Source organism: Eurosta solidaginis, chromosome 5 (genome assembly GCF_040869045.1).
Source record: "Eurosta solidaginis isolate ZX-2024a chromosome 5, ASM4086904v1, whole genome shotgun sequence".
Taxonomy (NCBI): domain Eukaryota; kingdom Metazoa; phylum Arthropoda; class Insecta; order Diptera; family Tephritidae; genus Eurosta; species Eurosta solidaginis.
Genome location: NC_090323.1, coordinates 273,549,793 through 273,693,971, shown reverse-complemented (window position 1 = coordinate 273,693,971; position 144,179 = coordinate 273,549,793). Strand labels below are relative to the sequence as shown.

The 144,179-nt window shown below is 37.2% G+C and overlaps 3 protein-coding genes across 10 annotated transcripts; 2 read left to right on the top strand and 1 right to left on the bottom strand.

The window, feature by feature from the left end:
- Nucleotides 1-11,360: 11,360 nt before the first annotated feature.
- LOC137253597 (unc-112-related protein-like) lies at nt 11,361-15,510 on the bottom strand. The gene is made up of 3 exons (XM_067790844.1): nt 15,385-15,510; nt 14,784-15,260; nt 11,361-14,698 (listed from the first exon to the last, which is right to left on the bottom strand). Exon 3 carries the CDS (start codon nt 14,602-14,604, stop codon nt 12,466-12,468), a length of 2,139 nt encoding a protein of 712 aa, XP_067646945.1. The 5' UTR covers nt 14,605-14,698; nt 14,784-15,260; nt 15,385-15,510; the 3' UTR covers nt 11,361-12,465.
- Nucleotides 15,511-18,125: 2,615 nt separating this feature from the next.
- Nucleotides 18,126-24,961, top strand: LOC137253596 (LITAF domain-containing protein). Of its 5 annotated transcripts, none has more exons than XM_067790840.1 (3): nt 18,126-18,309; nt 20,133-20,436; nt 20,500-24,961. In XM_067790840.1, the coding sequence occupies exons 2-3, from the start codon at nt 20,147-20,149 to the stop codon at nt 20,603-20,605; spliced, it is 396 nt and encodes a 131-aa protein (XP_067646941.1). In that variant the 5' UTR covers nt 18,126-18,309; nt 20,133-20,146; the 3' UTR covers nt 20,606-24,961. The 5 variants fall into 5 exon arrangements, with proteins under 5 accessions (XP_067646941.1, XP_067646943.1, XP_067646940.1 ...); XM_067790842.1 differs by lacking the exon at nt 18,126-18,309 and adding an exon at nt 18,330-18,447; XM_067790839.1 differs by lacking the exon at nt 18,126-18,309 and adding an exon at nt 18,503-18,643.
- A 12,108-nt stretch (nt 24,962-37,069) lies between these two features.
- Nucleotides 37,070-138,108, top strand: Sms (spermine synthase). 4 transcript variants are annotated; one of them, XM_067790836.1, is made up of 4 exons: nt 37,070-37,489; nt 88,619-88,727; nt 97,048-97,170; nt 136,519-138,108. In XM_067790836.1, the coding sequence occupies exons 1-4, from the start codon at nt 37,208-37,210 to the stop codon at nt 137,100-137,102; spliced, it is 1,098 nt and encodes a 365-aa protein (XP_067646937.1). In that variant the 5' UTR covers nt 37,070-37,207; the 3' UTR covers nt 137,103-138,108. The 4 variants fall into 4 exon arrangements, with proteins under 4 accessions (XP_067646937.1, XP_067646935.1, XP_067646938.1 ...); XM_067790834.1 differs by lacking the exon at nt 88,619-88,727 and adding an exon at nt 65,493-65,604; XM_067790838.1 differs by lacking the exon at nt 37,070-37,489 and adding an exon at nt 77,244-77,615.
- Nucleotides 138,109-144,179: the final 6,071 nt, after the last annotated feature.

The window sequence follows — 144,179 nt, the reverse complement described above, 5'->3', positions numbered from 1 at the left end:
CCAGATCCAACCTAAAGCCGAAATTGCTACAAAAGCCTCCTGGCTAGAGCCAGAAGGAAAACCCGGAACCGTAATCGAAGTCAGTACTCGGTTCCGAACAAGCCGCCAAAAGAAAAATTGGATCAAAACAACCATGCAATGGCGCTGAACCCGAAAGTTCGGTGGCATAGCGACTCATTGAAATTTTCAACACACCCGTGCTTTTTTTAATTAAAAAAGATTACATCTATAGACATGGAGTACATATCCTTCAAAGAAATCTGCCCCTCAAATACCGACACGACGAGTTTCCAACGTTAAACGTTATTATGTATATATGTATCTTCGATATTTATTAGGTTACTAAATTACTTAATTTTTACTTTACAAACTACTTTACATACTATTAACTCAGCATTTTATATACAATCTCATCACAGATTTTCAACATCTCTTAGAGACAGTAACGTTAGTATTCATACATACATGTATTGAAAATAAGGTCCACTACAAAATACATTTAGCAATATCATTTCTCAATATAATTTTAATACTACAAAATAACGACCTTAGGCAGATAAAGTAGGAACAATATAATTCCTAAAAAGTTGTATATCATTTTACATTAAACTGCTTTGGAATATAAATACATACACTAAAAGATGCATACAATACAAAACGGTCCCTTATTTATATATCATAAACAAAATTGATGTTGCGACCATTGGATATTTTTCAAATCAATTGGTTCTAGAACCATCTCCCATAATGGAGACATTTCACGTAAACGTTCGACATGTTTGATGCAGGTATCGGTAATATAATCAACCTCTTCAATGGTGGTAAAACAAACAATACCAAATCTATAAAAATTTAACAATAAATTACTTTCAAATTAACTTAACAATTCAGTACGGTAAACTCATATACCTTATTGAACTATGTGCCAAATCCTCATCAGTTCCAATCGCACGTAGGTTCCAGTGATGCAGAAGTACATGCTGAGGCACTAGACAACGCCACATCTTTTAAGGCGGCCCTCTGCCGCGCTTATAAAAAATTAATCTGGGTGGGTCCAACACCGATTTGGAGACCAAAACTATATCTGCGCAAAACACTTATGTCCACAATTTTTTTTGTGGGTACCAAATATCATCAACATTACAACGCGCCCATGAAAATTTTCAATTAAAAATTTTCAACTTCTTTTGCAAATATCTCTTGTCCAACACAAAATAATTTACCTCCGCCTTCTGATTATTGTTGTCGAGGTCAATGCGCGTCTTTTAACACCTCTCTCGATATTTATGGACGCATATTATCAGTGTCATGCTGTCGTATAGAATTACCAAGAGTTGATGCGCTGGAAACGTTGAAGAAGTGATTCAGCTGCTATATGTAAATAAATAATAACAATAAATTAAATATATATCATTTAAAAATCAGCTAATTACCTTTATTTTCCATTAAAAATGCCTTTTTCCTCCAGCTTCATCAGCAAACCAACTTTTGGTAGTAGTGCAGTTTACGGTACCCACCCTAAAGTTGGGCCAAGATTTTCGAGTGACGTATCAAGAAAAATTGTATCTCTGTCCGGAGATATTTGCAGTTGAAGTTGGCGATTTTAATGTGGTTGTTGTTGTGTTTATACCCACAAAAAAATTGTTCATCACCGTGGCGGTAGCCGCGGTTATACCACACACCCGGACTTGGCATGGCGTAGCCCAGGGTTATTTTTTATAAGCGCGGCTGAAGGCCGCCAACGCAGAAAGGTGTTCTGCGCAAAAATACTATGGATCCCACCCCCGGTTTCGGAGGGTCTTTTTTCGGTTTTTCGTTAATATCTTTTGAACGGGTAAAAAAAGTTAACTTCCGATTCTGATTCTTGATCTAGACGTGAATACGCGTCTTTTGATACCTCACTCGAAAATTTTGGCCCAAATTTCGGTGGGTACCGTAAACTGCACTATTACCCAACTTTTTTCTTTTTTGACGAAAATTACATTTCATTTTTCTTCTTCCATCACTTTTGACAGACGAAACTGAAACAACGATTGACAGTTTATGTACAATCGGCAACAACAAAATACACGGGAGGGTTGCATTTTCGCTAATGCTTCTACCTGGTAATTGTACCATGGTTATGACTATGGCGTTAGGGATAAGGAAGTTTAATTGGCCCTTTATTCCCCGTTTTCCTTACTTCGTAAAAGCAACCCGGCCAGATCAGTCCAGATTTTTCAATTTGGGAGTGTCAAGCTCTGTCCGATTAAACAGCTGATCGAGGCGGTTTAATATTTAGAACGTTTTTTTTTTTTCAAACATTCGCCACTTGTATGAATTCACAAGGTTTTTATCATGATACAAAAACATAGTGAACAAGTGTGTTGACTTATCTGTCAAGCATTCTGACAGGCACTCGCTGGATTCGGAATGACAGCGAATTCAAAATGGATACCATTACCGAATGCGATGAATGATTGAAAAATTGAAAAAGTCGAGACGATTGGTAGACAAAAATGTTGTCGTTGAGACCAAAAATGCGACTCTAGACCTGAGATTTCCATCAGGTGAGCGAGGCTGTTTGTAGTTTTGACGTTTATCGCTTAGTGCATTGTACAGGTCTACAAGTAGGATATGTAGCAGCACGCACATACACAGCCACGCTCACCTGATAAAATGCTTGTTCTTGTTCGTTTTTTTTGTGGATGCTATTTGGCACTGTTGTACTTCTTAGGACCAAAAAAAGTTGAGTAGCTGCTATCGAAAACTGCTTAAAATTGTTTTTTCTTATATTACAAAGATATATACTTATTTACTTTCAAACGAGCACTTAATTACATCTCTCTTTAATAACCATATATTTTGGACAATTTTAATTAACAAATTGTGATACTTTATTACCGGGGACGATTGCTAAAACACGACCAAAACCGTCGGGGGAGATATTAATAGACGCGTTTTTGCCTCGCTTCCAATAATTCGAATACTTTTTCTCTTCGGACTATTGACAACAGGACAAAACGCGTCTATTAATTTTTCTTTCCGCTTTTTTGGACGGGTTATTGCAGTCGACCTCGGTTTCAAACTGTTTTTCGCGGAGAACTTTTGAACGGGTAGAAAAACTTAGCACCCGTGTTTGTATTCTAAATACTGGAATAACTATGCGTCCTCAGATATTTCAATTTAAGACTTTTGTATAATTTTCTGTAGGACCCATATGGGTGCACTTAAAATTTCCTACTAAATTCGTTCAAAAAATTTACCATCACAGCAACCCATATCTGATATTCCGATCCCTTTTTTGCTTCCCTGTGTCGCTTTCGACGAAGCAACCCCGGTAATTTTGACACTTCGTTCAGTGTCAAAACTCATGTTCCACGCAGGTTCCACTGGGTTCCACGCTAGTTTGACACTGACCGAAGTGTCAAACTGCCGTGTGTTAGAAAGGGAAAGAATTTGTTTCCCTCTCATACATATCATACTTGTAAACCTGTACAATGCACACTTGTATAGGTACACTAAGGCTTACTGAACACACTTGTATAGGTACACTATGTACAAAAAAGAAGGTAGTTCCACTCAACATTTTTTTACGTATTTGAGAATTTTTGAAGTTTCATAATGTTTCTTTTGCTAGAAGCCGAAATTGTGGTTTTGCGGAATGGAAAATTCCTTTGGGATGAAAACGCAATTGAAACCTAATAGCCGCGACCGTTCACAAATTGTCATCAATATCCTCTAACGGGAGTCCAAGGAAACTTGCTGTTTCAACAGGGTGGACCATAATGAAAGGGGTGTTAGAGGCGTTGGTTCCACATTACAATTAAAGAGATGGTTGGTGTCATGTGGAGACACATTGCAAGCGGGGCATACATTTTGTATGTCGGGGTTGATTCTGGATATGTAAGAGTTTAACCTGTTACAGTATCCAGAACGAAGTTGAGCAAGAGTGAAACGCGTTTCCCTGGGGAGTATGCGTTCCTCTTCCACAAGTTTTGGGTACTTTTCTTTGAGTACTGGATTCACCGGGCAATTCCTGTTTGTGGAGTTCACCAAGGACCTGCTTGTGTTTTTTTGCTTCATACGGCTGGGTTATCAGGTGCCGTATTTCCTCAAAATGCTTACGGAGATAACCCCTTAAGCCCCTAGGCGGTGTTGGCTCATCAATCAGATGTCTGTTTGAATGCCCAGGTTTCTGGGTATTCAACAGAAACTGTTTGGTTAGCATCTCATTTCTCTCCCTGATGGGGAGTATTCTCGCCTCATTATGTAGATGGTGTTCTGGGTACATAAGAAGGCAGCCCGTGGCGATTCTGAGAGCAGTATTTTGGCAGGCCTGTAGCCTCTTCCAGTGGGTAATTTTTAGGCTTGGCGACCATATGGGTGACGCGTACCACGTAAACGGCTGGCCAATTGCTTTGTATGTAGTAATGAGCGTTTCTTTATCTTTTCCCCAGGTACTGCCAGCAAGGTATTTGAGGATTTTATTACGGCTCTGGATTTTCGGAATAATTGCGGCTGCGTGCTCACCAAAAAGATTTTGGGGTGTAGGACAGTCGGTAGCGTAGTGCCATCCACGTGGATGTTGAAAATGGTCGACATTTGGGACGTCCATGTTGTAAATAAGGTCGCGGAAGATTTAGTCGGTGATAATGCCAGGTTTCGCGAGGCGAAAAAACTGGAGAGATCAGGGAGGTAGCCGTTTATTCTGTTGCAGAGCTCATCGATCTGTGGGCCTGGGCCTGAGGCCATTATTGTGCAGTCATCGGCGTATGAAACGATAGTGACTCCTTCTGGTGGTGAAGGTAGCTTAGATATGTAGAAATTAAACAAAAGTGGGGATAGGACACCACCCTGTGGCACACCTTGTTTAATTCTTCTTGGTTTTGATGTTTCGCTTCTAAATTGCACCGATGCCTGCCGACCACCCAGATAATTTGCGGTCCACCTTTTAAGACATGGGGGAAGGGTAAACCCTTCCAGGTCTTGCAGTAACGTGCCATGGTTGACCGTATCAAAAGCTTTTGATAGGTCTAGTGCTACGAGTACTGTTCTATGGTGGGGTTTTGATTTAAACCGCAATTTATCTGGTTGCTGATGGCGTTTAGCGCGGTGGTGGTGCTATGGAGTTTTCTGAAGCCATGCTGATGAGAGGCTAGCTGCAAATTTGCTTGGAAGTAGGCGAGCAAAGTGGCTTCAAGCGTCTTTGCTACTGGCGATAGGAGAGATATCGGACGATACGACTCTCTTATGTTAGCTGGTTTCCCAGGCTTTAGTAGCGGGACCACCTTGGTCATTTTCCATTTTTCGGGTATGACAAAGGTGGAGACAGGTTGAAGACATATGCTAAGTATTTGAAACCCTCTTTCCCTAGGCTTTTAAGCATCGGCATGGCTATGCCGTCTGGGCCCACTGCTTTGGATGGTTTAGCGTGACCAATGGCATCTTCAACCTCTCTGGCGGTGATGGTAATTGGTGATGCGCTGAATTTATGTTTATGTGCGTGTCTGTTGGCCCTTCGTCTATCTTTGTCGACCATAGAATGCATTACATATTGACGGCAGAAAGCGCTCGCGCATTTTTTCGAATCCGACAGCACTTTATGGCCGAAAGCGATGGAAACTTTGTCATTGAGCTTAGACGGATTCGATAGGGACTTTACGGTATACCAAAGGTTACCCACACCGGCAGAGAGGTTACAACCTCTTTGGTGCTCCTCCCATTTCGCCCGCTTGTGTTCATCCACAAGCAATCTGATGCGTTGGTTTAGGTACCTTTTTTGGGGGTCGCCTGGGTCGAGCTGTCTTATAAGGTCACGTTCTCTCGCTAAATTTGCGGCCTCCGCCGGAAAGTGGGGCCGAATTTCGGGAATTATCCCGGCGGGAATGAAACGTGCCGGGGCGGATTCAATGACCTTGCGGAAAGCACGCTCGCCTTGGCGGGCATCAGTCGGGATAGGGAGGGCAGCAAAGAGGTTGTCTGTAAAAGATTTGTATTCCTCCCACTTTCCTTTTTTAAAGTTTAGGAAAGTGCGTTTTTCTGTAACGATAAAGTCGGTGGTACGCTCGAACGAACTAAGTATAGGCAGGTGGTCGGATGCCAATGTTACCATCGGCTGCCAGTTGACGCAGTTTACGAGTTCTGCGCTCACGATTGAGATATCTGGCGAACTGTGACAGCGTCCTACCATACGTGTGGGGCGTTTCCGTTTATTGTGCAGAACGTCGTTTCTTCTATTTGATCCGCCAACTTCTCACCCCTAGTGTCCGCCCTCAAGTTTGAATGCCATAGATCGTGATGGGCATTAAAGTCGCCTAAGATAATGCGATTGTTGCCAGTGAGTAAGGCGCTAATATTAGGGCGGTATCCATTGGGGCAACGGGTGGCAGAAGGGATGTATATGTTTATGATTTCTAGGTTTGCATTGCCTGACCGGACAGATAAGCAGTGACGTTCTAGGACATGGTCCCTGCAGCCGATGTCGGAATCAAATATATGGTATTGCACTGAGAGGTGTATGATAAACGCGAGGCCGCCTCTATTTCCGCTCATGCGATCTTTTCTGTGGACGTTATACCCAGAACAGGTTTGCAGTGCAGATCTTGTTGTGAGTTTAGTCTCTTGAATCCCAGCAATGCGGATGTTGTGCCGCTTCATGAAATCGACTATCTCCGTGATCTTCCCATTTAATCCATTACAGTTTAACTGCAGAATTCTGAAGTGCACAGGGGGAGACGTCGCCACTCTGGGAGTAAGTGACGGGTGACTACGCCTGGTTGAGGAAGGCCAGGAAGCAACTGCTGTTGTGGCCCTGGGACTGGGCGTCCTTGGGCAAGCATTGGGGTACCCGGTAGATTGGGGTTTGCAACCTGGCAACATGGCGCAATGAAACCCGTAGGGGGTTGCCGTCGCGGAGACCAGAACATCTAGGAAAGTGGCACCGCCCAAGGCAGGAGCTGCATTGGGCGGATGTCGCAAACATATACATTCTGTGCTGGCAAACGGGGTTAGGGACTAAGAGTCTATTTCCCTGGCCTACACGATTGCTGCCGGAAAAGAGGGGGGAGAAGATAGCACCCAGATAAATTGCGGTTTGAATCAATACCCCCACCATAGAACAGTACTCGTAGCGCTAGACCTATCAAAAGCCTTTAATACGGTCAACCATGGCTCATTACTGCAAGACCTGGAAGGGTCTACCCTTCCCCCATGTCTTAAAAGGTGGACCGCAAATTATCTGGGTGGTCGGCAGGCATCGGTGCAATTCAGAAACGAAACATCAAAACCAAGGAGAATTAAACAAGGGGTGCCACAGGGTGGTGTCCTATCCCCACTTTTGTTTAATTTCTAATATCTAAGCTACCTTCACCACCGGAAGGAGTCACAATCGTTTCCTACGCCGATGACTGCACAATAATGGCCACAGGCCCAGGCCCAGAGATCGATGAGCTATGCAATAAAATAAACGGCTATCTCCCTGATCTCTCCAGTTTTTTCGCCTCGCGAAACCTGGCATTGTCACCGACTAAATCTTCCGCGACCTTATTTACAACATGGACGCCCCAAATGTCGACCATATTGAACATCCACGTCGATGGCACTACGCTACCGACTGTCCTACACCCCAAAATCTTGGGTGTGACGTTTGATCAGGATCTACATTTTGGTGCGCACGCAACCGCAATTGTTCCGAGAATTCAGAGCCGTAATAAAATCCTCAAATCCCTTGCTGGCAGTACCTGGGGAAAAGATAAAGAAACGCTCATGACCACATACAAAGCAATTAGCCAGCCGATTATGTGCTACGCGTCACCCATATGGTCGCCAAGCCTAAAAACTACCCACTGGAAGAAACTACAGGCCTGCCAAAATACTGCTCTCAGAATCGCCACGGGCTGTCTTCTTATGTCCCCAGAACACCATCTGCATAATGAGGCGAGAATACTCCCCATCAGGGAGAGAAATGAGATGCTGACCAAACAGTTTCTGTTGAATACCCAGAAACCTGGGCATCCCAACAGACATCTGATTGACGAACCAGCACCGCCTAGGGGCCTAAGGAGACATCTCCGTAAGCATTTTGAGGAAATACGGCACCTGAGAACGCAGCCGTATGAAGCGAAAAAACACAAGCAGGTCCTTGGTGAACTCCATAGACAGGCGTCGGACCTTTATGTCGGGAATTGCCCGGTGAATCCAGTACTTGAAGAAAAATATCCAGAACTCGCGGAAGAGGAACGCATACTCCCCAGGGAAACGCGTGTCACTCTTGCTCAACTTCGTTCTGGATACTGTAACAGGTTAAACTCTTACCTATCCAGAATCAACCCCGACATACAAAATGTATGCCCCGCTTGCAATGTGTCCCCACATGACACCAACCATCTCTTTAATTGTAATGTGGAACCAACGCCTCTAACACCCCTCTCCTTATGGTCCACCCCTGTTGAAACGGCAAGTTTCCTTGGACTCCCGTTAGAGGATATTGATGACAATTTGTGATCGGTCGCGGCTATTAGGTGGGGCGAGCATTGCTACAACAACAACAACAACAACAGGGGGGAGAAGACGGGGGCAGGGGCTGATGCTCAGCATTGCTACCGACTCTACTACGAAGGTAGTAGTTATGAGTGGTAGCAGCTGTTTGAGTTGTTGGCGCCGCGGGGCGCGAGCAGCAGCGGGTACTAGTTGTCGCTTGCTGAGCAGCTGGGCTGCTGGAAGGTAGTGGGGACGCTAAGGCGTAGACTACGGGACGCCCTTGGACGTGAACAGCAAGGAGCCACAAAAGATTTATAAAAGTTACGTGGACGTCGGGTTTTGGGATCAAGCCCAGAACAACCTGTCCGATGCAACCATCCCTTACACGAGACACACTGAACAGAGTATGACCGTCCTAAAAAGATTCTTTTCCGGCAGATGCAGTAAACCATTTCTCAGGGCCGGGGTCTTGAGGCGGACTCGGATTGGATTCGATACCTTCCCGGAGCAAGAGAATATGGCGCAGTCTCGCTGCAAGGAGCTGCTGGGAGGATGACAATTTGTGGGAGGGACGCAACAAATTAAATGGGGTTACACTGAAATGACAGTCCTTGGTCGGGAAAAATCCCGAGTCGCTCCGGTACATAGAACCCACTGCCTTGGGAAGCGAAAAATTGTTCTAATGAAATATAAAGTGTGGCTCAAAAACGCAATGGTCATCTGAGACAATAATATGCTTTAGCACGATTTATGTGCATACATATCGATTGAGAATACAGTAATACATGCAATTTTATTGAAAATGACTCATATCTTTATGACAGCTTGACCCCTAGACAGAAAAAAAATAAAATATACGAAAAATCCTGTTGTTCTAGCATGGCCCTATTATCATACCCCTACAGTGAACATTTCTCAAGGCATGTTTAGAAAAAGTGGACCTTCAAAGTGTACACATTTATGTCAATGCTAAAAGGGCACAGAATGTGCATAGGCGTGGTTGCCACAAGGTGACCTCTGGTAAAACGGGCAAAACACTCTATAACCTGCAGAGCACAGCGTAATGTTCTCCCTAAAAAATGGTTTAACGATTCCCTCCTAAAGCGCAACGCTTGAATTATACAATAAATAAAAAAATAAAAAATGTGGACCTCTAGCCAATTTATCAAGAAATTGCGGTGTCGGTTTATAAGGACCTTTGAGCAAGCAATTAACAAACGTGTATGTTTTGTCAAAATGTTCTGAGCAAACGTGCGGGCTATATTACGAGTTCGAAAAACTTATTAAAAACCTTCTTTTCTAGGCTGATATTTCGTATTAAAATATTTCCAAGGCATGGGACTCATGTTTTTCAACGGGGTTTTTTCTATTTTTATTTAAAATAACTATGAAAGTAATTTAGTCTATGAAATCCATCAAATTCGTAACATTCTTCAATCTGGTAGCTTGTTTTTGGTGAAATTGTCATTTTCCCCGCAAAAGTTAAGTGGCTAACGTCACACTAAATGGAACTACCCATGATTGAATCACAAGAGGTTTGCTCGACAGACAAATTTTTTGACAATTGCAGCCATTTTGCTCCCAAATCGAATTGACATCCGTTAACTGTGTTGTTTCTTTGCGATTTTTCGAAAAATATTAGTAGTAGAAATAGGAAGCAATCAGTTTTCAAATACCCGATAAGTACTGAACTGCATAATTCCTTAGAACGTTTATTTTAATTTTATGAAGAATTTCTTAACTATGCCATGATCTATTAGTGTAGCTGAACATAGGTTTTATGAAAAGTACGGACACCAAGGAATCGTGTACTTTCGTAAACCTATGAACATACGAAACCTAAACCACTTCAAAATTCATCGTTCAACGTCAAAAACTCGACTAGTAAATCGATTCACGTAAAAATGACATTAGTAAATAATGAAGATGCCATAACGAAATGTACTCATTGAGCATGTTAACTTATTCATTCCGTATGTTCGGAACATTCGTCTCCATTTAAGAATATGGGAAATCGGTTTATATTTTGAATATTATGTATATTCGGACCTCGTGAGGTAGTATCAAACGGTCGTGTTCCGAACATTCTAAATTAACGGTTTATCCGGAACACTTCCATGGATACTTAACGTAAAGGAGCTTTCCGAAATTTCAGAATAAAAAGGTGAATACTCCCTGTGTAGCAGGACCTCATAAAAGCTGAACTCTTCTGTCAAAGTCAAGACCGGAATATAAAGTTCTAAGACAATAAGCCATTTTCTCTTATTTTTTTTTTTTGTCAGACCATGTCGGCTGCCTTTTCAATATCGTCCTATCTCAAAATATTTTTCAAAAACTTCACATTTCATGATTTGTCACAAAAACGCCCTATATTAGAATTATATTGAAGAACGCCTCATAATGTTTTTCATTAACTCCCTCTTATGTCAAAATGCATTGAACTTATGCTCATATAGGGAGTTTTTGAAACAAATTTTGATATAGTGTATTTTTAAATAAAATTCTAAACCAACATAGCTCTTTATTAAGTCTTAAAATATTTAGTAGAAAATTAATTATTTCCTCCAAAACCTGTTGGCATTTATAAATTTATTATCACTACTAATATACTACTAAAGGTATTTTTCTAATACAATTTTCGCTAAAGGGGATTGAATTATTACCCGTTTTTCTTACTTCGTAAAAGCAATCCGTCCAGATTTTTCAATTTGGGAGTGTCAAAGCTCTGCCGTCATTGAAGAACAAAACTCTAGTAATTGAATCATGGGAACTACCTCCATTTTTGTATCATGGTTTTTATAATGAGAAAGCGTTTCATACCGATTTTTAAAATTCCGTAGGGCCATTCAAGGATTCACTTCTTCTGTAAACTTTAGATTAATTAAAAAAAAAAAAAACAATTTTATAATTTCGATTTCAACAATTTTTATACGTTAATTTTAAAAGATTTGCAGAGAAAAAATTGATTAAAAAAAAAACAAATTAATGCCAATAACTTAAGTCCTAACTCGACTTAAGTTGTTCCTTTCCTTTTTCACAGATAAGTCCGTGATTTTTCACCTCATTTTTAAAAACTTACTGCAAGTTAGATATTAAAAAATATGTATACATACATACAAAGATATAATATAAGATTATGGGCGTTTTACATTTTGTCGAAAGATATAACTTGTTTGACCTGGTACAATGGTAATATGTGCATATATTTGTAAGGGGCACATTGTCTCATATTCATAAAAACAGCAAAAGCTTTTTTTATTAACAACCACTTTAAGTTAACTAAAATTATAGAAGTTAACCTGTGAACAGTGTCCACTAGTTTTATGCACACAGGCTAGTGCCTTTAAAAGTTTTAAAACTTCATTAAAGGCACCTCTAAACAATATCTTGATATTCGACTAATTTAGTTTGGCTTTCTATCTTATATTTGTAAAAATACACGTGTATATACTTACATTTTAATATACATAGTACATGTATGTATGGCGTTGATTCGTTGATACATACATATGTATATACACATATGCAAAGTGCATCTTATAAACAGAACAGATTAGTTCAATTGACGGCAGGCTTTGTTTGCTTTACATATGCCATCAAACCGACATTGTAACTATCTCTCTCCCTTAGAGACAACCTCACAGACATAAGGCTTACTTATCAGATATTAAATTTATGCAATATTCTTACTCCAAACTGGCTAAGTGGCAAACTGGCCTACCGTCTTAATAATCATACATACATATACACCATTTTTTGGATGATATTTGAATATGCATACTATAAATATAGATATATATATTTATATGTGAATACATTGTGCTGCAACATTAAATGTTTTTAGTAAATGACATTTGGGAGGAATCGTAAAATGTAATACATTTTTTTATCTTACAATCATATATAGTTAGTATAGCCAGTTTACAGGCACTATTGGACTTAAAAAGTGTTACATACTCCAATAAAAGTCAATCGTATTACTGGACGACGACAATACATTTTGCCTTATGCCCATCCACCGGTTAGTTTGTGGAACAGTTCCTCGTTTAATGTTTGGTTATTTTCCTTAGATCGCATTGACATAAATATATACCCACCAATGAATTCGTGCACGACCTTGCAATCGGCCGATTGACATGAGAATACAACGGTTTCATCATGAAATTGAATCATCATACATTTTATGCCCCAATTAACATTCCAGGCTTTCATTGTGTTATAACGCCAAGTTTTTATATGATCTCCAGTACTTAAATCCATACGCATAATCCGGTTATGAGCAACTCCAAGAAGTTCTTCTTTTTTATGTCCATCAAATTTTATAACAAATAATGTAACACCAAAATCAGGCAAAGATTGCCAAGCTTCAATATATTTAAGTTTTGCTTCTATCAATGCCAATTTGCGTACATTTGCATGTGCTTCCAATATTCGTTGGGATGCCTTTCCAGATATTTTACGCAACATTTTCGATGATAAATAATCGTTGGCATCAATACTACGGGGATCAATATTAACAGCAATTCCTTGTACTGGTTTTTGCATACTAAGAAACGATCGAATACTGGCCACCTCACTTTCGTATGAACTATCAGCGAGAGAACGACCTTTTGAAGCTAAACGACATGCTGCCATCCATCTAGCATATTGCTCCTCTGTATCGCAACGTATCCAAACTTCGCTATTCGGTCCGCTTTGTCCTTCTGGTGATACTTCCAAACGTATAGCAAATTTTCCTTGTGCTAAATTAACATCAGGTGTCACTTCGCAACCTCGTAAGTTTATTGTAATATCTGGTGCACCTCGGCGAGAATCATCAGCAGTTTTATATAGATGAAGATGTAAATCGCGATATGTGAAAAAGTATCTTTTATAACCTCTTAAAGTAAATTTTCTGGGCTTCAGGAATTTCAAGTAGTCAGATAACTCAGGTATTTTTGTAATATTATTGACTTCTGTAGTAGCATTTGGTCCTTCCAATGTAATCTGTAATTCATTTAGTGCTGTGTCTATGTCATCGTAAGTTCCGTTCTCGCCATTTCCGGAGTCTATTACATCATGACTAGACGTATGTGTATCGACTTGATAATTTATTTGAAATTGTAGCGCAGCAAACATAAGTGACTCCTCTTCTGTACATTCAATCTCTTCATTTAGTATAGCCCATTTCCCTTGTTCATATAACTGATTTATACGAACTTGATCATATTTTGGATTTATATCAAAAAATGTATAATATTTGAAACGCAAACATAAAGTGTCATATTCACGGATGCCCTGCTCCATAATAGAAAGTGACGAGTCTAACCAACCTACATTCATACGTGCTTTTTCTAGTAAAGAGCGAGGACGTAAAAGACGTGCACGTATATCTGGACTTGGCGATCTCGGTGAACAAGCCAAATTTTCTTGAAAATCTCCAAGACTGGAAGATGAATCGATTGTTGTGTATCCATTATTACTTTGTTTCCATGTACCAGTTGGTGAGCTAATTGGCGTAGTGGGAGCGGTTCCACTAGTTCGCCTACGTGGTGTTGAAGCATATGGAGATGCAGGAGCGCATAAAAAATTATCATTTTGATGTTTATCAAGACTACCGTTGCTACCATTGAATGCTGAATTAATCGGAATAAAGGAATTCGTATCTGGAGCAGGTTGTATATACGTAGTTCCATCAAGGTCTGCTACTGGTATAGCTTTTTGGGGTAATTTGGAAAAATTCTTTTTTAAATGCTCCGGTTCAATTGGTTTACAAAATGATAGTTCTTCGGGATACCGTATATCAAGGGTTTTACACAAATTTACAACTGAAGCGAACGTTTTTGTAGAAAAATCTACTCTACAATCTAAATATCGCAGATCAGGTAATTGTACTCGTAGTATTTTATGCATTGGAGTAAAATGAAGAATGCAATCGGCATGCACACCCACCTGATCTAAAGTGGACCGAGTTCGTGTTAGCCACACATTTTTTGCAGGCCACCAAAGGGCATGATCTGACCAATCTTTTGGGTTTTCCGGTTCAACGAGTTGTAGCATAATACCACCAATATGCTGATCCCCACGAACACGTAAAGTTTTTTCGGTCCGCAGATCTGTGATGAATATCCGGAGATTCCATGAATTTTCGCCGACGTGAATCATAGCCACCAAAGTCTTCTACAGCAAAGGCGTTGATGAAGATAAATAAACCTGTGGTGAAAACCAGCAAGATGTTCTTCCTTTTTTAAAACAGAATCTAGAAAAAAAAAAGATTCATATAACAGATGTTTTTAATAACGCGCTCAAGGCAAAAATGAGTAGCGATGACGTAAGTTTCTTACTTAAAATTTGTGCTAATACATGTGCATATTTCGTCTCCGTATCGAAATATACTTAAATATATTGGACACGCTCGAAAGTCTTATTTTCCCAATAAGGCGACAGATGTTTATTCAGCGTTGAATGTTGTTTGTTTTGATAATAAAATTTGAATTTTTGCCAGATGTACTAAACAGAGAAATTATTCACTGTAAATTATGTTTAATTCCAAGTTTTTGTAATTCTTGGCGAAAGTTGATCTTCGATGGTAAAGTATTTTCACATATATATATTTATCTTTTTTTTATACATTTTAACCACCATAATTTGCCATATACGTATAAGTATGTATTTAGATCGGGACTCAGATTAATCCAGCATGTAAAGTATTCATTAACAACGTACAATTTTTGTTTAACGACTTTAACAATTCTGACGTGACGAAGTATTTAACAAAACGAAACACTGAATGAATAATACTTCGGTGATTGATGCACAAGCTAATAAAGAGATTCCAAAAAAAAAAAAAACAGAGTATGGAGACGAATGGAAAATTTAAAATATTATATTCGACAAAAACTAATTACACGATTTTATATTTAAAACGAATTGAAATTTAAATGCCTTTAACTATTGAATAAAATCTTCAAAATTTCACTTAAATTTTGCTGAGTTCAATTTCTATTTTTAGAATAGAGCCTTAAGAAGTAAACGACGGTGATAAAGATATCAACAAAGCAACAACAAAACAGAGATGCAAAAACCACATCGAACAAACTATCGTTAAAAGAGCTCAAAAACTGTCGCATTAAAGTGCTAATTAAACTTAACCCTAACGCCATAGTCGTAACCACACCCATATCCATAACTATCTCAATTGTGATCGATTAATGGTGCCTTAAACTAAAAATCGTGAAAATTTCATAAAAATGAAGAAAACGGAAAAAATTAAAAACATATTCCACACAAAATAAGTCTCTTAGTAATAACGTATCCAAAGCAATAAATAAAATATACAAAAAGTTATTAAATTCACTCTGGTTATGGTTTTAAGGTTATAAGTCACCATTAATTGGCCCTTAAAAGCCCGGATATATCGTGTTGAAATCCATATGTATTGTGGATAAGTGACTTCTCTCTGACAGGCACTCGCATCGGTTAGCATAACGGGAAAATCTGGGTTGCCATTCTTGTTTCTGTTGAAAACGGTCAATTCGGGTTCTGTGCAGGGACGTAAAAGGATTAAAACAGGGTTTGTGTAGTCACGAGTGTTTTTCCTGTTACACAAAATTTTTATTTTATATCATGGGGAAAATTGTTCAGTTCAGAGTTATTGGTTTTCATTAATAATTTAATTTATTACGTGAGGTTACTCCTCTAAGTGTAAAAAGAAGTAGAAAACGTAGACTTTTTCAATTTATTGTGAAAAACTTTTTAAACACAACAAGGTATATTGGTAAAATATTTTCTAGGATTTCTGAATTTCTGTACCCAAGTTCACATGATTTGTCTAATACAATACTGTTTTATTTTTGCTTGGATTTCAAGCTAAAAAAACTAACGAAACTTTATCGGAACTTCAAAACACAAAAACAATTTCTATCATGAAAAAGCGAGACTATTCCCCCAAAATTAGTGAGTTTGACATGTTTTTGTTTTACATTGGGAGTGCGACAAAAAATTGAAGATAAAATACCCGAAAATAAAGTAGTGTCATATAGGTATAATGAACAAGCTTTTGGTATGCAGATTTTTTCCCATAGAAAAAGTTCCACCTCTAGAGTTTAAGGGCCAATTAATGGTGACATAACCATATCACCATAACCAGATAAAACAGTTGATCGAACCTACCTTATGGAAATCAAAGTAATCGATTAATGGTTCCATACCATAACGCCTTAAACATACCATAGCCAACCAATTGGTATTTGGTTTCTCGCCATATCCATAACCTAAACATTTTTGAGTTGGTGAATTTAATAACTTTTTGTAGATTTTATTCATTGTTTTGGATACGTTATGACTAAGAGATTTATTTTTTGTGGAATATGTTTGTAATTTTTTGCGTTTTCATTTTTATGAAGTTATGAAGCTAAATTTGATGCATTTACTTAAACCTAACTTAAAGTGATGTGAAACTTTTTTTTAATAAAAAATTTACCACCATGGCAATAAATAATCGTCAATGGGTTGGTTACATCTCCTTTTGACAATCCCTATGCCAGTGAAATCAAGAAAATTAAATCAGCTGATCAGATTAGTCAACCATATAATTGAACCACGAATTGGAAGCACAAAATAAAAGAGAAACGTAAAAAATTGACAGAAAGTAGTTCCCAGAGATGGCACATATGTAAACGCGTATATTATCTATTGATGAATTGTTGTAGATTAAGGCATTTGTAAACGGGATCTAATATTTAAATTCATTTATTTTAGGAAATTCAGGGGGTCAATTACCTAACTGTAAAAAACTGAAAAATGTACACTTATTGAAAATTCATTTGTACAAAAAAATGTTACACTTTATTATCATGCGGTTCTGGGGCCCTATTCGCTAACTGTGAGTTTTAAAGTGTACACAAGAAATTGTGTAAACTTTGAAATTCTGATTCTGTAAAGAAAAGCTGTGAACAAAAAAACTCACTGATTAAAACTTCGTGAGTTTTCTTGACAGTCAGTGTACACTATTTTGATATTCAAAACTCATACGGACTGTTGCAGAATGACTTTTTTGTTTCCATGGTGTTTGATGAATATTTTCTCACTGACATAAGACTTTTACATTCAGCGCTCATTCAGCAAAACAATGTGCACAATAATTTACAGAATCGTATGAAAATTTAAAGTGTAAATTGTGTGCGCAAATTAGTTTTCAATGAGTGTACATTTTTCAGTTTTTCACAGTTAGGGAATTGACCTCCTGTAAAGTATTGTACACATTGTTTTGCTGAATAAGCGCTGAATGTAGAAGTCATATGTCAGTGAGAAAATGTTTATCAAACGCCATTTAAACTCCTTGCGTTATACTTGCTTTGATGAGAACAAAACGTTTATATACATTTGCCATTATGCATATATGTCACCATTATGAATGATGACTAAGTGTGATCTCTTCTGCATAAACGTCAAAATTCCAAAGTGATTGGATCACCTGATTTGTATTTGACTATCGCTGTCTCATTCTGTCTCTCTTTCTATCACCCGCTGAAGATAGGCGCCGCCATATTGAACAGCCTGTCAATACGCTGAAAAGTAGCCATATTGAACAGCCTGTCAGGCATTTGACAGATAAGATAACACACTTAGTCATCATTCACAATGTAAGTCACAGTCATTGAAGTGAAATTTTTCTCAGTGTCAAACGGTCGTTCCACCACGATCCACACTATTTTGACATTTCGCAAGTTCCACAAAAGTAGAAAAACTTTCAATTTGACTTTCTTTATACAATTTTGGTGACTACTTAGTAATTACAATTACTGTTTGCGCTAATTTAACTGTTCACGCTGCTAAAAATTAACAAAAACACACATCGTTTTTTAAAAGGTTTGTCCAATTTCGTGCATTTTCTTCAGCTGACATTCTCCCCAATTGCGTGGTCTATTGGTGCTGAAAATGACGTCACTTCTCGGAATGGTGTATTTATAACCCAATCTTGATTTTTGCTTGAGTAAATAATACGAAGTAAAACATTGATAAATCGTTCCTAAACTAAAAAAAAATATATATATATATATATATACGTACGTGTATATAATGCAATAAATATCATTGAATATTTCTTCATATAACAATTTCTATAAATATGTTCAAGTGTATATGTGTATGATGGCCAGTGGTCGTTTAAGCGGTAGATTTATTTATTGGCATTCATATTCGAGTGTGTATTTAATCGCAAATGTGTAGATTTTCTCATTGTTTGGTTGTATAGGGGTTTCTGTGAGCACAAATATATAGATTTTAGCCTGCGGATCCCTTTAGTTTCCAAGTAAAGTGTTATTTTTGCATTATTTTCTCGTGGTAATTGAAATAAACCGATTTTTTCTGCACACTGGGGATTCGTTTAGGTCCTCCCCCCAGGCGAACGCCCCGAACACTCCTTACATTCAATTTAACACCAAACCATAGACAAAGGCGAGCTGAGCCAGTTCTAGGAAAAGTTTTCGGGACTTCCGAGTGAAATGTGGTGTAAACTGGTTTCATCTGCAGAGTGGGGCTCCGCCGGACCGGGGCAATGCACCCCTTGCAGTTAATCCCCAAGGTGGACTTTATCCCTTACCAAAATTGGCAACATAAGGAACGACTCAACATTTATAAAGTTCCACAGTTTAGGAAGGAGGTATTTGTGATCAGGAGAACTCCCTCTATCGTTGTCTACTCTAATGCAATCGTGCTAGTGGGTACTAAAACGCCCATAAATGTTTACAAAAAAAGAGATATTTAAGATGGAGTAACTCACTCCTTATCGGGTTAGGGTTCTTAGAATACACCTGCGGCAGGAGTGCCTGTCGTAAGAGGCGACTAGAACTGATTCAAGGGGTTTCAAGTGGTTTCCAGTGCAATTTTTGGCTTCTGAAAACCAATTGGCAACCTTACCTACCCGCGGCCAATACTGTTTCTCCAACAGCCGAGGCTGTGGCGACCCCAAGTTCCTCATGGATCTAGGAGTGGGAGGGCGGTATGGCCTCGAAGGTTTTATCTGGTGATACGAAATCGTTCCCGAGATGAGCGGGCTACTACTTTAAAGGTGATTGTTGCCGGAATGTAGCGGACCTGCATCCGGCAAAGGAACATCAACATCGATAACACTCCCCAAAATCTTCGGTGAGTTGTCTTATCCCTACAATAATAACCCAGAGGTATTGATATTTTGGCTCTTTGTCCGAGGACTCCAGCTAGATCCTCTCTGGCTTCTTCGAGCTATCTGTGTACCATACGATCTGGTGTGGGCATTGGATGCTCTTTAGTTTTCTTTCATTCCATGTAGTCTTGTGTCCAAATCCTACTTTGTAACGTTTCCTAAATACTACCTGACTGAGTATATTATTTCACGGGTGTTGACAGATCCCTTCTCTGAGTTCCTCCAAGGTCCGCGATGAGATAACTTTACCTTTGCCTGAGCCCTCCTTTGCGATTTTCATGGTATACATCCATCTCTGGACATGTTGGCTGCAGCACCATGATTTGCCTGCTAGGCGTTTGCATACCATGATGGACTTCGTGGTCCTAGTTGTCATGGAGTCGAAGTATGAGAGTTATCGCTTAGGCGGCTAAGCGCCATTTAATGAAAATGAGGTGAAATAAAAAATAAAAATAATTTTCCAATTTTTTTATCAGTAGTTGATAAAATAATTATTTGTATTTTTTAGAAAAAATTGCGAAAATGAGTAAAAGCAATGAATCTACACCGCCGCAATATACATACGTTCCACCACCATCTGCGCCACCTTCTTATCAGGAGGCTGTAGGCGGCGTAAAGCCAGTGGGGCCGTTTACCCCGATTTCCGCACCCACAGCACCAACTAACAATGCAATTGTTACTACAGTTGTACCAATTGGCCGAACAGCAACGCACATGATATGTCCTTCTTGTCATGTGGAAATCGAAACCACAACTCGTACAGAACCTGGTATGATTGCATATCTGTCGGGTTTTATAATAGCTTTACTGGGGTAAGTATTTCATTGGAACACAAATTTTTTAACAAATTAAATTGCATTATTTTTCTTGTTTAGTTGTTGGCTGGGCTGTTGTCTAATACCATGTTGCATTGATGATTGCATGGATGTACATCACACTTGTCCAAACTGTAAAGCATATCTTGGACGCTATCGGCGATAGAATTTATGAATTTAAAATACAAATGCATCTATACGGAAACTCACTGCATGATAAAAGATGAAGTCCTAACAAAATAATACATGTATTGGCAGCTAAATAGTGATGAAATGCTTTATTACGAATTCATAACCGAAAAGTGCATCCAAGACCTAAAAAAAATAGAACAATAATAACTATATTCACACATGAAAAAATAAGGGATTTTGAAATAAATTGAGAGCCAGTTTTCGGGTATACATATTTTCAAACCAAGTATGGTTAAACTTAATTTCACACTACTGTTTGAGCCGATATATGGCTTGAATTTCAATAATGGCAGGGTTACATTGCGTTTATGGTTAAGTAAATTAAATATATTTTCAAAGCTGAAACTTCAGTTAAAGTTCTGACAAAACAGCTGAGTTCAAACAACGTCGAGCTTTCCTTTTCATCAAGAATATATCTAAATCTCAATGTAATTATATGTATCTGGAAGACATTTTCAAACTGGCGAGTTAAATTACTTTACAGAGACATTTAACAAAGTTGATGATTCTAACTACAGTTAAATTCACCAATATTAAGCGGTTAAACTTTAGTTAATATGAAATTTAAAAATCAATAGCTAAATGTGTTAGAATGTAAGTTTATTTGCCACTGCCCAAATGGCCAAAAGATGTAACTACTATGCAAATTGAAAGGCAGCTCAATGTCTGTGAGATAAAGTACAAATTAACTTGCTCCCGCACAAAATTGTATTAAATTGTATACACCATTTTACAACAATAAGAAGTTGTCAAACGAATTATTTCTGTTTAAGTTATCAGTATATTTCGAGTTGCAAGAATTTTGAACCAGTCTATTACTATTGGTCATTGTGAATTCATACAAATAGCGAATGTTTAAAAAAAAAAAACAACACGTTCACAATAGTGAACAGTCTTGATCACCTCTTGCATAGTGTACAAGCAAAGAGGATAAATATAATAAGCAAAGAGGATAAATATTAGTGTTGGGAACTATCGAATGAATTCAACTATCGATAGTTAGTTACTGAATGACTTTAACTATCATTCGTTCATTCATTCATTTAATTTGTTCTTTAGCTTGCCAGAAGCCAAAAGAACAATTTCTGGATTGTTTTAGTTACCCCTCGGGGTAGCTAAAGAACAAACCTATATAAGATAAAAAACGTCGTGTTCCAATGAAACGAGATCCAGATTCGTCTAGAGATTTAACATGCAAATGCGACAACAATGTGAACCATATGGATTAATTTGTTGTTGCATTTGTATGTTAAATTTCTATCCGTATCTGGATCACGCTACATTGGAACGTAACAAAAACGTTAAATATGACTAAAATGGTGTAAATTGTGCTTCAAGTAAATAATGAAAATATTCAATTTAAATGCCTTTGTTACATGTTATGCAAAGCGCATGAATGATATGCAAATGACCTTGGTTCGCAACCCACAGAGTTTTTTGGTCTCCCCAAACCTGTGGGGAGATTTTATGCCTCTACAACAACAACAACAACAACAGGAAATAAGGTTACTTAAAATGGATTTTTATCTGTATTATTCAAATCTGTTTCAGAGGCATTATTGATTGCCTTAACTTATACATAAGCTACTGTTTTTTTTTTTTTCAAAATTCAGGTCACGTTTAATTAATATAAAAATTGCACATTAAATTTCACTTATAAAAGAAACATAAAACAAATATTTCAAACACTTAAATACTAAAAGTCGCTATGGTTGTTCTAGCCAAAATCGGATAGTGCATGAGGGTCTATATTAAATTTTCGCCGCAGAGATGGCAACTGATTGTGTTATTAAACCCCTAAAAAAATTTATTGTAAAGTAAATAATACAAGTATGTAAATTGAGTTGACATGAAAAATACCTTCAATGTTTAAATTGCTGTTCAAAAATATTATCATATCTAGTTTATCTCCTTTAAGTCGGTTTCTCCTGTCGTTAATTATTTGCCCTGCTTTCGAGAAAACTCGTTCTGACGGAACCGATGTTGCGGGTATACATAAATATTTTTTCGAAAGCATATATAGTTCCGGAAATGTTGGCTGGCTACGATTCCAATAGTCTAGGGGATTATTTGAGCGGTCAACAAAATTTTGCCTTAGATATTGCTCCAACTGAATATTTGCATTGACATTGGGCGCGTTTTGACAAATTGTTTTTGCTTCAGCAACTTTTTCATCGAGAAGGTCCCAGAGAGATACTTCGCTTTTATCGACCGATATTTCTCTTGGGGTGTTGGTAGAAACACTTGTGTTTTGTTGCCGTATTAGGGAAGTTACTGCTTCCACTAGCCATTTTGTTGTATTATTTGCATTAATTTCGTTACCGAACGCAATTTTTTTAAACCAAGGATCTAGGAATGTTGATTTAGCGAACATTTTGTCAGACTCCAACTGCCCTAATCGTCTCCAAACTACCTCTAACAATCTGCTCCTCAAACTTTCTTCCTCTACAGTTTTCATTTTGCGATTTCGTACTGCGTATTAAAAACCTCTGATTAGGGGCACTACCAGTGACATCGTGGGATAATTTTCTCCTGACAATTCGGTTGTCATGGCCTCTACGGGCTTGAAAAGAATAGTGTAGTCCAACAATGTTTCCCATTCTGATGAATTGAGGAAATCAGGAGCATTTGGTAAAGAAGTTATTATGGCAGAGAGTGGTTCTTTTACCAAGCATATGCGCTCCATCATTATAAGGGTGGAATTCCACCGGGTAGGGACATCTTGTTTTAACCTCAGTTCAGTAACGCCCATTTGCTTTTGCATATTTTTTAATTTTTCCGTCGCTTGAGAACTATGGTTAAAGTAAGTGACTATGGCACGACACTTGTTTATGAGCACAGTAACTTGTGGAACAGCTTTGATGGCATCAATTACACATAAATTTAATGTATGCGCTACACATGGGTGGTGGTGCTTCTGTAGCATTTCAATTATATCCTTTTTAATATTAGCCCCGTTATCACATACTACAGTAACTATTTTGTCAAAAACGGACCACTCATCAAATATTAACTTCAATTCTGTAGCTATATTTTGGGAGGTATGATTTCCTAAGATTTCCTTTGTTGATAAAACTGCAGAAATCATTTTGTTATCCCGAACGAAATGACTAGTAACTGACAAAAAAGATTTTTGACTATCAGAAGTCCACATATCAGTTGTAACTGAAATATGTGTTACAATGATGAGCAAGTCATGCAGTTTCTTTCTTACTTCATTGTATTTAAAAGGTAGCATTGTATTTGATAAAACTTTTCTGTTTGGCAAGGAATATAATGGCTGAAGCTTTTTTGTATATTCTACAAATCCTACATTGTCAACGATGGAAAGCGGCTGCAAGTCTTTTGTAATCATCTTTAAAAGAGATTCATCAATATTATTTTTTTCTTGCTCTGAGAGCTCAGAACGTGTGCTGGTAACAAATAATTTTGTTTGAACAGTCCTTCTCAAACATCCACTATTGGAAATGTCTTCGGTAGGTACTGTTAACGAACTGCGCGCTGCACTCCCTGCAGTAGTTGACGAAAGAGAAGTGGAACTACGTTCCTCTTCTGAAATTACTGGCGCTATTTCTCCTGAAGTTAGATTCCTATGTTCTGAGGAAGACGGATGCTTACGGCGTAGATGGTCATTTAAATTTGATGTGTTGCCAGAAAATTTAAAATTTTTTTTGCATATATGGCATTTAACTTCATTGCCATTTTTGGTAAAAAACTCCCAAACAGAAGATCTCTTCAATCCAGGCCGCATTATAAATATCTACATAAATTAAATCGTTAAAATCACTTCCTCAGTTAAAAATATTTAACAATTACGACGCTTAAAACGTTTGTCGATTAGGTTGACGTATGCTAAATTTATTTTAATATCTTTTTAACACTGATATATATATGCACAGCAAAAATTTAAATAGAACGAATGATTCGAAGAAATAGTAATGAGCGAATCATTCATACCAAAAACTAGTAGTTCGATAAAATAGTAATGAACGAATCATTCATACATAAAACTAGTAACTCGAAAAAATAGTAGTGAACGAATCATTCATGCCTAAAACTAGTAATTCGAAAAAATAGTAATGAACGAATCATTCATACCTAAAACTAGTAACTCGAAAAAATAGTAATGAACGAATTTCAAATGACTATCGAATGAATGAAAATTATTGAACTATCGAATAACTCGATAGTTTTCATTCGATAGTTCCCAACACTAATAAATATAATAAGAGCCGTCACTCGTTATTTTTTAGGCATTTACTCGGTGTAAACTATGAGGTAGTCGCTATTTTTTTTTTGGGCGAGATGTTTATAAATGTCTTCTATAAATTTTCATGGGGTATTTGTGTTTATTTTTCCGACTGTATTTAATTAATTTTTTAATTCTCTTTCCTCTTTGTAATAAGAGCCGTCACCTTATTTTTTAGGCATTTACTGGATGTAAACTGTGAGGTAGTCGCTACTTTTGTTTTATGAGGGACATTTTTGAATTGCCTTCCATTTATCCATGCGGTGTTGTCACTTTATGCAAACATGTTTTTTGGAAAGAGAATTAATTAATTAAATACAGTCGTACAAGTGTGTTTACTTCTTTCTGACAGGCACTCGCTTAAGGGACAATAACGGGAAAATCAGGGTTGCCATTGTTGTTTCGGTTGAAAACGGTCAATTAGGGTTCTGTACAGAGACGTAAAAGATTTACACAGGGTTTATGTAGCCTCAAAAGTGTTGCTCCTGTTCCACAGCATTTTAATTTTATATCATGGCGAAAAGTGTTCGGTTCAGAGTTATTGATTTTCATTAAAAGTTTAATTTATTACGGAGGGTTACTCCTTTAAGTATAAAAAGCAGAGAAAACGTAGAGTTTTCCAAATTATTATGAAAAACTTTTTAATTTGAATTTTTGTACCCAAGTTCACTATATTTGTGTAACACAAGAATCTGGAGGTCAATTCCTTAACTATGAAAAACTGAAAAATGTACATTTATTGAAAACTCATTTGCACACACATTTTACACTTTGAATTTAGTGGTGTTTTTATGCACAAAATTTTGAAACTTAAAACAAAATTTTCATTTGTTAGAAAAAATAAAGAAAAAGCGGCCTAATGTCAAAAAACCCTATCGAAATACAAACTGGCTTGTTTGTTTTTATTGCGTTAGTTTTTTTTAAATATAGTTCACACACTTACACCAGTACTGAAACCTTATTGGCTCCCTCGACAAAAAATATAAGAGAAAATACAAGAAAAATACATAGAAAATAAAGTAGTGTCATATAGGAGTTTGATTTGTTTGCACTTGCAGCACCATTTTATTTGTAGGGGACTTTCACAGCTACAAAAATTAAGGCGGATTTACGCAGACGCTTTGGTTGTGTTGCATTCATTATTTCATATGTCGGGCGAAGTATCGAAAAATTTACATAAATGCTTTGGTTGCGTGCCTACGCTTTGACAACGCCATACGAAAAACAATGAAACGCCGTACGTTATTTTTGCTTTGAAGCGACCAAAGCGTTTATATAATTTTGCCCTTATGCATTTGTGTAAACAGCCTTAGAAGTGAAATTTTTCCATGTTACACATGTGGCGTTTTATATTTTGACTCTAATTTAAATAAATTTTGCTTTCCGTATGTTTCCGCATTGTTGCATGCTACAAATCATCTTGTATTCTTATTTCCGCGGAAATATATGCAACTATTGCATCTGTAAATACTACAAAGTTTTATTAAACTATCAAATGCAACTCAGCTTGAAGTACTCTTTCGGACCAAAAATGCAACTCTAGACTTGAGATTTGCATCAGTACAGGTCTACAAGTAGGATATGTAGCAGAACGCACATACACAGCCACGCTCATCTGATAAAATGCTTATTCTCGTTCGTTTTTTTTGTGGAAGCTATTTGGCACTGTTGTACTTCTTAGGTCGAAGGAATGTGTAGTAGCAGCTAACAACAACTGCGTAAAGTTTTTATTGTAAAATTACAAAGAAATATCCTTATTTACTTTCAAACGAGCACTTAATTACATCTCTCTTTAAAATCCATATGTTTTGGACAATTTTAATTAACAAATTGTGATAGTTTATTACCGGGGACGATTACTAAAACATGACAAAAACCGTTGGGGGAAGTATTAATAGACGCGTTTTTGCCTCGCTTCCAAAAATTCGAATACTGTTTCGCCTTTTGACTATTGATAACAGGACAAAACGCGTCTTTTCATTTCTCTTTCTACATTTTTGGACGGGTTATTGCAGTCGACCTCGGTTTCAAACTGTTTTTCGCGGAGAACTTTTGAACGGGCAGAAAAACTTAGCATCTGTGTTTGTATTCTTAATACTGGTATACTGCTCACGCCCAAGGGCGTCCCGTAGTCTACGCCTAAGCCCCCCCCCCCCCCCCCCCCCCCCCCCACTACCATCCAGCAGCCTCGCTGCTCAACAAGCTACACCAAGTACCCGCTGCTGCTCGCGCCCCACGGCGCCAACAACTCAAACAGCTGATACCGCTCATAACTACTACCTTCGTAGTAGAGCTGGTAGCAATGCTGAGCATCAGCCCCTGCCCCCGTCTTCTTCTGCCCCCCTATTTTCTGGCAGCAATCGTGCAGGTCAGGGAAACAGACTCTTAGTCCCTACCTCCGTTTGCACCGTCTGCCAGCACAGAATATATAGGTTTGCGACAACCGCTCAATGCAGCTCCTGCCTTGGGTGGTGCCACTTTCCTAGATGTTCTGGTCTCCGCGACGGCAACCCCTCGACGGGTTTCATCGCGCCATGTTGCCAGGTCGCAAACCCAAATCATCCGGATACCCCAATGCTTGCCCAAGGGCGCCCAGTCCCAAGGCCACAACAGCAATTGCGTCCTGGCCTTCCACAACCTAGGCGTAGTCACCCGTCACTTACCCCTAGAGTGGCGGCGTCACGCCTCATGCACTTCAGAATTCTGCAGTTAAACTGTAATGGACTAACTGGGAAGATTACGGAGATAGTCGATTTCATGAAGCGGCACAACATCCGCATTGCTGCGATTCAAGAGACTAAACTCACAGCAAGATCTGCATTGCAGACCTGCTCTGGGTATAATGTCCACAGGAAAGACCGCGAGAGCGGAAATGGAGGCGGCCTCGCGTTTATTATACACCACTCTGTGCAATATTATATATTTAATCCTGGCATCGACCGCAGGGACAATGTCTTAGAAGGTCAAGGCCTATCTGTTCGATCAGGCGATGCAAATCTAGAAATCATCAACATCTACATCCCTCCTGTCACCTGTTGCCCCAGTGGATACCGCCCTAATATCGAGGCCTTACTCACTAGCAACAATCGCATTATCTTAGGCGATTTCAATGCCCATTACGACCTATGGCATTCAAACTTGCGGGCGGACAGTAGGGGTGAGATGTTGGCGGATCAAATAGAAGAAACGACGTTCTGCACAATAAACGGAGACGCCCCCACACGTATGGTAGGAAGCTGTCATAGCTCGCCAGATATCTCAATCGTGAGCGCAGAACTCGTAAACTGCGTCAACTGGCAGCCGATGGTAACATTGGCATCCGACCACCTGCCCATACTTATTTCGTTCGAGCGTACCGCCGACTTCATCGTCACCGAAAAACGCACTTTCATAAACTTCAAAAAAGGAAAGTGGGAAGAATATAAATCTGCAACAGACAGCAGCTTTGGTGCCCTCCCTATCCCGACTGATGCCCGCCAAGGGGAGCGTGCCTTCCGTAAGGTCATTGAATCCGCCTCGGCACATTTAATTCCCGCCGGGAGAATTCCCGAAATCCGGCCCCACTTCCCGGCGGAGGCCGCGAGCTTAGCGAGGGAACGCGACCTTATAAGACAGCTTGATCCAGGCGACCCCCAAATAAGGGATATAAACCAACGCATCAGATTGCTTGTGGACGAACACAAGCGGGCGAAATGGGAAGAGCACCTAAGAGGTTGTAACCTCTCTACCGGTGTAGGTAAACTTTGGTCCAGCGCAAAGTCCCTATCGAATCCGACTAAGCACAAAGACAAAGTTTCCATCGCCTTTGGCGATAAGGTGCTGTCGGATGCGAAAAAATGCGCGAGCGCTTTCTGCCGACAATATATAATGCATCCTACGGTTGACAAAGATAGACGGAGAGCCAATAGACACGCACATAAACACAAATATTTAGCGCATGTCTTCAACCTGTCTCTTTCCACCTTTGTCATAGCCGAGAAATGGAAAATGGCCAAGGTGGTCCCGCTACTAAAGCCTGGGAAACCAGCTAACATAGGTGAGTCATATCGTCCGATATCTCTCCTATCGCCAGTGGCAAAGACGCTTGAAGCCATTTTGCTCCCTTATTTCCAAGCACATTTGCAGCTAGCCCATCATCAGCATGGCTTCAGAAAACTCCATAGCACTACCTCCGCGCTAAATGTCATTGGCACCCAGATAAATTGCGTTTTGAATCAATACCTCCACCATAGAACAGTACTCGTAGGGCTAGACCTATCAAAAGCCTTTGATACGGTCAACCATGGCTCGTTACTGCAAGACCTGGAAGGGTCTACCCTTCCCCCATGCCTTAAAAGGTGGACCGCAAATTATCTGGGTGGTCGGCAGGCATCGGTGCAATTCAGAAACGAAACATCAAAACCAAGGAGAATTAAACAAGGGGTGCCACAGGGTGGTGTCCTATCCCCACTTTTGTTTAATTTCTACATATCCAAGCTACCTTCACCACCGGAAGGAGTCACAATCGTTTCCTACGCCGATGACTGCACAATAATGGCCACAGGCCCAGGCCCAGAGATCGATGAGCTATGCAATAAAATAAACGGCTATCCCCCTGATCTCTCCAGTTTTTTCGCCTCGCGAAACCTGGCATTGTCACCGACTAAATCTTCCGCGACCTTATTTACAACATGGACGCCCCAAATGTCGACCATATTGAACATCCACGTCGATGGCACTACGCTACCGACTGTCCTACACCCCAAAATCTTGGGTGTGACGTTTGATCAGGATCTACATTTTGGTGCGCACGCAACCGCAATTGTTCCGAGAATTCAGAGCCGTAACAAAATCCTCAAATCCTTTGCTGGCAGTACCTGGGGAAAAGATAAAGAAACGCTTATGACTACATACAAAGCAATTAGCCAGCCGATTACGTGCTACGCGTCGCCCATATGGTCGCCAAGCCTAAAAACTACCCACTGGAAGAAACTACAGGCCTGCCAAAATACTGTTCTCAGAATCGCCACGGGCTGTCTTCTTATGTCCCCAGAACACCATCTGCATAATGAGGCGAGAATACTCCCCATCAGGGAGAGAAATGAGATGCTGACCAAACAGTTTCTGTTGAATACCCAGAAACCTGGGCATCCCAACAGCCATCTGATTGACGAACCAGCACCGCCTAGGGGCCTAAGGAGTCATCTCCGTAAGCATTTTGAGGAAATACGGCACCTGAGAACCCAGCCGTATGAGGCGAAAAAAACAGAAGCAGGTCCTTGGTGAACTCCATAGACAGGCGTCGGACCTTTATGTCGGGAATTGCCCGGTGAATCCAGTACTTGAAGAAAAATATCCAGAATTCGCGGAAGAGGAACGCATACTTCCCAGGGAAACGCGTGTCACTCTTGCTCAACTTCGTTCTGGATACTGTAACAGGTTAAACTCTTACCTATCCAGAATCAACCCCGACATACAAAATGTATGCCCGCTTGCAATGTGTCCCCACATGACACCAACCATCTCTTTAATTGTAATGTGGAACCAACGCCTCTAACACCCCTTTCCTTATGGTCCACCCCTGTTGAAACGGCAAGTTTCCTTGGACTCCCGTTAGAGGATATTGATGACAATTTGTGATCGGTCGCGGCTATTAGGTGGGGCGAGCATTGCTACAACAACAACAACAACTGGTATAACTACGCGTCCTCAGATTCCCCAATTCAAGACTTTTGTATAATTTTCTGTAGGACCCATATAGGCGCACTACATTTTCATACCAAATTTGTTCGTACTATGTTATTTAAATATGTGACGGTTTAGCTTTAAAATATTAACACTTTAATAACATGTTAAAGTACAGATTTGTTTTGTAACTACAAAAATAACAAATTTTGAAATATATGACTACAAGTATATTTTTAAACAAATTATCGATTGTCAACCAAGTGTCTGACGTAGGTCGCTCTAAGGAAATTTTGTGGTACCCCAATGGATAATACCCTTCAAAAAACGCGAGTACTCTATAAATAATGTAAGGAATACTCCTTTGGGAGTATAGGACTGCTCCAAATCTAATCTGTATTCATACAAAAAATGTGCTCCAATTAACATTGCGATGTCCTAGGGGAGGAGTAGGTGATCCCACTCTCGCTTTGTTTGTGAGTATTCCATAGAGTACATACGTGAGGTACTTTCCAAAGTACTGTCACTGTAGTACTCCATGGAGCACCCACAGAGGTTCATATGCCAAAGTACTAAAGAGGAATTGTGTCGGAAAGAATTATCGAAGTGAATTTAATTTAAAATGAAAGTAAATGAAGAGGGGCAATACAACTTTTACATTTTAAACTACGAATATTCTTATGTTATTTACATAGTGTACCTATACCAAGTGTGTTCACTAAGCGATAAACGTCAAAAATACAAACAGCCTCGCTCACCTGATGGAAATCTCAGGTCTAGAGTCGCATTTTTGGTCTCAACGACAACATTTTTGACTACCAATCGTATCGACTTTTTCAATTTTTCAATCATTCGGCGCACTCGGTAATGGTATCCATTTTGAATTCGCTGTCATTCCGAATCCAGCGAGTGCCTGTCAGAATGCTTGACAGATAAGTCAACACACTTGTACTTGTACACTATGGTTATTTAGCCATAGTGTACCTGTACAAGTGTGTTCACTAAGCGATAAACGTCAAAACTACAAACAGCCCGCTCACCTGATGCAAATCTCAGGTCTAGAGTTGCATTTTTGGTACGTAAGAGTACTTCAAGCTGAGTTGCATTTGATAGTATAATAAAGCTTTGTAGTATTTACAGATGAAATAGTTGCATATATTTGCGGAAATAAGAATACTAGAAGATTTGTTACTTGCAAAAATGTGGAAACATACGGAAAGCAAAATCTATTTAAATTAGAGTCAAAATATAAAGCGCCACACGTGTAACATGGAAAAATTTCACTTCTAAGGCTGTTTACACAAATGCATAAGGGCAAAATTATATAAACGCTTTGGTCGCTTCAAAGCAAAGGTAACGTACGGCGTTTCATTGTTTTTCGTATAGCGTTGTCAAAGCGTAGACACGCAACCAAAGCATTTATGTAAATTTTTCGATACTTCCCCCACAGATGAAAATATGAAAGCAACACAACCAAAGCGTCTGTGTAAATCCGCCTTAATTTTTGTAGCTGTGAAACTCTCCTGCAAATAAAATGATGCTGTAAGTGCAAACAAATCAAACTCCTATATTACACAACTTTATTTTCTATGTATTTTTCTTGTATTTTCTCTTATATTTTTTTGTCGGGGGAGCCAATGAGGTTTCAGTACTGATGTAAGTGTGTGAACTATATTTAAAAAAACTAACGAAATACAAGAAAAATACAACGTAGTTCATTAAAAACAAACAAGCCAGGTTGAATTTCGATAGGGTTTTTTGACATTAGGCCGTTTTCTTTATTTTATCTGACAAATGAAAATTTTCATTTTAATTTCAAAATTTTGTGCATAAAAACAAACTAAATTCAAAGTGTAAATTGCGCGTACAAATGAGTTTTCAATAAGTGTACATTTTTCAGTTTTTCATAGTTAAGGAATTGACCTCCAGATTCATGTGTTACACAAATATAGTGAACTTGTGTATAGAAATTCAAATTAAAAAGTATTTCACAATAATTTTAAAAACCCTACGTTTTCTCTGCTTTTAACACTTAAAGGAGTAACCCTCCGTAATAAATTAAACTTTTAATGAAATCAATAATTCTGAACTGAACACTTTTCGCCATGATATAAAATTAAAATGCTGTGGAACAGGAGCAACACTTTTGTGACTACATAAACCCTGTTTCAAGCTTTTACGTCTCTGCACAGAACCCTAATTGACCGTTTTCAACCGAAACAACAATGACAACCCAGATTTTCCCGTTATGCTCACTTAAGCGAGTGCCTGTCAGAAAGAAGTCAACACACTTGTACTTGTACACTATGTATTTAGCATTTGCGTGAATAAAGAAACTAATATTTCTCTATACATACTATAGTATGTATACATAAAACCAGTGCGCTGTTGCATTTTAACAGAGTTGCCAAAGTAAAATTTTATTATTAGTTATTTACATGCAATATTAGCCGTGTTTTTTAACACGCGTATATCCGTTTACGCTTAAACTTTATATGGACTGCTAAGCGACAAACTTTAAATACACCTCTGAAATTGCTGCGCATAAATTTTGTCCTACTAAATTTCAATACGCATTATACTCAGATGTAACTGAACTTTGTTTCACCCTCTACACTAATTCTATGTATTCTATGTTTGTCTACAATTCATTGCACCTAATTCAGCTATATGTTATACCCTATGGCCATCAGAGCGTTATGTCTCCGCTTTTCGGTACAACCTGTAGCTTTGGCTAGTTGTTTAACCACAGCCGCTAGATGGGGCTCCTAAGCATTATCCCAGCGAGGATAGGCGTTTTTTTTTTCACGCGCAAACGAAACGTATACGCGTGTAAAAAAAAACACGGCTATTTTACTTTTGGCAACTCTGTTCGATCGTCATCGTGTCGTGATCACTGACGTTAAAAAACGAGCAATGATCGGCTGATGGTGGTCCGCAAACGCATTGCAAAGGAGTATTGTTAGAGTCATTGTTTACTATATAGTTTGGCAGCTTAAGTAGAGGTTATGTTGCGAATAGAGTGGAAGGCAGTGGACTAGGCAGCCGAATGTCATATAATGAAGGAATGGTGCTCGGAGTTTTTTCAAAGTTAAAAAAAAAATGATAAAAGCTTTAATAAAAATAAAACTATTGTTTTAATAACAACAAAGACGCCTTATATATTCTATGTACATAAATTGGTATGGATTATCTCACTTTAAAATTTGAGTTAAATAATCTAAAGTTTTTGTTTGAAACTGAGTCGAGAACTGTGCGTGTGAATGTGCGAATTTTCACCGATCAGCTGTTAGTTGCGCTACTTGGTAAAATTTACAATGGTTAGAGTACTCCAACATAAGGAAAATGGAACACGTAATCCAACAATTTTTGCAGGGTAACTTGCCGTTTGATGGATGATCTACGGATATGAAGATGGCTATGTTAACTCAAAACATTTTGTGGAGAAAATATGAGCAAGGTGAATCGATCACAAAGTTCGACGTTGTAGAAACGATAAAGACACTCCGTGTAGGTTTTGGGGAGTGTTATCGATATTGATGGTCCTTTGCCGGATATATGTAGATTACAGGCACCATTATGGTACAAGCCCGACCATCTTGGGAACGATTTAATATGACCACATTGAACATTGTTGCGAGCCGGCCGGATGGGGGCAGCCTGGCTAGGAAAAGCGACAGGAGTCCGGGCAAAAGGGCTGGAGTCCGGGCAAAGGGGGGCACACATCCACCCAAGGAACGGAAAAAAGCGTAGCCAGCCACAGCCCTTGCGAAAACCGGCATAAGAGACCCCGACACTGCTACAACAACAACAACTCCGAGGGGATATGGAAGAGCGGCGGGAGAGTCACAAACGCTCACCCTCAAGAGAGAGGCATCGACACAGCAGCAGGGAATCAGCGGCCAAAAGACATCTGGGTGAAGAATATGACCGCAAGTTCCTAGGTGAGGAGATTTGTTAAAAGGATTGAACTATTTGCGAGTAATGCATGTGCTTTACAACAACAAATTTACAAGTCTATATCATATTTGCCAAAAGTCTTGTATAATACAATTTACCGATAATACATAACGCCACCGAGGATTAACGGAACAAAAAACGGGACTGTAATTGCCCTTCTACATAAATGGTCATGTACATATAACACCTAATACGACAAAGTTTTCTTGAATGAAACAACCAAAAATTTTAACAATACAGCCCAATTCTAAACGAAAATTCCGTGCGAGTTTTCCCTTCTCCCATTCCTCGTATTCTAAATAAAAATTCCTTGTGAGTTTTTTCACTTCTCCCTTTCCTCCTATTCTGAACAATGTTCGAAAAAGCGGAAACCGGTTATGGGAGAAAAGTAGGTATTCAGCCAGATTCTAAACAAAAATTCCGTGCGAGTTTTTTCCCTTCTCCCATTCCTCGTATTCTAGCAGACCAATTCTAAATATTCTCGCGGAATTTTGTTCTCGCGGATTTTTTTATTCCCGCGGAAAAATTCCTCCAATTCTGTTCTCCTAGGGAGAACAATAATTGGGGAATAGGAATTTTCGAAGTCAGCTGTTTTGCAAATTGAAATTTCGTTGCACATTTCTTTATTTGTTTAAAAAATTGAAAAGTTTAATTATTGCTGCAAATTTGTTGGAAATTAAGAAATAAAATATAAACAATGCACAATATTTAAGCATTTCATGTGGTATTCACTGAAATGAGTAATGAATTGGTGCCACAGCAACATCAACAGCGGAACATAAGAAGAAGACGGCCGCATAACACAAATCTGCCGGAGTTGCCTGCTTCCATTCAGCAAAGCAATTTTCTGGCGGCCAAGTTGCGTTGAATGCGTCCTTCGTCATATGCCAAAATCTATTTAAGCCTTATTAAAAAATCAAATATGTATACCAAGAGCTCTACCGTTGCTTATGATATACTTTTCGACTTAAAATAAAGAATATTGTGGTTGTAGTTGTTGTTGTATTAACAGTGAGAATATTGTGGTAAAATGTAAATACATATTTTAGCACAAATTTGTACAAATAAGTGTTCTTTCTTAAAATAACCAATTTCCCTCCCTCTCCCTCACATTCATAATACCAACTTTTCTCCCATAACCGGTTTCCGCTTTTTCGAACATTGTTCAGAATATGAGGAAAGAAAGAAGTGAAAAAACTCACAAGGAATTTTTATTTATAGCCCAATTCTAAACGGAAATTCCGTGCGAGTTTTTTCTCTTCTCCCATTCCTCGTATCCTAAATAAAAATTCCTTGTGAGTTTTTTCACTTCTCCCTTTCCTCCTATTCTGAACAATGTTCGAAAAAGCGGAAACCGGTTATGGGAGAAAACTCGACTTGGCCGCCAGAAAATTGCTTTGCTGAATGAAAGCAGGCAACTCCAGCGGATTTGTGTTATCCCGCCGTCTTCTTCTTATTATCCTCCTCTGTTGATGTTGCTGTGGCACAAATTCATTACTCATTTCAGTGAATAACACATGAAATGCAATACTGTGCATTGTTTATATTTTATTTCTTAATTTCAAACAAATTTGCAACAATAATTAAACTTTTTAATTTTTTAAACGAAATAAGAAATGCGCAACGAAATTTCAATTCACAAAACAGCTGAGTTCGAAAATTCGAAATTCCTATTCCCCAATTATTCTTCTCACTAAGAGAAAAGAATTGGAGGAAATTTTCCGCGGGAATAAAAAAATCCGCGCGGATATTTAGAATTGGTCTGATATGATTTTGAGGATTGGAAAAAATATCAACAAATTAAATTGGACAAAAAATACAAACTTAAATGGAAAATTAACAACTCAACTTAAGTCAATCTGGAAATAACCTGGCGTGGTTCCATATAAATACCTATTTTAATTGAAAATACTATCGGACTAAAACACCAACAATTTTTTAAAGAAAATCAGAACAATTACAAAAATTAATACCAAATCGCCCAAAGCTGGAACCATTGTGAATGATGACAAAGTGTGTTATCTTATCTGTCAACTGCCTGACAGGCTGTTCAATATGGCTACTTTTCAGCGTTTTTACAGGCTGTTCAATATGGCGGCGCCTATCTTCAGCGGGTGATAGAAAGAGATACAGAATGAGAGAGCGATAGTCTAATGCGAATCAGGTGATCCAATCACTTTGGAATATTAACGTTTATGCAGAAGATATCACACTTAGTCATCATTCACAATGCCTGGAACTACGACTTTAAACGATACGAAGGTCCTCCTCCACGCAATCAAATCTCGAAAAAAAATAAAATAAAGCTGGACAATGTTTAGCAAAATTTGATATTCTAAGCAATGAAATAATCTAAAATTGTATATTTTACAACTAATACGACACTCTAGTTAATTGCCGAATTGTTTGTATACCAATAAAGTAAAACAAATATTTGGTAATTTTTTTTTATTTTTGGTCCTTTTTTTCGATGAGTTTCGGTTCAAAATGAAAACATAGTATGGCAGCCCTGATGGCAATGCTCCATATGACATTCTGCTGATTTACGCAAGATGTCGCCAGAAAGTGAAAGTGAAAACAAAATCAATAGTTTTTGAGAAAGGGCGTGCGTTAATTTTGCCACCAAATTTCAGGGGTCTAATTATAGAAAATCAAATTTTTATAAAAAAAATAAATCGCAAAGAGCAAGACAAAACAAGTAAAATGACGGCTCAAACCATACTCTTCGATTTTACGGTGGACGCAGAAAAGATATCGGATTGCAAGCAACGTCAAGAAATAGCAAAAGTTGTACGGGGTGAAGTGGAAAATATTTTTCCACAAGTCGAGCTCGTATACCAAATGACCATGGAAGATGGATATTTTTGTGTTTTGACTGAAAATAAGGAGACTATCATTACATTACGCATTTTTCGGCAAGGACTTGTTACCATGAACATTGAATATTATCTGGAAGAAGGAAAACAACCGCTTATGTCGTTCGATGTAAATATATACAAATACTTTGAGAAACATGTGAAAATCATAAACCAGTGCCTTGAATTTTTATATACATACATATGTTCGTCCATCATTAATATCAACATGACAATTTTATAAAGGTCTGGCAAAGTTGATATAGTCAACCATATTTTTATTTATCCATATCAATTGGCATCGGTTACGGCTGCGGCCATTGGTGCGTTATCGGTAACCGTATCTGTAACCTTATAACAGCTGATTCGACCAACGTTATGGAAGTAAATGTAATCGATTATTGGTGCCGTATCGTAACGCTAAGGTAACCGTATCGTAGCCAACCAATTGGTTTTTCGCCGTATCCATAACCTAAAAATATTTGAGTTGGTGAATTTAATAACTTTCTGTAGATTTTATTCATTGTTTTGTTTACGTTTTGGACTAGGAGATTTACTTTTTGTGGAATATGTTTGTAATTTTTTACGTTTTCATTTTTATGAAATTTACACGATCTTTAGTTTAAGGCACCATTAATTGATAACAATGTATCGTATAGGGTTACGTTAGGGATACGACTACAGCGATACGAGAAAAGGCACCGACTGCTTTAATGGTGCTTTATTCTTAACCAGATAAAACAGTTGACGAGCCAACCTAAAGCACCAAATACACGACACGAACATTTCCGCGAACATTCCCGTTATGTCATGTTTCTGCGACCTTTTCTGTCGTGTATGGTGGTGTTTGCCAGTTCGCGCAAATGTTCGCCAAAAATCAAAATATTTTAATTTTTGGCGAACATTTGCGCGAACTGTTCGTGCGTGTATGGCGAAATAGCTCATAATCGTAGTAATTTCTGAACGGAACAGACGTGCGCGGAAAAGTAAAATGGACAATAACAAACTTCTGAGTGAATTTATTGAAATGTATAAATCTTTGCCATCATTGTGGCAAGTAAAAAGCAAAGATTATTGTAATAGAATTAAAAAGAATAATGATTATGCGACTTTAATCGAAAAATTAAAAGAAGTAGATCCTGATGCCACAAAGGATACAGTTATAAAAAAAATAAGTAGTTTGCGGGCGCAATACCACTAGCCACAATACCATTGCCACTAACTAGAAAGCGCAAAGTTAAAGCAAGGCGGCGATGAGGGGGAATCGCTTCTCTTATTATTGTATCCCGTTTCGTTATGAGTGGCAAAATTTTTTGTAAAAGTTGGTCAAATACTGCCTTGCTCATACGGACGTACTTTTAAAAATCATTTTGTGACGTGAATTCCAGTTCTTTAATAAGCTCACTTTGTCCAAGAACTGCTCGTTTTTTAAAAAATTCTTTGCACCAAATTCTTTTTTTTGCGATCTTCTCTCTTTTTTTACGCTTAATTGCCACAGCGAGCAATATTGCCATTGTAAACTTTACCAAGTAGCGCAACTAACAGCTGATCGCACAAAATTTGCACACACACACAAACATCACTAATGGCCATATTGCGGAAATCTTAGGGAAATTGAAGTTAAATTTTTAAACAGACATAAAATGTTATAATTTTGGAATATATAGCATCTAGGACACCTTAATTGCAGTAATTGAAAGAAAATGTTTGCTTATACTCAAGTATTTAATTATTTTTTCTAAATTTATCTTTAATATTGATACAATGATTGATCCAATGCAACTCTGGTCTTCCTGCTGTTCTTCATTCCACTCCATTCGAGTGCCTATTTTCACGGCCTGCGAGTGCCTTCCACTCTATTCGCAACATAACCTCGAATTAAGCTGCCAAACTATATAGTAAACAATGAATATTGCTGCAGCACAATTGTTGTCCGTATTCATCGCAGTCTGAAAGAGAACTAATGTTCGGCCAAAAGTTCGTATGGTGTATGGCCAAAGCTGCGAACAAGATTGCGGAATGTTCGCGCAAATGTTCGTGTCGTGTATTTGGCGCTTTATGGAAATCAATGCAATCGATTAATGGTGCCATACCATAACGCTAACGCCATAACCATATAGCCAACCAATTGATTTTTGGTTTTTGCCATATCCATGACCTAAAAAATTGTGAATTGGACAGTTTATTAACTTTTTGTCAATTTTATTTTTATTTTCCATACGTTTTGACTAAGAGACCTATTTTTTTTTTGGTATGTTTGAAGTTTTCTGCGTTTTCATTTTTATAAAATTTTCACGATTTTTAGGTTAACGCACCAATAACTGATGCCAATTTGATATGGATAAGTAAAAATATGGTTACGTCTATGGCGTTAGGGTTAAGGAAGTTTAACTGGCCCTTTAACCGTAACGCCATATCATGATGGAATAAGAGAAGGTGGCGCATTCCGTCTCCTTTCATTCGCTGAAGCAGTCAAATGTAACGTAGATGCGCAGAACGAAGCAATTTTGAACTCGGAATGCACAATCTTCTGGTGTGATTTGTGTCGCCATAGTCATAACCATATTTTTACTTATCCATATCAAATTGGCATCAGTTATTGGTGCCTTAACCTAAAAATCGTGAAAATTTCATAAAAATGAAGAAAACGCAAAAAATTATAAACATATACCACAAAAAATAAGTCTCTTAGTGGCAACGTATCCAAAACAATTAAAATTACAAAAAGCTAATAAATTCTCCAACTCAAATATTTTTACGTTATGGATATGGCGAAAAACCAAAAACCAATTGGTTGGCTTTGATATGGATATGGCTTTAAGGGCTCCGGTGATTAACACCGAGATTGAATTTTGTGTGTGTTAGTGCAGTCGGGTGGCTTCGTGACACACGTATTTGTTGTCGGCTACACGTTGTTGAAAATCAAAAATTTTTGTTTTTTTTTTCATTTGACTCTAGCTTATTTGATCGTCGCGGGGGTGTGATTAACAAAACAGCAGTGTTGTATTTAGTTTGTGTTGACATTCAAAATGAAGAAGTGCGCGGAAGAACAGCAATTCATTTTCAGCAATTAATTTATTGAAAATTATCAATGTTACCAGCATTATGGAATGTAAAGTTCTTATTATTATTTAATAAAATTGTTATTAATTTTTTTTTTTATTATTTAATAAAACTGCTGTAGTCGTAAGCAAAACAAATCATCATCCGATAACGGCATATTCACGTCCACACGCTACGGTTTCTCAATGCAAATGTTGATTGATGGCTTTTTATTTGATAGTCGCGGGGCAAGCGTCAAATATCCGACACGCCCTTATACAAAAATTCACTCAATCTCGTTGTTAATCGCCGGAGCCTTTTAGCGTTATGGTATGGCACCATTAAGGGCCCATTAAACTTCCTTAACCCTAACATCGTAGTCGTAACCATACCCATATCCAAAAACATCTCCATTGTGATCGATTAATGGTGCCATAACCTCAAACAGCTGACATTTTCCTAAAAATGATGAAAACGCAAAAAATTACATATTCCACAAAAAATTAGTCTCTTAGTCAAAACGTATCCAAAACAATAAATAAAATATGCAACATGTTAATAAATTCACCAACTCAAATATTTTTAGGTTATGGATATGGCGAAAAACCAAAAACCAGTTGGTTGGCTATGATATGGGTATGGCTTTACCATTATGGTATGGCACCATTAATCCATTACATTGATTTCCATAAGGTTGATTCGATCAGCTGTTTGCCAATTGGATTTCAAGTTATCTTGAAAATAGGACACGAGTTTTCTTCAAAAACAATCTTTCAAGGTCGATTGATGTAACCTCTGGCGTGCTCCAGGGTAGCCATTTGGATCCATTACTTTTTACCCTGTTCATCAATGACTTACCACAGGTTATCTTGCATTCTAGAGTTTTTATGTACGCAGATGATGTAAAACTTTGTTACACATATCTGCCTCCAAACTTGTCCTGTTTTAATCAGCTTCAGGCTGATCACGACTCTTCAAAGCTGGTGTACTGCAAATTTACTTTTTTTGAATTGCTCTAAATGCAAGCAAATAACATTTCACCGGGTAAGGCCGGTCCTGACATCTTATATACTTAACGGCAACCCTTTGGAGCGGATATCTGTTGTAACTGATCTAGGTGTTATTTTTGATCCGAAATTAAGTTTTAACATACATATCTCTTCCACTATAAACAAAGAAACTGGTGTACTAGGTTTTATCAAACGTTGTGCTAAAGAGTTCGATGACCCTTATTTGACCAAGGTCTTTTATATCTCGCTGGTACGTCCCATTCTCGAGTATTGTTCATGTGTTTGGTCTCCAACCTATCAAGGCCATATAAATCGGGTTGAGTCGGTCCAGAGACAGTTTTTAATTTTTGCATTACAAGGTCTCAACTGGGAATCAAGTACGCGTCTTCCACCATACAGAAATAGGCTTCTTTTAATTAATTTGCCATCTCTAGAAAATCGTATAGCTTTACTCGGGGTTATGTTCATTCATAAGCGCATCATCAGCGTGATTGACTCCCCTGACCTAGTCAGTCAACTAAATTTTGCTGTTCCTGCTAGGCCTCCAGACATTTTGTGCCTTTTCATTTACCTCTATGCCGGCAAAATTTTGCTAGAAAAAGTCCCCTGCGTCGTTGGTGCTCACGCTACAATGATTTGTACAACTGCATTAGCCTTGAATGTTCGTTTGCCGCTTTACATACTGCCATACTTTTAGATTTAGCCTTATATTTTAATTTTATTTTTCATTCGCGTGTACCCCCTACTGGGCATTCAGCTCCTTTATGAGCACGTCGCGTCAGTCCCTTTATGGGCACCGATCTCTTCTGAGCACCTCACGTAAACTCCCTTCTGAGCTCCTCACGATGGCCCCCCACTGGGCACACTTAAATTAAAAAAATATGCAATGCGTTCTCAAAATTTTATAACATACTAATTTTCTATGTACCTCTTTTAACCTTTTTAATTTTAAGGATGGCTCTGTATTTACAATATATCTGTTTTATTACAATAATTAGTCGACCGCTTTGTGTTTGCGTCGACTTTAAATAAATAAATAAATAAAATAAATAAATAATAGGGTGCCTCTTATTTCACATTTTTCCCGAATCGCTCCATGAAATTCTACTTAAAAAATTAAAACAGATTATCAAACTAATAATAACCAGTATTATTAGCAGTTAAACTCTTACCTATCCATAATCGACCCCGACACACAAAATGTATGTCCTGCTTGCAATGTGTCCCCACATGACACCTGTTAAAATCCTGAGGCTCGTTGATTTAAATTAATATCAAAACGTGTATTGGACCGGCCAGTTCAATCTAACCTAACCTAAAACGTGTATTTTGGTTTAATACGCGTATATTCACAAACTTTATCTTATTGTAATTCAGTACACTACTTCATTTAAATATAAAGTGTTAACAAATCGGAAAGTATGTATATTACTTGCGTATTGTAATAGGAGTGCATTCTCGCCGGGAGCTTAATTCGACTGACTGCATTTTTAACTGTCATTCCAATATGCAAGTTCACTTTGTATAGCATCTAATTGATTTCTGATTTCATTTTGAAATGATAATGCGTCTCTATATACTTAGACTTGTTCGTTAAATTTTCAAATTTACTTATACTAATGGCACCAGTATTATCCTCATAAATTCGAGTGGGATGTTTCATTTCAATTCCAAACTCTTTCAGTAATTCTTTAATTAATTTTAGCTTACTTACGCATACTGACAGAGCTACATACTCAGCTTCTGTTGTTTTTTCGATTTCCAAAATATAGTTTTACCATACATTCTTATAACATATCGTGTCGTGGATTTTCTGTCAGTAATATCTCCTGCTCAATCAGAGTCAACACAACAGTCTAATATATCAGAAACTACTCTTTTCTCAAACTTCAGTTTTAGCCGTTTGGTATAATACAAATATTTCAATATTCTTAATGCGTACTTATAATGACTATGATCATAACAACTTTGAAACCTGCTTAAATAATTTACACAGTAACAAATATCTGGCCTTGTACTTGAACCTACATAGAACAGTGCTCCAATTAAATTTCTATACTTGATATCATTAGAAGCTGATATTGCAGGCTCACATTTTAAATTTTGTTCCATTGGAGTCGTATACAATTTTGCGTTTTCACATTTTCTATTTCATTTCATTTCACATTTTTTTGCTAAGGATTCAATATATTTTTCCTGATCCAGAGTCATAATACATTTTCCGGTGTCATAGTTTATATTAATTCCTAAATACGTTTTTATCAGACCCATGTCTTTCATTCGAAATTTTGCAGATAACCCTTTTTAATAGCTTCTACTAACTTCCTGCTTTTGCCACAAATGAGCAAGTAATCTACGAAAATTATCAAATAAAATTTTTCATTGTTATTTTTTATAAAGTAAAAGCAATAATCGATTCCACTACGTTCGAATCCTAATCCTTTCAAGTACTCATCTAAGCATTCATATCATGCTCTTGGGCTTTCGCGTAATCCATACAAGGCTTTTTCGAGTTTACGAACTTTTCCAATATTATCGCTATAACCTTGTGGTTGTCTTACATATACTTCAGACTTAATTTTTCCGTTTAGGAACGCTGATTCGACGTCAATTTTATTTATCTCATACCCATTTTGTACGCAATAATTAAACAAGATTTTCAAAGTTAGTGTTCTGGCTACCGGCGAAATTATATCCTCTATAATTTCTATTTGCTGAAAACCCTTTACTACAATTCTTGCTTTGAATTTATATTCATCTTTTTTTGTGTAAACCCATTTTAAGTCCAGTATTTTCTTATCTTCCGTTTTTTTTAACTAATTTGCATGTATAATTTTTTTTCATTCTTCACTATCATTACATTCTATCGCTTCGTTATATGTTTCTGGGTTATCAACGTTTACAAAATTTATGTAAATACAATTTGTTATTGAACTTCCGTTTCTATTTACTGAACTAATCTTTCTCTCTGATCTTCTTGGTATCGTTAAATTTTCATCTCTACTCGTAGTTGGTGAACTATTCGTGCTCTCATTTTCTCCTAAATCGTTATTTTCATATTTTTCGTAGCCCCTCTTAAGTTCATTCTCATTATCACTTACGTTATTATCAATAATTTCTTCGGTTTGTTTAAATCCAACTAAGTTTACTTTCTCTTCAACAATATCTACATGAGTAGCAATCGTTATTTTGTTATTAATCAAAACTATATCCTACAGCTTCATATCCAACTAACACTCCTAGATCAGATTTTCTATCCCATTTACTTCTCTTAACCTCCGGAACTCTAACAAACACTTTACTTCCATACAATTTTAAATTACATTAAAACCGACATTTCATTATTATTTCATACGGAGTCTTTTCCTCAATTGTATTTGCTAACGTCCTATGTTCGCTTTCCAAATTTCTTGGCAAACCATCGAGTAAGCTTTTTTGACTCAAAATATTTAAATACTGAAATTCACATGTCCTAAAATTCTTTGATACCTTTCTTTCATGGTCATGGCAATATTCACATTTTCGGTTACATAATTCCGCTTTGTTTCTAAAACAGTTGTTATTTTACATATATAAGTTATTTTTCTTATTAGTAATAGCTATCAAGATATTTTCTCTGCTGTAAAGTTTTGCTGTATTGCCCATTGAAATGATTTTAACTTTACTCGCGATTTTACCAAAACTCAATAAATTTTTATCCATTTCAATAATATTTTTATTGGAGCTTTTCGGCCGGTGTTTTTTTCCTTCTTAATAAAACAACGTTTTATTTAAACATCCTACGCGTTTCCACGCAATTTTTGCGTCTTCATCAGGGATTTTTTTAATTATCTGTTTATTACAAAAACGAAAACAACTACATTAATACTTGCTATTTTGAACATTTTTTTAGAATTTGACTTACAATTTTTTGTACATTAACACTAATAATTTTTTTGTTAAATAACATTTAAAGTATAGAACATACACATCTATAACATCATTGACACACTGTACACCCTTTGCTTTCACCAGTCAAAAATCTACTGTGATAAATAATTATTTTATCTATTTCATTAACAAACAATACATCTTTTAACTCAATTTCAGTTTCGTAAAATTTTGTTACAAATTTAGTTTTTATATCCCTACACACGTAGCTTCCAATGTACGGTCATCTCCTACTTTTACCTTTATCGATTTTCTAACTTGTTCATCTTTACGAAATATTTATCATCATTAATAATGTGATGTAAGACCCATCCTATTTAATTCTCATACATATTTACCTCGACATTGTTGGCTACTTTATTTTCTACCTCGGTCATAAACGTCATAGTATTTTGGCTTACGCTTTGGCGATATTGACGCTGCTGATCGCCTCGTCCCCGTTGACCTCTACCTCGGCTTCTGTAAGTTCCCCTGTTTCTCCTTTGGCCGCTGCCTCCTTGTTGTTGGTAGTATCGTGCGTTTCCCGCTTGCTGTTGCCCCGCTGCTCTTGAGCCCCGCGAAGAGTTTCCAGTACTCATCTGGCTTGTGCAATCGTACTGAATATGCCCAGATTTCCCGCATCTGTAGCAAGTTTTGTCTTTCTTCCATTCGCTTTTAAAAACGTTACTATTTCCACGGTTTTTTGATTTTCTGGCAATACACCAATTAAGTCACCAATGTGGCTTAAACTACTCGAAAGCGTCCTCAACATATAGTTTTTCTGTTACTGCAGCACCCGCGTCTTTCAATTCAATGATTAATTTTTCAAAATCACTGTAGAATTCCCTTATATCCGTATAATCTTTCAGTTTAATTCTTTCCAATTTGTTCCTCACACAAATCTGTAACGCAGTTGATTCCCGCAAATACAGTTTGTCCAATTTCTTTATTATTCCATAACTCGTTGACTCTCCATCTACAAATTCCATTTGTCTATTTGACAGCGCACTGTATATGCAATTCATTGCTTTTAAATCCGCATCATTCCAGGTGGCTTCATTTTCCGTCGACTCCCTCTCTCGGTGATATTCGGGCCCCTATGACAGTAACAAGATAACAATTTTGTGTCTGCTCGACTTTTCCAAAGCGTTTGATTCTGTCAACCACACGTTGTTATGCATGAAGCTAAAGTCTTATTTCGGGTTTGGGGACTCTGCTTTAGGTCTCATGAGGAGTTACTTGGGTGGTAGAGCGCAACGAGTGAAGGTCTCTAGTCTTAAGATGTTATCTAATGGTGTCCCCAAGGATTCTATACTTGGACCGTTATGATTTAGCCTATTTATTAATGACATATTTACCACTTGTATGTATGCTCAAATGCATGCTTATGCAGATGATATACAACTTTATATGTCTGGAACATATGCGCAAGTTTCTGAACTTTGTGCCAAGTTTAATAGTGATTTGTCAGCTATTTCGTCTTGGGCGCAAAAAAATTGTCTTTCCCTTAATAGTGAAAAATCGTATGTGTTACCTATATCTAAAAGGCAAATTAACTCTTCAAATCTACCAGCTTTATACATCAATAATAAGTGCCTTAAGTACGTGTCTAAAGTAAAGAATCTGGGGGTTGTTATTAACTCGAGTCTCTCTTGTGATGATCATATTAACGCTGTTATCACTAAAGTTTACTACCACTCTACGTAATCTAGGACTGTCTGCCCCCTTCACCCCACTTGGAATAAGGAAGCGGATTGCTATACAACTAATACTACCAATTATCTGCTATTCGGAATGTATATACAGCACATTAGATTCAAAATCGGCACATAAGATTGATGTCGCCTTTAATCATGTCACGCGGTATGTCTTCGGGTTGGCTAAGTATGATCATATATCTGCGTGGCGAACGAGTCTCTTGGGTTGTGTATACTTTTGTGTCGTGTGATTGTTGATAAAATGCCAACTTATTTATATAACAAGCTAACATTCTCTAGATCTGCTCGTATAAATGATTTAATCGTGCCCAGCTACAATTATCTAAACTCTGCAAGACTTTTCTTTGTCAATGCTAACCGCATTTGGAACTTTATCCTCAACTCGGTTCGCAATAGCTTAAGTAGAAGCAACCTTAAGAATATTGTATTTTCTTTATTTGGTAAGGTATATACATATTAGAATCTGAGTTTAGCTACTTATAGCCTATTCAATCATTGTTGCTAAATGTCCTTGTCACAATTCTTGTTAAACTTATATATTACCACTTTTATTACTTTATTCTTACATGCTTACATGTTTTCTAAAATTGTATATGTAATAATATCTACATTTTTAAGTTTTAAGTTTTAAAAATTATACCCATTAATATGTGGTCTCTTTCGACCGTAAAATCGTGCCCATATAAAAAGAAATGAAATCTTTGGCAAGCAAAAACTATTGCAAGGAGCTCTTCTTCTATTTGTGCCCACCTCTGTTCACTCTTACTCAAGGTTCGTGACGCAAACGCTGTAGGCTGACCCTTTTGAAGAATGGCACAGCCTAGTCCATCTTTTGATGCATCCGTTTGAACAACAATTGGAAGGTTTGCATCGAAAATTCCTAACACTGGCTCAGATGTTACGATTCTAAGCAAGTTATTAAATTCTATCTCATGGTCTCTAGTCCAGCTGAATTCCACGTCATTTCGCGTCAAATTTCGTAATTGAGCGGTATTGCGCGACAAGTTTGGAATATATCTAGCCAGGTATTTGAGAAAACCTAAGAATCTGAACACATCTGATTTACTTGTTGGCTTTTTCATATTCAAGACCGCGTCTCGATGTTTCTTATCCGCTCTAATGCTCCCTGATGATAAAATATGGCCCATGAACTTTACTTCTCTCTGTAGATATTGCATTTTTTCAGGGTTGAATTTAATATTGTTGTTTTGAGCCCTATGAATAACTACACTCATTATGTTATCATGTTTCTGTTAACTTTCTGCGCAAATAACTATGCCGTCGAAGTAAGCGATGACACACGGTATATCTCCGAAAATCTCAACCATTTTCCTCTGAAACATTTCCGGAGTACAATTAAGACCAAATGGCACCTGGTTGAATTTATATCTACCAAACGGCGTCATAAACCTTGTAAGGACTGAGCTAGGTTTATCTAGCTCCATGTGCTAAAATCCACTGCTTAGATCGAGCATGGAAAAAATAGATTTCTAACCTAATCCCGCAGTTAAGTCATCGATTGTAGGTATTAAAAAATGTTCTCTTTTTATGCATTCATTAAGCGGCTTTGGATCTGCACATATTCTAAGTTTGCCATTAGGCTTTTCAATTATTTGCAGGTTATTTACCCAATCTGTTGGATAATTAACCGGCGATATAATTCCTTCCTGTGTTATCGTGTCTAATTCCGCTTTTATTCTGCCCGTTAAAGATTTCGGTATCCGTTTTCTATAATGCAACACTGGCTTTGAGTTTTCTTTTAATGTAATTGAAAACGTTCCGGGGAATTTACCAAGCCCGGAAAAATTTTCTTATGTTGTTCCATGAACAGTTCCTTTGAACTCGTGCACGAAACGCTTCCTATATCCAGGCGCTTAACTAACCCTAACTGTGTACATGCTTCCAACCCCAATATCGTCTCGCACTTATTCTCAACTACCACAAACTCAACATATTGTGCTGTCCCTGTATTCGAATCCGGTAGCTTTAATCGTATGATCCCAAAATGTTTAATTTTGTTATTATTATAACCGAATAAGCTAAGATCATTTCAGTGATAATTCAAATTTTTATTTAACTTTTTAATACACTTATGAGGTATGCAATTAATTTCAGCTCCCGTATCCAATATAAATTTGACATTGTTATGTCCTACCAAGTATTCTTTAGTGCACCGCGTTTGTTTACTCCCGATTGAATTTAATCTAAATGTTTTAGGTCCGTATGAGCTACTTATATTATAATTTTTAGAACAATTACCCAAACCTTGAATATCACTCCAATGAATATCCTGCACGCCCTTTCTTCCAGTCTTTCTCCGGCTTGTGCTCGACTTGTTTTTTGTTTTTCCTACACATGCGTCTAAAGTGACCCTTTTTTCCGCAATTATGGCACACAACCTCCTTTGCCTTACACTCTTCCACGTGGCTAACCTTCCATGGCCCACCACAGTTGAAGCAAAACCTGTTATTTGGCTGTATCTGCATCTGTGTTTGTTCAGTCTTGGGTTTAACCGCATTTACAGACGCTTGCTTGGGCGTTTCTGGAATATTTTTATTTGCGTTCGCTGCCTCAAAGGTTTTGCACATATCGATTACATTTCCGAGTTGATCGTCTCGACCGTCAAGCAACTTGAGTTGTAACTTTTTGTCGTACACCCCAACAATTATTTTGTCACGAAGCATTCGTTCCTCGTACGATTTTCCACATTCACACTGGAATTCGCACCGGCGTACTTGTGTTCGTAACTGTGTTTCAAACTCCGCGATTTATTGATGTTCTTTTTGCATTATACAGTTGAACTTGTACGTCTCCATTGGTATATTTTTTTGGGGTAGACAGTGTAGGTCAAATTTCTGCAACACTTCGTCGAGTGACCGTTGTATAACGGCATCCCCGCACTTGGTTGTGCCTAGCAAGGAGTCTTGCGTCCCGTTATTTGGAAAAAGTGCGTTATACATGTTGGCACTAGCCGTACCAATCAACCAAATAAAGCTAGCAATTTTCGTAGCTTCCGTTTTGAGGGATTTTCCGCTAGCGATCATGTATACCAGAAAGTTGCGCTTCCAGTCCTGCCAATCGTGAGCTAAGTTGGAACAATTCAATTCGGGTACCGCTCTTTCGGTCTTGGCTGCCATTTTAATTTTTTTTAACTTTTTTTGTTATGGATGTTATCAGCGATTTGTTTTTTTTAAGTTAAATATTATTTATCAGCGCTTCCACTCTGACACCATGTAATGAGTGATGGTACAATTAGTTATTTTCGTTGAATCTTTATTTTTAATTGTCTACAAAGTAGAAAACGTGTTACAATTTTTATTTACTGATATATAGTGATGATCTTATCTTAGGGGTGATCGATAACAAACTTGATCAACATCTTGGCTTATCACACTAAAGCGCCAAATTCACGACACGAACATTTCCGCGAACATTCCCGTTATGTCATGTTTCTGCGACCTTTTCTGTCGTGTATGGTGGTGTTTGCCAGTTCGCGCAAATGTTCGCCAAAAATCAAAATATTTTAATTTTTGGCGAACGTTTGCGCGAACTGTTCGACAGACATGCGCGGAAAAGTAAAATGGACAATAAAAAATTTCTTAGTGAATTTATTGAAATGTATAAATCTTTGCCATCATTGTGGCAAGTAAAAAGCAAAGATTATTGTATTTTTTTTACGCTTAATTGCCGCAGCGAGCAATATTGCTGCAGCACAATTGTTGTCCGTATTCATCGCTGTCTGAAAGAGAACTAATGTTCGGCCAAAAGTTCGTATGGTTTATGGCCAAAGCTGCGAACAAGATTGCGGAATGTTCGCGGAAATGTTCGTGTCGTGTATTTGGCGCTTAAGGGCCTCAACACAGTGCTACGACTACCTAAGGGGGTTAACATAGTATGTGCTTTCATTACAGTCAATAAATAAATGAAATGAAATGAAAATAACCTTTTCACACTTTTTCATTTTCAAGAAAACTGTAATCCTCTTCTTCCACGTACTGTATTCGTGACCATCAAAAATGGGCAATGTCATTTTAAAGTCATCCGCCATGTCTACTTTTTCAATTTCCCCAATATTCTCTTCCACTAATTTTTCTTCGGACCTCCTTTTAGTTTCTGTGATTGCGCTATTTGTTTGTTCAACTTCTCCAATATTTTCTTCCACTAATCTTTCTTCTTTTACTGCGCTATTTGTTTGTTCTTCTTTTATGTCCAATTTAAAATTTATTCCGCTGTCCCGTGTTTCTATAACCTTGCTCTGCTACCATGTTAAAATACTGGACTCGTTGATTTAAATGAATATCAAAGCGTGTATTTTGGTTTAATACGCGTATATTCACAAACTTTATCTTATTGTAATTCAGTACACTACATTTAAATATAAAGTGTTAACAAATCGGAAAGTATGTATGTATATTGCTTGCGTATTCTAATAGGAGTGCAGTCTCGCCGGGAGCTTAATTCGACTGATGCGGCAGTTACTCACGAACGTACGTACCAAAAACGTGTCAGCTGACACGACCTATCTTATGAGTGTGCAATGTAAACGAAAACTCACCGACGTGCAACGCCCGTACGTACGTAGCCCGGAACGTAGAAATCAAAACAATTTTGATTTTTTCCGTAAGAACGTGTCAGCTGATCGCTCCCTCACTAGACAGAGTTGCCTAGTAAACTCTTGTGCGCTAATTTTTGACCATTTACGATTTTATGCAGAAACGCCTAATTAAAGTTTGAAAAATTGTGGAAATAATTCGAAATAATTATGTAAAAGTGCTGATTATAAATATTTAATCTATTTATACTTATTTAATATGTATTCCGGCCTTTTACAATATCAAAAATTAAATTGGAAAAAGTTGATGTTTCCATAAGCATACATGCAAAATGGTCAATGGCAACAGTGCTTATCTGTAAACAATACACACACAAATATGTTATGTACATGTACACGGACGTACAAATTGATTCCTACGGGCTTGAGAGTTCGGTCAAACGTGCTTCGTACGACAAACGTCCTTACGTACGGCACACGTCGGTGGGTAACTGCCGCATGACTGCATTTTTAACTGTCATTCCAATCAGTGTTGCCAGGTTAGCCTTTTCGAGGTTAGATTTAGCCTTTTTTTTGCCTTTAGCCTCGAAATTTTGGGTTTAGCTTCGAGACTTTTTCTAGCCTTTTTTACTCCAAATGTATTTTTAATAATTTCTAAAATAAAATAATTTCAATAGTTCCTGTGAACACCTAATACCTAATAATATGAGTTCTCTACAAAAGATTAATTCTTTTTCTGCTGAAAATTCGTTGAAAGTTTCAAAGCCAGATGTATTTTCTTACTTTGAAAAAGAGAAGTGTAGTTATTCTTCAAGTCAAATAGCATTAATAGAGCTGCAGTGGCGAAAACTTATAACAATACAATGGAAAAAAGTACACTCCACCATGGAATTTTGGTCGGAGGTCCGAGAACATAAAAATGCATTAAACGAACCTCCTTTTTTAGAACTTGTCGAAATCATATTAAGTTTTTTAGTATTACCACTCAGTAACGCGGAGGTTGAAAGAATTTTTAGTGGCTTGAAAATTCTGAAAACTAAATTAAGGAACAAACTAAAAATTAAAATGCTTAATGCGCTGCTTAATATTAGATGCTCGTTAAAACGCTTATCTAAATGTTGTAAGGATTTTGAAATTACCGATGATCTCATATGGTAAATAGCCAAACTTTATACGCAGACTTAAGCTCTTCTGATTCTTCAGGCGGGGAATATTTTATATAAATAATTAGTTTGTAATATTTTTTTTTATGTATATACACTAGGGCGGGTCGATTTAAAAATCGCTCAGTGTTCTGTGAAAATCGTATTCTAGGGATCAAAATAAGAAACTTTGCCGAAGGAACCATACCTCTAAAACGAATTCTGATGTCCACCCCCCCTCCCCCCCCCCCCCCTTTGGAAAAAAAAAATTTTATGAATTAACCAAACAAATTTCTGGCCGTTTTTTAGCTTCTTTCTTTTTTTAAATTTAGCTTTTTCTAACCTTTTTTTTTGCCAATCTAGCTTCTTGTTTTTTCATCACCTGGCAACACTGATTCCAATATGCAAGTTCACTTTGTATAGTATCTAATTGATTTCTCTTATACATGCATACATTCATACATATGTATACATATATATATTTACTCTCATATGATAGCTGAATTTACTCATATTTTAACAACACCAACCATCTCTTCAATTGTAATGTGGAACCAACGCCTCTAACACCCCTCTCATTATGGTCCACCCCTGTTCAAACAACAAGCTTCCTTGGACTCTCGTTAGAGGACATTGATGACTATTTGTGATTGGTCGCACCTTTTGGATGGGGCGAAGCACTGCTACAACTACAACAACATTAGCTAATAACCATGATATATAGGATCTATATCCGACAAAGGCGGCAACCGTGGTGGTGTGATGGTAGCGTGCTCCGCCTATCACACCGTATGCCCTGGGTTCAACTCCCGGGCAAAGCAACAGCAAAATTTTAGAAATAAGGTTTTTCAATTAGAAGAAAATTTTTCTAAGCGGGGTCGCCCCTCGGCAGTGACTGGCAAGCGCTCCGAGTGTATTTCTGCCATGAAAAGCTCTCAGTGAAAACTCATCTGCCTTACAGATGCCGTTCGGAGTCGGCATAAAACATGTAGGTCCCGTCCGGCCAATTTGTAGGGAAAATCAAGAGGAGCACGACGCAAATTGGAAGAGAAGCTCGGCCTTAGATCTCTTCGGAGGTTATCGCGCCTTACATTTATTTTTTTTTATCCGACAAAGGACCATCAACATCGATAACACTGCCAAAGCCTTCGGGAGTGTCTTTATCGTTATCACAACAACATTACCTCTTTAAGCCATGTCACAAATCCGATATAATGTATGGAATTTTATTCATTATAAAAAAAATCCCATACATTATAATGTATAAAAACCCATACATTATATCGGATTTGTGGCAGGACATCCGACGTTTTTTAACTGCAGACCATTGTGTTAAGCATTAATACTTCAGCTTCTCTAAGGATTTTGCCCTTAAAAAAACTGAAGTATTAATGCTTCACACAATGGTCTGCAGTTAAAACACGTCGCAACAATGTCGGATGACGTACCAAAAGAAGCTCAATTATATGGTTGGCTCATCTCATCAGCTAATTACCTTTTTTTTTGGTTTCACTGCCATAGGGGTTATCAAAGGGAGATGGCAAACGCAAGATGTAACCAACACATTAACAATTATTTACTGCCGTGGTGATAAATTTTTTATTGAAAAATAGTTTCACATCACTTTAAGTTATTTTTTTAGTAAATGCATCAAATCTACGCGCATTATTTTCTCACATCACTCAAGAATTGCAAAATTTTATGTGTTCTCTCCGTTCCATTCGTCCAATACCTACACACAGATTTTGACAATCTGAGCAAAGGTATGTTGTTGCTGTAGAAATGAGCCAACCATGGTTTTGATTAAATGGCTTACTATTTGTAGAATTTGTTCGTAATTTTTTGCATTTTCTTCTTTTATATAAAATTGTCACATATTTTAGGTTAAGACACCAATAAACGATGCCAATTGATATGGATAAATAATAATATGGTTATGACCATGGTATAAATATTACAAGGTAAAACCGGTGAGAGCCGAAATGACGTTTAAAAAAATTTTAAAATTCTCACTGCTCTCAGATTTTTATTTTTTTATTTTGGAGTTGTTTTCATAACAAAAATATAACAAACTGTAATATATTTGGTAATTCTATACGACAGCGTGGCACTCTTAATACACGTCCAAAATTATCTAGAGGGGTATCAACAGATGTGTTTTGGATCCAGGATCGCGAATCCGAAAGATTTTGGGTCTGTCAAGAGATATTTACAAAAGAAATTTTGAAACTTTTCATGTGGTTGTTGTAATTTTGATGATTTTGTGGTACCCACAAAAAAAATTGTGAACATAGGTGTTTTCCGCGGATATAGTTTTGGTCTCCAGACCGGTGTTGGACCCACCCAAGGTAATTTTTTATAAGCGCGGCCATAGGCCGCCAATGCAGAAACGTGTTCTGCGCAAAAATACTATGGAACCCACCCTCGGATTCGGAGCACTCCGGGGTCATTTTTCGTTTTTTCATTAATATCTTTTGAACGATCTACAATTTTTATTTTCCGCCTTCGGATTATTGTTGTCGAGGTCAATGCGAGTCTTTTGATACCCCTCTTGGTATTTTTGGACACGTATTACCAGTGTCATGCTTTCGTATAGAATTACCATATATTTTTGCGTTCTAAACCCCGACTTACCGCGAAGGTACACGGAAGAGATACATATCTACTAATAATAACAATTTGGTGTGATATATATCTGAGGAGATTAAGGTCTAGCTTTCCATCTAAATCGAAGGCTACTTATCGTGTATCCGTTTTTCTACGAACTGGCTCACCTAAATACATGTTTTGTGCCGACCCAAAAATTTATCTGCTAATTCGGGCGAACTTTTGGTCCCAAGGTAATGCCGAGGGACAATCAATACCATTTATAAAAATTTTCTGAAAAATTTTTCATGGATAGGCCAACACACTAGCTCTACACCACGGCGGCAGAATTTGACCGTTCAGCCCGTCAATTCAGCCTCCACGAACAATCATACTCCAACTGGACGATGATGTTTAGCTAGGCTGCGAAGAGCTACAGCGTTTTTGCTGGCGTGGGTAAGTTATGGGAAGATCTCCACTGGGTTCGGAGAAGCAGGTGGGGGAAGACTTTGATCTCTCTTGGGGCCCCATGTTGGCGTCATTTATCGCGGAACAGGGTTAGGAGTGACTTGTCACCCAACGACGAGCATCTCCTAAATGGTTAAGCGGCAATTAAAAAATTTATCTTCCAACGGCGAGGTAAAGGACCAAAACAAAGTGAAGAATACCTCCAAGATTATTTTTTCCGCAGTAGCGAGAACACTTGAGACTGCTGATCTCTTATAAAGTGAAGTTTTAGCATATTTAAGGGTTAAAGACGTATCAACCAAGTAAAGAACGATGAATGAAAAATAAATAAGGGTGTTCTCCAACATTCGCTTCTTAATTAGACGAGGTTAAGAAGTAAGGCCCTTTCTTTTGTCCCTTTGCAAAAATAGGACGTGTTGAGGCATCCATTATATTGGTAACTCATTTTTTTGCCATATACATAAAAACCGATTTCAAAACTTTTCGAAATATTTTTTCACTTATTTCATAAGCATTTTATTTTTTTGGCATTAAATGAAGTGAAAAATGTCATACCAAAAATTTTATTTGTATTTTCTTTGGTTTGGCATTTCCACAAAGTTTAAGAGAGTGCTTTTAAATTTTTTTTTAAAAATCAAAAAACCATTATTGGCGCCAAGAAGAGTAAATGGTTTTACCTGGTAATATTTATACCATGGTTATGACTATGTTAACTTTGCCAGGCCCTGCACAGCGTTAGCTTAGTTCACAAAGGCCCTAACCAACAAATTTAAATTTTTGCAGCGGAAGCAAAAAACAATTTTGTTCACATTCACCACATGCAGAAATTGCTTTTAAAAAGGAGCGTAACCCCATGGCTATTGGTTCCAACACTTTTAAAATTTTTCCTGGAGGGTATTTCAATATATCTGCGAAAAACACATGGCAAAGTTGTCATATGCGTGGGTTTCACCGCAAAACCAGAGGCGCTTTCAGGAAACACAAATCTTGAACAGTCGTTGAGTGCATCGTTCAATTATATGGTTGGCTCATCTCATCAGCTGATTTTATTTATTTCATTGCATGGTCGATGGGATTGTCAAAAGGAGATGGCAAACTCAAAATGAAACTAACACATTGGCAACATTTTCTTACACATACAAAAACTGCTAAGTTTTATGTTTCCATTCAATACCATTCGCACCAACACCAATACACAGATTTTGACAATTTGAACAGACATATTTTGTTTTTGTACAGATGAGCCAACCATATAGTTGAACCATGGTTGAGTGATAACTTTCCTAACGCACCGTTGAGTAGAAACTATCCACTCAACGGTTGGAATTTTAAGTCAAATTACTGAGAAAAAATATTTTCGCTACGTTTGCTCAACGTGTTTATTCGTCTGTCTGGCAGTTCTTTGACATTTTAAATGTTTGGTTATGAATAAAAAAATTCCTTTTAATATTATGGTGAAGTGTAAAAAATAATTTAACATGCCAACCTAATAAAAACGAAAATATTTTTTTTTTCATGCAACTTGTATGTGCATTATTAGCCGTGTTTTTTTTACACGCGTATACGTTTCGTTTGCGCGTAAAAAAACGCTTATCCTCGCTTCCTCTTATTTGCAATCTTCTACTAACGTTCGAATCACTAAACTGTTGAATAAATAACTCCAGTATTCAATAATGCAAAATGGCCTTTATTAGACTACTTTCAAAATAACACTACTATTGCTTGCCAGATAGCGTCTTAAATCCAACTGATTGTCGCGCCTTTACTGTTGCTGCCTTTTATACTCTATGATTTCCTCGTTGCATCTTCTAGGCGCTTCCAGAATTTACTTAGTTACTGCTATAAAATTATAACTACAGATGCACGTGTATAGCTTCTCATATGCGCATGTATTTGTGAGCGATACTTCCACAATTATAATTGCATACTTTTGGGAGCATCTCAGATAAGATATATGCATGTGTTTGTGCTTCTCTTCTCCGCCGCGTGTACGTACATATGTGTGGACATAATGATTGATATATTGATGTGCATACAAGTCACTGCTTAGCATCGCCTTAGAGATGATAGTACCCCTTAGTGTTGCTAATATTCGTAACACTGCCCTCCACCTAAGTCTGATCGTCCCGATCAGACAAATCTCTCGATCTAACCGCTGCTAGCCTCTCCAAATGAACCATCCTTCTATTTCGTGGTTTCCCAATTGTTTGTATGCGGTAGATGACATCACTGATCCTCTTCACAACTCTGTTGGGAATCCAACTGCACCGATATTTGGATGGAACACCTTTCCGCCAGTGAGGGTTATATAGCAGTACCAAATCTCCCTCCAAGAAACCTTCCGAATTAAAGTTCTTGTCATGCCAGTGTTTCATCTTACTACTCATTACCCTGAGCCGTTCCCTCACACTCTGTTCTTTGGCCAATGAAGAACTACTTCGCAGAGCTTGATCTTGACGGATTGACTTTGTATCATCAGGACGTCTTGACGTTTCACAACAGTAGTGTGCGCTGGCTTCAAACCACCCTTGTATTCTTTCTAGAAAATTCGTTCCTTCGTTTTTGTGCGTCCATTTGTTTTTGTCAATGCCAGTGTTTCTCTCGCAGGTACTTCTGATTTCGCTTTATTTGGCCCATTCGATCCATCAACCTTTGCCTTTGACTTTCGTGGTCTTTGTCGAGTCTTCTCCACCAATACCCGATTACTACTGAACCCTTTCGCCAAACTGAAGTTAAGTGGTATATCCTGGTTCTTATAACGCATAATCCTTCTCTGCATGTCGATCCTGATGTCATGGTCAACTAAGAAGTCCACTCCCAATATGACTTCATCAATAATCTCCGCTACAACGAATTTGTGTAGAACCATGACCTCCCCTATTAAGACTTCACATACCACTTCTCCGTGGACTTGGTTACACTCGCCAGTAATCGTACGCAATCTTGCTCCAGGTAATGGCTTTACTCTCCTGTTGACCAAATCAGATCGGATCAAGGAATGAGATGCACCCGTATCTACAGTCAGTAAACGTTCCTTTCCATCCACATGTCCTCCGACAGTAAGATTGTTTGACCTTCTTCCAATTTGTGAGATAGAGATTATGCGGCATTCAATTGAGGGAGCCAGCTGTCGCCCCTTGCGGCTGACTCGCTTTAGTTTAACCATTGATTGGTCTGGGAGATCTGCTCATCTCCTTCAGCTCTGCGTTTACGACCACCCACATTGTTGGAACTGTTAGGGTTGGTATTGCAATAACGCGCAATGTGCCCTGGCTTTCCACACTTAAAGCATTTGACTGCATCAGTATTCTTCTGCTGCGTACCCTTCAATGCTACCAAAATTGTGTCTACCCACTCTGGTCTTTCTACTTCCACACGATGAGCCTTATATGCTGGTTTACTCAATAGGGAGGCAGTTTCCTGAGTCAATGCATGTGATACCGTTTCAGCAAATGTCAGCTTTGGGTTTGCGTATGTAGCTCGCTTCGTTTCCACGTCCCGTATGCCATTTATAAAACTCTGTATTTTTACCCTCTCGGTGTATTCCACGGGTGCGTCCGCATTTGCGAGATGAGCCAATCTTTCAATATCCGAGGCCAACTCCTGCAAAGTCTCATTCGCTCTTTGGTGACGGTTTTGCAACTCAATTTGGTATATCTGTTTTCTATGCTCCCTTCGATAACGTCTCTCGACAGCGGCCATCAATGCTTCCTAGTGGTTCCGCTCTCCTCCAGGAATCGTCTGTAGGATTTCGGCTGCTGGCCCCTTCAATGCTACGAATATAGCTGCAACTTTATCTTCAGCATTCCAGTTGTTCACTGCTGCGGTCTTGTCAAACTGTATCTTAAAGACCTGGAAAGGAAATGAACCGTCAAAGGATGGTGTTTCTACCTTTGGATTACTCGTTGAAACAGTTGAGCGATTTAGTTGTAACTTTCAAAACTGCTATCTCGGCATAAATTTTGTCCTCGAGTTGTAAAATGTTTGCATCCTGCTCTTCCAGTTTCGCAAAGAGCTGCGATGATACCTGTTCCGAAATTTGTGTCGACATTCCAGATATACGTGCCTCTTGCGCTTCCAGTTGAGATGACACATATGTCTTCTGTTCTTCCAATTGGGATGAAATTTGCGACGCATCGTTATAAATAATATGATCACTGATCAAGACTATGAAATTGCAAGCCAACTAAACCTTTACTTCGTCGAGAGCATAAGAACAATTTGCAATAATATTGAATCAACTACACCAGATGAAACCCCAGAGGATAGTATTAGAAGTGTATTTAAATTTAAACAAATAAACGTGGAACAGCTCATGAGAACAAGTACGACTTTAAAAAATAAGTACGGAGGAAAGAAGCTGGCATCTGAAGGTGTATTTAAAGACAGTATGGAATACTTAGGATACGCATATACGTGTATTATCAATGAAAGCTTTAAAAAAGGTGTCTTTCCGACAAGCTGGAAAATCTCAACAGTTGTACCAGTTGAAAAAGTCAAAGGGACGGAAAAACCGGAGGAAATACGGCCCATTAATACGTTGCCCAGCGATGAAAAAATTATAGAGAAAATCGTGAAGGACCAGCTTCTAGGGTACCGGAACAATGAGAAAATTATAATACATGAGCAATCGGGCTTCAGGTCTAAACACTCTTGTGAAACTGCCCTAAACTTGGTAATAACGGAATGGAAAGAAGCCATGTCAAAAAAACAAATAACAGTTTCGGTCTTCATAGACCTAAAAAGAGCTTTCGAAACAATTTACAGGGTTATCCTGTTGAAAAAGCTAAAAGGAATAGGAGTACGAAATACGGCTCTTGATTGGTTTAAAAGCTACCTTACTGGAAGAAAACAAAAAACAGTAATCAGAAATGCACAGTTGCCCGAAATAGACGTTGAAATAAGTCTACCGCAGGGATCTCTACTTGCAGCAATTTTGTTCATTATTTACATAAACGATATTAAAAACTGTCTTAGCCATTGCAACATACGACTTTTCGCTGATGATGCATTATTGACAATAAGCTGTCCAACGGAGATAGAAGCTGTGTCCAAAATGCATGCGGATTTGGATGCTATATATAAGTGGTTGTGCCAAAATAAGTTAAAACTATATTTTGAAAAAAAAAATGGATGATCATGAGGAGAAAAATAACAGAAGGCAATATTACCCTAAAAATGGCAAATAGTACTATACAAAGGGTTGATGAAATGAAATACCTAGGAGTAATAATTGATGAGAAACTCAAGTTCGATGGGCATCTGAAATATATAGAGGCAAAAATATCAAAAAAAAATTGGATTTATGTTCCGAACGTGCAAGCACGTGAGCAAATATTACAAAACAATGGTCTATAGGTCTATTGTAGAGCCGCACTTCATATATTGCCCTACAATTTTATTTACGTTAGCGGACTCGAGCATTACAAAACTACAGGTGAAGCAAAATAAAGCTATGCGGTTCATCCTCAAAAAACGATATGACACTCCAATACACGAAATGCTTAATAGCCTACATTGGCTGAGTGTAAAACAACTCACTGTTTACTACACTTTACAATTTATACATAATATCAAACTAGGTAACCTGCCGACATATTTTAACGACCGCGTGTTATATAATAATGAAGTCCATGCTTATCAAACGAGAAATAGAAACAATTTTCATTTGCCAGCTGTAAGATCGGAATTCGACAAAAAAAATATATATTACGATGGAATAAGAGAATACAACGAGCTACCAAATGATATAAAACAATGTCGAAATAGCAATCAATTTAAGAAATTATTGTTCAATTACTGCAAAACAATGCCTTTTAGATAATTTAATGATGTAAACACAAAAATCAATTGCAATAACATAAAGAGATCTCATAGATGTAATTTTAGAAATTTAAGAAATTAAGTCTACAAGACTGTAAATAAATAAATAAATAAATAAAATTTCTGAAGTGCGTGCCTCCTGTGACTCCAGCTGAGATGCCATTATCGATGTTTGTGCAGATATTGTACTCGTCACTGTCTGCGGTGTTTCGTTTTTCTTCCATTTTTGTTGTTGTTTTGTCGCTATCATAATGAAAGACATACTCCTCAGCATTGATTCCTTCAAATACCATAGCTACACTTAGTCGTCTTTGTAACTGGGATTTATTGCCAAAAGTAGCCAATCCACGGACTTCCAACTCCTCCTTCAGTTGCTGGATCGTCAATTCACTCAACTTTGCCATGTCCAAGATTTATTCGAAGTCTTCGGAATTTATTCAACAATTCCTCTTCTGACACCAATTGTAACGAATTTACTGCAATTCCTCTTATTTGCAATCTTGTACTAACGTTCGAATCACTAAATTGTTGAATAAATAACTCCACTATTCAATAATGCAAAATGGCCTTTATTAGGCTACTTTCAAAATAACACTCGCCAGATAGCGTCTTAAATCCAACTGATTGTCGCGCCTCTACTGTTGCTGCCTTTTATACTCTATGATTTTCTCGTTGCATCTTCTGGCGCTTCCAGAATTTACTTAGTTACTGCTATAAAATTATAACTACAGATGCACGTGTATAGCTTCTCATATGCGCGTGTATTTGTGAGCGACACTTCCACAATTATAATTACATACTTTTGGGAGCATCTCAGATAAGATATCTGCATGAGTTTGTGCTTCTCTTCTCCGCTGCGTGTACGTACTAGAGGTTTACGCCGATCACGTAATCGGCGGCGGCGGCCCAGGCTCTATTATATACGGCGTGTGCGGCGCGCCGGCGTACGCCGGTGTTCTTACTTTAAAAAGCTTGATTTTTCGATTTAAAAAAATAGTATTTATGAAAGGGTTTGCTTGTATGTATTTAAGGAAATCAACGTGTTGGCCATTTCGGAAAGATCCGAGGTTTTTGCCTCAAGATCTCGCAGACTGTTTCAAACATTTTCAGGAGTAGCTTGTTGCGGAGGGATTGTCCCTCGTTCACTTGCTCCAGAGAGGCTTCGAACCTAGCCCCGGTCTTTGGAATTGGTACTGCTGCGTCTGCTGAAAAGAAATAGAGATACATAAAATAGCCACACTTTTTTCTGCATATCCCGTGCAAAGCGTAGTTTCACCTAGGGTTAACTCCTAATAATCGTCGCGAACACAAATTCTTTAAATCATTTGTGACTCCTTGGCGGCCACGCACAAAGTTGACTTACGGTTGCTATTAATGGTCTATTAATACTCATGAAACTCGTGGCACAGGGCGCCTCCAGTTTTTTCGGCTGTTTTTAAGAGCTACAATTCCCGATGTGCGAACAGTAGCAATGCCGACCACCAGTCGCTACCAGGACTTCTGACCCTCACACCATATGCCAGCACAGAAGCTATAGGACTGCGACTTCGAACTCATACCTTCGTCGACGTCATTTTCCTAGAAGCTCTAGGTGTAGCTGCGAAGACTTTCCAACGGATGCTTTTGCCGAGCTACACCAGAGAAACAAATTGAAACGTGGGGAGTTCGGCCAAGGATGCCGTCATTGCGTAATGGGTGAAAATCGTATAATCCTCGGCGCATCTACATAATTAAAATTTTACAAGGACCCTGGATAAAATTTTTAAAATGTAGACCAGAGTTTGTAGACGTTTGTGTTCACATCATTGATTTCAATAGTCTTTGTTAAATCAAAACGATATTTTAGAATGAAAGTCGACCGATTTTAAGTTGAATGATGTTTACTGCTGTTTTCCGACCTAATGATATAAGAGCTCATTATGGATGGCCGCGTAGCTGCAGTTTTCAGACTAGCTCGACTGTCCACTTCGTTAGGGTAGTAGCACCCACGGTCATTTTTTCCACTGTCTTGGGAAAGCTTTTGCTTCACCACTTTGAGTGTTCTTGCGAAGGACAAAGCCTCACCTGGTAAATATATGTGCCTACGTATTCACATTTGTAAAAGGAGCCGTACGTGTAGGTGATATTTAAACTTGGTTGATAGGCTAAAATCAATGTAATTAACTCCAAGGAAATAGTTTTGAATAGGGCCGCCAACTTTATGTCAAACCGGGAGACTTGGATGTTGAAGGATGAAGTGTTAAAATTAAAATTAACATTTCAGACGCTATTGTATAGTTTCGCAAATAAACAACAGATGTTTGAATGTAAGCCCAAGTGATTTTTCAAACCCTTCTCATACGTACATATATTCTCAAATTAAGTATGAGGTAAAAAACATTTCAAAGGAGTGTTTATGCCTCTAGAACCTACTAAAGGATTTTGCATCACTGATTTCGCTTATTCTTTCAGCCATTCGCAATATAAAATTAAAAAAAAAATCAGCACTTTTTTTGCTTTTTTTAACAACTTGAAAACAGTTTGAAACGCCTTGGGTAATTTTTTTTTTTTTTTGGAAAAAATATGCAAAGTGATTATATAAATTTATTATATAACGTTTCTTTTAGTGTTTTGTTTTAATAACTTGGTGAATTGGGTGATGCAAAGTCCGTGTTATGCTGACATCGAAAACGCCTGTTTTTTTAAATAACTTTTGAACAGTTAGAGTTAAATTTCGCAATTAGTTTCTTATAACTGACAGTGATGCGCATCCGTTGATACCACTGTCGACCATATCCGACCAATTTTCGACTTGAACAATAAATGGCCTAAACAGTCCTAAACGAGTAGAAAATATAGTACCGCGCCAGACGCCGCCGCGCCGATACTTTTGACAATCGGCGGCGGCGTGCGAAAAACGACCCTAATCGGCGGCGGCGGCGGCGTTTATCGGCGGCGTATATCTCTATTACGTACATATGTGTAGACATAATGATTGATCTATTGATGTGCATACAAGTCACTGCTTAGCATCGCATTAGAGATGATAGTACCCCTTAGTGTTGCTAATATTCGTAACAATATTATATATTCCATATTGTTCAGATAAGAGCTTCATTGTCACAGTTATCTCATGTATGTAACAAGAACCGTGAAACTTTGTGTGACGATTACCAATCAACTATTTATTTGATATTTATCGAAAATGTCTCTTATGTATGTGCATTTGTTTTCGATCTATTACACATCATACGCAGCAACTTATTCGGTAATTACGAATGGGACAAGATTATTGCTAAGTTCAATTCATGAATGGTATGAGGACTTTGGCACAGCCGAAGGGAGTCCCTAATTTTTAGCCCATTTTCGTTCATGACAAACTGAAAAATAATGATTTTCGGGTATTTTAAATTCTTTTTTTAATTTTAACATCCTATTCCGTTAAAAAGCGACTGTGCACCGGTTTCCCTATGCCCGGCTGACGCTGTCTGGTAGTTTATTTGACAGAATCGTTCGGTGTTCTAACAAAATATACAGCCCATCAACGTTAACGCAACAGGTTATCTTGCACAAATGAGGAGTAGGGTTATTTGCAAATACGAAATTTACATATATGCTTGACTTAGAATAAAAAGGTAAATAAGAAAATAGTCGGCTTTATTTAGCTGAAAACCGGCCATTAGTGTTGTTGATCTGCGAAATTTTTATTGTAATAGCCATTAAACAGAGCACAAATAGAAAGTTTTCTTTCCATAGTTTGGCATACGCCCATGCTACATCTTCTTACATTTGCATTTCTACATATATGTATATTCGATAATTTATAGGCCTTTTTTCCTTAATTGCATAAGTATGTATCTCTGTATTTTTAACTCTTTGTATTATGTACAATTTACAATTACAGACAATGCGCACAATGGAATTAATTTTACGCCAAAAATTGCATTCCGATCGTTCAAAGTATTTACCTCCGATTAAACGTGGTGGATATATTGACATATATATGAATAGTTCAGGTCAGCCTCCGATTGATCATAACACATTTAAATCAAATCGATTTACATATACATTTATATAGCTATTTAAATTTGATTTGAAACATCAAGCGCAGATTTGATAAACGAATAAGTAATGGAATAATACGAATTTATCATTTAATAATTGAATTGTACATTTTGCGCGGACATAAAACCCCCGCTCGCTTCGAAATAAGTAATATTTTTATTTATGCGTTTTTTCTTTTGAACTACGCCTTGTTATCAAAGCTTTTGAGTTCAATTTTATTTTAATTAATATTAGGGTGAACGTTATTTACCAAGCTGATTTTTACGGGACCCCTTAATTTTTAGTTCAAGTTCAAGACTAAAACAAATTATCACACCAAAAAAGGAATTTGTTAACATTTTATACTGTGCCACAAAAGACAACCAATTTCCATATCGACCTGCCATTCGAAAGTAGCAATATTTAAATTAAAAAATAGTACATTTAAAAAGCAATTGGGCTATCTTCGCTTTGCAACGGCAACTAACTGTCATGGTTAGTTATTGTTGTTGCTAATCAACATAATATACAAAAATCCTGGGCCCGTATCGTGTTTCACCAAAGAGGATAAATATAATAAGAGCCGTCACTCGTTATTTTTTAGGCATTTACTCGATGCAAACTATGAGGTAGTCGCTACTTTTGTTTTATGAGGGACATTTTTGAATTGCCTTCCATTTGTCCCTGCGGTGTTGTCACTTTATGCAAACGTGTTTTTTGGAAAGAGAATTAAATAATTAATTAAATACAGTAGGGTAGGAAAAATAAACACAAATACCCCATGAAAATGTATAGAAGACATTTGTAAACATCTCGCCCAAAAAAAAAGTAGCGACTACCTCATAGTTTGCATCGAGTAAATGCCTAAAAAATAACGAGTGACGGCTCTTATTATATTTATCTTCTTTGGTTTCACGATCCGTGATCGAAATCCATTTTTTAAATCACAATAGCTCTGAAATCGTGAATCGGATGAATGAAATTTGTTGACTAGTGACCATATGTACTCATTAGAACCATAATTTATTATAATTTTTAGAAATAAATTGACAGATTAATTTTTATCATATCCACAAACATGGAAATAAAAGTTCTCCAGCGAAATATACATCTAGTTCCGGAAGTGATATCCAACATCATTATTTAATTATTCTTAAACCAGATAGTTCTCGAGTTGATATTCAACTTCATTCTCCAATCACTATCCAACCTTTGAGAAATTTTGTAAAATTAAAAGTTTTCGAGTTGATCTCCCGCGTCATTAATATTTTCCAATTATTATCCTAATTTTGAGAGATTTTGAGAAATTTACAGTTCTCAAATGAATATTCAACACATTTCTACAGTTGATATCCTACATGGCATATCGAGTTGAGGTGGAGTTGAAAAAAATCTCCAAGGTGGTACCACCAAAACCAACAGCTGTTTGTGAGAAATAAACACCTGGTTGATAGCAGTAATGAAGCGTAATTAATCAAAAATAAATTATATAGGCGGCCGCCGTGGTGTGATGGTAGCGTGCTCCGTCTACCACACCGAAGATCCTGGGTTCATGACCCGGGCAAAGCAACATCAAAATTCTAGAAACAAGGTTTTTCAATTAGTAGAAAATTTTTCTAAGCGGGTTCGCCCCTCGGAAGTGTTTCGCAAGCACTCCGATTGTATTTCTGCCATCAAAAGCTTACAGTGAAAACTCATCTGCCTTGCAGATGTTGTTCGGAGTCGGAATAAATCAAGTAGGTTCCCTCCCGCCATTTTGTAGGAAAAATTAAAAGGAGCACGACGGAAATTGGAAGAGAAGCTCGGCCTACAATCTCTTCGGAGGTAATCGCGCCTCACATTTATTTATTTTTTAAATTATATATATTTCATTTTAGTTCCGTGAAAACACTGTAATATGGAATCTTACATTTGAGTCCAGTTAGAGAACCACAAGTTGGGAATTCAAATTTTTCAGCTTAAGTAATAGATTTTTTTGCTTTATAAAAAAATTCCCCCTTTTGCTGATAACGCTATGATTCCCGATTTGAGCCACTGTTTCGAAACAACTCTTGAGATTTTAGAAGTATGCCTAGTTATCAACATGAGCTCTAATGGTACTCAAGCCCAAATGCTTGTTGGGTATCTTCGACGCCATTTCGAACGAACGCAAATCACCTATTTGGCCCAATTACACACTTTACATAAAAAAAAAAAAGCATATAATTTCGCATTACACAAAGTAACTAAACAATTCAAATCCGACTGGAGTACAGAACGTTCTTCAACCGACGCGTATGACTTAAAAAGTTTTGCGTCGTTGGCATAAATTAAAATTTTAGAATATTTTATAGTTGTGGAAATATCGTTTATAAAGAGTAAAAACAGAATCGGACCAAGATGGTTGCTCTGAGGCACATCGAGGGAACATCAATGAAATTTGAACAAATATTTTTAAAGATTACTCTTTGAGTTCTGCCGCAAAGATAGGAGGAGATCCAGCTAGTTAGGCCGGGTTGAAAGCCAAGCAATTCGAGTTTATAGACAAGTAATGAGTGGCATACTTTGTCGAATGCTTTGCTGAAATGAGTGTATATAACGTCGGTGTGATGATTGTTTCTAAGCCAATTAAAGACGCGAGTTGTAAATTCAAGCAAATTTGTTGTGTTTGATTTTCCTCTAAAAAGCCATGATGAGAACTGTCGATCGAAGTAGAAATCGAAAATGTAAGGTGATTAGTAACGATTGCTTCGAATAACTTAGGGATAGCGGAGAGCTTTGCTATTCCACGATAGTTTTCAATAGAGGACTTGCTTCCTTTTTTATGGAGTGGGATAAGAAAAGATTCCTTCCAAGCCGTCGGGAAAATACCACTTTTTAAAGAAAGGTTAAACAGATCAGGTCAGATGCCTTTAAATTAGGCTTGGATAGTGATAGCAGATGTAGGAAGTGCGGGTTGGAGGAGGAAACGATCGACCACGTTTTGTGCTCGTGCTCTGCGCTTGCCAGGCTAAGACTCCAGCTATTAGGAGTGATACACCTGCCAGATCTAGAAACAGCAAGTGGCTTAAGTTCTAGGAAGCTTCTAGTATTTGCCAAGAGGACGGAATTATTTTATAACATAGGTTCTGATAGGGTTTTTCAGTTTGGTCGTTAAAACAAACTTCTGGTAACACTACGGACTCATTCAGTCTATGTGAGGTCCTCATGGACGGGTCAGCTCAACCCAACCCAACCCAAGGGACTGGTAAATGTATTCCGCACATTTTTTAAGGAAACATGTTGGAATCAAATCAGGACAGTATTTGAGGGACTCGTTTAGAGTCTTTAGATGTAATAGAACATCTTCAGGAAACAAATGTGGAGCATATATCGAGTTACTAGAATGCAGCTCATATGGATAATTTGTTGATGATGAGTCAACCACAGCAGAGTAATTAGAGTGAAATAATTGAGCGAAGAAGTTTGCAATCTCTTGAATGTCGCTAGAAATCTTATTTCTAAACTTCATGGCAGAAGGAAACCCGTTAATTCTGTGTTTAGAATTTAGCTACCGACTACGTGTATATATGTGAAATACTCTCTTCGGGGTTTACATGTATGTGTGCCTGCTCGAGGGGTCGCCCCTCGGCAGTGTTTGGCAAGCACTCCGAGTGTATTTCTGCCATGAAAAGCTCTCAGTGAAAACTCATCTGCCTTGCAGATGCCGTTCGGAGTCTGCATAAAACAAGTAGGTCCCGTCCCGCCAATTTGTAGGAAAAATGTTTGTAAATTGTCGAGCTCGAGGCCATACAATATTAAATAACAAACAAAGAAAACTGTTTATTTGTATATGTTATATATTGTCGTTTTTTATTTATCGATATTTCGACTTCAATTAGAAGTCATCTTCAGGAATCGTTGGTGTACCAGATCGATATACAAATAAACAGTTTTCTTTGTTTGTTATTTAATATTGTATGGCCTCGAGCTCGACAATTTACAAACATTTTTACAAACTAAAGGCCAAAAAACCAACAAAAAAATTAATGTAGGAAAAATTAAAAAAAGAGCACGACGCAAATTGGAAGAGAAGCTCGGCCTACAATCTCTTCGGAGGTTATCGCGCCTTACATTTATTTTATTTATGTTCGCGAAAAGTCTAGACCCTTGGAGAAACATGGAAACGAGGCAACAGAGGATATAAAAGCAGCGCAAGCTGAGGAATAATCAGTCAGTTTGATTTCAACTATTAGTGAAGTACGCGAGTTTTGAAATTGTGAAGTACTACTACTACAGTAGAGTTGTAAAGGATATATTGCTATACTGAATATTTGAGTAATTTATTCGAGAGTGCAGCGATTCGAACAATAACAGAAGGTGCTAATTATATTCAATTACTTATTGACGTATATAATGATGCATACGATCACGGATGATACGATTAGGCCCCAGTTAGTCTATACTGAATGTGGTTTTTCAAGACCCTGCGTTGAAGGAGGTTTCAAGCTAAAGTTCAAACAACTTTTGACTGAGCGAATTTATGTAAAATTTATTAAAAACTGTTTTTGTTGATCATTCAATTCATTGTGCTAATTTAGTATTTTCCCTAAACATTTTTTTGTTAAAAGTTCCAAAACTCTGTTCAATTTTGTATGAATAACACGGGTCAACACAAAATTTGACTTTGATTTCAAAGCACTTAATTTCAATTCTTTGGGTCGTAATTTGACGAAAAAAAATTTATGGCATGAAAAAGTTTGCTTTCCTATTAGGAAACCGCTTGAACGAAATTTTTCAAAATCTATGGTTTTAATTTTTACTTGAAAATGAAACAATTCAAATAAATATTTTTATTAAGTTTTAATATCGAAATAACTAGCAAAAAAGTGGAAAATGACTTAAAAGTGAACACTTTTTCTTTTTTTTTATGTTCATAGGTAATATCCTTCAATAAATCCCAAATATAGTATCCCATCATGTTTTCATTATATGGGCCTTGACAACGTTGTTCGAAGAAGAGCCTAAAAGCTCTGCTTTACTTTTTGGTAAATTTAAATCCCTAATCAAATCATTAAAAACTTCAGTAGTGATGAAATGATGGTTTGGTTGTTCTGGTGTCGGTAAAAACTCCTTATCGGCATTGCTATTATAAGAACCAAGAGATGATCCACATCTCTGCGATAATTTTTTCGGTGGCTCTGCTACAGGTCGTGTCAGATTGTTTGCTACAGGAGCAGAAGAATATTCAAGATCAGGATATTCTATAGGTTTGCATTTTTACTCGGATTCACAATGCAAAAGTAGTAGTCTTTAACGTCTTTTTTTGGTTCTCGCCAGATTCTTGGTGTTGCAAATTTCATAGATCTTTTCCCACCTCAATACCAACCTAAAATATAGAAAGAGAAATCGATATGTCTACTTTATTCAAATTACTATTTAAATAAAATTTGCTTACCTTCCAAACATCTGTTACAATAACTACATGCAACATGTGGAGCTCATGTCTTGTATTGATTCCAAACAGGACAGCTAAAATATGCTTCACAGGCTTCACAGAGGATGAGAGATGTGTTTAGTTTATATTTTATATCTCGAACTTTAATAAATTGCCCACATATATAACAAAAAGCATCAGCTTCATATTTACACTTTCGGGACGACACACTGAAAGAAATGGTGCTAGTAAAATCAACAAATCGGCTCTGTTGTTCTTGACTTAACGGAGATTCGGTGAAATTGATCGAATTATGGTTAATTCGACCGAGTTCTTTGTCAAGCGAACAAATTAGTTTAGTCATTTCAACAGAAGAGAAATTGTCGCTCTTAAGTTAACAAAATTCTGTAAAATTGACAGATTCCTAATCAATCTGATTTTTTTGTTAACACAACTGATCTCACTCGTCATTTCAACAGCGTTCAACAGTCAATACATGAGCAAATTTTAAAGAGAATTTTAGTTTCATTGCGATCTCTACTTTGTACGTATGTATGCTGTGTACTATATGTATGCACATATTTACTTATGTATATGGCGGCCGACGTGGTGAGATGGTAGCGTGCTCCGCCTACCACACCGAAGACCCTGGGTTCACACCCCGGGCAAAGCAACATACAAATTTTAGAAATAAGGATTTTCAATTAGAAGAAAATTTTCCTAAGCGGGGTCGCCCCTCGGCACTGTTCGGCAAGCACTCCGAGTGTATTTCTGCAATGAAAAGATCTCATTGAAAACTCATCTGCCTTTGCAAATGCCGCAACATAGGTACTTTCGTACAAAGCTGTCGCAACAACTTTTTTTGTTCATTTGACTACTAAAACGGTAGATTACGAATCAGCGATTTGTGCGCAGTTGATTCAACATCTTGGTACGATGGATAAAAATTGACAGAAATTTCGGTTGAATTGACCCGTATTTCGGTTGATTTTACCAGTCTTTTTCTTTCAGTGCATTTTAGGCTATTTTAGGCTATTCGAGATTTGTACAAAACACCTGATCGTTGTTTAGTTATCACTCTAGCGCCATGAGTATTGTTACTATAACTATTACAAAAGCAAACTTTATACCGAAAAAAGGTATTTTCTTTTCGTTTTTGTTTATAATAAAACAGAAAATCGTGAAATAAACTATACGACAAAGAACAAAATTTTTTTTGTAGAGTCGTGAAATTTATCGCCTTTGTCACACAGTTAAAAATAAAAACAACGTAATTATTGTATTATACTTCGTTTTGAGTCTTAAACTAACTAAATCCGTAAAAAGCCAACTTGATGAATAGGGGACACTTTTAATGTAGATATTAAAAACTTTTATAGAACAGAATTTCTTATTCACTACATAACTAGCATGCACGCCTTAAAACTCCGTATTTTTCTTGTTCATATGAAATACTAGGTATACATAAACATTATTCGTATACACTGAGGGAAATCTTTGACAAGAGTAATACTACTAATAATTATATGCTATTCATATTCGAGCGGCCGCCGTGGTGTGATGGTAGCGTGCTCCGCCTATCACACCGAGGATACTAGGTTCATGCACCGGGAAAAGCAACATAAAAAATATATAAAAAAGTTTTTTCAATTAGAAAAAGTTTTTTTAAACGGGGTCGCCTCTCGGCAGTGATTTTACAAGCCCTGGAAAGTTCAGTGAAAACTCATCTGCCTTGCAGATGTCGTTCGGAGTCGGCGTGAAACATGTAGGCCCCGTCCCGGCAATTTGTAGGAAAAATTAAAAAGGACCCCGACACAAATTTGAAAAGAAGCTCGGCCTAAAATCTCTTCGGAGGTTATAGCGCCTTGCATTTATTTATATTTATTCATATTCGAATCATGATTTAATAATAAAGGTGATGTCAACAACATAACCTCATATTTCTAAACGTATAGTAAAATCTACTACGATCGTAGTAGAACTCAAAGGCAGTTCTGTATGATAGACAACCCTCTAAATTATGCATGTCGAACTTGTCAGAATAAGGGAAAACGTCAACGGGATGAGAACACCTGAATATTAATTTCATCAGTTTCGAATGATAATACAATATTCAAAAATTTCAAATACGAAATTTCAAAATTTTCAAAAACGAAATTTCAAAAATTTTAACAAAATGTAATATTAAATAAGGGGGTTTCAATATGACATTGTTGGACCCAAGCTAATGTCGCGAGCATATTTGTCTGCGTTATATAAATATGGCTGTATCAAAAGAAAATAGGATACAAATAAGAATTTATAAAACGCACATTCCAAAGAGGTGTTGCATAAAATACGTTGCAATCAATAGCAGCCAAGACATTTCTCTCAGTGTATTTATAAAAGAAACATTTTCATCAATCTGACATCACAAACGGCACGATTTTAATATGGAATATTCATAAGTTCTCAAATTAAGCACGTTCCTATTCGCGAACCCCTCCAAAAACATGGTGATACAGAAATGAATCTCAACTCGATTAGAATCAGATTTGCTGTGTTACTAATAAAAAAATGTTTAGCCTCCCAAAGTTACTACTTTTTACTAATATAGAAAAGTTGAGCGTCTCAGAAAAAGGATCCGCTCATAAGGATTAGCTTATTACGAATGAAAAGCAAATTAAACTATGTTTTGTGGGTTCTTCTTCTGTAAAATTAACCATTTGGCCATACTGTTGTCAAAAGGCTTTAAATAGGCGTGGACTCTGTCACGATTGAATTATCAACTTCTATCCTATATGTATATTTCAAAAGATATAGGCTTTTACAATTGTTAAAATTGAAAAAAAAAAAATTTGTGATTAGTGTTTCTGTTTTGTATTAAGCATATACTTACATATGTACAATATGCTCGCAATCAGTTTTCCATTCAAAAAACGACAGCTCACCCAATTTTTATACTCATCTGAGCAGAGCTCACAGAGTATATTAATTTTGTTCGCATAACGGTAATCCGTAATGGCATAAACTAATCGAGATAGATATACTTCTGTATATCAAACTGATCTGGGCGAAAAAAGAAATTCATCTAGCCATGTCCGTCCGTCCGTCTGTCCGTTAACACGATAACTTGAGTAAATTTTGAGGTATCTTGATGAAATTTGGTATGTAGGTTCCTGGGCACTCATCCCAGATCGCTATTTAAAATGAACGAAATCGGACTATAACCACGCCCACTTTTTCTATATCGAAAATTTCGAAAAACCAAAAAAGTGCGATCATTCATTACCAAAGACGGATAAAGCGATGCAACTTGGTAGGTGGGTTGACCTTATGACGCAGATCAGAAAAGTAGTAAAATCTTGGACAATGGGCGTGGCACCGCCCACTTTTAAAAGAAGGTAATTTAAAAGTTTTGCAAGCTGTAATTTGGCAGTCCTTGAATATATCATGATGAAATTTGGCAAGAATATTACTGCTATTACTATATGTGTGTTAAATAAAAATGAGCAAAATCGGATGACGAACACGCCTAATTAAAAAAAAAAAAAATGTAAGTCAAATTTTAACAAAAAATTTAATATCTTTACAGCATATTAGTAAATTGTGCCAACTTTCAACTCCAGTAAGGTGCAACAAAATACAAAAATAGAAGAAAATTTCAAAATGGGCGTAGCTCCGCCCTTTTTCATTTAATTTGTCTAGAATACCTTTAATGCCATAAATCGAACAAAAATGTACCAATCCTTACTGAACTTAGTTCACATACTTATATGAACTCACTTTATCTTGGTATAAAAAATGGCCGAAATCCGACTATGACCACGCCCGCTTTTTCGATATCGAAAATTACGAAAAATGAAAAAAATGGCATAATTCTATACCAAATATGAAAAAGGGGATGAAACATGGTAATTGGATTGGTTTATTAACGTAAAATATAACTTAAAAAAAAACTTTGTAAAATGGGTGTGACACATACCATATTAAGTAGAAGAAAATGAAAAAGTTCTGCATGGCGAAATCAAAAGCCCTTGAAATATTGGCAGGAATATTGTTCGTGATATTACATATATAAATAAATGAGCGGTACTCGACAGATGATGTTCTGGGTCACCCTGGTCCACATTTTGGTCGATGTCTCGAAAACGCCTTCACATATACTACTAAGGGCCGCTCCCTTATAAAACCCTCATTAATACCTTTCATTTCATACCAATATGGTACAAACACATTATAGAGTTACCCCTGGTCCAACTTTATGGCGCTAACCCGAAAAGGTGTCCACCTATAGAACTAAGGCCCACTAACTTTTAAAATACTCATTAACACCTTTCATTTCATACCCATATGGTACAAACACATTATGAAGTTACCCCTGGTCCACCTTTATGGCGATATCTCGAAAAGGTGTCCACCTATAGAACTAAGGCCCACTAACTTTTAAAATACTCATTAACACCTTTCATTTCATACCCATATGGTACAAAAACATTATAGAGTTACCCCTGGTCCACCTTTATGGCGATATCTCGAAAAGGTGTCCACCTGTAGAACTAAGGCCCACTAACTTTTAAAATACTCATTAACACCTTTCATTTCATACCCATATGGTACAAACACATTATAGAGTTACCCCTGGTACACTTTTATGGCGATATCTCGAAATGGCGTCCACCTATAGAACTATGGTCCACTCCCTTTTAGAATACTCTTTAATACCTTCCATTTGATACCCATGTCATACAAACACATTCCAGGGTTACCCTAGGTTCATTTTCCTGCATGGTGATTTTCTCTTATTTTGTCTCCAAAGCTCTCAGCTGAGTATGTAATGTTCGGTTACACCCAAACGTAGCCTTCCTTACTTGTTGTGATTGTAGGAGCATACCCAACAATCAAAGTAAACGTAAAAGAAGTTATTAAAAGGCTTTTTCAAATAAACATTAAGCATACAAAATCTCGATTGTTTGTTTATAAATCGTTTGGAAATAAGCGTAAAATAATCAATACGGCTTCTTGTTTATAAGCTTATAAGTGCTAAAGGAAAGCTTTTTATAAATATGTATTTTTCAAACATATAATGTAAGTATGTACACACACTTTTTAAATTTTTTTTCGAATTTTTACAGGTGCTCGGTTCTTAAAATGTGCTGTTTAGTGCAAAAATGCAATTGTAAAAGTTTGAGCTCAATCGAACTTTGCTTTCCCGTGCCAAAAGACCCCTGAAGTTGGCCAAGTCACAATTTTTCGCAAAATTTTTTTTTTTGCAATATATTATACATGTTGAAATAAATTTATTGTCAAATGAAAGGAAATTTAATGGACTTTAAAGTATATAATAGACATTTTCCTTTAAAAACGGGTGGTTTCATAGATATATAATATTTAATGAATCAAGTTCGTGTGAAGTGACCTGGTATGGTATTGCGCTGTTCCCTACAATTTTGATCAAGTCAAGTTCGAGTTTATTGATGTTCTATAAAACTTTTTAATATGACATATTTTCAGCACCGTAAACGTTCAGTCTACGTTCATATTGAGCCATAAGGTTTGTTTATGGCGCTGCTATAGCTTACGCCAAGTTGAATTATTTCACAAAATTGTGTTTCATGAACACTTTTCTTGCTCTAGGTTGTTCTATCTTTTGTTTCACGAGTATGCTCAAAACAAAACTAGAGTAATCCATATCACAAATTTCTGCTCTAGCTTCTTTTGTGGAGTAAGTTAGAGCAGAGAAGTAATTGTCAGTCAAGAAAAAATAAATTTTTTGAAACTTCAGAAAAACTAGCTGGCAAGAAAAACCACGTTTTAGCATACGTGCATTTGCATTAATTTTGAAAATTTAAAAAAAACCCAAATAAATGGAAACTATCGAGATTCAAGCGTTTCATGTCATTTCTTCTCTGAGTTGCTCTATTTCTATTTTGTCAGCTGCCCTACTCTGCTCTGCTCTAACCTGCACTGAACTTTTTTTTGTTCGTTAAACAGACCTATAAACTCGAGTTTTTTGACAAAAACAATACAAAATAAAGTCAAAAACGTCCCAAAAACAATAGTTTATGACTCAACTTGAATATAGTCTAATAGTTTTAAAATTCAATTATGCGAATATTGATACTTGAAACTTCTGGCATTTTTTAGTTCATTTGATATTTATACATAAAAGGAATTTACGTTGCACAACTTTGCATTCCTGTTGATTTTTAAAATTGCCTAGTGTAAACGGGTCGTACAAAAGCAAGAATACCTTGTCAGATGCCGAAAAATGCTGTTTGCAAAGTTGAAAAATTATATAACGAATGGAGATCACTTCAAAGGAATTCAGCATTGAAGACAAAATGCCAGGAAGGAAAGAATCTTGCATTCAAATCCTAGCTGTCCGACCTTTTTGATGTAGCAGTGGAAGATGCCATTTCCAAAATGTCGAATAAAGATGTTCGATTTTTGGAAAGTCAGAGAATGAAATGTCGCAAAGGTCACATGGAAGGTGTCGATAGGAATACTGCTCGAGCTGATCAAAGAAGAGTAGAAGAGAGAAAAGAAGAGATGAAATAGAATCTAAGGAAGAACAGCGCAGACTACAAACTTCACTATCACATGCTGGTGAGTTTATATTATATTTTTCCAATTTAAGCCAAAAACTATGTTCTTAGAACTTATAAAAAAAAAAAAAAAACAGAACTTATAGCTTTTATTTTTACCAAATTCAACAGTACATTCCTCCTAAAAACTTTAAACTTTATCTTCTTTTATCACTGCAGCGGAGTTCTGGTGAAGAATTTATTGACGATAAGAAAATCCACAAAGCAAATTCAGCGAAAAAGAAGAAAACAGTACATAGTCGTGGGCAGAAAGAAGTAATGACGGAAAAGTTGTCGATTCTGCTAGATAGATATAGAATTTCTGATAGAAATACTGTGCGAATAATTTTCGCAACAGCTGAAAGTCTGGGCTCTAACTTGGACGAACTAGCACTTAGTAGAAGTACGACAAGAAAACGTAGAATATCATTTCGTGAGCAAAGGGCACAGAAAATTAAGGCGAGAGTTAGAAATTCGGACTTGAGGGGTTGTGTTGTTCATTGGGATGAAAAAATTTTGCCAAAACTTCTTCAGAAGGACTGTACTGAAAGGCTTGCAATCTTAGTAAGCAAAGGAGATGAGGAACAACTACTGGCAGTCCCTAAATTAGAGAATAGCACAGGTTTCTGTCAGGCAGAAGCTGTTAGCGGTTGCCTAGAATAATGGGATGTTCGAGATAAAATTGTTGGTATGTGTTTTGATACAAAAGCTTCCAATATCGGTCGAATGAAAGGCGCTTGCACCTTGTTAGAAAAAGAGCTGGGTAGACCTCTGTCGCATTTAGCGTGTTGCCATTACATTTTAGAAGTCGTTTTACGGTCAGTGTTTGAGTACAAAATGGGATCAACAACTGCTCCCCACCCCGATGTTTTTAGAAAATTTCAAATTCATTGGCCTAACATAGATCAGTCTAAGTACTTGGAAGGGGTAAAAGATGATTCGGTAAAGAGATCAGTGAACGAATTCGAAAAAGACGTTTCGGAATTTATTCGCCTTCAGTTAACTGAAATAACTGCCGAGAGTTGCCTAGGATTTACCAAGTTATGTTTGATATTTCTAGGAAAACTCCCTTCTCGTGATGTTTCATTTCGGTCTCCTGGTGCTTATCATCACACTCGTTGGATGGCTAAATCATTTACTCTTTAAAATTTTTATTTTTAGGGAGCAATTTCCTATGCCCAAAGAAGAGTTCAGTTCAATAAAAGTTATTTGTTTATTTATTGTCAAAATATATGTTAAAATGTGGTGTCAAGCTTGAAACGCTATTATGGCGCCCAATAATGTTTTAATGTTTATTCAGAACGTCATTAAGTACAAACGTGTTGTTCGAGGTATATCAGAAAAGGTATTGGGAAAATATTTGCATCACTTGTGGTATCTGAATCCGGAATTGATTTGCTTCAGTCTGTTCGATAAAAATGTTTCAAATGGACTTAAGGGAAAAATTGCACAAAAGATTTTATCATACAAGGATTTAACAGAAGATGAAAGATCCCCAAGTGAGAATACAAGTTTCTGAAAAGGAAGCTGTCAAGTTTTTTAAACATTTTTCCCTTGATGTTTGATTCTGACCAATCTCTTGTATTTTTCGAGTATTTTAACGTCGGAACTGATTTTTTTGCAGAGGCCCCAATGAGCTGGTTTAATAATAAAGACTTTTTGAAACTTCAAAGTTTTGTTAGAAGCATAAAAGTTGTAAACGACACGGCAGAGAGGGGAGTTAAGTTAACTCAAGATTTTAATAACACTCTTACAAAAGACTAGGAGCAGACCCAATTCTTGCTTCAGGTAGTGGCGGATTGCCGGCGGCTTTACCCCGATGCTTCAAAGTGTACTCTTTCTCAACCCGTATCCGATGACTGTAATTGAAAATCAACACTTTTTAATTTTTAAATCCTTTTAACTTTTATTTTTAATATGAATTCTTTCTTCGAATGTGAACTCTACCATCATTTACCATTTTGTTAAACATTGTATTCATTAATTAAAGACTGAAAAAACATAACTACAACAATTTCTTAAGTTCCATTTTTTTTTATTATAATAAATAAAGACAAGTGCATCCGTTGATTACGGATAAGGTAAGATATCAGTAAACGTAAAATTGTTTTCGAAATTGTGAGGAACAGCAAAATACCATACCAGGTAATAATCTTTGTCCACCAAATGTTAAATATCTTTTCAACTGTCCAGTTTTAGAGAAGAAATGTTATTATATAGTTTAAAGTCTATTAAATTTTATTTCTTTTAATAATACACCTGTTGCAATGCGAATATCTTATCGCGGGTTAAAACAAACAATTTTCGAGTTTTCGGTAAAAATTGGGATTTTGTCAAACTTCCAGGCTCTTTCGGCACGGGAAGGCGAATTCCGATTGAGCTGAAACTTTCACAATTGCATTTTTATATCTAATAGAACATTTCTAGAAGTGGGCACATACAAATTTCGGAGAAAAAAAACTACCCTGTATTGCAAAACCACCCGAGTACCCCTAGTACACACATATATAAGTTCCTAACTTCATACATACATTCAAGTTTAGATGCAATTCTAACGCATTCTTGGAGATTTCAAGAAGCGGTTTATATGCAGCCATATACAAATTTTATGAAAATAATTTAAATATATTTAATACTGAAAACGCGTATACATCGTTTAACACATCAAGTTTACTTTAAGTTACTTTTAAAAACATTAACAGAAATGCCTGTTCGGTAATCGAGACAAAAAAAATTAAAATTTAGGTACATTCGCTTATTGAATGCAAAAACAAAAACATTTAAACAGCAATATATCGGCACTCCGGTGTTTGTGAGTGTACCAAGCCTTTAGAAGCAAAATAGAATATATGGTATTAATCAATTTAATTTAACTAAACGGTAACCGAAATATATTGGTTAACAACAAAATTACTTACGTGTCTTTATTCACATCAGACCGGCAAACTCAAAATTAGTTAAAAATTAAAGATTCGATTGGTATAGATCATATAGCGTTAAAAAGGTCTTCTGGCATATTATATTTTACTCCAGAATTAGTTCAACAATTGTTTCTTTTTTAAGCTAGTTTTGGAATATTATCAAGTTTTTTGTGTAAACTGAATGTTTTTAGCGACCTTTTTTATATGTAAATATGTTGAACTTTAGCTGGCTCGAGGACAATAAAACTACGTTGAATAAAACCACAGGTTTTTTGACAAATTTATTCCAATATCTTTCGGTGTGTTTTTTGTATACCTTACACAAAAAACAATATTTGTAACAGCCCACCTCTAAATTTGAAGCATATATTGAGAATTATTATTATTATTTTTTTTTTTGTCTTGAGAAGCTCTCTAAATTCCCAATGTCCTTTTGAGCTCTGAAGCTGTTTTCATATATTTTTATCTGCTAACCCAGTTGTAGCCCTTAAGTATGATTATCGTTTCACCAAGCTATGCAAAAAGAACTATTTGAAAACGACTGCAGAGCTGAAAGGAACATTAGAAGGATAAAGGTAAAAATTATGGCACATCATTTTTAAAAATAACCAAGCTACTATTAAAAATCCATTTTGGCCAAACTGCCGTCCATAGCAAAAAGGAAGTAAAATTCACGTAAATTTACATTTTAAATGCATTTCGAAACTTCCATGCTTCCATTCAATTGAGTTTTTTCGTTCTGGTGTAAAATTTTTGGATGGCGCTAGCAGCTTTTGCGGCGTCGTCGACGATATGCTACTTCTAGATCTGGTGGCTGTACACTTCCAATAACTGGTGTCTTAATCTGGCCAGCACAGGACACGAACACAATTTTTTTAATTCCAAAGAAATAATCGTTTTTATTATTATCAATGTCGTTAAATACGACATACTTATGTATACCTTAATGTAATGTTCACAAGAGTCATATGTTAAAAAATACTACATAGTAAGACAAAAAGGACATTGGCAATTGCCTACCTGTGGGAAAAATTATAACTTTTAATGTCCTCACGTTTTCGTAGAAAGAAAACCGAGACTCGCTGTAATTTGTTGAGCTGGGCGCTAGACGGTGGGATTTAGGCAATTTTTGTTTATAAAAATAAAGTAAAAGTGAATCATGTGATCGGTCCAAATTTCTTTAAAATTGAGGAGTTGCGTACAAAAAGGGATTTTTTTAAAAATTCCTCTTTGAGATTTTAGTATTTTAAACACTTTCGGTGATAAAGCATTTTTGTTGTTGTATTTGAAACATTTTCTTAATATATAGTATATACTAATATACAATCTTTCCAATATATGTGCATATATTGTGGCGAATATTACAATTTCGATACATCACTTTGCTGCTAGTAAATAAAAGCATAACAGCAAAGCAAGCTGCCACACGTATATGTAAACACCAAGCAAGCAGCCACACATACATGTAAACAGCGGAGCTAAGAACGAAGAAGAAAGAGAAACAGTCAACATATCATGTAATCATCACCTAAAAACAGAAGTTATTACTCACACATATACACAAATATAACTAAAAAACACACGTGAATATCAGATATAGAAATGAGAAATAAATAAGTAGCTGTTCGGAACCTCAGGAGAAATAGGCGAACAAGGCGCAACAGAGAGTATAAAAGCAGCGCAAGCTGAGGAATAATCAGTCAGTTTGTTTGAGTTATTTATTCATCAGTTCAGAGATTCAAACGATAACAAAAAGGCGGAATAATTAGGAGTTTCATCAAATTCCATTTTCGACACTTCTCGCCAAAACTGGCGAATATAATTGGGAATAGATGTTACCTTTTTGCATATAACATACAAGCCATAGTACGTAATTGAAATTGGATAAATAAAAAATTTCAATGGAATCTGGTGAAGTTTACATGGCTTAAAAGGGGAAGCACACTGTATGGGAGTATGAGTTACTTAAAGTTTTTTTATTTTTGCTGTATGAGCGGCATTTGTAGGATATTATGAATTTAATCAACAATAAACATGAACGCAATACATTTAGTTGTTATTCAATAATATGGGAAAAATTGAAACAACGGACAAGACGACAGCTGTTTCGATTATACCTTGTAAATTGCTTTAAAGCCTTTTCTTCCGGGAGTGTGATTTGAACGAACGCGCACTCCTGCGATGATTGAACTGTTGGCAAAACAAACACATTCAGCCAAGGCCTTTGTTGTTTTGCAACTTTTCCCAATTGCCTTATTGTCACAGTTTATTTTTTGGACAGTAGACACTTTGTATGTTCCCTTTGTACCAATGTTATGCTTGTTGTCGGCGGTTCATTTTATTAACTGGTTTTGCTTTGTTTTATTTATAGATATACAAAGAATTAACCAATGAATGTTTATTTTTATTATTAACCGGGGAGTACCCTCATTGCACAACAAATAAACTATATAAACAAGGCAGTCGGGAAAAGTTGCACAATAACGAAGGCATGGCTTTGGCTAAATGTATTTGTCAACAGTCCAATCCTCGCTAGAGTGCGGGTTCGAATCCCACTCCCGGGAGAAATGGCTTTGAAAAGATTAGCAAGCTGTAATCGAAACAGCTTGAATTTTTCCCAAATTATGAAATAAATTAAAATTAAAAATCCCGGAAAATGTTCTGAGTCTTAAAAGAGTCAGAAAGGTGCCTAAATAGGAGAATATACGTTCTTTATGAGCTCATTTTCGAGTCCGAAATGAACGCCCTTCCCTTCCTGCGATGGTCGTCCGATATGAGCCTTATTTCATACATTATGTGAGCCTAAACAGGAGTCCCTAAAATGGTGTCCGATCAGACTTCTATTACGCTCATAAATAGCTCATAATTTACTTTTTATATAACCCTTTTCAGGAGTCATTTGTATGCATTAAATAAGGAATTGCCCGTTCATGGCGGTTTTTTGACGTTAGTCATTAAAAATAGGGAAGCCTTGCTGGGAAGTATCATATTTGGCGTCAGTGCTTCTTGAAGACATACGAAGACTCAACACAGCAACCGGAATATACAACCGAGGCAATTTGTTTTTGCAATCAAAAACGTCCTTAATACTGTAACGAATTTTGGGAAATTATCCTTATTTTGAAACTTCTCCTTTCGTTCGAATCGATGAACTGTCGAATAAATAACACGAATATTCAGTATAGCTCTATATCTCCCTTATTTACAACTCTACTGTAGCAGTAGTACCTCACAATTACAATACTCGAGTACTTCGCTAAAAGCATACCGATATATAGAACTGCTAATATTCGCCCCAATACTTACATACATTGGTAACATGCGGATAATTGCGAAATGATTAGGCGTAGCGTTTATGAAAAATAAGCGTTTATACCAATTTGGAAAGGGAACAGAAATAAATAAATTTGAATAAATTTAATTTGAATGAAAATTTTCCCAAAATAAAATATGAATATCTGTTCTGAAGTGCTTGGAAAAAGGCTCAAATTTTTCATCATATCGGAGACATTTAAGGCTCCTTTATGATCATATTTCTGAGGTTCATATTTTTCACATATTTCGGGCTCATATTAGATTCCAAAATTATGAGTGCTCCGAGAATGTTTGAAAAATAACTTTTGATTCATAATGAGACCTCGAAATCACCCCCACATAAAATTTCATTTAAATCGGAGTTTTTTGAATTCGTCCGCCATTTGGAATTTTAAAAAATTTAATAGTAAACAATCTCGAAAACCCGCCAGTTTCAAGTTTTGTATACGAATGTATATATGTGTGATATCTTCAGCATAGACTTCAAAATAACAAATGCACTGAAAGAAATGATGCTAGTAAAATCAACAAATCGGTTCTGTTGTTCTTCACTTAACGGAGATTCGGTGAAATTGATCGAATTATGGTTAATTCGACCAAGTTCTTTGTCAAGCGAACAAATTAGTCATTTCAACAGAAGAGAAATTGTTGCTCTTAAGTTAACAAAATTCTGTAAAATTGACAGATTCCTAATCATTCTAACTGATTTTTGTGTTAACACAACTGATCTCACTGGTCATTCCAACAGCGATCAACAGTCAATACATGAGCAAATTTCGAAGAGAATTTTACGCTCACTGTGCTCTCTAATTTGTACTTATGACGATGGTGCCACATGTTAAAAAAAAACAAAAAACACCAAAATAAGACAACCACCAAATCGAAAAAACACACAAAATGGGAAAACAACAAAAAACTAGTTTTTCAGTTATCAATACAAAACGAAAAACCCTTTTTTGAATTTACTGTGCAAAAAATTATGAGATACCGGGACACCTATTTATCGGGTACAATTTTGCAACTTCTCCATTCGAAATGCAAAATTGCGCCCTCTTGTTGCAAAAGTTGTATTTGAACGAACAGGATTTTTCCAAAGTTAGTAACATTTTGTTCAAGTTTTTACGAATTTTCACTCACGCGAACGAATCTAATAAGATAATAAAGAACATCATTTTTTAATGTTGATGTTTCCGACAACATAAAAGTTTGAGTTGTTTTGGAATCGTTTCAACTTAAAGTGCTACGAAAATTAAATTTGCCGAATTACATGTAAAGTTATTCCAGTGGTGAATTACCTTCCTGCGATTTGATTCTTTAATTTTGTATAACTTACAAGTTCTCTATTTAAAATGTTATGTCAAACATTTATACAGACCTCTTAAATAATGATTACTAATGGCAATGATTAGCCGTTCCATTGATTATTTTCTTTAAATGCCATTTAATGATTACTTGCCATTATTTTCTATTTTTAATGATTACTTTTCAATTGATTAAAAAAATAATCAAAAAAAAAATCATGATTTTTTACGAATATTCAAATAAAGTAAAAAATAATCAAAAGTAATTTTTTTAAATTTTTTTTTTATTATTTTTCCGCTTTCTTGAAAGAAAAGTACTCGTTTGTTGCATGCACGGGATAATTTCTACATACAAGTACATTTTAGGATGCAATAGTAAATCGTAAGCGCTTACCGAGGCGAACATATACATGCAACATATATGGCGAATAGTATATGAGCGTGGATTCAAAAATATTCTCAGGTAAGTATATAAATGTGCATTATTACACTCATTACATAAAATAATAATGGTTTCATACTTAAGTCAAGTCAAGTTTTGTATCCAAAATTAATATATCCGCTATTTTTTAAGTTATGACTATGCACTGATTGTTTTGTAATCAAAGTTTATCATATTGTTCGCTTTATTTTAATAATATTGGTTTCATATCATCGCCACTATGTGAGTGTTCTTCGTCCCATTTAGAGAGCTTTATCATAAATAAGCATTTTTTTTTCGTTAATATTTTTGAACGACTCGAAATTAATTTTTGTTTTCCCCTTCGGATTATTAATACTGAGGTCAAGCCAAGTCTTTTAGGACACGTTTTAGTAGTCGACTTTTACAATGCATATATATATATTAGCGTGGGTCGATTTAAAAATCGCTCATTGCTCTGTGAAAATCGTATTCTAGGGATCAAAATAAGAAACTTTCCCGAAGGAACCATACCTCTAAAACGAATTCTGATGTCCCCCCTTTGGGGAATCTGGGATATAACAACCTTTGGTTAGACAATTTATCATGATGATGAATGACAACTTAGATGATCGCTCCAGTTGTAAGTGAAGCTATCAACCTAAGTAGTATAACTCACACATATTGTTTGAGCATATTGTTTTGTCGTAAAACAATATGCACTACCCCGCAAGGTCGAATACCTCTATAGATACATCTATAGATACGATAATTTGTATGTATGCATCCGTGCATAGCCATAACGTAACCCAAAATATTGGATATATTTATTTTGGATATAACAAAATTGGCTAGACTTAAGAATGAAACTATAAAGGATTGTTGCTAAATGAAAGCTTTTGGATGCCAATCTATGAATCCAACATTTTTTTACATATTGTTTGGGCAATTAGAAAAACCGCCGTTTTCGATCCCACATTATTTTATATAATGAGTGTAGTAAAATATGCACATGTGTGTATACTTACCGGAGAATATGCCAATATACCATACGCCCTTTATGTTGCATGTATATATTCGCCTCGATAAGCGCTTACGATTTACTATTGCATCCAAAAATGTACTTATATGTAGAAATTATCCCGTGCATGCAACAAACGAGAATTTTTCTTTCAACAAAGTGGAAAAATAATCAAAAATAATCAAAAAAAAAAAATAAAAAAAAAAATAAAAAAATAATTGAAAAAATCAAAAGTAATCAAAATGATTACTTTTGATTATTTTTGATTTTTGTTTTGATTTTTTTCAATAATCAGAAAAAATCATGATTTTTTTTATTTTTTTCTAATGGTAATCAATTAGTAATTGCTTTTTTCGGAAAACAATTGAAATAATCATTAGCCAATAAAATAGGCATCAATTAATGGATTACTAATGCTAATTCAAATTTAACAGGTCTGAATTTATACTACAAGTTTTGTTCGAAACAATCAAGTGTGACAACTACATGCGAGAGAAGAAATTTAGAATGAGCTGAACTGCAACTGAAAGAATTGAGAATCAGTTTTGTGACTACTATTTTAATTTCTATTTGCAAAGCGAAGTTCAAAACTATAAATTAAATAAATTATAAAATATAAATATTGGTGAAAGTGCGTTTAATAAAACAAAATAATAAAGTGTATAATGTTTAATGTGTGCCAGCATATTTGATGTACGCCCAATTAAAGTTCGGTTACTAAGTGCGTACATATGTATGTATATGTAGCAGGCATGCGAATTTATGTATTCACATATTTACGTATGTACATATATGTGCGGCCACCGTGGTGTGATGGTAGCGTGCTCCGCCTACCACGCCGTATGCCCTGGGTTCACACCCCGGGCAAAGCAACATCAAAATTTTAGAAATAAGGTTTTTCAATTAGAAGAAAATTTTTCTAAGCGGGGTCGCCCCTCGACAGTGTTTGGCAAGCGCTCCGAGTGTATTTCTGCCATGAAAAGCTCTCAGCGAAAACTCATCTGCCTTGCAGATGCCGTTCGAAGTCGGCATAAAATATGTAGATCCCGTCCGGCCAATTTGTAGGGACAATCAAGAGGAGCACGACGCAAATTGGAAGAGAAGCTCGGCCTACAATCTCTTCGGAGGTTATCGCGCCTTACATTTATTTATTTTTTATATGCAACATAGGTACTTTCGTAAAAAGCTGTCGCACCACCTTTTTTTTTTTGTTTATTTGACTACTAAAACGGTCAATTACGAATCAACGATTTGTGCGCAGTTGATTCAACATCTTGTTGCGATGGATAAAAATTTACAGAAATTTCGGTTGAATTGGCACGTATTCAGTTGATTCAGTTGATATTCAGTTGATTTTACCAGTATTTTTTTTTTTCAGTGTATAACCGGTCAAACAAACGTCCGGTTAAAACGCTGCCAAAGCGCTAAAAAGCCGCCATCTTAAACATCCTGTCAGCTAGTTGACAAATAAGATATCACACTTGTTTAGGTCCGCTCACACACAATGGTTTAGGTCCGCTCAGTAACACATATGTACATCTAACAAACTGTTGGTATATACTGAAAATGGGTTGCCAGAATAGAAATCCAATTTCCTTAGACATTCGTGCGTTTCAAGATAGTCGCTAGATTATCCAATCGTGTTATTGCCCTGTAAATATAAGAAAATAAATTAATTGGTTGAGGTCTTAAAATAGTTGAACTTGTGACCAATTGTACCTATGCTATAGCACTATTCTTTGGGTCGAGAAAATGGGTGGCAAGTTCCGTGCTCTTATTTCGGTGGGGCAGTGAGAAGGTTTGTGTACAAAATTCTGTCATCAGCGTAAGAAAAAATTACTAAAAAGAAGCAAAATTTAAAAATCGTTTTCATTATCACTGAATCATTAAACTTGGTAAAAAATTATAATTTTATTTAAAACAATGCTCTTTTCTTTTATTTTCATATATGAATCTGTTACGACATGAAATCATAAAAATAATGCCACCTACCATACACCACAAATACCATCATCACCACTACCACAACTTCTTTCACTTCGATAATATCCGAACGCAAAATTTTAGTCATCCAAACGCCTTGAAAATATCCTAGCCAAGAAATTGAAAGTTAATTCGGGACAAGTTTTGCCCACATTGAAACGTGGAGATGTCGCTAGGTATTTTCCATCATCAGGTAATGATTTTCTTTAAAATTTTGGAATTTATTTATTCGTTTATATATGTACTGAATGTATAATGTAGTAATACCTTTTGATATGTATTTTTTTACTATCTAAAATAAGATCATTGTATGTAGGCATGCACAATCCATACATCATGAAGGGTAATGGCGAAAAACGTGTTAAGTTCACCCCTTGAAAAAAATGTAAATGAGTCCTGCCGAACTATTTATATAGTAGAACTCAAAGTGTCAGAATCGGCTCACAAGTGTCATATCTAGCTAACTTTACATATGTATATTGCACGTTTTAATGTAAATTGATGTAGATAATCGAAAATTTTCATTATTTGAGTTAGTATGATATACTATAAAAACTGACCCAAGAAAATATGTTCAGCCTTATATAATACCTAACATGATAAAAATGGCGGGAATAGAAATCTTTGCATCTTTGTTTTATCCATTTTCGCGCGTATGTATGTATTTCTTATAAAGTGTTCAAATTCAGCAATACTCCACCAGTGTTCAGTAGAAATTATATAATTTTTGAATGATAAAATTTTTTATTTTTTGACTTGATTCACTTTACAACAAAAATTATAAGAGTTCGAGATGATAAATTTTCCTCTTCCTTCACTTTCATAGAGCTTTGAATCTTATGATTATCAGTTGATTCAGCTTACTATATACATATGTATAATCAGGTGCAGTAACGCATATTACAACTTTGGTTATCAATGGAAAAATAATTTAGAACAATAGTACTACCTCATTGATCGATGCTTTATAATAAAGACGGAGTTTAGTGCAACACAAGACAAAGGAGCATTCATTTGCAAGATTTAAAAGAAAACATTTCAATTCTAACAACTCTTAAAATATAAAAGAACATTTAAATTCTATTCCTCGAATCGAATGACATAACAGTAGAGGTTCTGCTTCTAAAGAGTACATAGATGGCAGGAAAACTATCAGATATTTATATAGTGATTTTAAAAAACAGCAAGCAGATAATGGAAATGAATCTGGATGATATGCAATCTACTATAAAATATTTACAACACAATGTAATACTGGACTGCATCAACCCGAAAAGGATCAGTGTGATCACTGTGTCGGATATAACTAGCTCTAACAATATTAACCCAAATCACGAGTTAGAGGAACAATATAACTCGCATTTTTAAGAAAAGGATCTAAGTAGAATCGAAATGGTCAATGACCGTAATAAGGTAAATAATATCTTAAAAGGAGCTGTGTATTACTTGGAGGCAGTTCTACAATGTTCGAGAGGACATAATTCTTCATAAATAAATAAAGTAAATAAATTGCCAAAACTTCGCTGTGACAAAATTAACTAAAAATGGCGTACGAGAACGTACATCAATTTTTTCATCCGAAAGTGAGGCAAAACGAAGTGCTATTGAGACAGGCTCATGTGTGTATGACATTAGCGGATGAAATTGATAAGGTATTTTGATCCGACAGATGTTGCCGCCAAATAAAAATAAATATGTAACATCTACCGTAGAAAATTAATAGCATAAAACATAAGTTCTTAATAAGAGTTCATACTCAAAATGAAGCCGATAGTGTGCATACCATTGGGAGTAAAAAAGAACTTTAAATCGGGCCCACTGTAAGACAACCCCTGCTCAGTATGCATTTTTAATTAAGAACGCCATAAAAACGAATTAATGAATGAATTAGTTTATGACTTAAAAGCTTTGCAAGGAGAAAGGGGGTACATTTTTAACAACTACGCGGATGAAAGCGATTTTAATTGTAATGAAATAAAAGTTTTAAAAATTACTAAGGAGAGTAGTTCTACAAACTTTCGTTACAAAACCTCATACGAGGAGGAAAATTACAAGGCATTGAATTTAAGAAATAAAAGAAGAAAAAAGAACCTCATTGCAACAAAAAAGGTTAAACCGGCATATCTTCAAAAACAAGAGTTGAATGATAAAAAAAAAATTTGAGAGACCTCCTGGAAAATGGGCTGATATCATCTTTCTATGGAGTTTTTTAAAATTCAATATTATAAATACTTTGTATTTCATGTATATTAACCCCTGCTTTAACTCTGTTAACATAGATTAAAGACTACGAAACAATTAAAGTGCGGAGTTTGTCTTAGCTTTTAGCCGAGAAATATGTAAATTAGTTTTTATACTCAGCGTGCTTTGCACACAGAGTATATTAACTTTTATTGGATAACGGTTGGTTGTACAGGTATAAAGGAATCGAGATAGATATAGACTTCCATATATCAAAATCATCAGCGTCCGTCCGTCCGTCTGTCCGTTAACACGATAACTTGAGTAAATATTGAGCTATCTTCACCAAATTAGGTACACGAGCTTATCTGGATCCAGAATAGATTGGTATTGAAAATGTGCGAAATCGGATGATAACCACGACCACTTTTTATATATATAACATTTTGGAAAATACAAAAAACCTGATTATTTAGTAAATAATACACCTAGAATGTTGAAATTTGACGTGTGGACTGATATTGAGCCTCTTGATAAAATTTTGAAAAAAAATTTAAAATGGGCGTGCCACCGCCCACTTGTGATAAATGCCCCTATTACCGTTTACAACTCAACTCTGGTTGGGTTGAAATTTCGCAATTTGGTATTACAGATTACAACTCAACCTGCCAAAAAAAATGTCGGTTGAGTTGTCTAGTCTAAAAACTTTTTGTGGCATTACCGTATACAACCTTGTGTTAGTGTAGTTGTCAAAGACTTCAAAATCTTACAACTGATTACTAGCAGTTGTCTCATACAATTTTGCAGTTGTTTTGAAAAAATGTTAAGTTTTAGAAGACGGTTCACCACCTAATTTTTAACAAACATTTTCAAAGTTGGTATCAAAAGACACGTTTCGACCTCCGATTTAAGAATCCGAAAACAAAAATTAAAAATTTTATTTCTGTCATATCATTTCGGTTCAAATTTTCATGTGGTTATATTTTGCCAGATTTTTTGTACACACTAATGCAGAAAGGCGTTGGATCCCAGGGTTATTTTTACAAATCGCGGACAAAGGCCGCCAACGCAGAAAAATGTTTTGTGCAAAAAAACTGTGCATCGGACCTCATATTTCGGAGCCTCGGGCCATTTTGTGAGTTTTTGTAAATATCTTTCGACAGAAATAAAATTTTTAATTTCCGCTTTCGAATCCTAAACACGGAGATCGAAACACGTATTTTAGTACCACCTTTGATAACAGTTAAATGGTGCACGGTCTCATAAAACGTTACCTAATAAAAAGAAAAAATTGAAAGCCGGTAGTTAAACCTTTTTTAATCAAACAATAAACAACAATTTTGTATGGAAAAAACAACGTTTAAACGAAGGATTACATTGAATAATTTTTTGACTCTATGGAGCGACATTCCGAAGTTGGACGAGGCTGGCCGCAGTTCGGATGCAGTCCCATTGATACTAATTACTACTCCTGGGAATCCTGTTTTTAACAAAATCACTTTTGCAAATGCTTAAATTTCCGCCACAAATTGATCAGCTGTTCAGTTATCTGTCAAATCATCACTTTCTGAAGTTGGCAACTCAATTCAACTTCAACTGAAATAAGTTGTAACTCGTAATACCAAACGGGAGTTGAGTTGTCTTAAAGTTGAGTTGTTTTAATTACAACGCAACAAAGTTGAGTTGTAAACGGTAATAGGGGCATATATCTTTGCAAAAAAGAGCTTTATATCAATGGTATTTAATTTCCAAAGTGGATTTATAACAATAAATAGGAAAATTTTAAAAAATGGGCGTGACACCGCCCCTTTTATGACTAAGCAATATTCTATGTTTCGGGAGCCATAACTCGAAGAAAAATTAATGGCCCTATTACGGTGAACAACTCAACTTAGTTGGGTTGTAATTAAAACAACTCAACTTTTAGACAACTCAACTCCTGTTTGGTATTACGAATTACAACTTATTTCAGTTGAAGTTGAATTGAGTTGCCAACGTCAGAAAGTGTTGATTTGACAGATAAATGAACAGCTGATCAATTTGTGGAGGAAATTTAAGCATATACGAAATAAAAGCAAAACGGACATTATATGAAAATCTATTTTATAATGGCGAAAATGTTGGAGATTGACATGTCGCGAATGCGGAAAACATTCGCGTGATCATTCCAATCCCTTGGAACTACCAAGCACCAAGTAAGAAAATGTTTAAGTGACAAATGATCAGCTTCTCATGAAGTTATTTTGCAGATTTGAACGGAAGCATTTTGCTCATTACTAAACAAAATTAAGGACCATTTCTGCATACGCCTTCGTATTTTAAAATTATGCGCCACACTCCGATTCCTTGCTGACGGCAGCTATCAAATATGCTGTAGAAATGATTTTGGTGTTGGACTGGTTTTAGATATTATTGAGGAGCATATTTGTGCGAAGTGGATTAAAACCCAAACAGCAACAATTGTATTTTACTCTAAAATAGGATTCCCAGGAGTAGTAATTAGTATCAATGGGACTCTTGTTCGCATTATTGCACCTATTTTGGCTGCATCCGAACTGCGGCCAGCCTCGTCCAACTTCGGAATGTCGCTCCATAGAGTCAAAAAATTATTCAATGTAATCCTTCGTTTTAAAATTGTTGTTTATTGTTTGATTAAAAAAGGTTTAACTACCAGCTTTCAATTTTTTGTTTTTATTAGGTAACGTTTTATGAGACCGTGCACCATTTAACTCTTATCAAAGGTGGTACCAAAAGACGTGTTTCGATCTCCGTTTTTAGGATTCGAAAGCGGAAATTAAAAATTGTATTCCTGTCGAAAGATATTTACAAAAACTCACAAAATGGCCCCAGAGGCTCCGAAATATGAGGTCCGATGCACAGTTTTTTTGCACAGAACATCTTTCTGCGTTCGCGGCCTTTGCCCGCGATTTGTAAAAATAACCCTGGGTGGATCCAACGCCTTTCTGCATTAGTGTGTACAAAAAATCTGGCAAAATACAACAACCACATGAAAATTTGAACCGAAATGATGACAGAAATAAAATTTTTAATTTTTGTTTTCGGATTCTTAAATCGGCGGTCGAAACGTGTGTTTTGATACCAACTTTGAAAATTTTTGTTAAAAATTAGATGGTGAACCGTCTTCTAAAACTTAACATTTTTTCAAAACAACTGCAAAATTGTATGAGACAACTGCTAGTAATCAGTTGTAAGATTTTGAAGTCTTTGACAACTACACCAACACAAGGTCGTAAACGGTAATGCCACAAAAAGTTGTTAGACTAGACAACTCAACCAACATTTTTTTTGACAGGTTGAGTTGTAATCCGTAATACCAAATTGCGAAATTTCAACCCAATCAGAGTTGAGTTGTAAACGGTAATAGGGGCATAAAGGATCGTATTAAATTGTGTACACAAATTTTCCCTAGTAAAAATGGACGGGATCGGTTAAAGACCACGGAAACTTAGATATAAAACAAGTTTAAAAGGGTCGTAGACTAGAATAATAAGCTATAGCTTAGCTAAAAATTGTTTTGAATCAATTATATTTCACTTATCAAGTTTTATTGTAAGAGGAAATGCAGAGAAATTTTTTTTAAATGGGCGGTGCCACGTGTTATGTAGAAAAGTAATTTATCTGAAATGAAATGTGCAATTGAAGCTCACTCTGAGTATATAATGTTCGGTTACACCCGAACTTAGACACCTTTACTTGTTCTATTTTCATTTTCTACCATTTTGCCTTGTCGATGTGTAGTAATAGTAGATTTAGGAATGTAGTGCACGTGAAACGATTTATTTTAAAATAAACGAATTTTTTTAAAGAAACTAATATTCAAAAATACGCTACATATCGTTAGCTTAATGTGAAAATGTGGTAAGTCAACCTGTCAGTAATATCAATCTGAATTACTGGTCATTTCTTTGTGCGCGCATTTTATTTATTTATTTAATTCATTCAGTCTAAAAGTACATGCTTTGTTGTTGTTGTTGTTGTATTAACGATAAAGACACTCCCCGAAGGCTTTGGGGAGTGTTACCGACGTTGATGGTCCTTTGCCGGATATAGATCCGGTACGTTCCGGTAACAAGGCACTATTATGATACCAGCCCGACCTTCTCGGGAACGATTTATATGACCACATTAAACCTCTAGGCCATCCCGCCCTCCCCACTCCCTAGTTCCATGAGGAACTTGGGGTCGCCAGAGCGTCGGCTATCAACAGGATTCGCCACGGTCAGGTGAGGTTGACAATTGGGTTGGAGAAGCTATATATTGCTCTGGAAACCCCTTGAGAGGATTGCGAACACAACCCCTTGAAATTGGATTCACCCAATTGAGACATGCCTTTGGTGTTTGATAAATGCTTTGCCCTGACCATAATCTACATCAATTCTTACATGTCGATAACTGCATGCTTTCTTACAGACTAGTTAAAAATAGAAAACAATTCAAGTATAAACTTATATAAGCTGTTATTAAAATTAACAACACTACTGAATCGATTTGCTAGATGTATAGTCCTAGTTATAGGTTCATTCATAGCATAATTCGTTATATGAGTTATTTCGATAAATAATCTATTACGCCAAAGATCACGTATTGGAATATATGGAATTAGATAAATCATAGCAATTCGTGCTAAAGTTTACTACGTTATAGGCAAGCATGAGTGAGATTAAAGCTCTTATGTAAGGAAGTTCTTCGAACTTCCTAAGCCGATATCTATTTTTTCGAGGCTAAGTTCGAAAAACGGAGATAGTACTTTGTTTACTTAAGCCTCAATCTCTACAAAAAAGTTGGTTTTGTCCAATACGCAGAAAAAAGTTGATTTTGTCGCATAGCGTTATTATTATAAATACGAAACAACAGGTTTGACTCACTTATTTACTTTGACTTCCCCTATTCATGATATTTGGCATATCTTTATTAACTTTTCAATGCAAATCCTGCAATTTCTCCTCCAAAAATATCATGAGTTTCAGGTCTAAGTATAATAAGAATCAGGTAAAATAACAGTTGCCATAAATATTGAAAGTACTATAACTTCTTTCCGCCTTACTTTACTTGGTGCGGAGATAAATTTTCTTATAAAACTGGAGCCAGTGTGGATACTAATGTTGTAAAAACCTTCAATTAACCAAAAAATACTAAATTTAATCTTTAAATGTGATACTTGGCAACAAGTAGGCAATTGAAAAGTAAAATCTCTTCCAACGAGCATAAGTTATGCTCTATTTTGTTCTGATGTATACATCGTGATAGACGGTGTTGAAATATGATGGGATGGCTCTTGAAGTATTCGAGAAAAATGATGAACATCTAAGAAAATTCAATGAAACTGGTAGAGGAAGACTTTATATGGGTGCTCCCAATTGGCGTCAGTTATTGCGATGAAGGAGTGAATGTCATATATTTCTACACAACGACCTAATTCAACCAAATGCTGAACGCCAATAAATGATCATACATATTAAAATGTTAAGGGAGAGAGCAAAAAACTATTAAGTGTTTTCGTGCAAGAAATGTATGCATGTACAATTGGAAGTCAACTATGACCAGAGCGGTGTATATTGAGGCCTATCTTGCGAACAAAAAACTAGAGATTGTTTTTAAAATGCCACAGAAAATTCGGAACATACATATAATGAGTTGTAGACGTGTTTTACCATATTTTTTGTTTTATCAATTATTGAGGCAGTTAAGAGTATTCGTGTATTTGATACTGGAAAAGTTGCAATAGCAAATATAAGCTACGGATCGTGAAAATCTTTTTGTAAGTTCTTGTGTATTGACAGTTACTGATTTACTATACTAAAAATATACTACAGTTCTTGATGTTGCGCATTTGCAATGACGTAGCATGGCATATATTGTTAGTGTATTGTGTAAATATACTACATCCGTTTGCAAATACAATATACAATGGATGCTAGATCAATTACACAAAATCTTGACCACCCCTGTTGTATTTAATTAAGATAGAAATAAATGAAAATAATTAAATATACTGCCCGAGTATAGCTATTTCGACCCTGCTAAATGTTATGAAATTTCGAAAGATACCAAATTAAATGAAAAATTTTATGGGAGAGGATCCTTCTCCATTCTCCAAATAACGTTTGTACCCGACGGAATTTCGGGCTTACTAGACCATGATATTTTTTCAAAAACATATTCGAATTAGGTTGAACTTATTGCGGATATCGCTACCCTATTCCACTCATAACATAATAAGTATTAACACTTCTTTGTGTATGTAGTTGTGCATAAGGAAACTTTGTTATAAAATGTAATTCGTTTGTATTAATAAAATTGTTAAATTTTAGACGAACGAATCATCGAATATGATATTGATGCTATGGTTTTTGAGGAACGTTCGCCCTTCCAAAAAATTCAAATATTACACTCAAAGACTCTTGGAAACATGCTAGTTTTAGATGAATTGCAAAGTAAGTAAAAGCTCATTGGTTTTCTCGTGAATATTGATCTTTTATGTATAACAAAAAATACTTAGTTCAAGTTGTTGCTGAATTGACATATGTAGATGCATACATCACTTAAATAGTAAAATGCTTCACACCACTTATTATGCATCTTATGCAATGAAGGTATAACTTTTTTTAAACCATAATCTCAATGGTACAACTTGTTTTCGTGGAAATTTTTAAGAAATCAAATGTTACCGTGTTATTTTTGAAACAGTGAACAAATCACAATGAAACATAGTTAGTGTTAAAGTAGTGCTACTGAATAAATAAATTCGCAAAAATTTCAGATTTTTTTGGAACAGAAAGTTGCCGTTTGTAATCTACTAAGTGCCTACATGGATATAATAAGGTAAAAAACATGTTTTATAACCTCTATGTGCACTGCAGTCGCGAAATACGTAAAATTGAGCAAAATGTCATTTTAAGTGGTAAGACATACCATCGATTGGAGAAATCATCAGTTGATCTACCACCAGGATTTGTGAAGGATAACATAGGCATAAGCGTGAAAAAGAATTTGTTACATTTATATACATACGCACTTAAACTTTATATGGACAATTTTATCTACACTTATGAAATTGTTACGCATACGATTTTTACTAAAAAGCGTTATACACTATGACCGAAAAGGTTTGTGGCCCCCATATATATAATACTCCTATATTGCTAACAGAAAATGCTCGCAATCTGTTTTTAATTCGAAATCAAAACAAGACAGCCTATAAAATTTTTGTGATTGTAGCAGCATAAGTGTGACAAGAAAACATTTAAATTTAGGTACATTCGATGATTGAATACAAAAACAAAAACGTTTAAACAGCAATATATCGGCACTCTGATGTTTGGGAATGTATGCAATATAGGAGTATTACATATATGGTGTCCCCACTATTTCTCCATACACTAATATCATGTGTAATTGGCGATGAGCGCTTTTTAGTCGTAAATGTACACCGCCTACTTACATTGTTTATAAAAGACAAAAAAGTTGTGGAAAAATGTGAGCATGCAATTTCGTTTTAACCCTTTTTTAATCGTTTCGGACTTCATTTTCGTACTTAACTCCTTAAAATAAACGTGAAAATTTAACAGAAAATAATCTAGTTCCTAGCGTAGCTTATCTACTGAAGATTTACTGTAGATAAGGGCATGTGTAAACGTGGTCTTACCCAAAAACAAATCCGTCCTTGAATATAAAGCAACTAAGATATGGCAGAAAGCACAATCTTAGCGTTGACAAAAGCGTACATACAGCAGAAGTTTCCTATCTTTCATTCTAATATGCTCTCTTGAACTAACTCTAAAGTACTGTTTAATTCTTCTGTTTGTTGCTTTGCTAATATTGAGTTTAGTTACGGTTGGATCACTTTAACATTTACAATGCCTCCTGGAAAAGAAGCATCGGTTGACGTAAGAAATTTGGTTGTACAGCGCAGAAAAAAATTATATGGTGAAATTGCAAAAATTGTAAACTTGTGGCAAGCAGCAGTATTACAGTAAAAAACTTAACAACAAACCCACAAAGAAGGTGAAACGACTAAAATTACGGATTTTTGCCTACCCCAGTCAGCCACACAAATCGATTAGTAAACCTCCCTCTGTTCTGAATGAACACACAGCACATACACATAAACATAAATATACACAAGCATCAATTTTGACAATACCTGCTCATGTACCTACGAACTATAAATACAGGACAAACGACAACAACAGATCAGAACGAAAATCGACACTGATGATGCCACATCGCCGAAACCGGTTTGTCTCAAAACCAAATTTGACAAGGGATGACGAAAAATCGTTCCAATATACATCAGTTATCCACCCTGTCGGAAAATCAACAAAACAAGATAAGTCGATTTTAATATCTTTTTGATATCAGAAAAAAATACTCACTTGAAATTTGTTTAAAATTTTCTAATAAACAACGATGAGCACGATTATGTTCCGTAGTAGCAATTTTAAGCTAATCATTTCTATTAACCAAATCTATAACTAACAGTTCAATATTTCGGAATTTTACACCTGGAAATGAAGAGACTATATGATTTTGAATTTCTGCTAAGGTTCGAAGATCACAATGTATCGCATTGGTTACATTCGAGTTAACAACATCTTAAATTTTCTATTGTATCAAAACATATCATATGGCGACAAAAATTTTTGAAAATATTTTTCGTGGTTTTAACTAATGACTGTCCCTTTGACAAAACAAGCTGATTTTTAAATTGATTAACAGGACATTTGACTGTCTCAATTACATCAGTCTAGGATTCTTCACTGTGTGGTGTTTCTAATGAAGTGCTAAGATTGTTGATGAATTGACGAGAGAGTGCATCAGCCACTTTATTCTCTTTATCTGGTTTATAATAAAAAGTTGGAGAGAACTCTTCTATAAAAGCACGCCATCTCTTAATTTTTGTATTCGGATTTTTCTCCGAAATTGAGAATATTAAAGGCTGATGATCAGTAAAGGTTTTAATATTCTTAATACCATGCCGATTATTTTGAGATAACACAGCACCTAAAGCACTTAATGAAGCATCAGTTGTAAACTCAAATGGCCGATTGAAATCTGGGTAATGCAAAATCACATCTTCCGATGCAAGTATTTTTTTGATTTTAGTAAAAGCAGACATTGCTTCAGAAGCAAGTTTAATTTTTACGTGTTTGGATTTTTTCGCATCAACGTGACCATTTTCTCCACGCAAATATTTAGTTAAGGGCTTTACAATGGCAGCATAATCCCTGACAAACCTGCGGTAATACCCAGAAAGGCCGAGGAAAGATCGTAAACCACGTAATGTCTGGTGTTTTGTAATTAAGAATATCACTCACTTTATTGGGACAGGTTTGGATTCCATTTTGCGATACTAAAAATCCCAAAAACTCAACATCTGTCTTAAAAAACGTTGACTTCTCATTCCGCTATTTTCTAATAATTTCAAAACTTTGTCCACGTTTCTAAGGTGAAAAAAATAATAATATCATCAATGTAAACATGACAAGTTTTGCCTATCTTTTCACGCAGAACGTCATCTATTGCTCGTTGAAAAATACTTGGTGCGTTTATCAAGCCAAAAGGTAAACGACAAAACTCATACTTTCCGTTATTAACGTTAAAAGCTGTCTTTTGCCTATCTTTTTTACCGTAAATTTACTTGGTGAAAACCAGATTTCAAATCTAAAGTCGAAAAGAAGCGCGATTCCCCTAAATTTGCTAAAATTACCGAAATATCAGGTATAGGATATCTATCCCATATCGTTTTGTCATTAATTTTACGAAAATCAATCATCGTACGTAAGTTTTGCTTTCCGTTCTCATCCATTTCCTTTTTATTTACTACATGTATGGGTGAATTATAAGGAGAACACGATTTTCTAATTATACCATCTTTAAGCAAATCATTTATTTCTTTGTTAATAAATGCCACAGCGGACATTGGGTATGGGTAACTTTTACTGAAAATTGGTTCTTCAGTATAAGTGCGTATAGCAGCTTCCACATTCGTGTTAAATTTCAAAGCTCTATTTGGATCCGCGAAAGCATTTTTTTTATCATTAATCATTTCACGAAATCGACCACGAATGTTAACTGGGACAGAATTGTCTGCAATAGTAATTATGTTTACTTGATTGCAATTTCAGTGTTGGAGTTCTATTTTACCATTACGATAAACTAGTAATCCATCTTCTATGTCTATTCTCGCATCGACTTCTTTAAGAAAATCATACCCAATTATTGCATCAAATGTGCTTAAGTTTTTTAAAATATAAAAAGATGATGGATTATCAAGAATATTAATTAAACAACATTTATCTATTAAATTTATTCCATTTATTGATTTCAATTTAAATGAATTTTCTATAAATTTAACTCACTGGACACTGGACGTCCCGTGTCAATTAATATACGAAGCTCCTTACCATTCGATGTTTTTTGTGATGAATGGTAGGAACGATTTCAGTTTAAAAAATTAATTTCATCCTCAACTTCATCACAAGCTAAATCCTTTTTCTCCGACATATGGTTCACACGTTGAGCTTTCTGCTGTGGGCTCTGAAACGAACCGGATTGTTCTCGATGACGCTTGAACGGCACTCCTCGCTGAGGCAACTCCTGTTGTTGATGATCAAAATTGGTTGTGGGTTCAGCGAAATTTATATTTCTGCTGCGTTGAAATTCTTTAATATACTCAGTTGAGCAGAGCTCACAGAGTATATTAACTTTGATTGGATAACGGTTGGTTGTACAGGTATAAAGGAATCGAGATAGATATAGACTTCCATATATCAAAATCATCAGGATCGAAAAAAAATTTGATTGAGCCATGTCCGTCCGTCCGTCCGTCTGTACGTTAACACGATAACTTGAGTAAATTTTGAGATATCTTGATGAAATTTGGTATGTAGGTTCCTGGGCACTCATCTCAGATCGCTATTTAAAATGAACGATATCGGACTATAACCACGCCCACTTTTTCGATATCGAAAATTTCGAAAAATCGAAAAAGTGCGATAATTCATTACCTAATACGGATTAAGCGATGAAACTTGGTAGGTGAGTTGAACTTATGACGCAGAATAGAAAACTAGTGAAATTTTAGACAATGGGCGTGGCACCGCCCACTTTTAAAAGATGGTAATTTAGAAGTTTTGCAAGCTGTAATTTGGCAGTCGTTGAAGATATCATGATGAAATTTGGCAGGAACGCAACTCTTATTACTATATGTATGCTTAATAAAAATTAGCAAAATCGGAGAACGACCACGCCCACTTTTAAAAAAAAAAATTTTTTTAAGTCAAATTTTAAAAGAAAAGTTAATATCTTTACAGTATATAAGTAAATTATGTCAACATTCAACTCCAGTAATGATATGGTGCAACAAAATACAAAAATAAAAGAAAATTTCAAAATAGGCGTGGCTGCGCCCTTTTTCATTTAATTTGTTTATGATACTTTTAATGCCATAAGTCGAACAAAAATTTACCAATCCTTGTGAAATTTGGTAGAGGCTTAGATTCTAGGACGATAACTGTTTTCTGTGAAAAAGGGCGAAATCGGTTGAAGCTACGCCCACTTTTTATACACAGTCGACCGTCTGTCCTTCCGCTCGGCCGTTAACACGATAACTTGAGCAAAAATCGATATATCTTTACTAAACTCAAAAAATGGCCGAAATCCGACTATGACCACGCCCACTTTTTCGATATCGAAAATTACGAAAAATGAAAAAATGCCATAATTATATACCAAATACGAAAAAAGGGATAAAACATGGTAGTTGTATTGGTCTATTGACCCAAAATATAACTTTAGAAAAAAACTTGGTAAAATGGGTGTGACACCTACCATATTAAGTAGAAGAAAATGAAAGAGTTTTGCAGGGCGAAATCAAAAGCCCTTCGAATCTTGGAAGGAATACTGTTCGTGGTATTACATATATAAATAAATTAGCGGTACCCGACAGATGATGTTCTGGGTCACCCTGTTCCACATTTTGGTCGATATCTGGAAAACGCCTTCACATATACAACTACCACCACTCCCTTTTAAAACCCTCATTAATACCTTTAATTTAATACCCATATCGTACAAACACATTCTAGAGTCACCCCTGGTCCACGTTTATGGCGATATCTCGAAAAGGCGTCCACATATAGAACTAAGGCCCACTCCCTTTTAAAATACTCATTAACACATTTCATTTGATACCCATATCGTACAAAAAAATTCTAGACTCACCCCTGGCCCACCTTTATGGCGATATCTCGAAAAAGCGTCCACCTATAGAACTAAGGCCCACTCCCTTTTAAAATACTCATTAACACCTTTCATTTGATACCCATATCGTACAAACACATTCCAGAGTCACCCCTGGTCCACGTTTATGGCGATATCTCGAAAAGGCGTCCACATATAGAACTAAGGCCCACTCCCTTTTAAAATACTCATTAACCCCTTTCATTTGATACCCATATCGTACAAAAAAATTCTAGAGTCACCCCTGGCCCACCTTTATGGCGATATCTCGAAAAGGCGTCCACCTATAGAACTAAGGCCCACTCCCTTTTAAAATACTCATTAACACCTTTCATTTGATACCCATATCGTACAAAAAAATTCTAGAGTCACCCCTGGTCCACCTTTATGGCGATATCTCGAAAAGGCGTCCGTCCACCTATAGAACTAAGACACACGCCCTTTTAAAATACTCATTAACACCTTTCATTTGATACCCATATCGTACAAACAAATTCTAGAGTCACCCCTGTTCCACGTTTATGGCGATATCTCGAAAGGCGTCCACATATAGAACTCATTAATACCTTTCATTTGATACCCGTATCGTACAAACACATTCTAGAGTCACCCCTGGTCCACGTTTATGGCGATATCTCGAAAGGCGTCCACATATAGAACTAAGGCCCACTCCCTTTTAAAATACTCATTAATACCTTTCATTTGATACCCATATCGTACAAACACATCCTAGAGTCACCCCTGGTCCATCTTTATGGCGATATCTCGAAAAGGCGTCCACCTATAGAACTTAGGCCTACGCCTTTTTAAAATACTCATTAATACCTTTCATTTGATACCCATATCGTACAAACGCATTCTAGAGTCACCCATGGTCCACTTTTATGACGATATCTCGAAAAGGCGTCCACCTATAGCACTTAGGCACACTCCCTTTTAAAATTATCATTAACACATTTCATTTGATACCCATATCGTACAAACAAATTCTAGAGTCAGGCCTGGTCCACCTTTATGGCGATATCCCTAAATGGCGTCCATCTATAAAACTATGGGCCACTCCCTTTTAAAATACTCATTAACACCTTTCATTTGATACCCATATAGTACAAACACATTCTAGAGTCACCCCTGGTCCATCTTTATGGCGATATCTCGAAAAGGCGTCCACCTATAGAACTTAGGCCTACGCCTTTTTAAAATACTCATTAATACCTTTCATTTGATACCCATATCGTACAAACGCATTCTAGAGTCACCCATGGTCCACTTTTATGACGATATCTCGAAAAGGCGTCCACCTATAGAACTTAGGCACACTCCCTTTTAAAATTATCATTAACACATTTCATTTGATACCCATATCGTACAAACAAATTCTAGAGTCAGGCCTGGTCCACCTTTATGGCGATATCCCTAAATGGCGTCCATCTATAAAACTATGGGCCACTCCCTTTTAAAATACTCATTAACACCTTTCATTTGATACCCATATAGTACAAACAAATTCTAGAGTCACCCCTGGCCCACCTTTATGGCGATATCTCGAAAAGTCGTCCACCTATAGAGCTAAGGCCCACTCCCTTTTAAAATACTCATTAACACCTTTCATTTGATACCCATATCCACGTAGAACTAAGGTCCACTCCCTTTTAAAATGCTCATTAACACCTTTCATTTGATACCCATATCGTACAAACACATTCTAGAGTCACCCCTGGTCCATCTTTATGGCGATATCTCGAAAAGGCGTCCACCTATAGAACTTAGGCCTACACCTTTTTAAAATACTCATTAATACCTTTCATTTGATGCCCATATCGTACAAACGCATTCTAGAGTCACCCATGGTCCACTTTTATGACGATATCTCGAAAAGGCGTCCACCTATAGCACTTAGGCACACTCCCTTTTAAAATTATCATTAACACATTTCATTTGATACCCATATCGTACAAACAAATTCTAGAGTCAGGCCTGGTCCACCTTTATGGCGATATCCCTAAATGGCGTCCATCTATAAAACTATGGGCCACTCCCTTTTAAAATACTCATTAACACCTTTCATTTGATACCCATATAGTACAAACAAATTCTAGAGTCACCCCTGGCCCACCTTTATGGCGATATCTCGAAAAGTCGTCCACCTATAGAGCTAAGGCCCACTCCCTTTTAAAATACTCATTAACACCTTTCATTTGATACCCATATCCACGTAGAACTAAGGTCCACTCCCTTTTAAAATGCTCATTAACACCTTTCATTTGATACCCATATCGTACAAACACATTCTAGAGTCACCCCTGGTCCATCTTTATGACGATATCTCGAAAAGGCGTCCACCTATAGCACTTAGGCACACTCCCTTTTAAAATTATCATTAACACATTTCATTTGATACCCATATCGTACAAACAAATTCTAGAGTCAGGCCTGGTCCACCTTTATGGCGATATCCCTAAATGGCGTCCATCTATAAAACTATGGGCCACTCCCTTTTAAAATACTCATTAACACCTTTCATTTGATACCCATATAGTACAAACAAATTCTAGAGTCACCCCGGGTCACCTTTATGGCGATATCTCGAAAAGGCGTCCACCTATAGAACTAAGGCCCACGCCCTTTTCAAATACTCATTAACACCTTTCATTTGATACCCATATCCACGTAGAACTAATGTCCACTCCCTTTTAAAATACTCATTAACACCTTTCATTTGATACCCATATCGTACAAACACATTCTAGAGTCACCCCTGGTCCACCTTTATGGCGATATCCCGAAAAGGCGTCCACCCATAGAACTAAGGCCCACTCCCTTTTAAAATACTTATTAACACCTTTCGTTTGATACCCATATTGTACAAACGCATTCTAGAGTCAACCCTGGTCCACCTTTATAACGATATTCCGAAAAGGCGTCCACCTATAGAACTAAGGCCCACCCCCTTTTAAAATACTCATTAACACCTTTCATTTGATACCCATATCGTACAAACAAATTCTAGAGTCACCCCTGATCCATCTTTATGGCGATATCTCGAAAAGGCGTCCACCTATAGAACTTAGGCCTACGCCTTTTTAAAATACTCATTAATACCTTTCATTTGATACCCATATCGTACAAACAAATTCTAGAGTCAGGCCCGGTCCACCTTTATGGCGATATCCCTAAATGGCGTCCATCTATAAAACTATGGGCCACTCCCTCTTAAAATACTCTTTAATACCTTCCATTTGATACACATGTCATACAAACACATTCCAGGGTTACCCTAGGTTCTTTTTACTACATGGTGATTTTCCCTTATTTTGTCTCCACAGCTCTCAACTGAGTATTTAATGTTCGGTTACACCCGAACTTAGCCTTCTTTACTTGTTTTTAACACGCTTTTATTAGCTTGGCCTGTATGTAACGGAATCTTTGAGCTTAATTTTCACCGGTTTCTAGAAGTCTGATTAATTTGAAACTTTGCATACGTATCAAGGACCGATGACAATGCATTAATGTGGTGGTGTGGTGACATAAGGTCAACGGCCATAAGGTCAATTAGCCGTATTATCACTTTGAATGGCCATAAGTTTGATTGCAACTTTGCACACGTATCAAGGCTCGATGAAAATGTATTAATGTGATGGTGTGGTGACATAAGGTCAACGGCCATAAGGTCAATTGGCCTTATTATCACTTTGAATGGCCATAAGTTTGATTGAAACTTGCCCTCACTAGGGTAGGCACCTTGTCGTTGGTGTGAGGGCTTAGCCGAACTCCATAGCGCCCGACTATGAGGCGGAGCTGTTTAGGACTGACATCTACGCCATTTGGCCTCATAGGAGGGCGGCGGGATGTCGGTGACCAAGAACTGCCAACCCCCTAATCCAGGGTGTTATGCGGACCGTGCCTATTGAACGATTTGCAGCCAGGGGATAAATTCGGCTGTATTCGAACGGAGCCTTCCCGATACCGGGCCATCTCGGGAAGTATTTATGGCCTTACCGCAGTAAGGGGCGCTGCTGTGGCGGACGGTTCTTTCCCCGTATATAATACTGGACCGCTGAGCCCGCCTTGTCGGGCAGGTGGTCGTACGACCAAGATGAACAACTCATTACCTGAATGTAATAAGGAGGATGTAAAGAGGAGGACTGAGTCGCAATCCAAGGACGACAAATACGAATTAAGCGATGCGTCGGACTCGGGGAGCGAGAGTAGTGCTGATTCAATGAACTCCGTGTTGGAGAAGCACACAAATGAAAACGGAGTAGAAGAGTGGAGAAGGGTACGGAGCAGAGGAAGTAAAAGAGCTCTCTCGCAGTACCGTGCAGCACTAAGAATTGTACAACGCTTGGGAGCAGTGGTCGACCCAACAGAAGTGGAGATCGAGCGCTTGGAATGGGCCCATGAAGTGGTAGAAGTAGGTCGAAGGCAGTTCAAAAGGTTTGCTGCGAGAAACCCTCGGTTCTGCAACCGGTACGAGGAGGAAGAAGCGTCGAATGGCAGAATGAAGAGGCAACGTTCGGCAGAAGGCGACAAGCCTGCTTTCAAGAGGCAGAAAGGACCCAGTCCTAGAGCCGCGAGGCAGGGCAGTCGCAGAGACAAGACAAGTAGGCCCAAAGCTGTAAGACAGATGGGTTCCAATAGCGAGGTAGCAATTACCTCGAAAGCTGCCAGTCAGAGGGAAGTTCCAACTACGGAAGTAGGAGATAAGCCAAAGGGAGATAACGCTAAGACTCCGGCTTTCTCGGAGGCGCTAAAGGGAGTTAACGCGAAGACTCCGGTGTTCTCGGAGGTTCCAAAGGGAGATAACACTAAGACTCCTGCTTTTCCCGAGAAGATGAGTGATGTGGCAAAGCAGTCACTGACTGTGGCGCTGGTTGATCGTAGCAGTCCGTTCGGACAAATGACTACTGAAAGGTGGAGATCTGTGGAAAGGGAGCTTATTAGCTTAATGCTTAAGATGATGCTGGAACAACCAAGTAAGCCCCTTCCAACCTTTGATTCGGGGGGATGGTATAATGGTGTGAAGATGATAGCGTGCGACAACATCGCGAGCTTGCGGTGGCTGGAGGAAGTCGTTCCAAACCTCCAAAGGCAAGGCACGAACGCGCGGTTTGAGGTGGTGGATAAAGCACAAATCCCCACGGTACCAAAAGTTAAGGTATGGATACCATGCGTGATGAAGTCGGAGGATACACTGCGACTTCTGCAGAATCAGAATCCAAACATACCGACACAGGATTGGAAGGTACTTACTGTATCTCGGCCTACCGAGGATGGTCAGTTCTACATCTTCCAAATAAACAAGCAGGCGGAGGATATTTTGTACACGCAGCTTGGCAAAATGTCCTTTGGCACTGGCAAAATTTACATGCGACTCAGGAAAAGAAGTCCCGAGGATAAAAATCCTAACACGCTGGAAGTGGGCGAAGTCGAAAAGGACCTCAGAAGCCTAAGGGAAAAAAGACAGGTGGAGGTCCCCGACGTCACCACGAACGTGCTAGAAGAGGACCAACCGCTAAATGGTGCTGTGACTCGCACAGAGGAACACACGGCACAACATTCACGAGGGGCTGAAGGGGGCCTCGAATACTCTAAACCAAAAGGGCAAGAGGAGGACGACGACGTCAAGACGATGGTGCTGGAGGGGGACAAACAGCCCAATGGTGCTGCGAGTCCTACAGATAAACCTCCAACACAGTAAAGTGGCGTCGAGCGAACTCCTAACCCTTGACGTGGCGCTGATCCAGGAGCCGTGGCTCTCATCGGGAGGAAAGGTTTCTGGACTTAGCGCGCGCGGGTTTGGCGTTTACTACGCACAAACGGAAGGACGGGTGCGAGCTGTAGTAATGGTAAGGAAACAGCTGCATTCATATATGCTGCCTAATTACACCACCGAGGATCTCGTAGCGGTGGCCGTTGAGCAAAAGAATAAGCAGGCATTTATCCTGGCGTCCTGCTACATGGCCCATGCTGCGGAGGTTCCACCGATGGAGTGCAAAAGGCTAGTACAGGAGGAAGGGCGCAAAGGGCGGTTGGTCATAGGCGCAGATGCAAATGCGCACCACAATGCGTGGGGAGGAGCAGATACGAACGAGAGAGGCGAATCTATTTTGTTACATCCTGCAAACCAATTTGCAGATAGCCAACAGGGGAAATGTTCCTACATACATTGGTCCAACATCCAGCAATGTTCTGGATATTACACTGAGCTCCGAGCGTGATATATCAAGGTATGATTGGATGGTTCTCGATAGACCATCCTTCTCCGACCATGCGTATATAAGCTTCAGCATCCTACTAAAGAGGGTAGAGAAGGGAGGAACCTTTAGAAACCCTAGGGCAACGAATTGGACTAAATTCCAGAAACATGTAGAAACGAAACTGGGACAACCCAAAGAGGTTGCTAATGTAGAGGAACTGGAGGAGTCGAATGAATTCCTAACAAGGACGCTTATGACTGCGTATAACAAAGCTTGCCCTCTAAGAAGATTCAGAGGAAAAGCAAAGCCGCCATGGTGGAGCAATGAGCTGAGTCTTCTAAGAAGACAGGTAAAAGAAATGTTTAAACTCGCAAAGACCGCGGAAAGCGAAGCGTGTCGGGACGAGTACAGGGATCTACTGAGGATCTACAAGCGTGAAATTACCAGGGCGAAGAGAAACTCATGGAAAAGTTTCTGTACGGACATAGAGTGCTCCAGTGAAACAGCACGGTTGAAAAAAGTCCTAGCAAAGGGAAACATAGTCCAGGGACTAATAAAGAAAGAGAACGGGGAATGGTCACGTGATAGTGAGGAATCCCTTGAGGTGCTTCTCGATACACATTTCCCATCGGGAGACGGTTTAGAAGAACCAGCAGACATCACTCACACTTCGATCACGGAGCTAGTGGTGCCGGGCTTGGTGACCGATACCAAGATCGAGTGGGCAGTGAAGACGTTTTCTAAGTTTAAATCGCCGGGCCCAGATGGTATATTCCCGGCCATGCTACAAGTCTCAAGTAGGGCGGTCGTGGAATGGCTTAAAATAATATTCGATGGGTGCATAAGACTGAATCATGTACCGCACTCTTGGAGAACTGCTCGTGTAGCTTTTCTACCAAAGGCGGGGAAGATCGGTCACATGTATCCCAAAGACTATAGACCCATTAGCTTAACATCATTTCTGCTCAAAACCTTTGAGAGGCTGATAGATATGTACATAAAGTCCAACGTGGATGAAAAGCTGCTCTCCACAACACAGCATGCGTACACCAAAGGCAAGTCGGTAGACACCGCATTGCATAGGGTGGTAATAAGCATAGAGAAATCCCTGGAATATAAGGAGTATGCTCTAGGAGTCTTCTTGGACATTGCCGGGGCTTTCAATAATGTTGCAAAATGGGCGATTATGGATGGTCTTAATTACATTAAAGTACATCCTGCCTTAATCAGATGGATCGGCTGCATGTTAAATTGCAGAAAGATTACATCACAATGGGGATTGTACGAGGCCACGAAATCAGTGGACAGGGGCACGCCGCAGGGAGGGGTACTATCACCTCTGCTGTGGACACTGGTCATCAACCAACTGCTCAGGCAATTCGATGAGGGACCCGTAAAACTTACGGCTTACGCAGATGACGTTGCAATTGTCATAAGTGGAAAATGCCTTCCAACGATTAGTTCTTTGATGGATCGGGCGCTTCGGGATATTCATACCTGGGCATCTAATGTCGGGCTGAAAGTCAATGCGGAGAAGACGGATATGGTCTTGTTTACAAAGAGGTACAAGGTCCCAAATTGGACCAGGCCTAAGTTAGGAGCGGTGACCTTACAGGAGAAACCTTGCACAAAATATCTAGGAATCATCCTAGACAGTAAGCTGTCATGGAAGCCCAACGTGGAGGAGAGGGTCAAGAAGGCCTCAACGGCACTCTATGCATGTAAAAGAATGCTGGGGTGTACGTGGGGCCTATCGCCCTCTCTTTCTCATTGGGTTTTTACAGCGATTGTAAGCCCTATTCTATACTATGGAGTTCTTGTTTGGTGGAAAGCCACACAAAAAACAACATACCTCAAAAAATTAGAGGGGGTATGCAGACTATCGATGCTTTGCATTACGGGAGCCCTGAAAACAACCCCGACGGCTGCACTGTATGCCATTCTGCACATTCCACCTGTAGACCTGGTAGCAAAGAACAAAGCGTTAACGACCGCAACCAGGCTCGATGCTTCGGGGCAGCTTGAGCGCCGACCATATGGCCATAGTAGTATAGCGTCCTCAGTCACAAGACGAACAGACTACATGATTCCCTACCTGCACTTTGAGGGAGATCTTAAGGCCACAATAGAGGTGGACGGTTGGCGCAAGGGTGCGCAAATGGCGGACGAGGCGATACATGTGTACACCGATGGTTCCAAAATAGTGGAAGGAGTAGGGTCTGCGGTATACTGCGCTGATCCGGAATTAAGCAGATCCTACAGGCTGCCGGATTACTGTAGCGTTTTCCAAGCGGAAATGTTAGCCGTAACCAAAGCAGTAGAAACCCTGGAAGAGAATAGCTTAAGCTTTTATATTGACAGTCAAGCAGCAATTAAGGCAATAATCTCGCATAGCACAGCATCTAAATGCGTGTTAGAGTGTAAGCAGTCTCTGGAGAGAATCGGGACAGGGAGAAGCATACATCTATATTGGGTCCCAGGGCATATGGGAATAGATGGGAATGAAAAAGCGGACGAATTAGCTAAAAAGGGCGCATCCCTTGAAGCTTGCTCCGTAGACGTCCCAATTAGATTGGGCGAGATTAAGCGAAGGCGAGAGGTGCACATGATCGACCAAGCAGAAAAGGCGTGGGTTCAAGCGCGGTGCTGTAAAGTGTCGAAGATTATGTGTAGGTCTTACAACCTTAGACTAACACAGTTGCTTCTATCATTAAAAAGAGAGGACTGTAGACTCATGACGGGTATTCTGACTGGACACTGCCTTCTGGCGTCACATGCCTTTAAATTAGGCTTGGTCAGTGATAGCAGGTGTAGGAAGTGCGGGTTGGAGGAGGAAACGATCGAGCACGTTCTGTGCTCGTGCCCTGCACTTGCCAGGCTAAGACTCCAGCTATTAGGAGTGATACAGCTGTCAGATCTAGAAGCAGCAAGTGGCTTAAGTCCTAGGAAGCTTCTAGTATTTGCCAAGAGGACGGAGTTATTTTATAACATAGGTCCTGGTTTTTGATAGGGTTTTTCAGTTTGGTCGTTAAAACAAACTTCTGGTAACACTACGGACTCAATCAGTCTATGTGAGGTCCTCATGGACCGGCCAGTTCAACCTACCTACCTTGCACACGTATCAAGGCTCGATGAAAATGCATTAATGTGTTGGTGTGGTAACATAAGTTCAACGGCCATAAGGTCAATTGGCCTTATTATCACTTTGAATGGCCATAAGTTTGATTGAAACTTTGAACACGTACCAAGGCTCGATGACAATGTATTAATGTGATGGTGTGGTGACATAAGGTCAACGGCCATAAGGTCAATTTGCCTTATTAACACTTTGAATGGCCATAAGTTTGATTGAAACTTTGCACACGTATCAAGGCTCGATGACAATGCATTAATGTGATGGTGTGGTGACATAAGGTGAACGGCCATAAGGTCAATTGGCGTTATTATCACTTTGAATGGCCATAAGTTTGATTGAAACTTTGCACACGTATCAGGGCTCGATGACAATGCATTAATGTGATAGTGTGGTGACATAAGGACAACGGCCTTAAGGTCAATTGGCCTTATTACCACTTTGAATGGCCATAAGTTTGATTGAAACTTTGCACACGTATCAAGGCTCAATGACAATGCAATTATGTGATGGTGGGGTGACATAAAGTTAACGGACATAATGTCAATTGAACTTATGACCACCCCAAATGGCTATATTTTTTAAACCTTGCACATAATGCGAAGAACGCATTCCTTTATTAATGATAGATGGGGATGCATGGCACATCTACGAAAGAGCATACTGGAGCCCTTTTTAACACGCTTTTATTAGCTTGGCCTGTATCTATCTATGTATCCATGTATGTATGTAACGGAATCTGGAGTGGAGCCGAGAGCCCCGGTAATGCAGAGCTCCGAACTCCGTTGCACATTTTGAAGCATTTAAGATAGGTACTTTTAGGCTACCAGACCAAGGCACCATAAAGAAGTATCGGGCGCACAATGGCTGTGTAAATCCAGTAGGCCACCTTAGGGGAGAATCCCCAGGAGGTGCCAATTGCCCTCTTGCTGGTGAACAACTCTGCTGCTGCCTTCTTGGATCGCTCCACTATATGGTCACTCCATAATAGCTTCCTATCCAGAATGACTCCCAAATACTTGACTTGATCGCTAAACGCTAAGAACGTACCCCCAATTCTTGGCGGTGTAAGATTTGGTACTTTGTACCTCCTCGTGAAGAGGACAAGCTCGGTTTTATCCGGGTTGACTTCCAAACCTGTGGCGGGTTGTAATCCTGGAGCAGCTCCAGGATGTCTGCTGGGTCCGTTGGCGTCACTGGAACCCAGGCTCTAGCCCTTGGTCGTGAGGGGATATCACGCGCCTCCACTACTTTGAGGCGCGCGCCCGGATATACCACCCCTATCAGCGTGACGGCGGCCCTATAGAGGTTTACTGACCAGGCGTCGTCACAGGCAATTAGCTTGACATTGCCCTGGAACCACCCTGCATCGGTGTAAGATGGCGGTGGACCAGGATTGTCTTTCTTAATCTTAACGGCCACTGTAGCGAGCGCGGCCTTGATCCACTTCCACTGTTGTTTCGGGATCCTGCCATCTTCGCTGTTCTCGTCTATAATGCCAATGATCTGCCGACCCTTGGCAATTTCGGCGAAAGACTGCGTCCAGCCCCCGTGCGTCTTGGCCCTTTTCGGTGCCGTGGGGTTGTATTCATCCATGGGCCGCTGGCGTTTCGAGGTTTCATCACTCTCGACTAAAACTTTTAAAATTGCTTGAACTAAAAAATTAAAAATAAATAATAGTGTTACGAATATTAGCAACATTAAGGGGTATTGCCATCTCTAAGCCGATGCAAAAGTACGCAATTGTAATTGTGGAAGTGTCGCTCACAAATACACGCGCATCTGACAAGCTATACACGTGCATCTGTAGTTATAATTATATGGCAGTAACTAAGTAAATTCTGGAAGCGCCTAGAAGATGCAACGAGGAAATCACAGAGTATAAAAGCACAATAAGCAGTTTTGATTAAGACGCTATCTGGCGAGCAATAGCAGTATTATTTATTGTGAAGTACTTTAATAAACGCCATTTTTCCATTATTCAATATTGGAGTTATTTATTCAACAGTTTAGTGATTCGAACCTTAGTAGAAGATTTGAAATAAGCGGAATTGCAAGCAAATTCGTTACAATAGTTTAAAAAAACTAAAAAAACACGCTTTTATAGCTAACCGAACTAAAAAAATAGAAAATAATTTTCAATTAAAAAGAGTTTATATAATAGTAGTAGAAGGTCAAACAATTATTTATAGTTAATCACTTCAAAATGAAATTATAATAAAATATAAGTTATTAACAGAATAATTTACTTCACAGTAAAAAGCGTGGGGTGCTTGATATTGAATGTTACAATCATTCTATTGGCAACTATCTGAGAGGAAAGATATGAAATGTAGTCAAATGCACCCCACGGTTTTCAATCTAAATTAAATTATTCTGTTAATAACTTAAATTTTATTATAATTTTATTTTGAGGTGATTAACTATAAATGATTGTTTGACCTTCTACTACTATTATATAAACTCTTTTTAATTGAAAATTATTTTCTATTTTTTAGTTCGGTTAGCTATAAAAGCGTGTTTTTTTAGTTTTTTTTTTAAACTATTATTTATTAATAGCCAAAGCCGTTGGAAGATCTTCTGGCTTTGAAGAGAAAATATCACATATAGGACGACGAAGTCCCGAAATAAAAATTCGCAATGCATTTTCCCTTGCTCTTTCATTAAGTGCACCTATTACCTCATCATTACCTGAATATGTCATTATCTGTTTATTTATTATTAGGGTTAACTGTACCTCTACCTTGTCATAATACTCTGCAATTGAAAACTTTCCCTGCCTGAGAATACTCATTTCGTTTTCCATAAGTTTGGTCCAGTCTGGACATAATAGCTTTAAAATTAAGAATAGTATTGAAAGAAGACAACGTTGAGTTAGCTGAACCCGTAATTTTATTTCTGAGAATTCCTATTGCGGCATAGTATTTCTCAGACCCTTCTTTATAATACTTTATTGCAAAATTAGCAGCAGAACGCCAAGCCGGGTAACAAGAAGCATCGCCACTAAAGTCTGGTAAGGATTTAATTAAATCTAGGCTACAGTTTTCCGATTCAGCTATTCAATTAATTATAACTGGTTGAAGTGGCTCTACACTTGGTACTTGCAAACGATCAAGAGCTAATGTAAGCTGCTCTATTTGAGTAAATAATTCTTGTCTAACGAGTTCGCTCGCTGCTATTTTTTCAGCGAGTTCTAACTTAACTTTATTATTGGCCAAATTAACAATTTCCACTACTTGTTCCCTAGAGACGCTCATTTTGCTTTCTTATTAAACGCTTGAGGAACAAATGACACTTATCTAACAAAAGAGTTGTTTAAAAAGATCAATATGGTTGTAAATTACAACTCAAAAGTGCAAACAATTTAAATAAAATATCCATTAAAATAAGTTTGTTGAACAACACCCTTTAAATCAAAGGTTAAGATCAAAATTCAAATAAAAAATAGCACTTCAACCATTCAAAGTTCATTTAAAAATAACCTTAATGTCAAATAAAAGAAATATTTCGAATTTAAATATACCGACTTTCAAAATATAAATTAAAAAAATTTGATCACACTAATCAATTTTGGTTATGACTTACATGCATTTTAAACGAATTATTTCCATCTAATAATTTAACTTCAAAATTGTTGCTTTCGAACGTCTGCAATTCCTTTAAAATCTTCTTTTAGTTTAAGCTTTAAATATTTGTCATTATTGGTTCTCTTCTTTCTTTTATTTGATTGCTGTTATTGATTGTTGATTGCTGTTAGGTTTGTAGTCTTACTTTTTAAAAAAAAAATTGATTGTTGTTATTGTAGTTAATTTTCCTCGTTGATTCCTGTTAGGTTTACAGTCTTGCTTTTAAAAAATTGATTCTTATTGTTGTTAGTTTTTCCTTTCTTTCCTTATTGAAATTATTAATTTAACGTGCTGCGGTTTAACTACTATTTCTTAATAGAATTAATTATTTTACGTCCTGCCGATCCTGCTATCCTTTTAGATAGGATTTATAATCCTTTTATTGATCTCAGGCAATAATTTTTAGCAACAGATTTTCGGCGGGCCCCACGTTGGGCGCCAATTAAAAATTGTTATTTTAAAATTATATTTAAATTGAAAAATACGATCTTGTCGTAATCGTTACAAATTTTATTCTAAATTTTCTTCTCACAGATTTTACAGTTTACATCATAGCGGAACGATACAAGGTGGCAGCATGGTGATATACCTACAAACATAAGTAAAAATCCCATGTACTTTGTTTTTGTAAATACGATGGACAAATGTCAAAATCGTACTGCGCCGGAAGTTGATGTATCAAATCAAATAAAAAAGTTTATAATCAGCTGTTCCATGCTGCCACCTTGTATCGTTCCGCCATGGTTTACATAATATATCAAAAATCAATAGCAGTTTCTTAGGTTATATTATTTCTTTACAAAACAGTGATCACAAAGATACAGTAGTTTTTCTAATACTTCATGTTTGTAATCTGTTATTGATCAGATATTATTATTATTTATCTAAATCAATATAAGTTAACAATGACAATCGGTGAAACCGAACGTTACATACCCAGCTGTACACTTGAAATGCGGTTGTTGTTTGTTTTGTGTGCTTAATGGTGTTACAACGCTGCGTAATAATACATACATATATGTACATATGGTTCTATTCTGAACTAATTTTCGTTTAAAAGAAGCAAAAAGGATACAGAGGCTAACACCAATGACCTTGAGCGGGTAATAATGCAGTTTTCCTTCAGATATGGGAATTTCTCTACTGTTTATTTTAAAATAAAGATATAACAGAACAATTAATATAAACACACAAGTGCTATTCTACTAAAAAGCGTTATGACATAAAAAGGGCAGGATTATTAACGAAATTTTCCAAATTTACTAGAAATAGCTTATTTCCTGCATCTACGCACTTTTACAAAATCGTTTATATAAACAAAGGTGATTTAACCTATTTAGTCCATTTTTATTGAAAATATTTCTTGTTAAAAGGCATCATGTGCCCAAATTTTTCGTCGAGTTATGGCTCCAGAAACGTTGGGAAATACAATGTAAGAACGGGGAAAGTGCCACGCCCATTTTTCAAGATTTGAATTTTTTATCATTTCTTGTTATAATGGCACAAAATATGATTGGTACAAAACTATTTTTCGCTAAGATTTAACTTATTATTTTTGCCTACGACCCTTTTTAAAGTCATTTATATAAAAGTGGACGTGGTCCTTAACCAATCTTATCCATTTTTACTAGAAATGTTTTCTGCTATTAGGGAAATATGTGAACCAAATTTTGTTACGATATGTAAATTTTTTTCGAGTTATGGCTCCCGAAACATTGAAAATTGCTCAGACAAAAAAGGGGCGGTGCTACACCCATTTACACAAAGCTCATTTTCGCTAAGATATAGATTATTATTTTCGTCTACGACCCTTTTAAAAATCTTTTATATAAAAGTGGGTGTGGTCTTTAACCGAATTCGTCCATTTTTTCTAGAAATATTTCCTGCTATAGGGAAAATTTTTGTACCCAATTTTATTACGATCCGTTAATTTTTCTTCGAGTTATGGGCGATGCCACGCCAAATTTTTAATATTAGAAGTTTTTCCTATTTATTGTTATAAATCCACTTGGAAAATGAAATACCATTGATATAAAGCTCTTTTTTGCAAAGATATAGCGTATTTTATTCGTCCACGACCCTTTTAAAAGTCTTTCATATAAAAGTGGGCGTGGTCCTTAGCCGATTTCGTAAATTTTTCTTCAAAGCATTCCATATAGTAAAGGCAACCTCTCTGCCGAATTTTGTTACGATAGGTTTAACGATTTTTGATTTATGATTAATAATATTTGTAAAATTGATTTTATCACAATGGTGCCACACCCATTTTAAAAATTTGTATCAAGAGTCTCAATATCAGTCCACACGTCAAATTTCAACATTCTAGGTGTATTATTTACTCAATGTCAGGTTTTTTGTGTTTTCTATATATATAAAAAGTGGGCGTGGTTATCATCCGATTTCGCTCATTTTCAATACCAATCTATTCTGGGTCCAGATAAGCTCATGTGCCAAATTTGGTGAAGATATCTCAATATTTACTCAAGTTATCGTGTTAACGGACGGACATGGTTCAATCAAATTTTTTTTCGATACTGATGATTTTGATATATGGACGTCTATTGTTATGGAATCGCATCTATGATGCAAGCAGTAAGGAAGGCGGTCGGAATGATGTTGTGGTGCACAGTGGCTAGTCATTGTCGGCTGGGGCGGGTCCTTGCCAACCTTACTGTTCCTGCGCCATAATCAGAAAAAAAGTCATAGCATGCCTATTCAAATCAACTGTCAAAAAGCGCAGAGACCGATTCAAAACGCTTATAAATTCAAACTAAAACAACATCCGGCCGAACCGGATGTCACGGACAGACCGTTAAACATTCAAAATTCAAAAAAACTGACGCAAAAATAATTACCGAACCGGACATGGCCGGTTACTAACGCTAAAATCAAAAATCAAGAAAAAACGCTGAAAAATTAAAAGAAAACAAAAAGAGGCCGAATATAGATAGGGACGCCGCGGGTGTTGTTGCGACGCCCGGTGCTGATCCCACCCTCAAAACCATGGCCACCGCACCTATATTTCGGTGGCCCCTTACCTGTATACCCTACGTGCCTTCTAAATAAAAAAGAACGCCAGCATTCCCATTACTACAATGTTTTTATTGACAATTCATTATATAAACAAAAAAAAACTGAATTAATACTAGGCAAAACTCGAGAGATTACAGCTAACTAATGTTAAATCTTCCAAAATCACGATCAAAAGAGACGTAGGCTTGCTTATCATTGAAAGTGAATTTGGTTTTGATAGCTTAATTGTATCTCCTGTTAATGAGGATAATAGAAGAAAACTGAGTCTGTTTAGATGTTGATTTTGTAAGATAATATTCCTTGCAAACGTTCTGACATAAAACCTAGATACATTAATTCAAAAGTTAGGTCCTCAGACGTTACATACATCAATTGCGCAATTCAGATTGATAGAGCGAAAACTGAGGTCATCTTGATACAACTGTGATCATGCTAGTTCGAAACTTTGTTTTTAAAATAATAGTCTGAAGACAGTTGACTTGAAGTCGAAAATAACATCGGTCAACTTCAAAATCAACTAAATCCTTCCTTTGGTTCCCTTTTTCTTTTGAACTTGGTGTAAAAGCGTTTAAATGTTTCTGCCAATGCGATTTGGGAAGTTTGTTGCTAACTGGTTGGAGCGAGAAAAAAACTTTCTAGAAGATTGATCAAAGTTACATCAATTCGCCGACTACTTATAATCTCCTCACCTACTATACAAATTTACTTATCACAATTACATTGTATGTCTGTGTTGCTATTGTTCTGCACCACACTGTAGGTGCTTGTGACCCTTGCTCTTATCTGGAATCTGGCCGAAATACCTACTCCCAAAATGCTTTATTGGTTGCTAAGTTAGAGGAAGGCCCTAGAGGTAACCAGTAAGAGGGCGAGGGGTACATTTAGAAAAAAAATTGTGGTATTTTATTTTAGTTTGTTTTACTGTGGATTATTTTATTTTATTCTGGTTTATTTGAGCTTACTTCTTTTCTTTATTGTATTTAGGTTAGGTTATTTCCTTTTAGTCTATTTTATTTAAATTAATTTTTTTTAGTTTAGGTAACTTTATTTTAATTTAATATTCATTTTTGTTTATTTTTACCATTACTTTCATTTGAACATATTCCCCCCCCCCCCCCCCCCCCCTTTTTTTTTTTCCAGCTATACCAGTTTCCTTGCTTGATTCCAAAAATTTATATTTTTATCAAAGGTTTTTATGCTAATTTAGCAAAATTTCGCAAACGGTAAGGGCCTGTATGCACCTGCAAATTCACGCTTCTCTAAAGTACCTATTCATCCATGATTTAAACTAACATTTACGTATGCTTATCTATGTAGTAGGCAGTGCGTCAATTGCGCAGACCTATTTATACGGTTCACTAGATAACTTAATAACCAAGTTAACGTTTATAGCGCACATAGTGTATAGTTTAAATTTTTTTGTAATTTTCTTTTTGTGTATTCCTAGTAAATATATTCAATTAAAACTTAAACTTTTAAGGTTACGGTAAATCATACTCATTGAAGAAATTGTTTTACATATTCAAGTAAAACGTAAACTTTTAAATTTATAGTAAATCATACTCATTGAAGAAATTGTTTTACATATTCAAGTAAAACGTAAACTTTTAAATTTATAGTAAATCATACTCATTAAAGAAATTGTTTTACATATTCACTGTCAGTGTTGGTATTGTCTTGTTTCTTTTTGTTTTTTTTTTTTTTTTTGCTTCTAAATTAATTAAACTTCTTTAACTTTACTCTACGTTACGTTTACAATTTTACTTTGCAACAAGTGGATGCTGCTTGCTCTCTTTAATTTAGGTATATGTATATATGCATTACGTGTTAAAATTTTATACTAGCGTTGTAGCCTTAAGTTTGAAAATGTTTGTATATTGATAACTACATGTTGTTGCAGAGTCAAAATGAAAGAAAAAAGTTGAGAGTACAAATACGTATATTTTGGTCAGTATCGGAACGAACTCACCGCTTTAACCGTAGATATTTGTTGTCGTAACCGGGAGTGGCAGCAGGCCTATGTTCGCGGCCCTGCTGTTGTTGTTGTAGCTGGTATTGTTGTAGTAGCTGGTATCGTTGTAGTAGCTGGTATCGTAGTCTGTGGTGCCGCCTGATGTTGCTGTTGACAGTAGTGGCGCAGGCATATGTTTGTTGCAACTGGTGGTGGTGGTACATCTGGTGGTTGTTGCGCTCGTGGTTGGCGCTATCGAGGGGGTTGTGGTTGTACCGACGATGGTGATTGTGCGTTGTAATGGTAGGCGCTGTTGGTGGTAGTTGGTGCGTCGTAATGGTTGTGGTTGCACCGCGATGGTGGTTGGCGCGTTTGGTTGGCGCTGTAGTAGTTGTGGTGCACGGTTTTGGTGGGCACGGTTGGGGGTTGTACACTGTAATGGTTGTGGTTGCACCGGCGATGGTGGTTGGCGCTGTAGTAGTGGTGGTGCACGGTTTTGGTGGGCACGGTTGGCGGTTGTGCACTGTAATGGTTGTGGTTGCACCGGCGATGGTGGTTGGCGCGTTTGGTTGGCGTTATAGCTGCCGGTAGCGCCCTTCTTGTTATAAGGACGACTGGCGGAAGTGAATTTGAGCTGGCGGGTCTGTCAAATATTGGCGGCGTTACAACGCTGCTTATGCGTTCCCAATTGCTTATCAATTGCATAGAATCGTGTCGGCTAACATGCGCATTTGTCGACAAATTGTGAGGTGAACGACGACGAGGTGCTGGCTGCTGTATTCCCAACTTCTTTAACACGTTACGGCCTGAAATGTGGGTGCGGTGCTACCTCTCGTTGTTAATTTAGTAATTTAGGGGTGATGTGGTTAGGGGCGTCGTTCCTGTTGGTACGAACGCAACCCCTACTTTTCGCAGATCGGGGCATCAAACGCTTTGGCTAATAAGCCTTGCTCGAATTGTCGTTGTTGCCAATATGTCAAGGCCTCTCGTATACGAACTCCGCGTGCCAACCAGGACAAGAAAGAATTGAAAGCACACAAATCGCTAAGCGCCACTATAAATCTATAATCCTCGTTTGATCCCCGTGCCAACCAGGAAAGAAAGAATTAAAAGCACACAAATCGCTAAGCGCAACTATAAATCTGTAATCCTCGTTTGATCCGCGTGCCAACCAGGAAAAAAAAGCACTAAAAGCACACAAATCGCTAAGCGCCACTATGAATCTGTAATTCTCGTCTGACTTACTCCGCTGCCAACCAGGAAAAGAAAGAAAGAGATTTTCGATCTGCGAAAACTCGTGGTTTTTTTGCTAGTGATCGCCGATTTTTTCCTTCTTTGTTTCGATACTTTTGCATCGCAACTTTTAGGTCCCATTACCAGTCACTAGGTGTGTCCGTAACCGTAGACCATAACAGCAGACCGTAACAAACCTGCTTCGCTTTGAAGACCTGACGATGAAGCGAACAGGAAACCGGATCCTCTGTGGGAAGCCACTGCCAGGGACCTCCGATGCCAATCAACGTGGGGCACGACTCACCCCTGAGATAAGAGTCTCAAAGTCCCACTACGAAGCTAGCCGGGCAACATAGGTCCATCAAAAAAAAATTTAGTCAAATGGGGAATTAATTCTGTTTCCTAGTCTAAAAGGGCTTTGCGGCAATTAGACATTTGTTATGGAGAACTCGTCAAAACTCCGAAAGATGGTAATCGCCCCCAAAGAAAGGCAAAACAAAAATATGGGTGTAGACATTTTGGTAAGGAGAACTCGTCCAAACTCCGAAAGGCTAATGGTTATCGCCCCCACAGAAGGCCAAAAAAAATATTTGGGTAGACCTTTTGGTAAAGGAGTACTCGTCCAAACTCCGAAAGGCTAGTCCAACCTAAGCGTGGACGGACAGGGTGTTCACGGTCCTAGGTGAGTACGCGTGTGAACATCCTATGAGGTCAGTGCTCGGGGAGAATACTGGGCGAGATGTCCCCGACCGCCAAAACGCCCAGACAGGGTAAAAAAAAATCGAATTTGTAAGTTTTTAAAAAAAAATTATTTTATAAATTTGGTAAAAAATAAAAAAATTGCCATTACTCCCGGAAGGGGTGTTTCTGGTGGGCATTCGCCCGAACGATTGGTCATTCGACATTATAATTGAAAAAGAAAAAAAAAATAATTAGTTAAGTCGTAATTTTGGGTATCTCAAAAAACTTATGAGTAAAGCAGTTAAGGGTTAAGAAAAAAGACCTGAATTCACCCCCCTTCACCCTATAGTCTAGAAGATGGTTTAAAAAAAAAACGTATAAATATATGTAGAGAAAGAAAAAAAAAATTTGCGCGAGGGAAAAAAATCGCGAAGACAAATATTAAAATATATTTTTTCTCGATAATCGTATCGAAGAGAAAAGAAAAAAAAGCTGTAAAAGAAGAGGGATTAGTTATATATATACAGGGGGGTGATGATGGGAATGCTGACGTCCCATCATTAGAAGGCAGTAGGCTACAGGGAGAAAAAAAAATAACACAAACTCATTCATACTTGTCCCTAGTGCTCCCAAGCGCAACGCATAAGGGGGTCTTAAGGACCTGCCTCTGGGACTGGTTGGGGCCACTAGGGTCAATGTCCTACATACACAGGTTGGTCCCAACACACCCAGCCGCAACGCAGAGGCGGTCTCTGGGGACGCGCTAGTGGGACTGGCAGGGGGTGCTGAGGCCTCCCGTCCATTCACCCGGGACACCCCTCCTGCCTCCGCCCCAATGGGTGGAGTGGCTTCAAGGGCCGCTCCCCAGACTGGTGGGACAGGAAGAGGTGCCACTTTGAATCCCAGCTCAACCCTTCACAATCCAGGTGGTATTCTGTGGTACCTCCTGAGACGTGGGCTGAGCTGCGGTTCTTACAATTTCACTCACCCACTCACACCAGACATCACAAATTCGGCAAAGCTAAAGAAAAAAATTTAAACATTACAAAAAAAAACCCAATTAGCGGACAAAATACTTCCACTGCCGACTACGGACAACTTCCGGGAAAACAAAAAACCCCAACTACAAAAAAAATAAAGTGCGTGCAGCACTGCCTCACCGGGTGAAATAAAAAATCCGGAGACTGACGTGTAGTCCCGTGGATCCTTCGGCCACTGACCCCGATGACCAGTCCGGACAACCCGATCCATCAACCATTCCACCGCAACGCAGGTGGGTGCTCCTGCGGCTGCTCACCTCGGACTGGTGGAATGGTCAACTTCACACGTTGCCCGAACTGACTACCGAGACCAGCGCCTCGGTTGCCACGTTGGGCGCCATCTGTTATGGCGCCCTCAGCAACTGTCAACGATGATCACTCCGGACAACTTGATCCGTCCAACCATCCCACCGCAACGCAGGTGGCTGCTCCTGCGGCTGCCCACCTCGGACTGGTGGGATGGTCAACTTCACAAGTTGACCAGGAATGACCAGCGCGACAGCGCCTCAGGCACCAAATCGCGTTGGGCGCCATCTGTTATGGATACGCATCTATGATGGAAGCAGTAAGGAAGGCGGTCGGCATGATGTGGTGGTGCACAGTGGCTAGTCATTGTCGGCTGGGCCGGGTTCTTGCCAACCTTACTGTTCCTGCGCCATAATCAGAAAAAAATGTCATATTATGCCTTAAAAAAACTCAGCTGTCAAATTCAAAAAAAAACCGACAGAAGCGCAGAGACCGACTCAAAACGCTTATCAATACAAATTAAAACGACATCCGGTCGAACCGGATGCCACGGACAGACCGTTAACATTCAAAAATTTAAAAATTCAAAATTCAAAAAAACTGACGCAAAAATAATTACCGAACCGGACATGGCCGGTTACTAACGCTAAAATCAAAAATCAAGAAAAAACGCTGAAAAATTAAAAGAAAACAAAAAGAGGCCGAATATACATAGGGACGCCGCGGGTGTTGTTGCGGCGCCCGGTGCTGATCCCACCCTCAAACCCATGGCCACCGACGCACCTATATTTCGGTGGCCCCTTACCTGTATACCCTACGTGCCTTCTAAATAAAAAAGAACGCCAGCATTCCCATTACTACAATGTTTTTATTGACAATTCATTATATAAACAAAAAAACTGAATTAATACTAGGCAAAACTCGAGAGATTACAGCTAACTAATGTTAAATCTTCCAAAATCACGATCAAAAGAGACGTAGGCTTGCTTATCATTGAAAGTGAATTTAGCTTTGATAGCTTAATTGTATCTCGTTAATGAGGATAGTAGAAGAAAACTGAGTCTGTTTAGATGTTGATTTTGTAAGATAATATTCCTTGCAAACGTTCTGACATAAAACCTAGATACATTAATTCAAGAGTTAGGTCCTCAGACGTTACATACATCAATTTCGCAATTCAGATTGATAGAGCGAAAACTGAGGTCATCTTGATACAACTGTGATCATGCTAGTTCGAAACTTTGTTTTTAAAATAATAGTCTGAAGACAGTTGACTTGAAGTCGAAAATAACAGATCCTGTCGCTTCGATCGCTGCCCGATTGGTCTACATCGGTCAACTTCAAAATCAACTAAATTCTTCCTTTGGTTCCCTTTTTCTTTTGAACTTGGTGTAAAAGCGTTTAAATGTTACTGCCAATGCGATTTGGGAAGTTTGTTGCTAACTGGTTGGAGCGAGAAAAAAACTTTCTAGAACATTGATCAAAGTTACATCAATTGGCCGACTACTTATAATCTCCTCACCTACTATACAAATTTACTTATCACAATTACATTGTATGACTGTGTTGCTATTGTTCTGCACCACACTGTAGGTGCTTGTGACCCTTGCACTTATCTGGAAACTGGCCGAAATACCTACTCCCAAAATGCTTTATTGGTTGCTAAGTTAGAGGAAGGCCCTAGAGGTAACCAGTAAGAGGGGGAGGGATACATTTAGAAAAAAAATTGTGCTATTTTATTTTAGTTTGTTTTACTGTAGATTATTTTATTTTATTCTGGTTTATTTGAGCTTACTTCGTTTCTTTATTGTATTTAGGTTATTTCCTTTTAGTCTATTTTATTTCAATTAATTTATTTTAGTTTAGGTAACTTTATTTTAATTTAATATTCATTTTTGTTTACTCTTACCATTACTTTCATTTGAACATATCCCCCCCCCCCCCCCCTTTTTTTTCCAGCTATACCAGTTTCCTTGCCTGATTCCAATAATTTATAATTTTTATCAAAGGTTTTTATGCTAATTTAGCAAAATTTCGCAAACGGTAAGGGCCTGTATGCACCTGCAAATTCACGCTTCTCTAAAGTACCTATTCATCCATGATTTAAACTAACATTTACGTATGCTTATCTATGTAGTAGGCAGTGCGTCAATTGCGCAGACCTATTTATACGGTTCACTAGATAACTTAATAACCAAGTTAACGTTTATAGCGCACATAGTGTATAGTTTAAATTTTTTTGTAATTTTCTTTTTGTGTATTCCTAGTAAATATATTCAATTAAAACTTAAACTTTTAAGGTTACGGTAAATCATACTCATTGAAGAAATTGTTTTACATATTCAAGTAAAACGTAAACTTTTAAATTTATAGTAAATCATACTCATTGAAGAAATTGTTTTACATATTCAAGTAAAACGTAAACTTTTAAATTTATAGTAAATCATACTCATTAAAGAAATTGTTTTACATATTCACTGTCGGTGTTGGTATTGTCTTGTTTCTTTTTTTTTTTTTTTTGCTTCTAAATTAATTAAACGTCTTTAACTTTACTCTACGTTACGTTTACATTTTTACTTTGCAACAAGTGGATGCTGCTTGCTCTCTTTAATTTAGGTATATGTATATATGCATTACGTGTTAAAATTTTATACTAGCGTTGTAGCCTTAAGTTTGAAAATGTTTGTATATTGATAACTACATGTTCTTGCAGAGTCAAAATGAACGAAAAATGTTGAGGGTACAAATACGTATATTTTGGTCAGTATCGGAACGAACTCACCGCTTTAACCGTACATATTTGTTGTCGTAACCGGGAGTGGCAGCAGGCCTATGTTCGCGGCCCTGCTGTTGTTGTAGCTGGGATTGTTGTAGTAGCTGGTATCGTTGTAGTAGCTGGTATAGTAGTCTGTGGTGCCGCCTGTTGTTGCTGTTGACAGTAGTGGCGTAGGCCTATGTTCGTTGCAACTGGTGGTGGTGGTACATCTGGTGGTTGTTGCGCTCGTGGTTGGCGCTACCGAGGGGGTTGTGGTTGTACCGACGATGGTGATTGCGCGTTGTAATGGTAGGCGCTGTTGGTGGTGGTTGGTGCGTCGTAATGGTTGTGGTTGGCGCGTTTGGTTGGCGCTGTAGTAGTGGTGGTGCACGGTTGGCGGCTGTGCACTGTAATGGTTGTGGTTGCACCGGCGATGGTGGTTGGCGCGTTTGGTTAGCGCTGTAGTAGTGGTCGTGCACGGTTTTGGTGGGCACGGTTGGCGGTTGTGCACTGTAATGGTTGTGGTTGCACCGGCGATGGTGGTTGGCGCTATAGCTGGCGGTAGCGCGCTTGTTGTTATAAGGACGACTAGCGGAAGTGAATTTGAGCTGGCGGGTCTGTCAAATATTGGCGGCGTTACAACGCTGCTTATGGGTTACCAGTTGCTTATCAATTGCATAGAATCGTGTCGGCTAACATGCGCATTTGTCGACAAATTGTGAGGTGAATGACGACGAGGTGCTGGCTGCTGTATTCCCAACTTCTTAAAACACGTTAACTCCTGAAATGTGGGTGCGGTGCTACCTCTCGGTGTTAATTTAGGGGTGATGTGGTTAGGGGCGTCGTTGCTGCTGGTACGAACGCAACCCCTACTTTTCGCAGAATATAACGCTTTTCGGGCCATCAAACTCTTTGGCTAATAAGCCTTGCTCGAATTGTCGTTGTTGCCAATATGTCAAGTGGCCCCTCGTATACGAACTCCGCGTGCCAACCAGGACAAGAAAGAATTGAAAGCACACAAATCGCTAAGCGCCACTATAAATCTGTAATCCTCGTTTGATCCGCGTCCCAACCAGGAAAGAAAGAATTAAAAGCGCACAAATCGCTAAGCGCCACTATAAATCTGTAATCCTCGTTTGATCCGCGTGCCAACCAGGAAAAAAAGCATTAAAAGCACACAAATCGCTAAGCGCGACTATGAATCTGTAATTCTCGTCTGACTTACTCCGCTGCCAACCAGGAAAAGAAAGAAAGAGATTTTCGATCTGCGGAAACTCGTGGTTTTTTTGCTAGTGATCGCCGATTTTTTCTTTCTTTGTTTCAATACTTTTGCATCGCAACTTTTAGGTCCCATCACCAGTCACTAGGTGTGTTCGCACGAAAACGCTCCCAAGTGGACCGTAACCGTAGACCATAACAGCAGACCGTAACACTATATCTATTCCTTTATACCTGTGCAACCAACCGTTATCCAATCAAAGTTATAATACCCTGTGTACAAGTACAGCTAGGTATAAAAAAATAAGAATTGCAAACGGCCACTAAATAAATGCACAACAAAAAATCATCACGTACACACATACATACAAGCAGCAGAGAGATACTGACAAACGCATGTCATCATCAGCCGAGGTAGTACTCACATATACACACTAGACCTGGCGTTATTTTTTTTTTTTGGAATTTTGAGTACGGGGATTGGTCAAATATGCGATTCGATGTAATAATTCATGTGGTAAATTTTTAACTCAATCAGAGTGTGCCAACCTGTGCCATAATGAGGTCAAAGGTCAAAATATAGAAAAACACTTGGTTTTTTTTACTGTTATCTGTTTATTTATTAAAGAAAAAATAAAATGACGCAATTTTTCCACAATTTGCATTTCAATCATTAATATATGTCTCAAGAATATTACAAAAGCGAAGTTTTAGTATATGAAGGGAACTTTTGCCTGTAGTTCTCGACAATATGAAGCAAGTATAGTTTATCTTCTTCGCTATGAGTTAAAGACCGGTTAAAATCTGTTATTAGTTTTACTTTCCTCTCAGCAGAATCATTAACAGCAGTGACGTTTTTGAGGATTTGAACACCTTTTAAATATTCTGCATTTTCGCACCAGTTTGAGGGATGTAAGTTGAAAATTTTTACGTCTATTTCCAATCGTGAAAAGATATTTCTAGTTCTTTGCGTTACAAAACAACTTAAATCTTTACTTATGAACGCTTTCATTTCTTCAATGCTGGCATTTACATTTTTATGCAGATAAACGCCATTGTCGTCATTGCTTTCAAACTCTTTTTCTAATGCTAGTGCTTCAACCATCTTTCTTTTCACATTTAAGTCCACATTAGAATCGAAAAAGGCGAGACCAACGGCTTCCTCGGACAGATACCATAAGTGGTTTTTCATTTTATCTAATAAGGCTAGAGATATTTTTGGGTCGTAATAACCGGCAATGTTTTTACCAGCTGCAAATCCAAATTTGGTGCTTCGACTGCATTAGTAGTTCGAAACCAATACGGAATATAAAGACGCACCAGAAAAATACACACATTGCGGAATCCATTCAAATGGCTGGAAGACATTTTAAATTGTTTTTGCAAAGCAAACATTTTTAAGGCATATATCGCTTTTGACATAAACCTGGCATGTGACGTCGCGCCAGGTGCACGAAAGGAAACGTTCGGGATGCTGCCACCTAAGCAAATAAACATGAGTTGCAATAGCTCTTTGTAATCATGGCGAATGTGGTCTTTTGCTATATTTTTGATGCAAAATTCTTTATTGGCTTCACATTCCTCTGCATTTATAGCACGTCGCACTTCTTCATCCATGATTCCAATTGAAAGATCTTTTAAATCGAAAGTGTTCCATTCCCGCGAAAACCGTTCAAATATGGCAACTTCCGGGCCACAAGATTTTCCAAAATATATTTCAAATACAGCTCGTAGTATGATTTCTGCAATATGATGCCTGTATGGTAACCACAACAAGCTACGTTTCAATTTTTGTTCCAGCAACATTCCAGCACCGTTACGTTTACCAGTGTTTGTAGCTGTCGTGTCAAAGCATACCATTTCCACCGAATTTATCATATTCATTTTTTCTAAGTAATTATATATGGACTGGGCGATTGCTTCACCAGTTCCACATTCAATAATTGGAATGGAAATTAATTTTTCTATATTATCTGCCGTTAAAACAATAGCTAGGCGTTCTACTTTTTCCTTTCCAGTCATTGCAGGAAGTAGTTTACCGTCCCAGTGTAACACAAATGTATCAGGGATCTGAAAAATTTTCGCTCTGAGAAGTATTCATAACAAATCCAAAATAAACTTTTATACCTTGAAATTCTCAATAATTTCTGTACCATGACGCCGACGCCCTTGCGCTGTTTTCTCAAACTTGTACAATTAATAACCAGATCTTCAATATTGTGACCCAAAGCTTTAGCTGTTGCAATAATAAAATGAATTGCGAGTGGGGTTGACATATTGCCAGCATCCATGCAAGCAAGCATTCTATCATCTATGAAGCTTTTTTTACCACGTTTTTTTTCAGCTCGTTGGTGTTTGATACGATCATCAACTGCTCTACAGATTTTTCAGACTCACATTCACTTTCATCACTTACATCATAGTCTACACTCAACTCTAAAAAAAATTAGTTGAAAGAGAAACTTACATATTATTTGTTTCAGCAGAATTAGCTAAATACCTTGAGTGCTTTCCAATCTTTGATACTTTGCTCTGCGTCGATTTTCTTCTTCTAACCTTTGCGCCTTCCGTTTTTCTTTATTTGCGAGACATTGATCTATAGAAATAATGCTCCCAACACAACCTGGCTCTCTTTGTTTAATTAAAAAGTCTCGGTCCTCAGGAATAGCTATCATTTCTAAAGCATCAGCATGTGCAATATCGAATAAATTGTTCAAATTATCATTGAAATCATTTTCCTTTTTACGAGAACTAGGAAACGAAGATGTCCAAAATTTCTGTACTGTTCTCCACTCATCATATAATTTCACCAATTTATCGTCACATGTTTTTTTGTTTAACGTTGGAATACGTGCTCTTTCCCAAAAAGGCAATATTTCCTTCGAAGCCAATTTAGCACTTTCCTTAATTGTTTTCTTTTCACACCGCACATAGTAAAAAAAACATTTCAGCACTTGTAGTTTTGACGGTAACTTGCTTCCAAGTATATTTTTTTCACATTTTCCTATCAAATATACGTTTGTGTCAGCAGATCTAAGTGTAACAAAATTATTTACAGCCATCACGATATTGCAGTATAACTTTTACTATTTTTAATTATTTTAATAAAGACCCTTTCTTAACCACAGTCAATTTCGCAATGACAAAATATTAAAAGCTCTATTTGCACGTCTCAGTCTGCCTAATTATCAACATTGGCGTATGTGAACCGTAATGTATGAATTTACCGTTAGGCGGTCCACTGACTACATTATCTGCGCAAATTCGAGTAATTTGTTGTTGTGAACTCAGTGAACGCAATTCCACTCAATTCCAACAACAGTCTTGTGCAGATAATTTGTGTCGTCAGTGGCCCGCCTTAGTTCAATGGAATTTTTACTAATTTACTCTTTTCTAATATTTATAAATTGTCTTATCATTATTGGACATATAGAAAAAATTACTGTGCAAAATATTGAGGAATAATGAGGTCATTACATTCTATATATAATAAATAAACAGATAACAGTAAAAAAAACCAAGTGTTTTTCTATATTTTGACCTTTGACCTCATTATGGCACAGGTTGGCACACTCTGATCGAGTTAAAAATTTACCACATGAATTATTACATCGAATCGCATATTTGACCAATCCCCGTACTCAAAATTCCAAAAAAAAAAAAATCTCATATAAGCTGCGCCAGGTCTAATACACACGCATATGGTTACACACTACAAATACACGCCCGTATGGCTGGTGACCAGGTAGAGGATTCTAGAAGAGGAAACGTCTAGACATTTGGACAAGGCAACAGAGAGTACAAAAGCAGAGCAAGCTGAGTAGTCAGTAAGCAGTTTGATTTAAGCACGTTATTGGTTGCGAAGTATAAGTGTTATTGTGAAGTGCTTTCAAAGTAGTCTAATAAAGACCACTTTGCATTATTGAATAATGGAGTTATTTATTCAACAATTTAGTGATTCGAACGTTAGCAGAAGGTTTGAAATAAGCGGAATTTCAGTAAATTCGTTACAATATCTTACTTCCTGTAGTTAACTAAAATTGAGTTACGGTCCGGAATCCCGTAAAATAGTCAACTTTTAGTTCTTTTTTAGCAATTGATAACTTTTTTCTGCAGGGTTTTTTATTGTTTTAAATCGCATTTATAAATATCCTTTTTGAGTACATAGGTGTTCCCGTATCATTTTTCCGTAGTTTTCAATAAACAATAATGATGTACGAAAAAGTTTTTTTTTATCAGAAATTTTATTTTTAGTTGAAGTCTTTAACCTAGTTGCTAGTCTTTTAACCTTTCCGATGATATTATAACGAATTTCGGGAAATCCTGGTTAGTATGCACCTTTTGCTAATGTTCGAATCGCTGAACTGTCGAATAAATAACTCCAATATTCAGTATTGCAAACTGGTCTTTATTTAGATTTAGATATTAGTACTTCACAATTGTACTCCACTTCACAACTAATAGCGTGTTTAAATCAAAGTGATTAGTTATTCCTCAGCTTGCGCTGCTTTTATACTCTCAGCTGCTTCGTTCGCATATTTCTCCCAAGGTCTAGACGTTGCAACTTCTAGAACTGTTGTATCACCTGCTTAGTTTTTTAGTTATGTGCGTGTGTATGTGTGAGTAACAACTCTTAGCTGATAACTACATATGTGTATGTGAGATAATTTGTTCGTTTTAAGTTGTTGGTTATGTGTGTGAAATGTTCTTCGTCGCCTTTTATGTGTAAAGTGGCATACCGTTTTTGGCCACTCGTTTTTTGGCACTTAGCCCACGCTCCCACACCAAAACACTATTTTTGCTTTCAGTTTCTTTTATTTAAAACACACTTGTTGTTTTATATATACAATTAAAAGTTGTTTTAAGTTCTTATTTTAACAATTTAGTTTTTGTCTTTTTTAGTTTTTTTCACTTTAATTTTACTTAGTTTCTTCTTGCGTTTTTAGTTCTAACGCGGCGGCCGGCTCAATTCTAACTGAACTGAAGCTGAAAACTGCTGACGCTTCAAAGCAGCCCTGCCGCTATGCCATGGCGCAACGATACAAGGTGGCAGCATGGAACAGCTGATTATAAACTTTTTTTAATTGATTTGATACATCAACTTCCGGTGCCGTACGATTTTGACATTTGTCCATCGAATTTACAAAAACAAAGTACATGGAATTTTTATTTATGTTTGTAGGTATGTCACCACGCTGCCATCTTGTATTATTCCGCTATGTTCTATGCAAAAGTGCATAACGGGAAAATCGCATAATGCAATGGCGTGATAGAGTCGAGTAAAGCTGAAGACATTGGTGCTTTATCAGTAACCGTATCGGTAACCTTATACAGCTGATTCGACCAACCTTATGGGAATCAATGCAATCGATTATTGGTGCCGCTAAGGTCGTAACCGTATCGTAGCCAACCAATTGGTTTTTGGTTTACCATCGTAACGATAAACAGCTGATTACGTTAGGGATGCGACTACAGCGATACGACATACGGCACCAATGACTCCCGCTTAACGGGAGATTCAGCCAATCAGAATTCTCTCCGTCATTCGACTCTTTCACCCAGTAATGCCAAGTGCATACATGCATGGTTGCATTTGGGGGTGATGCCAGCTATTTTAGTTTTTAGTTTTATTTTTAGTTTTTAGCATGGTTCAATTATACAGGTTGGCTCATCTCATCAGCTGATTTTATTTATGTCATTGCATGGTCGAAGGGATTGTCAAAATGAGATGCTAAACTCAAAATGAAACCAACACATTGGCAACATTTTACTTACACATACAAAAACTGCTAAGTTTTATGTTTCCATTCCATACCATTCGCACCAACACCAATACACAGATTTTGACAATTTGAACAGACATATTTTGTTGCTTTACAGATGAGCCAACCATGTATAGCTGAACCATAGTTTTTAGTTGGCTGGCACTACATGACACTACATATGTACATATGGCAAGATTGATTCTTCGCTATTAACGCCATAAGTCGAACAAAAATTAACCAATCCTTTTGAAATTTGGTAGGGGCATAGTTTTTATGGCGTTAACTGTTTTCTGTGAAAATGGGCGAAATCGGTTGATGCCACGCCCAGTTTTTATACACAGTCGTCCGTCTGTCCTTCCGCATGGCCGTTAACACGATAACTTGAGCAAAAAGCGATATATCTTTACTAAACTCAGTTCAAGTACTTATCTGAACTCACTTTATCTTGGTATGAAAAATGAACGAAATCCGACTATGACCACGCCCACTTTTTCGATATCGAAAATTACGAAAAATGAAAAAAATGCCATAATTCTATACCAAATACGAAAAAAGGGATGAAATATGGTAAGGTAATTGGATTGTTTTATTGACGCGAAATATAACTTTAGAAAAAACTTTATAAAATGGTTGTGACACCTACCATATTAAGTAGAAGAAAATGAAAAAGTTCTACAGGGCGAAATAAAAAACCCTTAAAATCTTGGCAGGTATTACATATATAAATAAATTAGCGGTATCCAACAGATGATGTTCTGGGTCACCCTGGTACACATTTTGGTCGATATCTGGAAAACGCCTTCACATATACAACTACCACCACTCCCTTTTAAAACTCTCATTAATACCTTTAATTTGATACCCATATCGTACAAACTCATTCTAGAGTCACCCCTGGTCCACCTTTATGGCGATATTTCGAAAAGGCGAACACCTATAGAACGAAGGCCCACTCCCTTTTAAAAATACTCATTAACACCTTTCATTTGATACCCATATCGTACAAACAAAGTCTAGAGTCACCCCTGGTCCACCTTTATTGCGATACCTCGAAAATGCGTCCACCTATAGAACTAAGGCCCACTCCCTCTTAAAATACTCATTAACTCCTTTCGTTTGATACCCATATTGCACAAACGAATTCTAGAGTCACCCCTGGCCCACCTTTATGGCGATATCTCGAAACGGCGTCCACCTATAGAACTAAGGCCCACTCCCTTTTAAAATACTCATTAACACCTTTCGTTTGATGCCCATATTGTGCAAACAAATTCTAGGGTCACCCCTGGTCCACCTTTATGGCGATATCTCGAAACGGCGTCCACCTATGGAACTAAGGATTACTCCCTTTTAAAATGCTCATTAACACCTTTCATTTGATACCCATATCGTACAAACGCATTCTAGAGTCACCCCTGGTCCATCTTTACGGCGATATCTCGAAAAGGCGTCCATCTATAGAACTTAGGTCCACGCCCTTTTAAAATACTCATTAATACCTTTCATTTGATACCCATATCGTACAAACGCATTCTAGAGTCAACCCTGATCCACCTTTATGGATATATCCCTAAATGGCGTCCACCTATAGAACTATGGCCCACTCCCTCATAAAATACTCTTTAATGCCTTTCATTTGATACACATGTCATACAAACACATTCCAGGGTTTCCCTCGGTTCATTTTCCTACATGGTTATTTTCCCTTATGTTGTCACCATAGCTCTCAACTGAGTATGTAATGTTCGGTTACACCCGAACTTAACCTTCCTTACTTGTTTATACTACGAATATTCTTATGTTTTTAACATTTGCGTGGACAAAGAAACTAATATTTCTCTATACTATAGTATGTATACATAAAACGAGTGCGCGGTTGCATTTTATCAGTTTCCATAGTAAAATTTTTTTATTAGTTATTTGTATGCAATATTTTACTTTTGGCAACTCTGTTCGATCGTCATCGTGTCGTGATCGGCTGATGGTGGTCCGCAAACGCATTGCAAATGAGTATTGTTAGAGTACTCCAACATGAAGAAAATGGAACAAGTAATCCAACAATTTTTGTAGGGTATACATACATATATATTGGGTCCCATGCCATTTGGGAATAGATGGGAATAAAAAAAAGCGGATGAGCTAGCTAAGTGGGCGCATCCCTCCAAGCTTACTCCGTACACATTCCAATTAAATTTGGCGAGATAAAGAGAAGGCGAGAATTTCACAAGATCGACCAAACGGGAAAGATAGGTTTACAACCTTAGACTAACAAAGTTACTTTTTACTAAAAGGAGAGGACTGTAGGCTCATGATGGGTATTCTCACTGTGGACACTGTCTTCTGGCGTCACATTCTTTAAAATAAGGCTTAGTCAGCGATAGCAGATGTAAGAAAAGCGGGTAGGAAGAGGAAACGATCGAGCACGTTTTGTCCTCGTGTCCTGCGCTTGCCAGCTATCAGATGAAGAAGCAGCAAGTGCCACAGGTCCTAGAAAGATTTTTCCTGAGGTCCTCACTGAGCGTCCAGTTCAACCTAACCTAACCTTGATTGCAATAAAATAATATGGCAGTTATTATAACAACAATAACTTTTTATAGTCTAAAATTTATATGTGTACATATACATAGTGAATTTATGCATATCCATTTTTTTATTCAGATATTGCCGAATCGGACTTAATATATACGGAAACATTGATGTGTCGTGGAACTGAAAACTATGAAGACAAAGAGATATGCATTCTTGGTGGTGGAGATGGTGCATTATTATATGAATTACTTAAGGAGAACCCCAAATATGTCGTAATGCTTGAGATTGATGAATTAGTGATGCAAGCTTGTAACAAATATTTAAATACTATTTGCGGTGGCGTACTCGAAAAGCGTAATGGCAAAAACTATGATATTATTGTTGGAGATTGTGTACAATATATGAAAAAATACATATCAGAACATCGTAAATTCGACTACGTTTTTGGAGATCTTACTGATATCCCAATATCTGGTACACCTGTTGGCGAAATTTGGGATTTCATTCGTACTATTCTAGAGTCTTCTTTCAAAATATTAAAATCTGATGGGAAATTTTTAACACATGGTAATGGTACAGCATGTACCGAATCATTAGAATTATTTGAAGATCAATTACGAACCCTTCGGCCAAAAGTTAAATTTACAACATCCAAGGCATTTGTACCATCATTCATGGAAGAATGGCAATTTTATCAAGTTTCCTTGGCTTGACCGACTCAAACGGAGTACCATACAATGCAACGGCTTCATTATTCTTACATACAATTCCAAATAATCTTTAAAACATTCATTATACAATGCCTAAATGAGACTTTACTTCCACTCAGAAAAATTACAGATATAATGGAAACCTACTTAGTCAATTTGATATAATTTCGTTCGGAATATCTTTTTCACTTATTGCTTTCTTAGTATGGATGTGGAAATACCATAGTGTACAAGCACAAGTGTGTTGACTTATCTGTCAAGCATTCTGACAGGCACTCGCTGGATTCGGAATGACAGCGAATTCAAAATGGATACCATTACCGAGTGCGCCGAATGATTGAAAAATTGAAAAAGTCGATACGATTGGTAGTCAAAAATGTTGTCGTTGAGACCAAAAATGCGACTCTAGACCTGAGATTTCCATCAGGTGAGCGAGGCTGTTTGTAGTTTTGACGTTTATCGCTTAGTGAACACACTTGTATAGGTACACTATGGGAAATACTACACTTCGTTAAAGCGGTTTTTGAACTGCCTTGTCAGTGTGCTATTATGTAAGCATCTTTGACAGTTGAAAAACATACCAAAGATGGATTATCTACTATTTTAGTTTTTAGTAATGATTTAGTGTACTAATTTTGCCCATCGTATTCGGACTTACATTTATATGTCAAATATGTAGATGTTCCTTATATTTATTAAGATAACATTTAAAGTGAAATATCAGCCTAGTGATTTGTTTATGTAAAATGCACAGTAATTAAATTACTGTTATAATAATAATAATAATAATACGTTCTTTTGAGTTGACGTTTCTTAGGTCTTGGATATGCACGTACAAATGATGAACCTAGTTATTTATTAAAATTCATTCGAATCGTACCAAAAAGAAATACCAGGAATACTTAAATATCTAATGTAGAGTTGTGTACTTAATCTTTAGTATTATAACTTACTTAAATGGTATTGAATAAAAAAAATAAAGCTACAAGTCGTTTGCAGACAATAAAAATGTTCGAGTCTTAAATTTTTTTCAATCTTCTATGGAATACACCTTTTCCAACTGTATTTCATAGAAATCAATTGTATTTCAGAAAAGCTCATACGAATATCAGAAAAGTGCAAATGTATTTCAGAGACCCGCAAATGTATTGCAGAAAAACCAAATGTATTTCGAAAAAGCTCAAATGTATTTTCGAAAGATTGAAACGCTTTTCAGAAAAAACATTAGTACCTCAGTGAAATAATTATATGGGCATAACATTAAAAAATGGTTTGCAAAAAACACGTGAGGTATATCAGAAATGCCAAGTGAATGTAGTTTAACGGAAAAAGAGCGCGGATTTATAGTTGGACAAAGGGGAATTGTTTGACATTGCGAAAATAGGACGCCGAACAATTCAGTGGCTAGCTGTTGAAAAAGGTATGAGTTGCAGTGAGATTAGGGCCCATCTTAACCTAAAGGTAACAATGAGACGAGTTCACCAAATACTTGCCAAAAACAAAAATGTTTAATATACATCCGGAGTATCAAAACCTTTGCTTTTAAAGCGTCATATAAACTTTCGTTTGGTATTGCCGATAAGTACAAGTTTTGGGGCACGGCATTTGAAAGACTAATCTTCAGTGATGAGAATAAGTTTAATTTGGATGGCCTTGATGGTTACCAAATATTGGCGCGATCTCAGACAGTCACGACAGCATCGTCTTAATCGGAACCATGCTGGCGGATCGTTGCTAGTTTGGGGGTGCTTTTGGATATTCAGAGAAATCACCACTCTGTTTCATACCGACCATAGCCAATTCTTAAATGTACATATGTTGAAGTACTAGAAAACGCGCTCCTTGAATTTGCTGACGGAGTTTATGGAAATGAGTGGATAACTATTTCAGCATGGGACAAAATAAGTAACAGCACCTTACAAAAATTGCTAGAGTCTATGCTGAGTAGAATAATCTAGAAAAAAATATTGTGGCGAATATTAGCATTTCGGCTCATCACTATGCTGCTACTAAATAAATGTACAACAACAATAAAGCAAGCAGCCACACATATCTACAGGTAAACATCAAAGCAAGCAGCCACACATGCATGCAAACAACGAAGATAACAGCACATACATACATGTAGGCAGCAGCTAAGGGCCGAATTTATTATTCATAAATACACACGCATATAACTAGCAGACAAAACGTACATGAAGGAGAAATAAATAAGCAGCTTTTCGGAAAGGTTGTTCGTGAGGAGTCTAGACCCTTGGAGAGATATGCGAACGAGGCAACAGAGAGTATAAAGGCAGCTCAAGCTGAGGAATAATCAATCAGTTTGATTTTAAACGCTATAGGGCTGACTACATTCACGACGGCGGTGTAGCCGCCACATCTGTCATATTATTTTTACACATGTTCTTATGAGCGTCGCTATTTTCGGCGCGACAGAGCAGCACGACAATCAATCACGGTAGCTGTTGTAACCAGATTAAACCTAGTTCTATTTTTTGGGAAGCGACAGTGAGTGGCGTACTTTTTATTTTGTCAATAAAAACCAAAATAGAAGCAAATAACAGATAATAAAAGCTAAAATCATTCTTTGGGGCATTTTTAAAACATAATTAATATTTTTTTTTCTAAATTTTTCGCTACTGGTTGCTGTAATTTATATTGGTGGCTGCCGCTTTCAAAGTAATCAAGAAGCCAATGCTTAGCTACGGTTGTCAAGCCTTGCTTTATTGTGGTTGTGGTCTGTAGACGCCGTGTTGAACATGATCAGCCCTTATAATTGACGAACGCGAAGTATTGCAATTGCACTGCTACCACAGTAGAGTTGTAAATAAAGAAAATTTTGCCACACTGAATATTTGAGTTATTTATTCGACAGTTCAGCGATTCGAACTATAACTGTGCATAATAATCAGGAATTTCCTAAATTTCGTTACAATTGGTGTCAGAAGTGGGGTTGTTGAATAAATTTCAGAGGACAACAAGGAAATGGCCAAGTTAAGTGTTTTAAAGATCCAGCAGATCAGCCAGGAGAACCGTGGGTTGAATACAACCGGCAGTAAATCCGAACTACAAACACGACTACGAGAGGCTATGGAATCACAAGGAATTAACGAGAAAGAGTATGTCTTTCATCTTAATAGCGATGAGGCAACAAAATTGGAGGAGAAAAACGAAACCGCAGACAACGGCGAACACAGAAAGGAACATGATATTTTTTGCAATTTAAATAGAACATACATTTTTTCCCATATCTTATAAACGTAATACACAGGCCATTGTGAATCAAACTAAGTGTGATATCTTCTGCATAGACGTCAAAATTCCAAATTGATTTTATCACTTGATTTGTAATTGACTATCGCTGTCTCATTCTGTATCTCTTTCTATCACCCGCTGAAGATTTGCGCCACCATATTGAACACCCTGTCAAAACGCTAAAAAGCATGATTCAATTACAAGAGGTTTGCTCGACAGACACACTTTTTGACAATTGCAGCCATTTTGCTCCCAAATCGAATTGACATCCGTTAACTGTGTTGTTTCTTTGCGAATTTTCGAAAAATATTAGTAGTAGAAATAGGAAGCAATCAGTTTACAAATACCCGATAAGTACTTAACGGCATAATTCCCTAGAACATTTATCTTAATTTTATGATGAATTTACGTATTAACTATGCCATGATCAATTAGTGTGGCTGAACATAGGTTTTATGAAAAGTACGGACACCAAGGAATCGTGCAATTTCGTAAACCTATGAACATACGAAACCTAAACCAATTCAAAATTCATCGTTCAAGGTCAAAACCTCGACTATTAAATCGACTCACGTAAAAATGTCATTAGTAAATAATGAAGATGCCATAACGAAATGTACTCATTGGGCATGTTAACTTATTCAGGTAAAAGTCTAGAACAGGAGTCTACTGCTAATACGCGTCCAAAAATATCGAGAGAGGTGACCTCAACAACAATAATCCTAAGGGGGAAAAGAAAAATTGTATCTCTGTCCGGAGATATTTGCAGTTGAAGTTGGCAATTTTCATGTGGTTGTTGTAATGTTTTTGTTCACTGAAAAAGATTTTGTGTACAAAGAGATTTTGCATGCATTTAATTTTGATCCCACCTCATTGGTGGACCTGCCAGGGTATTTTTTATAAGCTCGGCCGAAGGCCGCCAACGCAACCTGGGTCATTTTTCGGGTTTTCGTCAATATCTTTTGAACGAGCTAAAATTTTTATTTCCGCTTTCGAATTATTGTTATCGAGCGCGTCTTTTGACACTTCTTTCGATATTTGTGGGCGCGTATTAAAAGTCGACCTTCTGTTCTATTAATTCCGTATGTTCGGAACATTCGCCTCCATTTAAGATGTTGGATAATCGGTATATTATTGGAATATTATGCATATTCGGACCTCGTGAGGTAGTATCAAATGAACGTATTCCGAACATTCTAAATTAACGGTTTATCCGGAACGCTTCCATGAATACTTAACGGAAAAGAGCTTTCCGACATTTCAGAACAAAAAGGTGAATACTCCCTGTGTAGCACGACCGCACAAAAGCTTAACTCTTCTGTCAAAGTCAGGTAGGAATATAAAGTTCTAAGACAATAAGCCATTTGCTTTTATTTTTCTTTTTGTCAGTTCATTGCGCCTGCTGAGTAGCCTATCACCCCATGTCGGCTGCTTGTTCAAAATCATGCTATCTCAAAATATTTTTCAAAAATTTCCCAATTCAAGATTTGTCACAAAACCGCCCTATATTAGAGTTAGATTGAAAAACGCTTCATCTTAGAATGCTTTTCATTAACTCCCTCTTATGACACAATGGATTTAACTTATGCTCATGTAGGGAGTTTTGGAAAAAATTTGAGATAGTGCATTTTTGCATAAAATTCTAGCGTACGGCATTCTTTAAACAATTTCTGAAAGAATGACCAAATCAACATAACTTTATCAATTAACGAAATATTTAGTAGAAAATGAATTATTTCCCCAAAAAACTTTTGGCATTTGAAAATGTTTTATCACTACTAATAGACTACCAAAGATACTTGTCTACTACAATTTCACTGAAGAGTATTGAATTATTCCTCGTTTTCCTTACTTCGTAAAAGCAACCCGTCCAGATTTTTCAATTTGGGAGTGTCAAAGGTCTGTCATCATTGAAGAACAAACCCATTGTAAATTTTACCAAGTAGCGCAACTAACAGCTGATCGGTGAAAATTCGCACATTCACACGAACAGTTCTCGACTCAGTTTCAAAACAAAATTTTAGATTATTTAACTCAAATTTTAAAGTGAGATAGTCTTTACGAATTTATGTACATAGAATATATAAGGCGTTTTTGTTGTTATTAAAACAGTAGTTTTATTTTTATTAAAGCTTTTATCAATTTTTTTTTTAATTTTGAAAAAACTCCGAACACCATTCCTTCATTTTATGACATTCGACTGCCTAGTCCACTGCCTTCCACTCTATTCGCAACATAACCTCTGTTTAAGTTGCCAAACTATATAGTAAACAATGAACAAACCTCTAGTAATTGATTCATGGGTGGCATGGTGTTTTATATTTGCAAAGTTACCTCATAGTGTACAAAGCTGGAGACATTGGTGCTTTATCGGTAACCTTATAACAGCTGATTCGACCAATCTTATGAGAATCAATGCAATCGATTATTGGTGCCGCTAAAGTCGTAACCGTATCGTAGCCAACCAATTTGGTTTTGGTTTACCGTCGTAACGATAAACAGCTGATTACGTTAGGGATACGGATACAGCGATACGACATACGGCACCAATGACTCCAGCTCAAGTATGTAGCAGCACGCACATACACAGCCACGCTCACCTGATAAAATGCTTGTTCTTGATCGTTTTTTTGTGGATGCTATTTGGCACTGTTGTACTTCTTAGGTCCAAGAAAAGTGTACTAGGTGCTAACGCAAATTGCGTAAAATTTTCATCGTAAAATTACAAAGAAATATCCTTATTTACTTTCAAACGAGCACTTAATTACATCTCTCTTTAAAATCCATGTGTTTTGGACATTTAATTTTGGAATTTTAATTAACAAATTGTGATACTTCATTACCCGGGACGATTGCTAAAACGCGACCAAAACCGTCGGGGAGGTATTAATAGACCCGTTTTTGCATCGCTTCCAATAATTCGAATACTTTTTCGCGTTTGGACTATTGATAACAGGACAAAACGCGTCTTTTCATTTCTCCTTCAACATTTTAGGCCGGTTTATTGCAGTCGACCTCGGTTTCAATCTGTTTTTCGCGGAGAACTTTTGAGCGGGTAGAAAAACTTAGCACCCGTGTTTGTATTCTTAATACTGGAATAACTACGCGTCCTCATATACCCCAATCGAAGACTTTTGTATAATTTTCTGTAGGACCCATATAGGATTATACATTTTCATACCAAATTCGCTCAAAAAAATTTACCATCACAGCAACCCTGTTTCCCTGTGTCGCTTTCCACGACAATAACCCCGGTTATTTTGACACTTCGTGCAGTGTCAAACGCATGTTGCACTGAGTTCCACAATAGTTTGACATTGACCGAAATGTCAAACTGCAGTGTGTTAGAAAGAGAGAGGAATTGCTTCCTTCTCATACATATCATACTTGTAAACCTGTACTATGCACTTGTATAGGTACACTATGGTCACCTATTCATCCATCCATTTTAATAAAAACTCCATTGTACAGGTCTACAAGTAGGATATGTAGCAGCACGCACATACACAGCCACGCTCACCTGATAAAATGCTTGTTCTTGTTCGTTTTTTTTGTGGATGCTATTTGGCACTGTTGTACTTCTTAGGACGAAAAAAAGTTTAGTAGCTGCTATCGAAAACTGCTTAAAATTTTTTTTTCTTATATTACAAAGAAATATACTTATTTACTTTCAAACGAGCACTTAATTACATCTCTCTTTAATAACCATATATTTTGGACAATTTTAATTAACAAATTGTGATACTTTATTACCGGGTACGATTGCTAAAACACGACCAAAACCGTCGGGGGAGTTATTAATAGACCCGTTTTGGCCTCGCTTCC

Coding starts and splice junctions, on each gene's coding strand:
- Sms (XM_067790834.1), top strand. CDS start 37,208: ATGACGGCTCAAACCATACTCTTCGATTTTACGGTGGACGCAGAAAAG. Junction 37,490..65,492: donor AACCGCTTATGTCGTTCGAT/GTAAATATATAC, acceptor TTACAATTACAG/ACAATGCGCACAATGGAATT. Junction 65,605..97,047: donor CATATATATGAATAGTTCAG/GTCAGCCTCCGA, acceptor GTTAAATTTTAG/ACGAACGAATCATCGAATAT.
- LOC137253596 (XM_067790839.1), top strand. CDS start 18,583: ATGTGTATGATGGCCAGTGGTCGTTTAAGCGGTAGATTTATTTATTGG. Junction 18,644..20,132: donor TTATTGGCATTCATATTCGA/GTGTGTATTTAA, acceptor TGTATTTTTTAG/AAAAAATTGCGAAAATGAGT. Junction 20,437..20,499: donor TTTATAATAGCTTTACTGGG/GTAAGTATTTCA, acceptor TTTCTTGTTTAG/TTGTTGGCTGGGCTGTTGTC.
- LOC137253597 (XM_067790844.1), bottom strand. CDS start 14,604: ATGATTCACGTCGGCGAAAATTCATGGAATCTCCGGATATTCATCACA.